The sequence below is a fragment of the Mobula hypostoma genome, chromosome 10, assembly GCF_963921235.1.
Source record: "Mobula hypostoma chromosome 10, sMobHyp1.1, whole genome shotgun sequence".
In the NCBI taxonomy this organism is placed as follows: Eukaryota; Metazoa; Chordata; class Chondrichthyes; order Myliobatiformes; family Myliobatidae; genus Mobula; species Mobula hypostoma.
The window spans coordinates 9,751,337-9,883,415 of NC_086106.1; the positions used below are offsets into that span (position 1 = coordinate 9,751,337).

General features: G+C 47.2%; 4 protein-coding genes and 1 pseudogene across 9 annotated transcripts; 2 read left to right on the top strand and 3 right to left on the bottom strand.

Annotated features, from left to right (window-relative positions):
- Positions 1–1,934: 1,934 nt before the first annotated feature.
- LOC134353233 (gastrula zinc finger protein XlCGF8.2DB-like) lies at positions 1,935–8,986 on the bottom strand. Of its 3 annotated transcripts, XR_010019566.1 has the most exons (3): positions 8,824–8,986; positions 5,387–7,479; positions 1,935–4,314 (listed from the first exon to the last, which is right to left on the bottom strand). XR_010019566.1 is itself a non-coding variant. In XM_063061260.1 (2 exons), exon 2 carries the CDS (start codon positions 6,406–6,408, stop codon positions 5,446–5,448), a length of 963 nt encoding a protein of 320 aa, XP_062917330.1. In that variant the 5' UTR covers positions 6,409–7,479; positions 8,824–8,986; the 3' UTR covers positions 4,344–5,445. The 3 variants fall into 3 exon arrangements, 2 of the variants coding, with proteins under 2 accessions (XP_062917330.1, XP_062917332.1); XM_063061260.1 differs by lacking the exon at positions 1,935–4,314 and having other exon boundaries at positions 4,344–7,479; XM_063061262.1 differs by lacking the exons at positions 1,935–4,314; positions 8,824–8,986 and adding an exon at positions 8,504–8,814 and having other exon boundaries at positions 4,344–7,479.
- A 15,837-nt stretch (positions 8,987–24,823) lies between these two features.
- On the top strand, positions 24,824–55,673 carry LOC134353198 (zinc finger protein 208-like; annotated as a pseudogene).
- Positions 55,674–58,947: 3,274 nt separating this feature from the next.
- LOC134352639 (zinc finger protein 850-like) lies at positions 58,948–85,211 on the top strand. Of its 4 annotated transcripts, none has more exons than XM_063059968.1 (3): positions 58,959–58,975; positions 60,161–60,271; positions 72,467–85,211. In XM_063059968.1, exon 3 carries the CDS (start codon positions 73,279–73,281, stop codon positions 77,680–77,682), a length of 4,404 nt encoding a protein of 1,467 aa, XP_062916038.1. In that variant the 5' UTR covers positions 58,959–58,975; positions 60,161–60,271; positions 72,467–73,278; the 3' UTR covers positions 77,683–85,211. The 4 variants fall into 4 exon arrangements, 3 of the variants coding, with proteins under 3 accessions (XP_062916037.1, XP_062916038.1, XP_062916036.1); XR_010019428.1 differs by lacking the exons at positions 58,959–58,975; positions 60,161–60,271 and adding an exon at positions 59,218–59,608 and having other exon boundaries at positions 72,467–78,349; positions 78,658–85,211; XM_063059967.1 differs by lacking the exon at positions 60,161–60,271 and having other exon boundaries at positions 58,948–58,975.
- Positions 85,212–85,588: 377 nt separating this feature from the next.
- Positions 85,589–90,190, bottom strand: LOC134353199 (zinc finger protein 229-like). Its single transcript, XM_063061217.1, has 2 exons — positions 90,158–90,190; positions 85,589–89,317 (listed from the first exon to the last, which is right to left on the bottom strand). The coding sequence occupies exons 1-2, from the start codon at positions 90,188–90,190 to the stop codon at positions 88,094–88,096; spliced, it is 1,257 nt and encodes a 418-aa protein (XP_062917287.1). The 3' UTR covers positions 85,589–88,093.
- A 5,705-nt stretch (positions 90,191–95,895) lies between these two features.
- LOC134352640 (zinc finger protein 850-like) lies at positions 95,896–110,704 on the bottom strand. Its single transcript, XM_063059969.1, has 3 exons — positions 110,654–110,704; positions 107,560–109,897; positions 95,896–97,654 (listed from the first exon to the last, which is right to left on the bottom strand). The coding sequence occupies exons 2-3, from the start codon at positions 108,808–108,810 to the stop codon at positions 96,185–96,187; spliced, it is 2,721 nt and encodes a 906-aa protein (XP_062916039.1). The 5' UTR covers positions 108,811–109,897; positions 110,654–110,704; the 3' UTR covers positions 95,896–96,184.
- Between the last annotated feature and the right edge of the window lie 21,375 nt (positions 110,705–132,079).

Below are 132,079 nucleotides of genomic sequence, written 5' to 3' on the forward strand. Positions count from 1 at the left end.
TATTGGAGCACCATTGTGAGTGTCCTGACGAGTTGCATCTCCATCTGGTATGGGAGATCAGACCGGGAGTCCCTGCAAAGGACTGTGAGGACAGCTGAAAGGATCATAGCGGTCTCCCTACCATCCATTGGTGACATTGATCAGGATCGCCACGTACGCAGGGCCCTTAGTATTACCAAGAATCCCACCCATCCATCAAGCAACCTCTTTAACTCTCTACCATCAGGCAGGAGACCATGATACATAAAAAGAAGAACAGTCAGGTTGAGAAACTGTTTCTTCCCCCACACCATTAGGCTTCTGAACTCCCCGCCTATTCAAAGTGTCACTGATTCATCTATCCCATACCTTATAATATTTAATATTAATGCACTTTAGTTTGGGCACGTGGCCAAGTGGTTAAAGCGTTCGTCTAGTGATCTGAAGGTCGGTAGTTTGAGCCTCAGCTGTGGCAGCGTGTTGTGTCCTTGAGCAAGGCACTTAACCACACATTGCTCTAGTGTCTGTGCAAGGAGTGGCGCCCCACACAGACTTCCAATCTGTGCCTTGTAAGGCATGAAAATGCCCGACGCAGGCCTCTCGTGGTCTGAGTCGACGTTCCCCTCCCCCACTTTAGTTTGTTATCTATGTGTGATTCATCTGTAAATTTTACCCTTCCCTTCCTAAGTCATCATGTGTTATGTGTGTTATATGTACTATTGTGTTCTACAAACAACAGGAATTCTGCAGATGCTGGAAATTCAAGCAACATACATCAAAGTTGCTGGTGAACGCAGCAGGCCAGGCAGCATCTAGAGGAAGAGGCGCAGTCGACGTTTCAGGCCGAGACCCTTCTACACCCTGGTTCAAAGAAACATTGTGTCATTTCTATATACATTATATGGTTATATATGTTATAGACATGTATATAGTTAAACGACAATAAACTTGACTTGATAAAATTGTTAATTTTCAGAAGTTCTTCATGGAAGATAAAACTCCAATCTACATTTTTGGTCAGAGTTACAGATCCTTATATTTAGATCGCAAGATCTCAGCTGTGCTCAGTTATCCCTCCATCTGCCCTTCCAAACACAGAAAAACAATTAACTGCCTCTATACACAATCTTTCCCAAGTCAGAAACCAGGCTATACATCATAGTCCCATCAGAAGTGGTGCCAGCAAAAGTCGCCCCGGGACCCTGGCGCACATCATGCAGCAGAGGGAGAGGCAAGGATTGTGACTGACCCGGGGTGCGGGTCCGTGGTGTGTCTGGAGCTGGCAGCAATTGCTTTTCAGTTGAGGCCATTGAAAGCGTTTGCTAGCGCTGCTCAACTTTGCCAAAATAGCACCCATCCAGTCAATGTCTTTCTGAGGAGAGGTCCGTAGCTGGTTTAACACAACAGGCTCCCAAAACAGGCATTGTGTGTGTCAACAAGTTACCACGCTCTTTTCCTGAATCGATCAGCTTCCAAATGTCATCCACTGCCACACTCCATCCTCTGATTCCCTACATTTCTGCACATGCTTACCCCCTACCACTGTCCAGATCCACATACCCTGCCCATCTCTGATTTCTCTCCCTGCTCCACTGATCATCCAACTAAGTCTGCTTTCAGACCAGAGAACAGTCATGTACTGGAAAACCCCCCAGCTGTGTGAGATGCAGCCCTCTGGAAGCAGAGAACACGTCCATAAATTCTCTCTGGCGCCCCTCCTCGTTCCCTTCCTCCCGTGGACAACTCTCCTCCCCTAACCATTTCCTTCTTCTTCATCTTTCCCACTTATCAGCTCCCAGCTCCTCACTTCATTCCCTCCTCCTCCCTGGTTTCAACTATCACCTGCCAGCTTGCACTCCTTCCCCTCCCCCAAATTCTGGCGCTCGGGAGGCTGTATCGGAGGGGCTGGTCGGAGGCTTGAAGTTTTCAGACAGATGGACTCAGTGTCGGCTGTGGTCAGCTGCTTCCAAGGCATCGGCAAGTTGACGGCGCCTGGAGGTTTATGGTAGGGAGTTTCTCCCTTTTGCCGCCACTATCAGGGACTCGAGAGTCGATCGACTCGGGGGACTTTGAGACTTTTTTTTACTGTGCCCATGGTTTGTTCTTCATCAAATTATGGTATTGCTTTGCACTGCTGTAACTATATGTTATAAGTATGTGGTTCTATCAGTGTTAATCTTTGGTTTGTCCTGTTTTTCTGTGATATCACTCTGGAGAAACATTGTATCATTTCTTAATGCACGTATGCATTTCTAAATGACAATAAAAGAGGACTGAGTGTTCTCATAATCGAAAAAAAAATCCTATTCTGGCTTCTTTCTTGCCGTTTTCCATTCCTGATGAAGGGTCTTGACCCAAAATGTTTACTCTTTAATTACTTTAAATAAGACCATAAGACATAGGAACAGAATCAGCCATCGAGTCTGTTCCACCATTCCATCATGGCTAATTTATTATCCCTCTCAAAACCATTTTCCTGCCTTCTCCTTGTAACCTTTGCAGCTTTCACTAATCAAAAAGCAGCCTCCACTTTATATATTTCCTATGACAGAGCCCACACTGTGGCAATGAATTCCAGAGTCACCACCTTCTGGCTAAAGAAATTCCTCCTCATCTCTGTCCTAAAAGGGTGTCCACCTATTCGGGGCAACACACACAAAATGCTGGAGGAACTCAGCAGGCCGGGCAGCATCTACGGAAAAGCGTGAACGGTCAATGTTTCAAGCCGAGATCCTTCATGAGGACCGGAGGAAAAATGATGAGTAGAGTTAAAAGGTGGGGGTGAGAGGATGAAGAAACACGAGGTGATAGGTGAAACCGGGAGGGGGTAGAAGGGATGAAATAAAGACCTGGGGCTGATTGGTAAAAGAGATAAAGGACTGGAGAATGGGAATCTGATGGGAGAGGAAGAAAGAAAAGGGGGAGGAGCACCAGAGGGAGGTGACAGCCAGGTAAGGAGATAAGGTGAGGGAGGGAAAGGGGAATGGTGAAGTGCTGGGTGGGCATTACCAGAAGTTTGAAAAGTCAATGTTCATGCCATCAGGTTGGAGGCTACCCAGATGGAATACTCCTCCAACCTGAGTGCCCCTTTTAAATCCATTTGGCCCAGTGTTTATATCGTCCAAACACTGGATCGTTCCTGGCTCGAGGACGCTGGCCCTGTTGCATCGATACACTCTGAAACCAGACCACACCGCCATGTTTCCAAATCGGCCTGGTGCTTAGACCGATCAAAACTTGCTCTAGGTTTCAGCGGGCGGGCCTCGAATCGGCCTCTCCTCCGCTCGCCCCGATTTTGCCTCGACCTCACTTCTGACTTCGCCTTGTACCCGCACGCTTTGACTCAGCCTCGCCTTTGCTCTCCTCTCCATTGTTTGTGGTGATCATTTACCATTAGCGTGTTTACCAGGGAAAGTATTATTAATAAAGTATCTAGTTGCAGTCCTTGTTTCGTTTGCTGCCAATAAGTCGTGGCTGGGTTTCACCAGCACCGTCTTAAACCCATTCTCCTAATCTGTCTAAGACCTTCTGCATAATCCCTACTTCCTCAAAACTACCTGCAGCTCCGCTTCGACTTTCATAGATGTGTGGTGATGGTGGGGGAGGGAGGGGGGAGTTGGGGGGGCTTTGGGGTTCTAACGTTTAACTGTCATTCATTCTTTGGGGCACTGCTCCGTTTCATGGATGTTTGCAAAGAAAAAGAATTTCAGGGTGTATATTGTATACATTTCTCTGACATTAATTGTACCTATTGATGAGTACACTGACTGGCTGCATCACAGCCTAGTATGGAAACACTAATGACCAACAAAAAAGTAGTGCGTGCAGCCGAGACCATCATGGGTAAAACCCTCCCTACCACTGAGCACACTGACACAGAGCACGGTCCGAGGAAAGCAGCATCCGTGAAGGATTCCCACCAGGCCATGCGTTCATCCCACTGCTGCCATCAGGAAGGTGATCCAGGACCCCTAGGATTCACACCACCCAGTTCGGAAAGTTATTACCCCGCAATCACCAGGTTATTAACTCGCCCTGTCAATGAACCGTTCCCACAACACCTTTCAAGGACTGTTCATCTCATGTTCTTTATATTATTGCTTATTAATTACTATTTCTTTTTTCTTTCTTTCTTTTTGTATTTGCAGTCCTTTGTCTTTGGCACATTGGTTGTTTGTTCGTCCTGCTGGGTGCAGTCTTTCATTGTGTCTCTTCATACTTACTGTGAATGCCCACACACAAGAAAATGGATTACAGGGTAGCATATGGTGACCTGGACGTACTTTGTAATGATCTTCAGATGAGTGGACCCAGGTCCGGAGTAAACTCAGTACTCTAGAGTAGAGATTAATGATGAAGATTTATTCAGAATACAGGGAATAATCAAACTAAAAGCTGACGAACTCTGAACTTGAGCACACAGAACGGTAATTCACACAGAACTCAAATTCAGCACACAACAGTGAGCGCTGGTCCAAAATAACCTTAAACAGAGCATAAAACACAGAAGCCCTGCGCAGGTCGAAACCAAAAACTAATCACTTAAGAACGAGAAGAATAGGAAAACCAAATTCACATAACAAGCATTAAAAAAAACAGTGACAGCTTAATGATAAAACTAGTCATTAAACAAATCAATATGCTCAAATGAAAGATGTTCCGGTGTGTCGAGACCTGTTGCTATACAGCGCCCCTCGCTGGTCTGAAGGGTTCATGACACTTTGAATTTGGAACCTATCTGCAAACTTGGCCAATAAGCAATCAATTCCATTGTCCCTATTATTGACATATCTCGTGAAAAGGCACTGACCCCTGGCAGAACACCACAAGTCTCCAGCAGCCAACCAGAAAGGACCCCATTGCTCCCACCCTTTCAATAGATGCTGCCTGACCTGCTGAGTTCCTCCAGAATTGGGTGAATGCTGCTCTGGATTACCAGCATCCATAGAATCTCTTGTATATATAACATTAAAAACAGAATAGGGAGGTTAACAACCAGTGCCATTCTTCCTCAGCCAAGACATAGAAAAACATGTCAGACATCGTCTTCCTCAATGTGCAGAAAGGTCATGCAGGAAATTCAAGGGAAAACTCTTCATTCATTTGGAACCCATCACCACAGGAAGAAGAGAGGTGAACAGCAGGGACGGATTTAAAATAACTATCGTGGAAGAGAAACACAGCAGGGACCATCTGGGCTTAGCTGGAATGCTACTGTACTATAGGCTCACTAAGTACCTGGGACAGAGTTTTAAATAGTACTTAATTATGTCACAGATGCAGAATATTAAACTCCATTACGGGTGAACATCAGCAGAGGAAACTCCTCTCATTCCCAGTGACCAGGGTGGAGCACCGGGTGTGATGAGCAGCAGCGATAATTGCCGAGTTCGACAGCAACACTCACTTGTGAACTTGCCTCTGGACTCGGGAACTCTGATGGTTAAACATCCGCAGGCAGCTTATTTAAACACTTTCCCGAGCGTGAACTCGGTAGTGCGTCACAAGGTTGGATGAATGAGTGAATCCCTTCCCACATTCAGAGCAGGTGAACGGCCTCTCCCCACTGTGAACTCGCAGGTGCGTCATAAGGTGGGACGAGTGAGTGAACCTCTTCCCACATTCGGAGCAGGTGAACGGTCTCTCTCCAGTGTGAACCCGCTGGTGTATCAGAAGGTTAGACGACCGAGTAAATCCCTTCCCACAATCAGAGCACATGAATGGCCTCTCCCCAGTGTGACCTAGCTGGTGTGTTATCAGGTCAGTTGACCAAACAAATTCCTTCCCCGAGCCGGAACAGGTGAACAGGTTCCCCACAGTGTGAACTCGCTGGTGTGCCAGTACGTTATTTGAACGAGTGAATCCCTTCCCACATTCAGGGCAAGTGAACGGTCTCTCCCCGGTGTGAACTCTCTGGTGTGCCAGTAGATTAGATGACCGAGTAAATGCCTTTCCACATTCAGAGCAGGTGAACGGCCTCTCCCCAGTGTGAACTCGCTGGTGCGCCAGCAGGTTAGATGACTCAGTAAATCTCTTCCCACATTCGGTGCAAGTGAACGGTCTCTCTCCGGTGTGAAGTCGCTGATGAGCCAGTAGGTGGGATGACCGAATAAATCCCTTCCCACATTCAGAACAGGTAAAGGGCCTCTCCCCAGTGTGACCCCGCTGGTGTCTTACCAGGTGAGTCGACCGAGTGAATCCTTTCCCACACACCGAACAGGTGAAGGGGCTCTCCCCGGTGTGAACTCGCCGGTGGGCCAGTAGGTGGGATGACCGAGTGAATCCCTGCCCACACTCGGAGCAGACGTGCGATATCTCCCCAGCGTGAGCTCGCCGGTGTGTCAGTAGACCGTGCGAGTGAATGAATCTCTTCCCACATTCAGAGCAGGCGAATGGCCTTGCCCCAGTGTGAACTCCCTGGTGTCTCATCACGTGGGATGAATTAGTGAATCCCTGCCCCCACACACACACACAGAAGAGAAGGACAGTCTCTCTCCCTCGTGGACTCACTGTTGAGCGAAGTGAGCCAGTGAATCTCTTCCCACACGGAGTAGGTTGAGTGGCCTCTAACTGATGTGAGTTTTATTTCATTTTATTTAGAGATACAGCATGGAACAGTCTCTTCTGGCCCAATAAGCCACACCACTCAGCAACTCAACCCTAGCCTAATCTCAGGACAATTTACACGGACCAATTAGCCGATACATCTTTGGATTGTGGAAGGAAACCAGAGCACCAGGAAGAAACCCACATGTTGCAGGGGGAACGCACAAACCCCTTATAGATTGTGCCTGAATTGAATTCAATCTGAATAGCAGATGAATTGATCCCCTCAGCCCGAACTGGTGAACCGCCTCACTATAGGGTGAACATGTTGATGTACCTTCAGGCTGGATGACTGAGTATGTCCCCTCCCACACTCAGAGCAGGCGATTGACCCCTCCCCAGTACGGACTCCCTGGTATCTCTGTGAGTCAACAGAATCCCCTCTCACACTGAGAGAAGGTGAACAGTATCTCCCTTCTATCCATTCTCTGGCAACTCATAAAGTCAGAGGTCAGTTGTAGTGAGTCCCCCTCATTGTGAACACAGGTGAAGAGCCGATTTCTAGAGGACAGATGCTGGTGTGCTCCCAGCACCCCGGTTCCAGTGGATTTCACCGAGTTAGAACAGAAAACTTCATTTCAGGCCCAAAGCACGCTTCCAGCTAGGAGGAGGCACATCTTCTCTAAAATCCGCCAAGGAAATATTTGGTAACTCTTTCAATGACTTGAAGACAATTCATAAGGTTTATCTCCAGGTCGGCCCATCCAACTCTCAACCCTACACTCTACACGTGTTCAGATTCACCACGCTGTGATTGGCGTGCTGTCTTCTTAAGCACCTCCTCCTCCTCATTCAAAAGGTTGGTGGTATTCAAGTGCCGGTGAGCTGACGGAGACAGAACTGGCGGGCTGTTGTTGTCAAGGTTCCCAGACAGAAGTGGCTTGCTGATCTTACCTGCAAAGAGATTTACAGAAGACATCAGTGGGTGAAGGGCAGCATTTCAGATCAAATTAATTTTACTCTCTATCATGAGCTCTGACGTCACAATGTTACAGCGAAGTTGGGGGAACAACTCCTGATCTTCTAACTGGGCATGGTTCAGGCACCTGACTGACCATTAAATTCTCTGCCTTTCTGTCCAAATCAAAATGGGCTATTTCTGGGATCATTCTGTGACTTGGGCTAAGTTTGTCTCTCTCCAGTAGTAGGCGCCGTCGATCCCATGGGATCACGGGTTTACGGCCTCTGGTGGACTGTGTCCTCTCCAGGGCACAAGCCTGGGCGGGAAGATTTGAAGAACCGGCTGTTGCCCGTGCAGGGGGCTCCCCCTCTCCACGTCACTGATGTAGACCAAGGGACGGGCAAGCGCCGACAGAGCTTGGCACCAGTGTTGTCGCAGAGGTTGCCAGAGTTTGAAGTTGTAAACAATATCAAACTGCCTTAGGGACCCCAGCTCTGGATTTCTTCCTCGGGGTTTACTCCCCCAGCCATCCCCGTGGGTGGGTATGGCAGCAAGGCAGCGGAGGTTTAAAAATCGGAGCTTTCCCTCTCCAGTAGTGTTATTTCATATTCTGGGTGTGTCCAACAGTGTGACAAAGAGAGCTGTTCCTGGAGACTTTCTAATTACTCGAACACCCCTCCCCCATGAGTTCACCTGTTGCCCAGGACAAATGTGTGTGATCATCACTGTGTGATACAAAGAGCACGGGACATGTTCTCGCGGGTAGAACGGGAATCGGAGAACATAGACCAGAGGTGACCAAAGCTAATATGATTTAACCCTAGCCTAATCACGGGGTAATTTACAATCTGGTAGGATGAACTGAGGAAACCGGAGCACCCAGAGGAAACCAATGTGAAAGAACATAAAGTCAGTGGCCGGAATTGAACCCTAGTCGTCTGTGCTGTAAACCTTTGCGCTAACCACTATGCTCAGCGCTAATTGACATTTTAATTGACTGAAAGGCAGAGACGGTACCTTCTCTTAAGCCTCAGTCTCAACGAAGCTCGGCATCTACCAACAACACACCCTGGAAACTCTTCGTGCGAGATTAGCACGAAATTATAGTTCTGTTCCGAATTTCAAATACTTGGATTTCGGCAGCTGAAACTCGGGCTGTGTCTGGGAGGATCGATCCGCTCGCATTCCCTGGCCTGCATGTCCAAACGTGCCCTGCAGACTAGCGGTGATAGCCCACGGCTGCCTCTATGCGAGAAAACCCCACGACCCCGAGACCCGACTCCAGTATCTGTAATGATCCCAGTGATGCGCATGCGCCTCGGAAACGGCCCCAGCACCTTTGCTCATCGGCGGCCCGGATCGCGAGGAGGGAACGCCTGGGGCTGCCGCAGCGATTGTTCCTCAGTCGGGCTGCGGCCGCCGGCGCTGATGAAACCGCCCAGCCGGAGCCCCGGTCCTCCAGGCTGCTGATTCTCCGCAGCCTTTTGTCTACCGAGCGCATGCGCGATTTTGGAGAACTAGCGGGGACGTGTAGCGCATGCGCATCTTTCGACCGCCGGCCGGGAGTTTGGCGCATGCGCGTTTATATCATTTTTTTCATTGAATTTCATCACGCAATTTTGGCTGATAATAACCTACAAAGTTACATAAATAATATTGACAACCCGTGGGTGAAATGGACTCTTAAAATATGGAAAACTATTATAAAAGACTATAAACTGGAGAGAGACAGCGCGCTTGGTTAGACAACACACATCAAAGTTGCTGGTGAACGCAGCAGGCCAGGCAGCATCTCTAGGAGGAGGTACAGTCGACGTTTCGGGCCGAGACCCTTCGTCAGGACTAACTGAAGGAAGAGTTAGTAAGAGATTTGAAAGTGAGAAGGGGAGGGGGAGATCCAAAATGATAGGAGAAGACAGGAGGGGGAGGGATGGAGCCGAGAGCTGGACAGGTGACTGGCAAAAGGGATATGACAGGATCATGGGACAGGAGGCCCAGGGAGAAGGAAAAGGGGGAGGGGGGGAATCCCAGAGGATGGGCAAGGGGTATAGTCAGAGGGACAGAGGGAGAAAAAGGAGAGAGAGAAAAAGAATGTGTGTATATAAATAAATAACGGATGGGGTACAGGGGGAGGTGGGGCATTAGCGGAAGTTTGAGAAGGCAATGTTCATGCCATCAAGCATCCACCACCCTCTGGTTAAAAAAACATGCCCCTCCCATCCCCCTTGTACCTAACCCCCCTCACCTTCAATGCAAGCCCTCTAGTATTAGGTACATGTGACAATAATAAACCAATTCTCCGGCCTACACCCCCACGTCTCATAACTGATTGTCTGCTCCCAGTCATTCTTTCCCATGACATCAAAACTGGGGCATTTGCACCTCCCACGAAGCTGCCTTCCCGTTCACTGCACCCTTTACTGCCCTCCCAAAGGGTGCAAAGGAGGCTTACAAGGATGTTGCCTGGATTGGGGAGCATGCCTTACGAGAATAGGTTGAGTGAACTCGGCCTTTTCTCCGTGGAGCGACGGAGGATGTGAGGTGACCTGATAGAGGTGTGTAAGATGATGAGAGGCATTGATCGTGTGGATAGTCAGAGGCTTTTCCCCAGGGCTGAAATGGCTAGCACGAGAGGGGACAGTTTTAAGGTGCTTAGAAGCAGGTACAGAGAAGATGCCAGGGGTAAGTTTTATATGCAGAGAGTGGTGAGTGTGTGGAATGGGCTGCCGGTGCTAGTAGTTGAGGTGGATACGATAGGGTCTTTTAAGAGGCTCCTGGATAGGGTAGAAAAATAGAGGGCTATGGGTAACCCTAGGTAGTTTCTAAGGTAGGGACATGTTCAGCACAGCTTTGTGGGCCGAAGGGCCTGTATTGTGCTGTAGGTTTTCCGTCTCTATATTTCGAATTCCAATTTTTGCCCGATGAGAAGGGGGAGAAGAGAAGATGTCCAGGGGGTCTGATTCAGAGGTGAGAACTGTACGCAGGTTCCATGGAAGGGGAGTGGGGAGTGTTGGTTTCCATGGTGTGTTGAGCTGTGTCCAAACCTCTCTGTAGTTTCTCGCAGTCACGCGCAGAGCAGCTGCCAAACAACCCGCGATGGACTCAGATAGGATGCTTTCGACAGAGCGGAGATTCCCAATGGTTTTTACGCCACGGACCAATACCGCCAAGCACGGAGTCCGTGGACTGTGCATCTATAAAACTTGGTGAGGGAAATTTCTTTAGCCTCCTGAGGAAGTAGAGGCTTTGGTGACCTTTCTTGGCCGTGGCCCGGGATGGGCAATTGGTGATGTTCGCCCCTCTGAACTTGGAGCCCTCTTGATCCCAGCTTCGTTGGTGCCAACAGAGGGGGGTCCTCGGTTCCCCGTCCTGAAGCCAATGGCCAACCCTGTTACTGGCGTTGAGGGGGAAAGGTTGTTGCCGTGACAGCAGGTCACCAAGCTCCCTATCTCCTTCCTGTCCTCCGACTCATCGTTACCTGAGTTGTGGCCCGCTACGATGGCGTCGTCTGCAAGCCTGTAGATGGAGCTAAAGCAGAATCAGCTGCGCAGTCATGAATTCAAAAAGATTCTAAGTACATTTATAGAGTCGTGGAAAAGTACAGCACAGAAACCGGCCCTTTGGCCCATCTAGTCCGTGCCGAACCATTTAAACTGCCTACTCCCGTCGACCTGCACCAGGACCATAGGCCTCCATATCCCTACTGTCCATGTACCTATCCAAACTTCTCTTAAATGTTGAAATCGAGGTCACATCCACCACTTGCGCTGGCAGCCCGTTCCGCACTCTTGCCACCCTCAGAGAGAAGAAGTTTCCCCTCATGTTCCCCTTCAACTTCTCACCTTTCACCCTTAACCCATGACCTCTGGTTATAGTGCCACCCAACCTCAGTGGACAAAGCCTGCTTGCATTTACCCTATCTATACCCCTCATAATTTTGGATACCCCTATCAAATCTCCTCAGTCTTCTACGTTCTAAAGAATACAGTCCTAACCTGTTCAATCTTTCCTTATCGTACTGTACAGTATGTGGTGTACAGCCTGAGATTCATCTTCTGCACAGACAGCCACGAAACAAAGAAAACCATGGATCCGTTCAAAGAAAAACGTCAAACCCCCAATGCGCAAACATTAGAACAAATCTCACAAATGACAAAAAAAAAGAGCGAAAAACACAGGATATGAAACACCAAACCAGAACGGCAACTAAACAGTCCAGGCAAACACGGGGAAATCTGCAAACGCTGGAATTTCAAGCAACGCACATCAAAGTTGCTGGTGAACGCAGCAGGCCAGGCAGAATCTCTAGGAAGAGGTACAGTCGACGTTTCGGGCGAAGTTCCTGACGAAGGGTCTCGGCCCGAAATGTCGACCGTACCTCTTCCTAGAGATGCTGCCTGGCCTGCTGCGTTCACCAGCAACTTTGATGTGTAAAACAGTCCAGGAATGTTTGCTTTCTGCTTAGCTCAGTTTAATCTATTTAATTTAGAGCTGGATTTTAATATTTGGGTATAAAACAAGAGAAGCACACAGCAGGTCAGGCAGCATCTGTGGTGAATGAAGCAAAGTTACTGGTTCAGATCTGAACACTTTCTGTCAGACCTGAAACACCATCTCCGCTTCTCTCTCTGCAGTATATCCTTGCTCTCAGGATGAGGCTTTTCATTCTAGGACGAGGGAGATGTCTTCCTTTTTTAAAGAAAGGGGCTTCCCTTCCTCCACTATCAACTCTGCTCTTAAACGCATCTCCCCCATTTCACGTACATCTGCTCTCACTCCATCCTCCCACCACCCCACTAGGAATAGGGTTCCCCTGGTCCTCACCTACCACCCCACCAGCCTCCGGGTCCAACATATTATTCTCCGTAACTTCCGCCACCTCCAACGGGATCCCACCACTAAGCACATCTTTCCCTCCCCCCCCCTGCATTCCGCAGGGATCGCTCCCTACACAACTCCCTTGTCCATTCGTCCCCCCCATCCCTCCCCACTGATCTCCCTCCTGGCACTTATCCGTGTAAGCAGAACAAGTGCTACACATGCCCTTACACTTCCTCCCTTACCACCATTCAGGGCCCCAAACAGTCCTTCCAGGTGAGGCATCACTTCACCTGTGAGTCGACTGGGGTGATATACTGCGTCCGGTGTTCCCGATGTGGCCTTTTATATATTGGTGAGACCCGACGCAGACTGGGAGACCGCTTTGCTGAACATCTACGCTCTGTCCGCCAGAGAAAGCAGGATCTCCCAGTGGCCACGCATTTTAATTCCACATCCCATTCCCATTCTGACATGTCTGTCCACGGCCTCCTCTACTGGGGAGATGAAGCCACACTCAGGTTGGAGGAACAACACCTTATATTCCGTCTGGGTAGCCTCCAACCTGATGGCATGAACATTGACTTCTCTAACTTCCGCTAAGGCCCCACCTCCCCCTCGTACCCCATCTGTTACTCATTTTTATGCACACATTCTTTCTCTCACTCTCCTTTTTCTCCCTCTGTCCCTCTGAATATACCTCTTGCCCATCCTCTGGGTCAACCCCCCCCCCTTGTCTTTCTTCCCGGACCTCCTGTCCCATGATCCTCTCGTATCCCCTTTTGCCTATCACCTGTCCAGCTCTTGGCTCCATCCCTCCCCCTCCTGTCTTCTCCTATCATTTTGGATCTCTCCCTCCCCCTCCAACTTTCAAATCCCTTACTCACTCTTCCTTCAGTTAGTCCTGACGAAGGGTCTCGGCCTGAAATGTCGACTGCATCTCTTCCTAGAGATGCTGCCTGGCCTGCTGCGTTCACCAGCAACTTTGATGTATGTTGCTTGAATTTCCAGCATCTGCAGAATTCCTGTTGTTTGCGTTTGTTTAGACTTTATTTTTATTGTTTTGCCAATAACAGAACAAATAGGATAAAAACAAACAGACAGAGTCATCACAGGTGGAGTAAAATCCGTATCTTATAATAGAAAAAATGAATAGCAAAATGGGTTACATTGCTGTTATCAAGGTTAACCAAACTCTTATGTCCATAATTGTCCTTCAAAGTCTCAGGGGACCTTAAGATCTATAACTCTAAAGTCCATTCTGCAGGTTCCCTTGTAAGAAGAAATAAAACAAAGTTCGTCAAACCAAATAAATGTACAGTGAAGAAGTAATTTCAGGCTGCAATAAAATGTCCAATTTTCCCAGTATCTTTCAAATTTTTTAGTGGCTTATCTTATCGACGGGCGGCCGACGGTGCCCACTGAAGCGCTCAGCTGTTGGGCGAGCGGGCGCCCGTGAGAACTCAGCAGCGAGGTCGCATTTATGGAAACGAATAGTCGAAATGTCGGGCCGAGAGCCGCTCATCAAGGACTGGGAAAGGAAGGGAGAAGAGGCCAGAATAAACAGGTGGCGGTGGGGAAGGAGGACACGCTGGGAGGGGATAGGTGAAGCCAGGTGGGTGGGAAATGTCAAGGGCTGGAGAAGAAGGAATCTGATAGGAGAGGAGAGGGGATCATGGGAGGAAGGGAAGGAAGAGAGGGACCCAGGGGGAAGTAATAGGCAGGTGAGGAGAAGAAGTAAAAAGCCAGAGAGGGAAGTAGAAGAGGAGGGAGAGGGGAGAAGTTACAGGAAGGAGGCATTGATGTTCGTGCCATCAGGTTGGAGGCTGCCTAGATGGAAGAAGAGGTGTTGCTCCTCCACCCTAAGAGTGGCTTCATCATGGTCAAAGAAAAGCCCATTGACCGCCATGTCTGAATGGGAATGTGGGATAGAAATTGAAATGGTTGGCTACACCTTGAATTGTTGTTTCACCTGCAAGAGCTGTTTGGAGCCCTGGGCTGAGGTGTAGCATTTCCATTGCTTGCAGGGATATGTGCCGGGATGCAGATTAGTGGGGAAGGACAAAGGGACAGTGGAATTAAGGAGGGAGTGGAGATGAGGGGATGGGGATAACGATGTGATTGGTGGTAGGATCCCGTTGAAGATGGCGGAAGTTGCAGAGAATGTGCGTTGGATGTGGAGGCTCATGGGGTGGTAGGAGAGGGCAAGAGGAACTCCTATTACTGTTAAGGCAGTGAGAAGATGGGGTGAGTGTGAAGTGGAAGAGATATGGACTGAGGACATCTTCAATGGTGAGGGAAGGGAAACCTCATTCTTTGAAGGAGACATTTCTGATGGCCAGGAAAGGAAAGCCACGCCCTGGGAACAGATGCAGTGCAGATAAAGGAACTGAGAGAAGAGAGCAGCATTTTTACAGGAGACAGGCTGGGAAGAGGTATAGTCAAGATAGCCATGGGAATCAGCAGTTTTGTTAAAGATCTCAAACTGCATAACTTCAGTCACCACAACACGGAACTGATCCCACAACCTATAGACTCCTGTTCAAGGGTTCGACAACTCATCTTCTCATAAGTAGTATTTATTTATTATTATTTTTCTTTTTTTTTGGCATTTGCACAACATTTTGTCTTTTGCACATTGGTTATTTGTCTGTCTTTGATGTGCGTAGTTTTTTTATTGATTCTATTGTGTATCTTTGTATTTACTGGGAACGTCCACAAGAAAATTATTCTGTGTTGTCCACCTGCCCTGTCCCAATTCTGTGGGCCACCCCTCCCACCTATTTTTGTGTCACGCCCCTACCATTGCCTCTGTTGTGTATTGAATATTTCAACAATTATATGTATATATATATATATATAGAGAGAGAGAGAGAGAGAGAGAGAGAGAGAGATTGATTTTAAGTCTCTTCCTCCTACCCCACATCACTCCAGCTGCAAACACCCCCATCCTGTCCCCCTCCCCCTCCCCAGTCTCTGGATCATCCCATCCTCCCTCGCTCTTCAATGGGTTGCTTCTTCTGACTCCTCATCTATTGTTTGCACTGCACCCCCCCCCCCGTCTCCTTACTTCCATCTCTGGGTCACCTCCCCCCATCCCGTCCCGTCTCCAGATCATCCTTGTCCTCATCTCTCAGATGTAATTCCATCTTCCACTGTCACTGAGTTGCCCTATTTCCTCTCCCATATGTTTCTGTGTTCCCCCTCTTTAATCCTACGCCCCATCTCTAGTCACCCGTTCCCCTCTCCCCCACATCCGGGACGCCCCCTATCCCCCTCCCTTGCCAGACCATCTCTGGGTCGCACCCCAGCCCTTCACCGCTCCCATCTCTGAGAGCCCTACCATCCCCAGATGTCTACACATTCCATTTCACCAGCTGTCTCCAGCACGCACCATTCCCCACCTACAGGATCTCTGTTGGCCGCTCCCTCCTTCCCCCACCCGACTCTTAGATGCCCTCTTCCCCTCCTACCCCATCATCTATGTGACTCCTCCCTTTCCTCCTATTCCCCCCTCTCCACTCACCCCATTTATCATTCTTTGTGACTTCCACCCTTCCACATCTCTGGGTTACCCCTTAACCTCCTCCGCGCCCCCCCCCCCAATCTGCCGGTTACTCCACCTACCTTTGGAACGCCCTCTTCTCTGGTCACCCTGTAACTGGGTTATCTATATTTCCCTCCAGCACGTCAGAGAGTTGCCTCCCCTTACCCACACTCCCCTGTCTCTCACTTGCCCCATTTTGCTGCCACTATGTCGCTCCAGACCCTCAACAGCACCCTCCACCCCGAACCTCGCTCCAGGTCGTCCGCTCCAGCCCTTCCCCATTCCCCAGCTTCCCACCGTTCCCTGCCTTTCTATTGCCCCCTGCTCCCAATCTCTATGCTACCCTGCCCACTTGCCTTTGGGTCTCCCTCTTCCGCCCGCCCCCGACACCCACTCAGTGGGTCACCCGATTTCCTCTCCCTGTGTCTGTTGGTCACCTCCATTTTCTCCAAGTCCTGTCACTGGGAAACTCCTCTCCCCTCACCTCCCCTTCTCCGGGACCCCTCTACACCAGTCCCTCACCTCCGCAGTCTCAGAGTAGCCCCCCCCTTACCCCTTCCCTGCCCTCTTGTCTCTGGGATGCCCCCTTCCCCTCAGACTCATTTGCACCCCCCTCCATCTCTGTGATGTTTCCTCCTCTCCTCCCTGTCTCTGATGCACTCCACCCCTCACTCCCAGTCTGTAGGGCGCCCCCTCCCCCTCCCACTCCCATCTCAGGGAAGCCCCTTCTCTCCAGCCCTATCTCTGCTATTCCCCTCCCCCCCCCATCTCCGGGAGGCCACCTTCCCCCTCACCCACGACTTTCAAATGCCCTTTCCCACCCCCGTTCCCCATCTACAGGTTGACCCCTTTCCCCACTCCTGCACCGTCTCTTGGACGACTTAATTTCCTCCTTCCTGTCCCGGTCTCAGGGAAACCCCGTCACTTTGTCACTGGTATGCCCTCTGCCCCTCCCGTCTCTGTGTACACCCCTTATCTCTTCCCAACCCCATCTCAAAGACGCTACATTACCCAATTACTTCCCCCAACTTTCAGCTGCCTCCGAACCGCTTTCCTGTCCCTCTCTGGTATTCACTCTTTCTCCCCCCTCCCCAGTCTTAGGGTTGCACCCTTCCCAGGGGTGCAGTGCTAGCTGGAGCGTACTGGAGAATATCTGGCAGCTCTTTAAGAAAAAAGCCGAAATAAACAAGCTAATTAATTAGATGCCGCCCGGTGTGATTTGAGTATCTCAGAAACTGCTGATCTCTTGGGATTTTTACACACAACAGTCTCTGGAGTTTACAAAGAATGGTGCCAAAAACGAAACAAACATCCAGCGAGTGGCCGTTCTGTGATCAAAAACATTTTGTTAAATCCACTCACTGGATTTTTTTTTTGTTTTTGGCACCATTCTTTGGGTGGCACCTAATTAATTAGTTTGTTTATTTTGGCTTTTTTCTTAAAGATGTGCCAGACGCGCCGCCGGTGAGCCCCAGCTAGCACTGCACCCCTACCCCTTCCACACCTTCTGTCTCTTTGACGACAGGTTCCCCTCACCACTGGTACCTGTTGCACTTGTCTCCGACACACACCCCCCCCCCACCCCCTCCACCTCTGGGTCGAACAATGTTCCCTTCCCATCTATGAGAGATCAACTTTGCCCCTCTGCTCCCACCGTTTCTGTGACAGTCCCTCACCAACCACCCGCCATATCAGGGTCGACCAGTTACCCAACCCAGTCTCTCTGACGCACTGGTTTATTGGATTCCCCGGAGTTTGCTACTTCTTGGTACAGACCTGATGGGCCAAATGATCGCCCATGGTCTCACCCTCATATCTGAGACCAACCACCTCCCCCCACCCTCCATTAATTTTATTCAAGATCTGCACAGTGCCACAAAGAGCCCAGGACATTACTTGGCTGCTCCTGGAGACTTATAATTATTCAGTTCCTTCACACCCACGCCCCCCCAAACCAGGTACTTATTTAATTAATTTATTTATTGAGACACAGTGTGGAATAGGCCCTTCCGGCCCTTTGAGTCACATGCCTGGCAATCCCCTAACATAGAAACATGGAAAACCTACAGCACAACACAGGCCCTTCGGCCCACAAAGCTGTGCCGAACATGTCCATACCTTAGAACTACCTAGACTTACCCATAGCCCTCTATTTTTTTAAGCTTCATGTATCCATCCAGGAGTCTCTTAAAAGACCCTATCGTATCTGCCTCCACCACCACTGGCAGCCCATTCCACACACTCACCACTCTCTGCGTAAAAAACTTACCCCTGACATCTCCTCTGTACCTACTTCCAAGCACCTCAAACTGTGCCCTCTCGTGCTAGCCATTTCAGCCCTGGGGAAAAGCTTCTGACTATCCACACGATCAATGCCTCTCAACACCTTATACACCTCTATCAGGTCATCTCTCATACTCCGTCACTCCAAGGAGGAAAGGCCAAGTTCACTCAACCTATTCTCATAAGGCATGTTCCCCAATCCAGGCAACATCCTTGTAAATCTCCTCTGCACCCTTTCTATGGTTTCCACATCCTTCCTGTAGTGAGGCGACCAGAACTGAGCACAGTACTGCAAGTGGGGTCTGACCAGGGTCCTATATAGCTGTAACATTACCTCTAGACTCTTAAACTCAGTCCCACGAGTGATGAAGGCCAATGCACCGTATGCCTTCTTAACCATGGAATCAACCTAATTTAACCCTAGCCTAATCACGAGACAACTTACAATGAACAATTAATCTACCAAACGGTACATCTTCGGACTGTGGGAGGAAACCAGAGCACTTCACGGGGAGAACATACAAACTCCTTATAGGCAGCGATGGGAATTGAACCCGTGTCTCTGGTACTGAAAACCGTTCTGCTGACCACTACACTGTGCGAGCCCCTGTTTGACAGTGGTGATCTCTCCATTGGCAATGCCAGTGAATACGAAGGGAAAATGATCGGACGTCCTCTATGCATAAATTTATGATGCAAACGCTGCAGGTCACTTGTTACCCTGAACAAAGGGGTCTGATATCGCCACGTTCCCAGAGAGCGGGACAAAGCATGTTCTCACAAGTACAAAGGTCCAGAACCAGAGGAGGTAGAACAGAGTAACTGTGATGCAGAGGCATCGTAGGGGCTCTCTATCTCTGAATCCTCCGCAATAGCAGGTATTATCTAGTGCTCCCAGTTTTTCACACAAAGTCCCAAAATCTTTAAGTAAGTCTACAGTGAGAAACAATATATTATATATTATATATTTACATTACTACTGTATTTTCATTTGTCTTTGCATTACTTGTTTAATTTAACTATTTAATATTAATCCTTACTGTAATTCAGATTTTTAAAAATATATTTATCATGTATTGCATTGTACTGCTGCCACAAAGTTAACAAATTTCACAACATATGCCGGTGATATTCGCGTACATATGGCTAGGTTTGCGTTCATTTCAGCAGGTCTAGAACACAACAGCAGGGATGTGTTGCTGAGGCTTTGGAAGGTGCTGCTGGGGCCTCACCTTGAGTATTGTGAACAGTTTTGGGCCCCTCATCTTCGAAAAGATGTGCTGGCATTGGAGAGGGTCCAGAGGAGCTTCACAAGGATGATTCTGGGAATTAAAGGGTTATTATATGAGGAACATTAGATAGCTCTGGGTCTGTACTCGCTGGAATTCAGAAGGATGGTGGGGAGGCGGAGTCTCATTGAAACCTTTTGAATGTTGGAAAGCCTAGACGGAGTAGGTGTGGAGAGGATGTTTCCCATGATGGGGGGGGGGGCGAAGAGGACAAGGGAGCACTGCCTCAGGATAGAGGGGCATACTTTTGAAAACAGAGATGCAGAGAAATTTCTTTAGCCAGAAGGGGGTGAATTTGTGGAATTTACTGCCACAGGCAGCTGTGGAGGTCAAGTCGTTGGGCGTATTTAAGGCAGAGCTTAACAGGTTCTTGATTGGACATGGCATCAAAGGTTACGGGGAGAAGGCTAAGGAGTGGGGCTGAAGAGGGGGGAGAAAGGATCAGCCATGATTGAATGGAGGAGCGGACTCGATGGGCCAAATGGTCTGATTCTGGTTCTGAGATATACAATATAACATTTACACAGTCAACGAAGATTCAACTCCTTCCTCAACTTAATTCACAAGCACCTACTACAATTAGGACCTATCTTCAGCCACCCCTGGGGATACACTGAGACCCATCTTATAACAACTTTTTCTGACTTTTTACGGCAGTTGGCAGTCCAACTTGAAGGCGCACTGCTGCCACCAACTGGACTGGAGTGTAATGTACAGAGTTGGGAAATAAAACCCCTACTAGTTCTTTATCAAGTCAAAACTAATTACCCCAAAATGCCATATAGATTGTCAGTAACGAAAGACAATATTGTGAGTTAAATTAAAGTCACTTCTATGCTTAGTAAAGTTTTAAAATGAAAACTATCAACCCCAAAAGCCAGTAGTGCAGCCTGCATGTGATTTCTTTCAACCTTTAAAGTACACGTTCAACTGTTTCATAATGATGACAAAACCCGGAGTGAAGTTTTTCCAACAAGATATAAGGAATAATTAAGCATAGTGTTACGAACCCACAGGTTTCGTTTACTGTGGACTGTTTCTTTAAGAACACCTGAGTGAGGCGGGCCTATGACGTCAGTCACAGGCCCTGCGAACTTGAACTCAGAGAGGGAGAGCGAGTGACCTTCAGTTGAAAGAGAGAGAGAGAGAGAGACTGGGGAAGTCGGTAGCTTCAGATTGTCACAGCTGGGGCTTGGAACTCTCTTATGCTCACAAGAGTGGGTTAAACATCGGCACGCAGTGCATAGCGGATGTGTGACTGTCACTTCGTATCATCCATAGGAGTGGATTTTGGGGTCTCGTGTGGGACCACTTTTATAGCCCTTGCCTGGGTATGTTGTGTGGTAACAAATGGAGGACGATATTCCCGTGACAGGTCACTTTCGGTGATAATTCATATGTGGATTTGGAATGACACGACGGACAAGACCTACGGGGACTGTTATCTCGTTTTACCGGCGTGGAAACTGTGGAATATTTTGTACTTATCTTTTCTCTGCGTTTCTCCTTGGATTACAAATATCTCTCTCCCATCATTTATTTCGTGGATTATTGAACTTTCCTACTTTACCATCTCAAGACTCTAAGCCTTCTTCCCCCAAACTCAATAGTTATATTTACACACATATCTACACATAACACTGTTAACTTTTACTTATCTTGGTTAAGTCACTATATGATAAGTAGTTACGAATAAAGATAGTGGTTTTAACATCAAAACCAGCCTCCAGGTGTAATCTATTGCTGCTAGTTCTGTAGTGTTCTCGTGCAGTGTGTTGAAACTGTGACTAAACACCAAGTTAAACCGGAGCCAATGAAGACAGAGGCGCAGGAAGGTTAACCATTTACTGTTCACTCTTCCACATTAACATCGTATGGTGTAAAGGCGTTGCTTCTATATTGTTTCTTTGCGGATAGAAACGGAGCTCTTCACAATCATGCTGCACGCACGGGACCCACCTTCACACCTTCTCCGAACACAAGACACGGCGAAACCAGAGGTGACTCATCACATGCTGTGATATACCAAAGACAATGAATTTACCTTTGTTATACTGTAGCTTAATTATCAACCTTTAACTTTAACTAGAAAATAGTTACAAACAAATCATTTAAAACGTAGACCCAACAAAGTCAAATAAATGCCTTAAGGGCAACACAGGTTCGTTTCTAAAACGTTACAATTCGTAACAAAGCGTTTTGCATCTTTACAAACGTGGGGAAATTTTTTCCTTTAGCCCCACTCACTTGCATATAACACGTCCGCACAGTTGGTGAAGTTCTTTCATTGATTCTATTATGGTTATTATGGATTTGACTGCGTGATTGTGGTGGTTGGCATCCGTCTGTCTCCAAGGACAATGGCTGGCGATCATCTTCATCGCAAGCCTGGGCAGAAGGGATGGAGATCCTGAGATGCCCAGTTATCAAGATCCCCCTCCCGGCCTCACCAGTGTAGTCCAAAGGAAAGTTTATGAAGCAATACGTTTGGCACCAGCTCGGCTGCAGGAGCTGCCGGAAGGATGTTCAGAGGACGCCCAGCCGCCTTAAGAGCTCCACCCCGGATTTGCTGTCTGGGTTTTACTCCCATAGCCTTCGTCTCTCCCGAGGCTGCCCACAAGGCAGTGGGGCTATTTATACTTTATACTTTATTGTCGCCAAACAATTGGTACTAGAACGTACAATCATCACAGCGATATTTGATTCTGCGCTTCCCACTCCCTGGATTACAAATATTAAATATTTAACATATTAAAAATAGTAAAAATTAGTACATATTAAAATTTAAAATTATAAATCATAAATAGAAAATAGAAAAATGGGAAGTAAGGTAGTGCAAAAAAACCGAGAGGCAGGTCCGGATATTTGGAGGGTACGGCCCAGATCCGGGTCAGGATCCATTCAGCAGTCTTATCACACTATTTACCCATAGCTGGGGATCTGGTTCACATGCACCAGGGTGTGTCCACACGCTACGTGTACAGGGGCCAGACCTCCTCCGCATCCTCTGTCGTTCAGCCCGAGTCCAGGAGGAATTCGGTTTCCGTGTGTCACCAGCGAGGAGGCACTACATGAGGCTTGTAGCTGGAGAGGCTACGCACACATTCAGCTCTCCTTTTCGCAAGACTGCTAGCCAGCGGTGGGAGCTGAAACTGAGAGTGACAACCACTACCCACTACACTAGAGCCACATCAATAGTTTTACATTAACACTGCACACAAATTAATCTGTTTCTCTTCTCTGACATTAACTGAAGAAGAGGTCAGTCAGGATGCTACGTATCCTTAAAGGAATGTCATCTTATTGGATTATTAGTGTATACAATCAATATTACATTAAAAATGGAACTCAAAGGTTATGTTTATATAGAACCATTCGACAATCCAGAGAGCAATAATTCAAACAAGCACTTTGTCCTTTCTCTTTCATGAGCGATAAGTCGGACTTGAGGTCATGACTTGGATTGAAATGACTTGATGACAGTTTCAAACTCATGGAGTGCACATATGGCACAGTCTGTCATAGTCCCAGAACACACCTTCTACAGTCAAGAAAGCTGACCAATGTTTCTACTTTCTGAGGAGGTTGAAGAAAGCTGGATTATGCACATCTTGACCTCATGACCTTTTACAGATGCACAGTGGAGAGCATCCTAACATGCTGCATCACTGTGTGTGACAGAAACCACCCTGCGGTGGACGGGATAGTTTTACAATGGGTCATTAATATACTTACTTCTGGCCCTTTGAGCCACGCCATCCAGCAAACCCGAGTTTGACCCTAGCCTATTCATGGGACAATTTACAGTGACTAATTAACCCACCAAACGGTGCGTCTTTGGACTGTGGGAGGAAACCAGAGCACCTGGAGGAAATCCACGCTGTCACTGGGAGAATGTACAAACTCCTTACAGGCAGCTGTACAATTGAATCTGGGTCCCTTGTACTGTAAAGCATTGTGCTAACCATTGCACTACCATGCCGCTCCCAGTTCACACTGGAGAGATGCCATTCAGCCCTTCCTGTGTTCCTGCAATCACATGAGGTACAGAAACACAAGTTCACACAGGGGAATATCATACAATGTTCTGACTGTTGGAAGGATTTCATTCAGTTACTCCACCTTGTGAGGCTACAGTGAGTTCATAATAAGTCCTGGGTGAGCAAAGGGATTTACTCTACCGTCACACCTGCTGAAACACCAGAAACCTCACAGCAGGGAGGAAGTTCAAATAAGCTGCATGTTCAAATCTTTAACCATCGCAGTGGCTAAATCCAGTTACGAGTCACTAGGGAAGTGTCAACTGTATTCCTCTCCATAGGTGCTGCAGGATCTGCTGAGTTCCTCCAGCATTTTGCAGAAATACAGCACTCTTCCCCAATTTCTAAAGCCCCAGCCAAGCTCCATTGTGTGTGTGTGTGTGTGTGTGTGTGTGTGTGTTGCTTTATATTTTCAGCATCTGCAGAAAGCCGTGTGTTTTTATTTTATATCTGCATTTGTATGCGGGTTCTTCTTCTGCTGAGGTTTTATGGTGGTTGGGAAACAGCCTTAAGGTACATTGCCACCACCTTCTGAACCGTAGTGTAGGTCAGGATATCTAAATCCTGTGTATTTATATGTGTATAAAATTCTGTAAGAAAAACCCCCGTGTGCTTAAGGAACGGCGCTACTGTATATAATTAAAGCAATGATCCTGTGATCCTTTCTGCAAAATATTGTTAATGTTCAATTGTATTTTATTCCGAGACAACTTTAAAATCAACCATTCCATCTCTTCATTATATTTTGGACACCTCACCAGTACATGCTCAACTGTTTCTTATTGATTATAATAGTCAACACTTCCCATTATTTCATTATTTAATTATTCTTCATTAAAAATAATGTGCTATTTAACCCTGTGTACCCAAACCACACTCTTTTTGATTTTTCTTGCGCATCGAGTATTGGTCTTTTTTTTGAGGGGGGGCGTTCTTTCGGGTTTCTTGCTTTGTGGCTACCTGTGAGCAAGCAAATCTCAAGGTTGTATAACTTATACATTTTTGATAATAAATGAATCTTGAATCGATATTATCTCTTACTCTATAGTTAGGTTGAACATTGGCTTATACTTTATACTTTTGACCTACGGAATGCCAGTTAATATTGAGTGTATCGTTTGCGGGCGCTTGCTGCGTTAAAGTAGCTGCTGGGATTTCTATATTAAAATAGTGAGTGGTTTTGAGGCATATGGCAGCGGAGGATGTGAACTGCCAAACAATCTGAATGGCGTCTTGCTTACCCAGAAATCTCCGGGCTCCAGAAATCTCCTGGCTTCAGGAATCGCTGGTGGTGAACCACCGATCAAATGCGCAGGCGTAAGGAGTGCTGGTTCCGAAAATCGCGCATGCGCTCAGTGGATAAAAAGGTTCCGGATAATCGGCAGCAGGTAGGGTCTGGGCTCCGGGTCCGGGCAGTGGGTTTGATCGGTACCGGTGTCCGAACCACTGAGGGGGACAACTGTTGCGAGCTCCGGGCACACGGTCTCCCTCTCTCAGGGACAAGCCCTGTCCTTTCCCTCTCTACCAGCCCCACCGAAGCTCCGGGGAGCTTTCTGCATATAAACAAAAAAGGCTGCGCCATTTCTGCGGCGCATGTGTTTCGCTGAGACCGTGACGGATAGACGGGTGTAGAAACAGCCACGGGTGACTTTGTCCGCCAGTCTGCAGAGGGTGTTTGGAAGCGCGGGAGGAGGGAATAGGGGCGGGTGGAGCTCCAGCCACTTAAATCCAAGGATTAGAAACTGGGAACAAAAATCCCAGTTCATCTCGGAATTAGAGTCCATTTCCGAAAAGCGAAAATGTCAATTCGTGCTGCCTAGGAGGTTGAAAAAAAAACAAAATCCTCGCAACACATAAAATTTGCTGGTGAACGCAGCAGGCCAGGCAGCATCTCTAGGAAGAGGTACAGTCGACGTTTCGGGCCGAGACCCTTCGTCAGGACTAACTGAAAGAAGAGCTAGTAAGAGATTTGAAAGTGGGAGGGGGAGGGGGAGGGGGAGATCCAAAATGATAGGAGAAGACAGGAGGGGGAGGGATGGAGCCAAGAGCTGGACAGTTCATTGGCAAAAGGGATATGAGAGGATCATGGGACAGGAGGCTTAGGGAGAAAGAAAAGGGGGGGGGTAAAAAAGCCCAGAGGATGGACAAGGGGTGTAGTGAGAGGAACAGAGGGAGAAAAAGGAGAGAGAAAAAGAATGTGTGTATATAAATAAATAACGGATGGGGTACGAGGGGGAGGTGGGGCATTAGCAGAAGTTTGAGAAGTTACTGTTCATGACATCAGGTTGGAGGCTACCCAGACAGAATATAAGGTGTTGTTCCTCCAAGCCAATTGAGTTCTTTAGAAAATCAACTTTGTTGTCAGTTCTGGACCTTTTTACCCATAAGACACAGGAGCAGAATTAGGCCATTCGGCCCATTGAGTCTGCTCCGCCATTCTATCATGGCTGATTTATTATCCCTCTTAACCCCATCCTCCTGCCTTCTCCCCCTAACCTTTGATGCCCGAACTAATGAAGAACCTAGCAACCTCTGCTCTAAGTATACCCAACCATTTGGCTCCTCAGCTGTCTGCAGCTTTGAATTCTTGAGATTCACCACGTCTGGCTAAATAAATTCTTCCTCATCTCTATTCTAAATGAACATCCCTCTGGTCCGAGGCTGTGTCCTCTGTGTCCTTGACTACCCCACTATAGGAAAGAGCCTTTCAATAGTCTAAAGGCTTCAATGAGATCCCTTTCATTCTTCTAACCTCCAGCAAGTACAGGCTCAGAGCCACCAAACACTTGTTAATCCTTTCATTCTCAGAATCATTCTTGTGAACCTCCTCTGGACCATCTCCAATGGCAGCACATCTTTTCTTGAATACGTAGCCCAAGTCTGCTCACAACCATCTGACCAATATCTTCTAAAACCTCAGCATTACATTCTTGCTTTCATACTCCTTTTAGTGTTGGGCACGTGGCCGAGTGGTTAAGGCGTTCGTCTGGTGATCTGAAGGTCGCTAGTTTGAGCCTCAGCTGTGGCAGCGTGTTTGTGTCCTTGAACAAGGCACTTAACCACACATTGCTCTAGTGTCTGTGTGAGGAGTGGCGCCCCACACAGACTTCCAATCTGTGCCTTGTAAGGCATGAAAATGCCCGACGCAGGCCTCTCATGGTCTGAGTCGACGTTCCTTCCCCTTTACACTCCAGTCATCTCAAAATGAATTCTAACATTCCATTTGCCTTCCCTGCCACCATCTCAACCTGCAAGTTTACCTTCAGGGAAATCCTGCATGAGGACTCCCATGTCCCTGCTCTCTGCTCCAGGTTGCTTCTGCTAGGAAATACCCTTCCATATCCATCTTATCTAGGCCCTTCAGTGTATGATAAGTTCCACTGAGAACCCTCCATTCATCGAACTTCAGCGAGTACAGTCCCAGAGCCATCAAACATCCTTGCTTTTATATTGTAGTTCTCTCAGAATGCTGACATTGCATTTGCCTTCCTCACCACTGACTCAACCTGCAAGTTAACCTTTAGGAAATCCTGCACAAGGACTCCCAAGTCCCTATGCACACCTGATCTTTAGAAAATAGTCTGTGCCTTTATTTCTTCTGCCAAAGTGCATGACCATACAGTTCCCTGCGCTATATTCCATCTGCTACCTCTTTGCCTGTTCTCGTAAAGCCTGTCCTACCACAGACTCTGCATCCTCTGGCCCTCCACCTCCCTCTGCATCCTCTGCAAACCTGGCCCCAAGGCCATCAATTCCTTCATTCAGAACATTGGCGTGTAACTTGAAAAGAAGTCCCAAAGCTAGCCCCCAGTGGAACACCACAAGTCACCAGCAGCCAACCAGAAAAGACCTCCTTATATCCCCACTCTTTGCCTTCTGCCAGTCAGACAATCTTCGATGCACAGCACCACACACACAAAATGCTGGAGGAACTCAGATGAGTAAACACTCACAACACACTGAAGGAACTCAAGCAGGTCGAAAGCATCCGTGGGAACGATCAGTCGACGTTTCAGGCCAGAACCCTTCGTCAGGTTCCGGCCCGAAACATTGACTGATCGTTTCCACAGATGCTGCCTGACTTGCTGAGTTCCTCCGGTGTGTTGTGAGTGTTGATTTGACCCCAGCAACTGCAGAGTATTTTACTTTATACTTTATTGTTGCCAAACAACTGATACTAGAACGTACAATCATCACAGCGATATTTGATTCTGCACTTTCCGCTCCCTGGATTACAAATATTAAATACTAAAAATAGTAAAAATTAGTAAATATAAAAATTTAAATTATAAATCATAAATAGAAAAATGGAAAGTAAGGTAGTGCAAAAAAACCGAGAGGCAGGTCCGGATATTTGGAGGTTGTGGCCCAGATCGGGGTTAGGATCCGTTCAGCAGTCTTATCACAGTTGGAAAGAAGCTGTTCCCAAATCTGGCCGTACGAGTCTTCAACCTCCTGAGCCTTCTCCCAGAGGGAAGAGGGACGAAAAGTGTGTTGGCTGGGTGGGTCGTGTCCTTGATTATCCTGGCAGCACTGCTCCGACAGCGTGCGGTGTAAAGTGAGTCCACGGATGGAAGATTGGTTTGTGTGATGTGCTGGGCTGTGTTCACGATCTTCTGCAGCTTCTTCCGGTCTTGGACAGGATAACTTCCATACCAGGTTGTGATGCACCCTAGAAGAATGCTTTCTACGGTGCATCTATAAAAATTAGTGAGGGTTTTAGGGGACAGGCCAAATTTGTTTAGTTTTCTCAGGAAGTAAAGGCGCTGGTGGGCCTTCTTGGCAGTGAACTCTGCTTGGTTGGACCAAGTCAGGTCACTCGTCATATTGACCCTGAGGAACTTAAAGCTTTATGTTCAGATGAATAAACAGTTGTTGTTTTGGGCCGAGACTTCTTCAGCACTAGAGAGGAAGGGGAGAACACGAGAATAAAAAGGTGCCGGGGAGGGGGAAAGAGGATTTGCTGGAAGGTGATAGGTGAAGCCAGGTGGGTAGGAATGGTAGAGGGCTGGACAGGAAGGAATCTGATAGAAGAGGAGAGGGGATCATGGGAGAAAGGGAAGGAGGAGGGCACCTGGGGTGGGGACAGTGGTGAAAGGCCAATGAGAAGAGGTAAGAGGCCCACGTAGAGAATAGAAGAGGGAAGAAAAGAAAAATTACCGAAAGGGGAAATCGATGTTCATGCCATCAGATTGGAGGCTACCTAGGCGGAATATGTGGAGTTGCTCCTCCACCCTGAGAGAGGCCTCATCGAGGCAAAAGGGGTTGGCCCTTGGCCGATAAGTCGAAACGGGAATAGGGTTTGGAGTTAAAATGGCTGGCCACCGGGAAGTTTCGCTTTTTGGCGGATGGAGTTGAGGCTCAACGAAGTGGTCGCCCAGTTTCCGTCGAGTCACACCAATACAGAGGAGGCTGCATCGGGAGTACCGGATATAATAGAGTCACAGGTGAAGTGTTGTATCATCTGTCGGGGTTTTAGGGGCCCTGAATGGAGGTGAATGGGCAGGTGTAGCATTTCTGTTGCTTGCATGGATGTGTGCCAGGAGGGAGATTAGTGGGGAGGGACAGATACACGAGGGAATCACCGAGGGAGCGATCCCTGTGGAAAGTGGAGAGTGGGATGGGTGAGAAACACACACACAAGAATATCTGCAGATGCTGGAAATCCAAGCAACACATTTTGTAGGGGGAAGTTGTGTTTGGTGGTAGGATCCCACTGAAGATGGCGGAATTTGCGGAGAATGATGTGTTGGATGCGGAGGGTCATGGGGTGGTTGGGGAGGACAAGAGGAACTCTAGCCCTGCTAAGGCTGTGGGAAGCTGGGGTGAAAGCAGATGTCCAGGAATTGGAGGAGTTGCAGATGCGGGTAGCAACTGTGGTGGAAGAAGAAAACGGCGTTCTTTGAAGAAGAACATAGATACTTTACTGATCCCAAAGGAAGTTACAGTGTCACAGTAGCATTGCAAGTGCACAGATATAAATATTAGAAGAGAAGTAGAAAGAATAAAAAATAAGTTACCACAAACATCTTTGATGCCTTGGAAGGGAAAGCCTCTTCTTGGGATCAGATGCAGCAGAGATGAAGGAGCTAAAAAAAGGGAATAGCATTTTTACAGGAGACAGGGTGGGGAGAGTTATGGTCAAGATAGCCATGTGAATTGTTAGGTTTATTGAAGATGTTGTTAGAGAGTTTGTCTGCAGAGGTGAAGACAGAGAGATTGAGGAAGGGGAAAGAAGTGTCAGAAATGGACCCAAGTGAATTCAAGGGCAGAATGGAAATTTGGGGGCAAAGTCGATGAAATTGATGAGCTTGGCATGGGTGCACAAAACTGAGGGGGGATATAATGGAGTTGAGATATGAGGACATGAGTGGAATTGGACAGTGACAGGCGCAGGTAGTGGACTTACCTGGCCGGTCAGGTTTGTGGACTTGGGTAGGAACGAGCACGGTGGGATAAGGGACGATGAGTTTGGTGGTAGTGGATGGGAGTTCTCCAGAGGTGATGAAGTTGGTGGTAGTGTCAGAGACAATTTTCAAATGGTCTAGAGAGGGGTCCTTTTCAAGGTGTAAGTAGGAGGAGGTGTCTGAGAGTTTCCGCCAACTCTCAACAAGGCAGCGATCAGAACTCCACACTACAGCAGCACACCCTTTGTCTTCAGGTTTGATGGCAAGATTGGGATTGGTGCAGAGAGAGTTCAGGGGTGGTAAGATTCGAAGAGGAGAGAGGAGCGCAGAGGTCAAATGTTGAAAAGCATGGACAGAGTGGATGTGGCAAAGTTGTTTCCCATGATGGGGGAGTCTAGTACGAGACGGCATGACTTAAGGATTGAAGGGCGCCCATTCAGAACAGAAATGCGAAGAAATTTTTTCAGCCAGAGGGTGGTGAATCTGTGGAATTTGTTGCCACGGGTGGCAGTGGAGGTCAAGTCACTGGGTGTATTTAAGGCAGAGATTGATAGGTATCTGAGTAGCCAGGGCATCTAAGGTGGGGAGTGGGACTAAATGGGATAATGGATCAACTCATGATAAAATGGCGGAGCAGACTCAATGGGCTGAATGGCCTACTTCTGCTCCTTTGTCTTATGGTCTTATGGTCAAGCTGGATGATGTCTCATCGGCAATTAGAAATGAAAAGATCCAGAGGGGGGTATCCAGGAAAAGGAGGAGGGTAGCAGATGGGAGAAGGGGTCATCGGTGCAATCTTCTATCGATGTTGGTACACGTGAGAACATTGTGCACCATTCTCTCCGGGCACATAGTGACATCAGACACCTTTCTCCTGAGTAACTTCTGATCTGTAGCTTGGGCGGAATGGCCCAATCTGATACAGACAGAAAAACACTCAGAAAATATGATGGTCAGTCCTGATGCCTGACCAGTGCCCAGTTAGAACATCGGGGGGGTGGGGGGGGGTCATTTTTCTAACTTGTGTAAAACTTCGCTGTAACAGTGTGATGTCGGAGTTAACCATTGAGACAAAAATGATCTCAACCGAACTGCTGTCCCTTTACCCGTGGATATCTTTTGTAAGTATTTTTACAGGTTAAAAACGGCAAAGAACTTGTGTATAGGAATCTCACACATACAGCAACATGTCAGTTATGTTATCTCTGTCCAGATATTTAAGGAGTGGCCAGGCATTCTCTTTGTAACGCCGATATTTCTCTTGTCGCTGCTCAGAGATGAAAATGTCTCTCAGCCCAGCTGGAACGGTGCTTTGTGTCTGAAATGATGTTTTCTTTTCTAACTCAGTGGAATCCGCTGGAGCCGGGGCGCTGAGGACACACCAGCGTCGGGTCATGAGAGATCAGTTCTCCAACTGCGCCGACTGTGTGAGGAACTCAGCACCTGACATCTGAGCTGCCGGGCTGCCGGGCGAGGATCATTCACCTGCTCTCAGTGTGGGAAAGGATTCCCTCGCCCGGCCCACCCGCAGACCCGTCGGTGAGGTCACGCTGGGTCGAGTCCGTCCCCCTGCTCTGAGTGTGGGAGGGGATATACTCAGTCGTCCAGCCTGGAGATACACCAGCAAGGGTGAAGCCATTCGCTAATTCATCCCCTGTGATGAGACACCAACGAAATGAATCCAAGGAGAGGCTGTTTGCCTGCTCAGATTGCGGGAAGGCATTCACTCACCCGTCTCAGTTGCAGACACACCGGCGGGTTCACACCGGGGAGACTCCGTTTGTCTGCTCCGTGTGCGGGAGGAGGTTCACCCGCTCGTCAGATCTGCTGACGCACGAGCGATTTCACACCGTTGAGAGGCCATACGTCTGCTCTGATTGCGGGAAGGGATTCACTCGGCCGTCCGAACTGCGGCGACATCAGCGGGTCCACACCGGGGAGAGGCCGTATGTCTGCTCCGAATGCGGGAAGGGGTTCACCCGGTCGTCCTACCTGCAGACGCACCAGCGGGTTCACACTGGGGAGAGGCCGTTCACCTGCTCGGACTGCGGGAAGGCATTCACTCACCCGTCTCACCTGCAGAGACACCAGCGCGTTCACACTGGGGAGAGACCGTTTATCTGCTCCACGTGTGGAAAGAGATTCACTTGGTCAACCGATCTGCTGACACACCAGCGGGTTCACACTGGGGAGAGGCCGTACATCTGCACAGTGTGTGGGAAGGGATTCACTCAGTCCTCCCACCTACAGATGCACCAGTCCGTTCACACCGGGGAGAGGCCATTCACCTGCTCAGACTGTGGGAAGGGATTCACTCGGTCGTCTGACCTTCTAGCGCACCAGTCAGTGCACACTGGGGAGATGCCGTTCGCCTGCTCGGACTGCGGGAGGGGATTTACTCAGTCATCTCAGCTGAAGGTCCATCAGCGAATTCACACTGGGGAGAGGCCGTACACTTGCTCTAAATGCGGGAAGTCATTCACTCGGTCATCCCACCTGCGGGCACATCAGACAGTTCACACTGGGGAGAGGCCGTTCACCTGCTCGGACTGTGGGAAGGGATTCACTCGGTCAGCTACACTGCTGGCACACAAGTCAGTTCACACTGGAGAAAACATTTAAATAAGCTGCCTGCTGGATATTTCACCGTCACAGCTGCCGAATCCAGAGGCAAGTTCAAAAGTGAGTGTTGGTATCGAACTTTGCTATTTGCTGTTGTTCACCTGTAATGTGGCCAAGTGGTTAAGGCATTGGACTAGCGACCTGAAGGTCGTGAGTTCGAGCCCCAGCCGAGGGAACGTGTCGTGTCCTTGAGCAAGGTACTTAACCACACATTGCTCTGCGATGACACTGGTGCCAAGCTGTATGGGTCCTAATGCCCTTCCCTTGGACAACATCGGTGTCGTGGAGAGGAGAGACTTGCAGCATGGGCAACTGCCGGTCTTCCATACAACCTTGCCCAGGCCTGCGCCCTGGAGAGTGAAGACTTTCCAGGCGCAGATCCATGGTCTCGCAAGACTACCGGATGCCCGCACTCACCTGTAATGGGACTGGCGTTTCACATTTTGCATCTGTGACAAATAATTAAATTCTGCTTTAAGCTCCGTCTCGGGTACTCAGTGAACTTACAACGCACCCAGTGTACAGCAGGGAGTCAACTCAACCCAGACAGTCCCTGTCCGTGTTTCTGTTCCACGACAGTCCTTTTAAATCCATCCCTGCTGTCCACCTTTCCCTCTCCCTGTGGCAATGGGTTCCAAATGGTCACCACTCTGTGGGTGGAGAGGTTTCCCTTGAATTTCCTGCATGACTTTCTGCAGCCTGAAGAGGAAGAGGAGCTCACTGCAGTTATGTCTGACATGTTCCTCAACCCTCAGACCTCTGGGCCAAGGTTGGATGACATTGGCTGTTAACCTCCTAATTCCCTGATCTTTACTAAGGTTTTGGGACTCGGACCACCGAATTTATCTCGTGTAAAGAACGTATAATGTATCTTTCAGGCAAGTAGATAAGGGATTTTCTGCCGATTGAAGCAGAACATTGAGATCAGTTCCAATGACCGGAAACAGGTGATGTCCATATCTCGGTAAATAATAGATAATCTTGAGACTGAGGCCTAGAAGAAAATACTGGGTCCAATTTCCAATGAATTAAAATGCCAATAGAGCAGCATGAGAAAAGCAAATTCCTTGCATCACTTTTGGTTCTTCAGGTGATTACCTTTGAATGTTATCTGGTTCTGGACATCTCTGCCAAGTGAGACAATTGTCTTCGTTTCTTTTTCTTTATTATGTGGGGCCGGGGGAAGTTGATGTCTTTTCTTCCAACAGCTGCCATGTTGTTTTCTGAATTTCATGGCTATCTGGAGAAGACGAATCTCAGAGTTGTATTCTACATACATAAGTTGATACACAAATAAGGCGCAAATGCCTCGGAGAGGTAGATTGTGAGATGAACACTTAGCATTTACTGTGTAAAAAACCCTTCAGGTTTTGATAACAGTGATTGTACGTGCTATCAAGGTTCTGGATTACATACACAACAGGCGGGGGGAGAATGGCGAGGGTGAGAGCAGAGCCTCTTGGTGGCTTCTCTCCTGAGCAGCAAGAAATGCAGACGGAATCGATGGAGGGGAGTGCAATTCCTGTAATGACTCGGTCTCTTGCAGAGCAGTTGCCGTACCAAGCTGGGAAACATCCAGATTGGAGGTTGTCAAAGGAAGCAAAGGCAGAAATTGTGGAGGTACTAACGATTTTTCGATCGCCTTGGGCCACAGGGTTTGCATGGGGGAATGGAGCATCGATTCCATGTTTAAGGAGGGAGGTTATGTTAAACCATGTAACTGCAAAGAAGTTAATCTCCATTCAATCTGTGATGATTGTACCTCAGCACCTTCCCTTGAAGTTCTGGAAAAGCTCAGCCATTTCAAACTTGTAACAAAAGTACTGTATTAATTGATTGATATAATGAACATCTCTGTCTTGGGTAATAAGTGACCTGTAGCACTCTCACCACAAAAGAGCCACACTTTAACAATCTCCAGTGAGAAAGCCCTTGACCTCGATTGACGTTGCCATTGCTGAGTTCACCGACGTGAATTACATCAATCCAATGGAAAGCGTGTGCTTCCCCCGCCTTCACTGGCATCTCTGTCTCGGTCTGCTCATGTCCTTGGTGTCCAGGGAGGAACTGTACTTCCAAGGGACTTGCTCTGTCCATCTGCTATCTTCAACCTTGGCGTACCACAGGAGCGTGCCTTGATATCCCCGCGTGAGCTCGGGTATTGCCCGTCTCTAAGTCAGCATGGCCGTGGAGGAACGCAAGTGGGGAAGTTGCTCTTTATTTCCAATTCTTTGCGAGGTGCGGACCGTTTTGTCTGCTTCCGGGTGCCACAGAGTCAGGTTTGTTATCGCTGACGTCTGCCCTGCACCTTGTTTTTTTCTGGCAGCAGTTCAGTGCACGACATGAAAATTACTCCCAAGCCACAAAAATAAATAACCAAAAATAATGAAAAAGGAGGAAATGCAAGATATGTTCATGGACTGTACATACCTGGAAACACCGAAAACCTACAGCACAATACAGGCCCTTCGGCCCACAAAGTTGTGCCGAATATCTGTTGGCGGAGAAGAAGGAGCAAGCCTATCCTGGATAGTGGGGGTCGTTAATGATGGATTCTGTCTACCCCGCGCCCACCATAGCTTGGTTGTCCCAATTACTCCTCCCCCACATCGCTGGGTCACGTATTTTCCCCACCCCCTTCACTGTGTCGCCCTCTGCCCTCACCCCACCCTGTCTCTCAGTCACTCCCTAACCACCCCACTCCCCGTCCCCGGGTTGCTCGTCCATTTTCTCCCACAACTGGGATGCCCTCGCTCCTCTCTCTGGGTTGCCTCCTCCTCCTCTATCCCATCTCCCTGTTCCCCACCCCCGCCCCTGCCCCATCCACTTTCTCCCTCACTGTGTCACCCCCTTCCACCCTATTTCCATCCCATCCCCTCCCCCCTCTCTAGTCCACCCCCTTACCTCCCCCCCCCACATCCCTACCTGCCTCTGGGTTGACACTGGCTCTTCTCCACCACCCTCCTCACCTCTCTGTTACCCTGACAGCTCACATCTCTTGGATGCCCCTTCCTCCACACATTCCCCGGTCTGCTTCAGTCCCTGATCCACACCGTCTCCTCTGCCCCCCACACCGTCTCGGTCTGTCCCCTTACCCCAAACCTCGCTTGTCCTACGTATCTCTCGGGTTCCCTCTACCCACCCCCATCTCGGAGTTGCCTCATTCCCCCTTCTCTGGGTTGCCCTCCCACCTCAGCCTGATTTCTGTGTCATCCCTTCCCCCCCCCATCTCCTGCATCATTCTCCGTCAGCTGGAATATAAGGTGTTGCTCCTCCACCCTGAGGGTGGCCTCTGACACATCGGAATGGGAATGGGAATTAAAATGTTTAGCCACCGGGAAGTCCTACCTTTGGTTTAGCTATCTGCGAAACCCACTTCCTCCTGACTCCCATCTCTGGACAAAACCCTTATCCCATCCTCAGCCGTCTCTCAATTGCCCCCCTTCCCTCCTCCCAGATGTGCTGGGCCGTCCGTACCACCCTCCGCAGTGCCCAGCGATCAAGGTTGGCACAGTACCAGATGGTGATACACAAGTCAGTGTGGTGCCCCCGTAGAGGGTCTTGAGTGTGCAGCCCATTCTGTGAGAGAGGCGTTCACCCTGAGCATCTGTACTGAACAGAGTGGTGTGCAAACTACACACACAACTCCGCTGTGGAGGTCAAGATCTGGGGTTACATAAACACAATAACGTCAGCGAGTGCTGGCAATCCAATGCCACACAAAAGGCTTTTGACAAGGTCCCACACAGGAGATTAGTGTGCAAACTTAAAGCACACGGTATTGGGGGTAAGGTATTGCGTGGGTGGAGAATTGGTTAGCAGACAGGAAGCAAAGAGTGGGAATAAACGGGACCTTTTCAGAATGGCAGGCGGTGACTAGTGGGGTACCGCAAGGCTCAGTGCTGGGACCCCAGTTGTTTACAATATATATTAATGACTTGGATGAGGGAATTAAATGCAGCATCTCCAAGTTTGCGGATGACACGAAGCTGGGTGGCAGTGTTAGCAGTGAGGAGGATGCTAAGAGGATGCAGGGTGACTTGGATAGGTTGGGTGAGTGGGCAAATTCATGGCAGATGCAATTTAATGTGGATAAATGTGAAGTTATCCACTTTGATGGCAAAAATAGGAAAACAGATTATCTGAATGGTGGCCGATTAGGAAAAGGGGAGGTGCAACGAGACCTGGGTGTCATTATACACCAGTCATTGAAAGTGGGCATGCAGGTACAGCAGGCGGTGAAAAAGGCAAATGGTATGCTGGCATTTATAGCGAGAGGATTCGAGTACAGGAGCAGGGAGGTACTACTGCAGTTGTACAAGGCCTTGGTGAGACCACACCTGGAGTATTGTGTGCAGTTTTGGTCCCCTAATCTGAGGAAAGACATCTTTGCCATAGAGGGAGTACAGAGAAGGTTCACCAGATTGATTCCTGGGATGGCAGGACTTTCATATGAAGAAAGACTGGATGAATTGGGCTTGTACTCGTTGGAATTTAGAAGATTGAGGGGGGATCTGATTGAAACGTATAAGATCCTAAAGGGATTGGACAGGCTAGATGCAGGAAGATTGTTCCCGATGTTGGGGAAGTCCAGAACGAGGGGTCACAGTTTGAGGATAGAGGGGAAGCCTTTTAGGACCAAGATTAGGGAAAACTTCTTCACACAGAGAGTGGTGAATCTGTGGAATGCTCTGCCACAGGAAACTGTTGAGGCCAGTTCATTGGCTATATTTAAGAGGGAGTTAGATATGGCCCTTGTTGCTACAGGGGTCAGGGGGTATGGAGGGAAGGCTGGGGCGGGGTTCTGAGTTGGATGATCAGCCATGATCATAATAAATGGCGGTGCAGGCTTGAAGGGCCGAATGGCCTACTCCTGCACCTATTTTCTATGTTTCTATAAAATACTGAGGAAGAACTCGGTAGGTCAGGCAGCATCAGTGGAAGAGGTGGGGGGAGGGGGTGGAGGATAGCTGGAAGGTGATTGGTTAAACCAGGTGGGTGGGAAAGGGCAAGGGCTGGAGAAAAGGGAATCTGATGGGAGAGTGGAGAGGACCTGAGGAGAAGGGGGATTTTGTTTCCCGGAGGGAGAAAATGATATTAATGCCACCAGGTTGGCGGCAACCCAGACGGAATATAAGGTGTTGCTCCTCCACCCTGAGGGCGGCCTCATCTTGGCAAGAGATGCCGTCGAATGACACGTCGGAACGGGAATGGGAATTCAAATGTTTGGCCACCGGGAAGTCCTGCTTTCGGCGGCTGGCGCGGGACTGCTCTACGAAGCGCCGCACCCCGCACCCATTTACGACAGGCCTCCTCAATGTACAGGAAAGCCGGATTGGGACTGGGAGCACCGGACACAACAGGCGATCCCAGCGAAATCGCGGGTGGAGTGTTGCCTTACCTGGAAGGACTGCACACATTTAACACGGGAAAACACGTGGCTGCAGCTCACGTTACCGGGTAGAATTGCAATTGGCCCAGAAGGGAGTGTTAACCATTTAAAACAGTTGGGGACTAAAAGGGAGTATTCATCCTCCGGAGCGAGGTAATCGACAGACTGAAAAGCGTACAGATGGACAGGGAGAAGCACAGAGAGGGACTGTTACGTACATGGTTTATAACCAAAGAGTAAAATAGCTGGAGTCGTTTAGAACTTTTGTACAACGGTGCATCAAAAAAAAACAAACTTACAAACATAAATAGCTAACAGAAAACTGCCAATTTTACAACATAACTACCAGAAAACACAATAAGTAGCTCCATATTATTTTCAGAGTGAATTCTTTGCAGCTCGATCTCTCTCTCTCTCTCCCGCTTTCAAGAAAGAGATGGATAGAGCTCCTAAAGATAGCGGAGTGAAGGGATATGGGGAGAAGGCAGGAACAGGATACTGATTGTGGATGATCAGCCACGATCACAGTGAATGGCGGTGCTGGCTCGAAGGGCCGAATGGCCTACTCCTGCACCTATTGTCTATTGAGAGCGACGAGCCCTGTTTATTAGGCATCGGGATATCCCATCTTTAATTACCCACAAGCTTAGCAAGGCTGCACATGAATAAGAATTTGATGTACTCCATAATGTTGTTGCAATCATATTACAAAATAAACTGAACTATCTAACTGAAATACAGTATACAAACTATATATATATTTTTTTACAGATTTACATATCACCATTACTAAAGAAATGGATATTCACACTTGCGTGGTGGGAAGGACACAACAAAGCCAAGGCCTTCAGGACTCATTGTTAGAATATACCGGGGGCGGGGGGAGGGGGGACATTAGAATGCGCGCACACAGCACAACGGCAATGTATTTTGCGTGTGTGTGAATGCGCGTGTGTATGGAGTGCGGTAACCGAGCGCTCTCCGTCACGGGGACGCGTGCGCACACGCATACACGCGCACGTACACACACTAAGGCACGAAAACAAATGGACATAAACGGGTAGAGCTGGGCACAGGGAGCGGGAGCTCAAAGTAAATTTATTGTCAAAGTAAATATATATATATATATATACACACATACAGACACAACCCTGAGATTCATTTTCTTGCGGGCATACTCAGCAAATCTATAGAATAGTAACTATAACAGGATCAATGAAAGATCAACCAGAGTGCAGAAGACAACAAAGTGTGCAAATGCAAATATAAATAAATAGCAATAAATAACAAGAACATGAGATAACGAGGGCTTAAAGTCTGGAGATGCTGGAAATCAAAGTAACACATAAAATGCTGGTGGAGACGCACATATACAGGGTGAGTAGAATTCCACTTAAAGTCACTCTGCAAAAGAGTTCTCATAACGTTATTAAATTCAAAACATTGAGATGTGTCTGTACATTAAATCCTGCTAATGACAACACTTGTGTCGCCTCTCTCTCATCACTTTTAGTAACTTTCCTTCCTTATCATTTTCCTGTGCTTTTGACATCATCCCTTGCAATACTGTGGAGGGCAAGTCATTGGTTGTATTTAAAACGGAGGTTGATAGGTCTTTGATGAATAAGGATGTCGAAGGCCACAGGAGAATAGGATTGAGAGGCGAAATGATTTTAATAAATTACTTGTTTTATATTATTTATATTTTTTTAAAATATGTACTATCGATTTGTACTCCAGGGAGCACAAAGCGCAGAATCAAATATCGCTGTGATGATTGTACGTTCTAGTATCAATTGTTTGGCGACAATAAAGTATAAAGTAAAGTAAAAAAATCAACCCTGATCGAATAGCAGAGCAGGCTCGATGTGCCAAATGGCCTAATTCTGCCCCTATGCCTTATGATCTTACTTATAGTGAAGGGGAACATAGTGTGGGTGCGGGAATGTGGTTTTAAGCAGAGAGGTGCTAGGTGGAAAAGGTAAAGGGCTGATGAAGAATGAAACTGATAAGAGAGGAGAGTTGTCGGTGGGAGAAAGAGAACCAGAAGGGCCACCGGAGGGACATTATGAACATTTTCACTGCTTCGAACCGGCTGAGCCCAAGCACCATTTCTGTAGCGCATGCGCATTTCTGGTTCTGTGACCTTTCTCCACCTGTGAGTATGTTGCATTTCTTTTGAAACACAGAGTAGCAGTTGATATTTAGTATAGTGTCTTTGGACCTTGCTGGGTTAAATTAAGCACCGAGGACTCCACATGCAACGGATATGAGATTCGGTCCATTTACTGATCACCTTTATTACCCAGAAATCTGCGCGCCTCGGAGACGGCTGATCAGGTGCGCATGCGCCGACAGTCGCGGCGAGAGGAGGTTGCACATGCGCTCACTAGACAACAGCCCAGCGGATCCGGAGCAGCAGGTAAGAGCGGAGCTCCGCGCTCCCGGGGGAGACAATTACCGCGCTTTCCGCTCACGCCACCATAGCCCTGAACTCTGGGGTGAAAAACGGCCCTTCCCCGGGGTTATCTCGGCGGATGAGCAGCGGACCTGGCGCTATTTCTGTGGCGCATGCGTATCGCTGGTTCCGCGGCTGATAGACGGGTATCTGGGTCGTGGGGTGAGCTGGTTTCTGGTTTGCGGGGGGTTCTGGGTACAGGGACGGCCATCGGGGGCTGCGGGGCGTGATTTAGACCGCTCTCGGATGGGATGGAAGCGGTTAGGTCTCCCACACCAGCTCCAGTAGGCCAATCAAACCACTTCCCTGTCATACTCATTAACATTGACTTTGGTGAGATTATCACTGTCAATGGACTCCATGGGTTGGAGTCACAGTAGTTAAAATGTCTCCAGGAGCGTCCGTGTAACTCTGTGGGGCTCAGAACCTAGAGCTGGACTGAGCCAGCTCAGAGATTGATGCAGCAATGGCCCATTCTGATACAGATAGGAAGACAGAGAATTTCATCGTCAGTTCAGATGCCTGAACCTGGTTAAAAATGGGGAGCATCCCTCCAATCTGAGTTGAGCCGTGCTTTAACGCTGTGATGTCAGACTCACCATAGGGGTGAAAGTTATCTCATCTGAGTTGTTATCCTTCACAAATTGATGTCGTCTCTAAACTTTCTTTACAGGGCACAAAAGGCAAAGGATTTGAATACGTGAATCTGAAACAGAACAACACACAAGTTCCACCGTATGTTGTCATCAATCTTTGAATGTGGAGGAGGAGATACTTGAGAAAACAACACACCATTTGTAGCAAAGAGAACCGGAACACATGCTCAGTGTAGGAGAGAGATTTGGATGAAGCAGCCTGGAGATAAACCTTGTAAATTCTCTTCAAGTTATTGAAGGAGTGAACAAGTATTTCCATTGTAACGCCAATATATCAGTGGTGGGACTTTGGAGCAGAAGGTGTATCTCAGCCCATCTAGAAATGTGCTTTGTGTGTGAAATAAAGTTTTCTGGTTATACTCTGTGAAATCCACTGCAACTCAGTGCCTGCCAACACACCAGCATCTGTTCAATGGAGATCAGATCTTCAACTGCATTGTCTGTGTGCAGGATTGACGTCTGACTTGATGAATTGACAGGGAATTGATAGGAAGATAATCGTTCGCCTGCTCTCGGTGTGGGAAGGGATTCACTCACTCAGCCGACCTGCGGACACACCGGTGATTTTGCACTGGGGAGAGCCCGTTCACCTGCTCCATGTGAGGGAGGGGTTGTACTCAGGAATCCAGCCTGAAGATACATCAGCAAGTTCACAGCATAGTGAGATTGTTCAGACGACGCTAAGCAATTCATTCTGTCATCCGAGCTGAAAATCCATGAGAAAATTGACAACGGTGACAGGCTGTTCACTTGCTCTGTGTGTGGGAAGACAGTCACTTGATCATTCATCTCTTCCGTGTGTGGGACGGGATTCACACGTTCATCCCATGTGATGAGTCACCCCCTAATGCACTGCAAGGAGAGGCCGTTCATCTGCTCAGACTGTGGGAAGGGATTCACTTGCTCATCCAACTTAACCAGGCACCAGCGAGTTCACTCTGGGGAGAAGCCGTTCACCTGCTCACTCTGTGGGAAGAGATTCACTCGGTCAGCTAATCTCCTGGCACACCAGAGGCTTCACACTGGGGAGAGGCCGTTCACCTGTTCAGACTGTGGGAAGGGATACATTGACTCATCTCACCTGAACGCGCACCAGCGGGTTCACACGGGAGAAAAACCATTCACCTGTTCCGTGTGTGGGAAGGCATTCACTTACTCATCTCTATTGAGAAGACACCAGCGAGTTCACTCTGGGGAGAGGCCGTTCACCTGCTCAGACTGTGGGAAGGCATTTACCCAGTCATCTGAGTTGAAAGTGCACCGGCGTGTTCACAGTGGAGAGAGACCATATATCTGCTCTGTTTGTGGGAAGCGATGTATTCGATCATCTGACCTGTTGAGGCACAAGCGAATTCACACGGTAGAGAGGCCATTCACCTGTTCTGAATGTGGGAAGGGATTCAGTCTGTCGTCTAACCTACTAGTACACCAGGCACTTCACACTGGGGAGAGGCCGTTCACCTGCTCAGTGTGTGGGAAGGGATTCGCTCACTCGTCCTATCTGATAAGTCACCAGCGGGTTCACACTGAAGAGAGGCCGTTCAGCTGCTTAGAATGTGGGAAGAAATTTATTCGGTCTTCTCATCTACTGGCACACCAGAGACTTCACACTGGGGAGAGGCCGTTCACCTGTTCGGACTGTGGGAAGGGATTCACTGAATCGTCTCACCTGCAGGTGCATCAGCGGGTCCACACAGGAGAAAAACCATTCACCTGCTCAGACTGTGGGAAGGCGTTTATCCAGTCATCTCACTTGCAAGTACACCAGGCGCTTCACACTGGGGAGAGGCCGTTCACCTGCTCAGTGTGTGGGAAGGGATTCACTCACTCGTACTATCTGATAAGTCACCAGCGGGTTCACACCAGAGAGAGGCAGTTCACCTGCTTAGAATGTGGGAAGGGATTCACTCGGTCGTCCAATCTACTGGCCCACCAGAGAGTTCACACTGGGGAGAGGCCATTCACATGCTCAGTGTGTGGGAAGGGATTCACTCACTCGTCCTATCTGATAAGTCATCAGCGGGTTCACACTGGAGAGAAGCCATTCACCTGCTTAGAATGCGGGAAGGGATTCACTCGGTCGTCTAATCTACTGGCACACCAGAGACTTCACACTGGGGAGAAGCCATTCACCTGATAAATTGTGGGAAGTGATTTACTGAACAGTCACATTTGAACACACACCAGTGAGGTCACACAGGAGAGAAACCATTCACCTGTTCTTTGTCTGGGGAGGGTTTCAGTCACTCCAAAGTGTTAAGACATGAACGACTTCACTTTGGGGAGAAGCCATTCACCTACCCCATCTGTGGGAAGGGATTCATCCAATCAGCTGAACTGCTGAAACACCAGCGGGTTCACAGTGGGGAAGCCCGTTCACCTGTTGTGAATGTGGGAAGGGATTCACTCAGTTACACCACATTGTGAAGTATTCGGAGGGTTTACACTGAGAGGCTGCATCCCTGGCCTGTGTGAGTAAAGAGATTTACTCGTTCATCCTACCTGCTGATTGTGGGGTGGCATGTACGACATCTTCTCACCTGTAGACACCATCATGCTCACAGTGGCCAGGGACCACTCGTCTGCTCTGTGTGGCCGGGGTTCACTCGCTCAGCCCACAGGCAGAAACACCAGTGGGTTCACAGTGGGAAGAGGGCATTCACCTGTTGTGTGTGTGGGAGGGATATACACTGTCATCCAGCCTGAAGATACGTCTGCGAGTTCCCATTGCAGAGTGACTGTACACCTGATCGGACTCTGGGTACCGATTCCTTGAGATCTCCAACCTCAGGACACAGAAGTGAGTTCACACTGGAAAGGTGTTATCCGTCTGGTCTCCGTGTGGGAAAGAATTCATTCAGTTGTTTCAGCCTCTAAGCACCAGCGAGTTGGCACAAGGGAGTAGCTGTTCACCTGTTCTGAGTGTGGGAAGGGTTTCATTCAGTTAACCCACCTTGTGAGGCTCTATTAAGTTTACAGTAAGGTGAGGCCGCACTTCTGTCCTGAATGAGCAAAGAGATTTACTCAATTGCCCCTCCTGATGAGACTCCAGCAACTTCACATCAAGGAGAAGGTTCACATAAGCTGTCTGTTATATTTTTAGGCATCACGGTGTGTGGATCCAGTTTCAAGCTCCTGAATGATTCTTCACGTCAGATTCTGTTGTTTTGGCAGCTGCTGATCACACCCAGGACTGAACTGAGCATTGGAGGGGTTTGTTCTGCTGCTGTCAGCAGTAAAAGAGACTGGTGTTTAACGTTGTAGATCTGTGACAAATAAATCAGTTGCATTTCAAATTGTCGTGGAAACACTAACTGAGAACACCCAGAGTGACTATGAGTTGTGTTTTAAGAGTTTATTAGCATGATATCATGGGGAGCCTGCAGCAGTCTCCACCACCACAAGAACTCTGAATTTTAGGTTATACAGAGCTCATATTATACAGCAACTTCACATATCTTTGGCATCCCACGGTCAGCACCTGATCAATCGCTTAAAAGACATGTCAACTGTCCCTCAGTGCGAGTCTAACAGTTCTTCCTGCTTCCTGTTATCAGTACTCATAATATACCCCCAGGGATGAACTACCTTATTAATTGGAGTTCCTGGTAGTGCGCTTATCGTCCAAGGTTATTCTTGACACACATAAGCGGTCTTAAGCCCAGCTGTTCCAGAATGGGCAAGTATCCCATCATACACCAGTTTTATCTATTTCTACCACAAATCCCTCCTTGTTGATCTTTCTGATCAACACTTAAAGATTCGTACTCCCTTCTTTCTGAAAAGGGGCTCATAACCCACTGGGTAAGGGCGCATCTTCAAACATTCCTCTTCATCATAACTCTCGTCTTCTTCCCCGTCTCCTGTGATGTGAAGTTGCACAGACCCAGCGAATGCATAGTTGTATGACAATGAACTACCATCGCTAAGCAGACCAGGGCAATGAGACCGTAAAAGGGGGGCTGTAACAAGGAAAATATTGCTTCTAACACTGATTTAAACCACCCAAGTAAATCCCGGCCTTCTGGAGGGGCTTGAGAGTTCAGTTTATGTATTTCATCTCACAGATGGGTCATATTTTCTGAAGCATCGCGTATAGGTGCAACATTCTTTCCCGACTAAAGCACAGACCCCTCATTCCCTGGCTAATACATAGTCTCGGGCCATCCTGTTCTGTAAGGACACCATTGGAAGATTTTGCATTTCCTGGTTCAGAATGGTGAATCCCTCTATAGTCTCACTGGCCAACTGTTCTAGTTCTAAACTTATTTTGTCTATTATATGGCATTATTTACGGTACCCCACCAAGGGAGTAATCCTGCCAAAATCTTACTCCCAGCAGAAATCCACAGACCACATCTAGTTTGCGAGTGTAGGTGGTCTGCATGAGAAACATTGAGTGGTGGGACTATAGTTGTAACAGACGTAGACAATTTCCCCAAATAGCAGCAGCCAGCCCATTACCTAGGGAGCCACGGATGTGCCCTAGACCCACAAATCCAGCTTACCCCGGGCACCCCATATATTTCCATTGCCGTCCATATACTATAGAGGCAGTGAACAGTAACATTGGTCTAATTTTTACTTGTCCAATACTCTCTGCTGGTCACATTGTCGGGTTGATCGGGTCACAGCATTAGGGGTGCGACGGACATATTACGCAAGGAAAACCCTAACCAGTTGTTCTTAGACTCTGGTCCAGAACACAAACAGATCAGAGCCAGGGCTACACGTGTTTTTACGTACACCTCTCTTGCCACAGTGGTGGTGTTGAAGCTATTATCTAAGGCCCAAGCTTGGAGACAACAGGGGAGCTCAGTGCTGTGAAGTTAGTGGTGGCACTGCCCCATAACTTAACACTACTCTTTATCAAGCAACAAACATCAAAGTTGCTGGTGAACGTAGCATGCCAGGCAGCATCTCTAGGAAGAGGTACAGTCGACGTTTCAGGCCGAGACCCTTCGTCAGGTCTCGGCCTGAAATGTCCACTGTACCTCTTCCTTGAGATGCTGCCTGGCCTGCTGCGTTCACCAGCAACTTTGATGTGTGTTGCTTGAATTTCCAGCATCTGCAGAATTCCTGTTGTTGTTTACTATTCTTTATTGCTGATTTGACGTATCAATTCTATTAAAATGAATATTTTGCCTAAATCTTTATATTTATTTCAAGCCCTACCTGTTTGTATTCCTAAATCCTTTTTTGATTCTTTAGACTCGATTATATCTTCTTACTTATGGAAGAATAAAAACCTCCAATTAAACAAAGTTCATCTTCAGAAAACAAAATAAAAGATGGGGGATTAGCCCTACCTAATTTTAGGTTTTACTACTGGGCAGTCAACATACGCTACCTTACATTTTGGTTATATTATATTAATCGTGAAGACCGTCCAGTTTGGGTTTATTCAGAAGTTAATTCTGTTAATAAATTTTCTATTATTTCTCTTCTTGGTTCTTCAATTCCTCTATCCTTAAGTAATTTAACTGATAATTATGCAGTTAAACATTCTTTGAGGATTTGGTTACAATTTAGAAAATCCTTTGAGTTATTTGGTTTTTCACTCTCTAGTCCCATTTTTTCTAATTATTTTTTTAAACCTTCTTTGACTGATGTAGTTTTTAAAGAGTGGAATAGACTAGGTGTTAAATGTTTTCAGGATCTGTGTGGAGGTAGTCTTTCCTCATATGATCAATTATAATCTTCATAAAACTCACTTTTTAAAATATTTACAAATTAGAGACTTCTTGCGTTCTCAACTTCATACATTTCCTAAATGTCCAGATAAGAACTTAATTGATACAATTTTTACTCTGAAACCTTTTCATAATGGATCTATTTCTAATATTTATAGTATGTTGTTGGCAATGAGAAACATTCCGTTAGACAAATTTAAAAACCTCTGGGAACAAGATCTACAGATTTCAATTGATGAGGATACTTGGAATGAAATTTTTAAACTTGTTCACACCTCTTCGTTATGTGCCCGTCACTCTCTTTTACAATTTAAAGTGGTCACGGAGCCTATATGACTAAAGATAAGCTCTCTCGCTTCTACTCAGATGTTTCTCCATACTGTAATAGGTGTAATGTCGAAGAGGCCCCTCTAATTCATGTGTTTTGGTCCTGCCTGAGGCTTGATAAATTTTGGAAAGAAGTATTTCAAACTTTCTCGGAGCTTTTTAAAGTAAATTTTAAACCCAACCCTTTGACTGCCTTGTTTGGTATTGTTGGAGGAAATGATTTTATTCTTAAGCTGAATGATATGCCATATTTTTTAATATCTCTTTTAGCCAGAAGAGTTTTGTTGCTTAAATGGAAAGATGCCGCTCCGCCCTCTCATGCCCATTGGTTGATTGATGTTATGTCATGTTTAAATCTAGAGAAGATTAGGTGTTCTATTTCTATACCTAGACAAGATTTTTTCACATTATGGGGACCCTTCTGGAACTACTTTCACAATCTTCGACTTGATCGGCAATGATGATGGCTATTATATGTTTGAATTTATGACTTTATGTCAGAGATTTTTTTTATTTTCTTTTAACCAAACAGCTGTTTTTTTTTGTTATGGGGTTATGATTTTGCTTTAGATTAGAATAAAATTTACCTTTTCAATATTATGGTTAATTTACTATACATAGATGTGGGGCATTTCAACCTTGTTTTTGTTTCCATAATATCATAATGTATTTTGTGTTCATTTACGCAAGTAATTAATAAAAAGTAATTGAAAAAGAACACTGTTCAAAACCAGATACTTTTACGGAGTCGAGACAATTTCGAGAAAATACACTGCCTGAAATAGTTTAGGCCCGTAATCCTACCAATATACATAGCAAGGATTCTCTTCTAACTGGCAGGGGTTTAATATATGCAGGACTCTGCGCGGAGTGGGGAACTGCCATGCAAACCTAGTTTGTTAAATTAAATTTGCACGGTAGGCCATATAATCAGCAAACTGCCATAATGTATTGTATAAGTGTGAGTGACCCTGTCCTTCCTTCATATTCTCCAAAATTCTTCTCCACTTCCCTATTTCTTTGTAATTACCCTCTGGCGCTTAATACAATTTCTTTGTATTTACCCTCTGGCACTTAATCAATTCTACCCCCAATATGATTATTATCACTACTACCTTCATGTTATTCCTCTATTGAGTATATATTTTGTTAATAATCACAGTCTCTGTATGTAACATGAGCTACAAGTTAGAATACATTTTCTTTTCCAGTCTCTTAATACGCTCGGTTCTTAGTTCTCAGCGCTGTTCCTCCCTTTCCGGGAAGACGTCACTTGTTAAGCATTTATTTCATCCTAATCGTGGTGCAACTTGCACCTGATGGCATGTATCCGATCAGGTTTCCCCCTCACCTTAACGGCTGTACGGGTCATCAGCAGCACTGGGTAGGGGCCTTTCCACCTGGGAGAGAAAGAATCTTTATTCATTGGTCTCACATATATTGTATCTCCCAGCTTAACAGATGCATGTTACCTGCAGTTAAAGGTGCCTGGGCCTGCCGGACCCTTTCATACAATTTCCCTGGCTCCTGACTTGTGCATATTTCGGTGTCTTCTCATAATTCCATATTGGCGCTACCTTTTCTGGGGTCATGGGAGGCTTAGTTCCTGTTGTCATAGGCCGCCCCATCAAAATTTCATGAGGGGTAAGTCCGGTATTTCTATTCTGATTTCGCAGAGTGTACAACACTAAGGGTAATGCCTCTGGCCATCTGAGGTCGTTTTGCTGATAAACTTTAGTTAAAGCTGCTTTTATTTCCCCATTTACTCTTTCCACCATACCTAAGGACAGGGGCTGGTTGGGGATATGCAATTTCCACTGGAACCCCAATGCTTCCTTAAGGCCCTGCACTTGTTTATTTGTAAAATGGGTTCCCCTATCGCCGTTTATCCCACGGAGAATTCCAAACGTAGGTATAATTTCTTGCATCAGTATGTTCACCTGTTCACTTGGTAGCAGACGCAAATGCAAGACACGGACACTGAAGTACAAGGAACAGGACCTGACTAGAGTAGGGACGTGACAGGATACAGACAAGGAGCAGGGACAAGAACGCAGACTAGGGCTTGGACCCCGAGCCAGAGACTGGACAAGGACCCAGACCTGGGTCTTGCCTCAGGCTCGGGCCCCAGAACCAGGCATGGACATGACATGACTGCAGGACTGGAGACTGGGGTCTTGAGGCTTGAGGCTTGGAGACAGGCTTGGGGTCTTGGTCTTGAGGCTTGAGCTTCGAGACAGGCTGGGGTCTTGGTCTTGAGGCCTAGGGTACTTTGAGGCTCAGAGACTGGGCAAGGACCCAAAACCTGGGACTTGACTCCGGCTCATTCTCCAGAACTAGGCGAGGACAAGACGAGGCTACAGGACTGGACATGGCTTGGGTGTGGAACTCCTGGGTAGGGCGAGACACAAGGACAGGTAAAGGCACATGGACAGGACTTGGATATGACTGGACTAGGCACGGACTGGACGAGGGCCTTCAGGAGCATGGAGCCTTGGACTAGAAGAGACAGGAGCACGGAACACAGAGCCGGGACCCCTCCTTGGAAACAGGACGTAGGTCCGGGACTCATACACAGAAAGCTGAACATGAAGAGAAGGATCCCAACACAAGGTGGTGGCAAATGCCGGACCCACCTAGCGAAGGCGTGGACACAGACAGACAATTCCACCTAAAAAGGCTCCGGTCTTGCTCCGGCAGTAAAAGTTCAGCGATACAGGCGGGGTATCCAGCCTAGGTGAGCAGGCAGAGAGCCAGGCAACGGGGGAAAGACAAGGAGGAGAACAGAACAATCCAGCAGGGAATCCCTGCTTTGCAGAGGTATTTATGTCTCAGCCCCAAAATGAGAAACATGTGCCCACAACAGAAACTGGGGAAAACCAGAAACCCCGGAACAAGGAACCATGGACTGGACTGTGAACTGGAACACGGACTTCACGGACCGGACTACGACATCACCACATTTCTTGCATCATCCCTCCTAGTTGGATAGGCCTCCACCCATCTGGAAAACATGTCTACTATTACCAATATATACCTAAACCCCCTTCCAGCAGGCATATGTACAAAGTCAATTTGCATGTTCTCAAAAGGCATTGCCATTAGCAGGAGTCTTTCCTCTATTGTTTTGCTGACAAACTGAACAAGTTTGTGCTACCTTCCCGATAGTTACTCTGATCCCTGGGGCGTACCACTGATGACATGCTGCATCCCTCCTTTGCACATGTGAGCCAGGGGCAAAAATAAAAATAAACTACTACTCAGCTGTCTGGGTGGCGCCATATCCCGGTGTCCTGGTAGCATCCGGATTTTCTCCAGATACACTTCCCTTGCTGTGAGGCAAGATTTTGGGCTTCCTGCAACTACTGGTCATCAATACACACAGGGAGCTCCTTCCCTCCCGATTCAACCTGAGAGGCTTGTAGCACGGGCCTGTATAGCTACCATGTCTGGAAACCGATTTCCCTTGGATTATTATTAGATTATTAGATTATGAGGACACTCAGTCCTCGTTTATTGTCATTTAGAAATGCATGCATTAAAAAATGATGCAATGTTCCTCCAGAGTGATATCACAAGAAAACACAAGACAAACCAAGACTAAAACTGACAAAACCACATAATTATAGCATATAGTTACAACAGTGCAAAGCAATATCATAATTTGATAAAGAGCAGACCATGGGCACAGTAAAAACAAAGTCTCAAAGTCCCGATAGCCTCATCATCTCATGCAGATGGCAGAAGGGAGAAACTCTCCCTGCCATGAACCTCCAGCGCTGTCAACTCGCCGATGCAGCACCATTGGAAGCACCCTACCGCAGCGGACTCTGAGTCCGTCCGAAAACGTCGAGCCTCCGACCAGCCGCTCCGACACCGAGCACCATCCTCTGCCGAGCGCTTCGACCCCGCCCCGGCCGCCGAGCAACAAGCAAAGCCGAGGACTCGAGGCCTTCCCCTCCGGAGATTCTGGATCACACAGTAGCAGCAGCAGCGAAGCAGGCATTTCAGAAGTTTCACCAGATGTTCCTCCGTGCTCCCACGTCCATCTCCATCAAATCAGGATTGTACACGGCCTCCTACTTGACAAATAACAGACATCACCACCGGAGTGGGCGCTACGAGCTGGCGCGCTCATCCTCGGCTGAGCTGTGTGCCTTGTGCTTAATTATTGCTAAAGCCTGTGACAACTGTACAGCTTCTAAAAGTTTCGGTGCTAAGGGGCATGTTTAAATGTTTTCCCCGATGAGGTGATAAATCCTCTATTTTTCCACAATCGTGTGCTACCCCAAACGCATAACGTGAGTCGGTACAAACATTGGCAGCTTTTCCTTCGGCCAAAATGCTAGCAGGGGTAACAGCTTAGAGTTCTGCTGCCTGCGCTGATGTTCCTATTGTCAAGGCATAAGTTTCTACTACCTCATGGGGAGTTACTGTAGCATATACTGCCAGCTACAGATCATCTCTTGGGTGCTGCGAAGAGCCATTGGTGAAAATAATTGTAAACACGAGGAATTCTGCAGATGCTGGAAATTCAAGCAACACAGATCAAGGTTGCTGGTGAACGCAGCAGGTCAGGCAGCATCTCTAGGAAGAGGTACAGTCGATGTTTCGGGCTGAGACCCTTCGTCAGGACTAACTGAAGGAAGAGCTAGTAAGAGATTTGAAAGTGGGAGGGGGAGGGGGAGATCCGAAATGATAGGAGAAGACAGGAGGGGGAGGGATGGAGCCAAGAGCTGGACAGGTGATTGGTAAAAGGGATATGAGAGGATCATGAGTCAGGAGGCCCAGGGAGAAGGAAAGGGGAGAGGGGGGAAAAACCCAGAGGATGGGCAAGGGGTATAGTGAGAGGGACAGAAGAAGAAAAAGGAGAGTGAGAGAAAGAATGTGTGTATATAAATAAATAACGGATGGGGTACGAGGGGGAGGTGGGGCATTAGCGGAAGTTAGAGAAGTCAATGTTCATGCCATCAGGTTGGAGGCTACCTGGACGGAATATAAGGTGTTGTTCCTCCAACCTGAGCGTGGCTTCATCTTTACAGTAGAGGAGGCCGTGGATAGACATATCAGAATGGGAATGGGACGTGGAATTAAAATATGTGGCTACTGGGAGATCCTGCTTTCTCTGGTGGACAGAGCATAGGTGTTCACAACACCTTATATTCCGCCCGGGTCGCCTCCAACTTGATGGCGTGAACATCAAATGTCTCCAGCTTCCTTTTTCTTCAGTTCCCCACTCTGGACTGCCTCTTACTTCTTCCTCTCGCCTGCCTATTACCTCCCTTGGTGCCCCACTTCTTCCTTTTCTCCCATGGTCAACTCCCCTCTCCTGACAAATTCCTTCTCCAGCTCTTTACCTCTCCCACCTCCCAGATTCCTACTTCATCCCATCTCCCCCACCCGCCTGGCTTCATTTATCACTTCCTAGATTGGATTTTCCCCTCACCTCCCCCTCCCGCCCCCACACACTTCTTAACCTGCTACACCCGCCCTTCCTTTCCAATCTTGATGAAGGGTCTCGTCCCGAGACGTCAACTGTCTGACCTGCTGAGTCTGTCCAGTATTTCATGTATATTTCTTATATTTGCAGCATCTGGCGAATCTCTTGTCATTTGTATGTATTTTTTTAAGTGGAGTAGATGTTGACTATCGACACACAGAATGACAGATGACACCGATCAGATTCTTTAGGGGAGCTTGCTGCGATCTCCATATAAAAACATTTTGACTGAATTTGAGGCCTGTTGCAGAGCGGACGAGTGCTTGCAGACAGTTTTATTGGCGTGACTTTCTGTTAACCCAGACAGAGCCGCGTTCACAATTCACTGAGCAGGCAAGGATCAAGTGCGCAGGCGCGGGGGCTGTCGTAAACAATCCCGTAAATCGTGCATCCGGTCAGCGGACAAAAGGCTCGAGCGTCGGCGGCAGGTAGGTGCGGGGCTTCGGGTGGGATATCAACAGGCCCGGTCTCCGCTCCCTAGCTGACAATTGTAGCGAGCGCGGGACACACCGTGGCCCCGCATCCCGGTATTTCCTCTTTCTCTCAGCCCCAGGATGCGTACCCGGTCCCGGGGAGCTTTCCGCTGGTGAGCGAGCGAAGCTGCTGGCGCCATGTCTGATGCGCATGCGTATCGTTCGGCCCGTGATGGATAGGCAGGTATCTGGATCGTGAGGGTTTCTGGGTACGGAGGCAACCATGGTTTCCACTTTGCCCGACAGACTGTAGGCCTTGTTTGGAAGCTCAAACGAAGCGACTAGGGTGGATGCATCTTCCAGACTATCTAAATCCAAAGAGTAGGAATTCGGAACGAAAACATAACTCTGACATAATCTCCTTGGAAGGGGAATGGTTAGAGTAATTCAAAAGCCTCTTGGTCAACCATGTTATAGCAGGTACTTTTAGTAGCGCTGTGGGTCTTGGACCAGAACTTGAAATAATACCAATAAAGAGGGACAAACTGAGCCAAGTCACAGATTGATGACAGGTAGAAATGGCCCATTCCAATACAGACAGAAAAACAGAACATTTGAAGGTCAGTCCTGTTGCCTGATCCGTGCCCAGTTATAAAGTGAATTGTTCCTCAAACTTTGCATTAAACTCTGCTGGAAGAGTGTGATGTCAGAGCCCACCATAGAGACTAAAATTAATTCATCTGAAATGTTGTCCTTCACCCATTGATATATTTTTTAAAAATCTTTTTATAGGTAAGAAGTGGCTAATCACTTCTGGACGGGAATGTCAAACACAGTCGGTGCACTCTGCTGATAGACAAGGGAGAGGCCATACATCTGCTTTGAATGTGGGAAGGCATTCACTCGGACATCCCACCTACAGACACACTAGTCAATTCATACTAGGGAGAGGCGATTCACCTGCTCAGACTGTGGGAAAGGATTTGATCAGTCGTTCCACCTACAGTCACCCCGGGGAGAGGCCGTTCAGCTGCTCGGACACTGAGAAGGTGTTTACTCTGACGTACCAACTACAGTGACACCAGTAGGTTCACACTGGGGAAATGCCGTACACCTGCTCAGACTGTGGGAAGGGATTTCCTCACCCATCTTACCTGGAAAGGCATCAACGTGTTCACACAGGTGAGCGGCCTTTCACCTGTTCAGACTGTGGGAAGGCATTCACTCAGTCGTCCAGCCTACAGGCACATCAGCGAGTTCACACTGGGGAGAGGCCGTTCACCTGCTCAGACTGTGGGAAGGGATTCACTCGGTCATCTGATCTCCTGGCACACCAGTCAGGTCACACTGGGGAGAGACCGTTCACCTGCTCACACTGTGGGAGGGGATTTAATCGGTCATCCAACCTCCGGAAGCACCAGTTTGTTCACACCGGGGAGAGGCCGTACATCTGCACAGATTGTGGGAAGGGATTCACTTGGTCAGCTAACTTACTGGCACACCGGTCAATTCACACCAGAGAGAGGCCATACACCTGCTCAGACTGTGGGAAGGGATTCACTGAGTCATCTCATCTGAAGGTACATCAGCGAGTTCACACTGGGGAGAGGCCGTACACCTGCTCTGAATGTGGGAAGGGGTTCACTCGGACATGTGACTTATTAGCACACCAGAGAGTTCACACTGGGGAGAGGCCGTTCCGCTGCTCAGACTGTGGGAAGAGATATACTCACGCATTTCATCTGAAGGTACACCAGCGAATTCACACTGGGGAGAGGCCATATACCTGCTCTGAATGTGGGAAGGGATTCACAACGTCATTCGCCCTAAGATCACATCAGCGGGTTCACAGTGGGGAGAGGCCATTCGTCTGCTCTGAATGTGGGAAGGGATTCACTTGGTCGTCCAACCTGATAAGACACCAGAGAGTTCACAGGGTTGAGGGGCCGTTGAACTCTTCTGTGTATGGGAAATGATTCACTCACTCACCTAACCTTGGTAGTGAGTGAACACTATTGAGTTCACACTCGGGGGGGGGTGGAGTTTAAACAAGCTGCATGTTGGATATTTCACCATCACAGTTGCTGAACCCAGAGCAAGTTGAAATGGGACAGTTGGGTGTCGAACTCTGCAATTATCGCTGCTGCTCAGCATCCAGTGCCCCACCCTGGTCACTGGGCTTGGGAGGAGTTTCTTCTGGAGAGGTTCAACAGCGGGAAGTCCTGCTTTCGTCGGATGGCACGGGGCTGCTCTACGAAGCCCCCCCACGCCCCCACCCCAATTTACGACAGGCCTTGACAACATAGAGCAAAGCCGGATTGGGAGCACGGGACACAACAGACGATCCCAGCGAACTCGCAGGTGAAGTGTTGTCTTACCTGGAAGGATTGCACACATTTAGCGCGGGAAATCACGTGGCTGCAGCTCAGGCTACTGCGTAGAATTGCAATCGGTCCATAACGGAGTGTTAACCATTTAAAACAGTTGCGTACTAAAAGGGAGCATCCATCCTCCGGAGCGAGGTAATCTACAGACCGAAAAACGCACAGAAGGACAGGGAGAGGCACACACAGAGGGAGAGAGACACAGAGAAGGACTGTTACGTGCAGAGTAAAATAGCTGGCGTTGTTTAGAATGTTTGTACAACCGTGTTTATTAAATGCGTCAAAAAAAACTTACAAACGTAAATAGCAAAAACTGCCAGTATTTACAACATAACTACCAGAAAACACAATAAAAGGCTCCAGATTATGTTCAGAGTGAATTCTTTGCAGCTCACTCTCTCTCTCCCACCGAGAGCGACAAGTCCTGTTTATTAGGCATCTGGATATACCATCTTTAATTACCCACAAGCTTAGCAAGGCTGCACATGAATAAGAATTTGATGTACTCCATAATGTTGTTACAATGCTATTACAAAATAAACTGAACTATCTAACTCAAATACAGTACACAAACAATATATATATATACACACACACACACATATATATGTGTGTGTGTGTGTATACATATTTACATATCACCATTCATTCTTGCGTGGCGGGAAGGACACAAAGCCAAGTCCTTTAGGACTCATTGTTAGAATATATCCGGGGGTGGGGGGGACATTAAAATGCGCACACTCAGTGCAAAACCACACAATAGCAAGTTATTGTGTGTGTGTGTGAATGTGCGTGTGTACGGACTGCAGTAACCGAGTGCTCTCTGTCATGGGACACGTGCGCCCACACACACAAAGGCACGAAAACAAATGAATATAAACAGGTAGAGATGAACTCAGAGAGAGGGAGTTCAAAGTACATTTATAATCAAAGTAAATATATATATACACACACAACCCTGAGATTCATTTTCCTGCGGGCATACTCAGCAAATAGTCATAGTCATACTTTATTGATCCCGGGGGAAATTGGGTTTCGTTACAGTTGCACCATAAATAATAAATAGTAATAAAACCATAAATAGTTAAATAGTAATATGTAAATTATGCCAGGAAATAAGTCCAGGACCAGCCTATTGGCTCAGGATGTCTGACCCTCCAAGGGAGGAGTTGTGAAGTTTGATGGCCACAGGCAGGAATGACTTCCTAAGACGCTCTGTGTTGCATCTCGGTGGAATGAGTCTCTGGCTGAATGTACTCCTGTGCCCACCCAGTACATTATGTAGTGGATAGGAGACATTGTCCAAGATGGCACGCAACTTAGACAGCATCCTCTTTTCAGACACCACCGTCAGAGAGTCCAGTTCCATCCCCACAACATCACTGGCCTTACGAATGAGTTTGTTGATTCTGTTGGTGTCTGCTACCCTCAGCCTGCTGCCCCAGCACACAACAGCAAACATGATAGCACTGGCCACCACAGACTCGTAGAACATCCTCAGCATCGTCCGGCAGATGTTAAAGGACCTCAGTCTCCTCAGGAAATAGAGACGGCTCTGACCCTTCTTGTAGACAGCCTCTGTGTTCTTTGACCAGTCCAGTTTATCATCAGTTCGTATCCCCAGGTATCTGTAATCCTCCACCATGTCCACACTGACCCTCCTTGGTGGAAACAGGGGTCACCGGTACCTTAGCTCTCCTCAGGTCTACCACCAGCTCCTTAGTCTTTTTCACATTAAGCTGCAGATAATTCTGCTCACACCATATGACAAAGTTTCCAACCTACCAAATCTATAGAATGGTAATTATAACAGGACCAATGCAAGATCAATCAGGGTGCAGAAGACAACAAACACTGCAAATGCAAATATAAACAAATAGCAATAAATAATGAGAACATGAAATATATAGATAATGAGGGCTTAAAGAAAGTCTGGGGATGCTGGAAATCAAAATCAAAATGCTGGAGGACGCAAACACGAGGAAATCTGCAGATGTTGGAAATTGAAGCAACACAGAAAAAATGCTGGTGAACGCAGCAGGCCAGGCAGCATCTATAGGAAGAGGTATAGTTGACGTTTCGGGCTGAGACCCTTCGTCAGGACTAACTGAAAGGAGAGATAGTAAGAGATTTGAAAGTGGGAGGGAGAGGGATGGAGCTAAGAGCTGGAAAGTTGATTGGCAAAAGGGATACGAGGCTGGAGAAGGGAGAGGAACATGGGAGCGGAGGCCTAGGGAGAAAGAAAGGGGGAAGGGGAGCTCAAAGGATGGGCAAGGAGTTATAAATGTAAAGGGCTGGCGAAGAATGAAACTGATAGGAGAGTAGAGTTCTCAATGGGTGAAAGGGAACAAGGAGGGACATTATGAACACTCACTGCTTCGAACCAGCTGTGTCTCACAAAGTTGTTCTCCCCCGCTCCCAATACCCAACTACTCTCTGAAGTCTGAAAGCTGGTGAGTAAATCTGATTCTGTGACCTTTCTCCACCTGTGAGTATGTTGGATTTCTTTTGAAACACAGAGTAGCAGTTGATATTTAGTATAGTGTCTTCGGACCTTGCTGTGTTAAATTAAGCGCCGAAGTCTCCACAAATTGGATTAGTAAGTATGCAGATGATACTAAAATAGGTGGAGTTGTGGATAATGAAGTAGGTTTTCAAAGCTTGCAGAGAGATTTAGGCCAGTTAGAAGAGTGGACTGAAAGGTGGCAGATGGACTTTAATGCAGAAAAATGTGAGGTGCTACATTTTGGTAGGACTAATCAAAATGGGGCATACATAATAAATAGTAGGGCATTGAAGAATGCTGTAGAACAGAGGGATTTAGGAATAATGGTGCATAGTTCCCTGAAGGTGGAATCTCATGTGGATAGGGTGGTGAAGAAAGCTTTTGGTATGCTGGCCTTTATAAATCAAAGCATTGAGTATAGGAGTTGGGATGTAATGTTGAAATCGTACAAGGCATTGGTAAGGCCAAATTTGTAGTATTGTGTACAGTTTTGGTCACCGAATTGTAGGAAAGATGTCAACAAAATAGAGAGAGTACAGAGAAGATTTACTAGAATGTTACCTGGGTTTCATCACCTAAGTTACAGAGAAAGGTTGAACAAGTTGAGTCTTTATTCTTTGGAGCGTAGAAGGTTGAGGGAGGACCTGATAGAGGTGTTTAAAATTATGAGGGGAACAGATGGAGTTGACGTGGATAGGCTTTTTCCATTGAGAGTGGGGGAGATTCAAACAAGAGGACATGAGTAGAGTGTTAAAGGGCAAAAGTTTAGTGGTAACATGAGGGGGAACTTCTTTACTCAGAGAGTGGTAGCTGTGTGGAACGAGCTTCCAGCAGAAGTGGTTGAGGCAGGTTCAATGTTGTCGTTTGAAGTTAAATTGGGTAGATATAGGACAGTAAAGGAATGGAGGGTTATGGGCTGAGTGGAGGTCAGTGGGACTAGATGAGAGTAAGAGTTCGGCACAGACTAGAAGGGCCGAGATGGCCTGTTTTCCTGCTGTAATTGTTATATGTAACGGATTCGAGATTTGGTTCATTTACTCAGAATCTGCGCGCCTCGGAGACGGCTGATCAGGTGCGCATGCGCCGAGAGCCGCGGCGCGAGAACGTTGCGCATGCGCTCACTAGACAACGGCCTAACGGATTCGGAGCGGCGGGTAAGAGCGGAGCTCCGCGCCCCGCCGGGGGGACGAATTGCCGCGCGTTCCGGTCACGCCACCATAGCCCTGAACTCTGGGGTGAAAAACGGCCCTTCCCCGGGGTTATCTCGGCTGATGAGCAGCGGGCCTGGGCTATTTCTGTGGCTGACAGACGGGTATCTGGTTCGTGGGGTGCGCTGGTTTCTGGTCTGCGGGGGGTTCTGGGTACAGGGACGGCCATCGGGGGCTGCGGGGCGTGATTTAGACCGCTCTCGGATGGGATGGAAGCGGTTAGATCTCCCAGACCAGCTCCAGTAGGCCAATCAAACCACTTCCCTGTCATACTCGGAGCAAGAAGGCTGCGGGTGAACGGCTAAGGATGTCTGGAGTGTAGGCAGTTTTACTAACAACACACATCAAAGTTGCCGGTGACCGCAGCAGGCCAGGCAGCACCTCTAGGAAGAGGAACAGTCGACGTTTCAGGCCGAGACCCTTCGTCAGGACTGGGATTTACTACTCGGGGTTAAAGAGAGGCAAGACTGCGCAGGCGCGTGACCTCAGCCAGTAGAGCGGGAAAAGTTTCAAAAGATTACCGCCATATCCGGAGTGAGAGGCGGCAGAGTGAAAGGGCTTTGGCGTTAACGAGGCGAGGTAGGTCAACCTGTGTTAATTGCGGAAAGGAAGCATGTGTGTGAGGCCGGTTTTTTGTGCTCGCTGTCAGATGTGGGAGGTCCTGGAGTCTCCCAGCCTCCCGGAAGGCCATACCCGCACCTGGTGTGTCGAACTGCAGCGCCTAAGGGACCGCGTTAGGGAACTGGAGATGCAGCTCGATGACCTTCGTCTGGTCTAGGAGAGCGAGGAGGTGATAGAAAGGAGTTATATGCAGGTGGTCACACCGGGGCCACAAAGGACAGACAAGGGGGTAACAGTCAGGAGGGGGAAGGGGAAGAGTCAGGTACTAGAGAGTATCCCTATGTCTGTACCCTTTGACAATAAGTACTCCTATTTGAGTACTGTTGGCGGGGGGGGGGGCGGACAGCTTACCTGGGGGAAGCAACATTGGCCGTGCCTTTGGCACAGAGTCCGGCCCTGTGGCTCAGAACGGTAGGGAAAGGAAGAGGAAGGCAGTAGTGACAGGAGACTCTATAGTTAGGGGGTCAGACAGGCGTTTCTGTGGATGCAGGAAAGAAACTCGGATTGTAGTTTGCCTCCCAGGTGCCAGGGTCCGGGATGTTTCAAATCACGTTCAAGATATCTTTCAGTGGGAGGGAGAACAGCCAGAGATCGTGGTACATATTGGGACCAATGACACAGGTAGGAAAAGGGAAGAGGTGCTGAAAAGAGAGTTAGGAAGGAAGTTGAGAAGCAGGACTGCAAAGGTAGTAATCTTGAGATTACTGACTGTGCCATGTGACAGTGAATATAGGAATAGAATGAGGTGGAGGATAAATGTGTGGATGAGGGATTGCACTTGAATCCCAGGGGGACCAATATCCTGGCGGGGAGGTTTGCTAAGGCTACTGGGGAGAGTTTAAACTGGAATTGGTGGGGGGTGGGAACTGAACTGAAGATACTGGGGAAGAGGTGGTTGGCTCACAAATAGAGAAAGCTTGGAGACTGTGTGAGGGAGGATAGGCAGGTGATAGAGAAGAACGCGCTCAGACCAACGGTTTGAGATATGTCTATTTTAAGGCAAGGAGTGTTGTGAACAAAGCGGATGAGCTTAGATCGTGGATCAGTACTTGGAGCTATGATGTGGTGGCCATTACAGAGACTTGGATGGCTCAGGGACAAGAATGGTTACTTCAAGTGCCAGGTTTTAGATGTTTCAGAAAAGACAGGGAGGGAGGCAAAAGAGGTGGGGGCGTGGCACTGTTGTTCAGAGATAGCGTCACGGCAGCAGAAAAGGTGGACGTCATGGAGGGATTGTCTACGGAGTCTGTGTTGGTGAAGGTTAGGAACAGGAAAGGGTCTTTTTCTAAATCTTTTTATTGAATTAGTACACAAAAGGTAAAACATATAGAAACTAATACACTTGCGATATAAATTTACAAGAGATATTAATACATAAAAAAATACAAACAGTGCAGTTTAGTTATAAAATAATGAGGTAATATAGTAGTATACTAATTTTCTATATATATCAATAAAGAGAAGAAAAAAGCCAAAAAATCCCCCCAAAAAACCCACCGTGCAACTAACCTAAAAGCAAAGCAGTGGGCTAAGTAGGTACCAAGTAGACTTAAACAACTTGAACAATCACGTCCTCAAACCCGACCTCCATTAATAACAATTAAAAACCAAGAAGGGAATGTAAATGTGGTCAAAGAGGAAAAAAAGTTACATTAAATGAAAATGTTGAATAAAAGATCTTCAGGTCTGTTCAAATTTAACTGTAGTATCATAAAGATTACTTCTGATTTTTTCCAAATTTAAACATAGTATTGTTTGAGAGAACCAAAAAAACGTAGTTGGGGTATTAATCTTCCAATGTTGTAAAATACATCTTTTCGCTATTAAAGTGAGAAATGCAATCATTCTACAGGCTGAAGGGGAAAGATTACTGGAGGTTTTAGGTAATCCAAAGATAGCAGTAATAGGATGGGGAGAAATATCTGTATTCAATACCTTCGAGATAATATTAAAAATGTCTTTCCAAAAAGTTTCCAAAGTCGGACAGGACCAAAACATATGAGTTAAGGAGGCTATCTCCCCATGACATCTGTCACAAAGAGGGTTAAAATGAGAGTAAAAACGAGCTAATTTATCTTTAGATATATATGCTGTATGAACAACTTTAAATTGAATTAGGGAATGTTTGGAACAGATAGAGGAAGTATTGACTAGTTGTAAAATATGTGCCCAGTCATCCGCTGAGATAATAAAGCCCAATTCCTTTTCCCAATCTGACTTAATCTTATCAAATGGAGCTTTCCTAAGTTTCATAATAGTATTATATAATAATAGCCGATACACCTTTCTGACATGGATTAAGGTTAATTATAGTATCTAAAATATTTGTGGGGGGTAACGCCGGAAAGGAAGAGAGAATGGTACTTAGGAAATTTCTAACTTGGAGACATCTAAAAAAATGTATTCTTGGTAAGTTATATTTATTAGATAACTGTTCAAAAGACATAAGGGGACCATCTGAAAATAAATCCAAAAACCATGGGTCTTCCAAATTTGAAAGGCACGGTCTGTAGAGGAAGGGGGAAAGAATATGTTGCCTAAAATAGGAATCGCTAGCCCAAGTTGATTAAGATAGAAAAATTTTCGGAATTGAAACCAGATGCGTGAGGTATGTTTAACTATCGGGTTGCAAACCTGTTTATGGCGTTTCAAATCGAAAGGAAGAGGAGAACCTAAAATGGAGCCAAGTGCATAACCTTGAGCAGATTGTAATTCCAATACTACCCATTTAGGAATGGATAGTGTGTCTTGGTCAAGTAACCAAAATTTCATGTGTCGAATATTAATTGCCCAGTAATAAAATCTAAAATTAGGTAATGCCAAGCCTCCATCTCTCTTAGCTTTCTGTAGATGTATTCTACCCAGTCTCGGGTTTTTAATTTGCCAAATAAATGAAGAAATTTTAGAGTCAACTTTGTCAAAAAAGGATTTTGGAACAAAAATTGGTAATGCCCGAAATATATATAAAAATTTTGGCAGAATAAACATCTTAACAGCATTAATACGACCAATCAAAGTTAAATAAAGTGGAGACCATTTAAAGGAAAGTTGTGTAATGTGGTCAGTTAAGGGTAGGAAATTAGTCTTAAATAGATCCTTATGTTTACAGGTAATTTTAATCCTAAGATATGAAAAATGATTATTAACCAATTTAAACGGCAGGTTCTGATATAAGGGAACTTGCTTAGTAGTCGGGAAAAGTTCACTCTTATTGAGATTTAACTTGTAACCCGAAAAAAGACTAAATTGTGCTAATAAATCTAAAGCTGCAGGAATAGATTTTTGAGGATTAGAAATATATAAAAGTAAGTCATCAGTGTACTTTATGAGACTTTAAACCAAGAGTTATACAAATAATGTTAGGAGATTCTCAAATAGCAATTGCAAGAGGTTCTAATGCTATATCAAATAATAAAGGACTAAGAGGACAACCTTGTCTGGTACCTCAAAAAAGAGGTGAAAAGGGTGAATTTAAAGTGTTAGTACGAACTGAGGCTATAGGAGAATGATATAACAATTTGATCCAGGATATAAATTTCGGGCTGAAGTTAAACATTTCAAGCACCTTAAATAAGTAAGGCCATTCGACCCTGTCAAAGGCTTTTTCAGTGTCTAGGGAAATGACACATTCAGGATCATTTTGTGACGGGATATAGACAATGTTTAAAAGTGTACGAATATTATAAAAAGAGTAACGATTTTTAGTAAAACCCGTTTGGTCTTCCGAGATGACATAGGTAGGAAAAGGGATGAGGTCCTGAAAGGAGAATATAGGGAGCTAGGAAGGGAGTTGAGAAAAAGGACCGCAAAGGTGGTAATCTCGGGATTACTGCCTGTGCCACGCGACAGTGAGAGTAGGAATGCGATGAGGTGGAGGATAAATGCGTGGCTGAAGGATTAGAGCAGGGGGCAGGGATTCAAGTTTTTGGATCATTGGGACCTCTTTTGGCGCAGGCGTGACCTGTACAAAAAGGACAGGTTACACTTGAATCCTAGGGGGACCAATATCCTGGCAGGGAGATTAGCGGGGGCTACTGAGGTGACTTTAAACTAGAATGGTTGGGGGGTGGGAATCAAATTAAGGAGGCTAGACGTGAGGAGGTTAGTTCACAACAGGGGGATGGGAACCAGTGCAGAGAGACAGAGGGGTGTAAAGTGAGGGTAGAAGCAAAAAGTACTAAGGAGAAAAGTAAAAGTGGCAGGCCGACAAATCCAGGGCAAGCATTAATAAGGACCACTTTTCAACATAATTGTATAAGGGCTAAGAGAGTTGTAAAAGAGCGCCTGAAGGCTTTGTGTGTCAATGCAAGGAGCATTCATAATAAGGTGGATGAATTGAAAGTGCAGATTGTTATTAATGATTATGATATAGTTGGGATCACAGAGACATGGCTCCAGGGTGACCAGGGATAGGAGCTCTACGTTCAGGGATATTCAATATTCAGGAGGGATAGACAAGAAGGAAGGGGAGGTGGGGTGGCGTTGCTGGTTAAAGAAGAGATTAACGCAATAGAAAGGAAGGACATAAGCCAGGAAGATGTGGAATCGATATGGATAGAGCTGCATAACACTAAGGGGCAGAAGACGCTGGTGGGAGTTGTGTACAGGCCACCTAACAGTAGTAGTGAGGTCGGAGATGGTATTAAACAGGAAATTAGAAATGTGTGCAATAAAGAAACAGCAGTTATACTGGGTGACTTCAATCTACATGTAGGTTGGGTGAACCAAATTGGTAAAGGTGCTGAGGAAGAGGATTTCTTGGAATGTATGCGAGATGGTTTTTTGAACCAACATGTCGAGGAACCAACTAGAGAGCAGGCTATTCTGGACTGGGTTTTGAGCAATGAGGAAGGGTTAATTAGCAATCTTGTCGTGAGAGGCCCCTTGGGTAAGAGTGACCATAATATGGTGGAATTCTTCATTAAGATGGAGAGTGACATAGTTAATTCAGAAACAAAGGTTCTGAACTTAAAGAGGGGTAACTTTGAAGGTATGAGACGTGAATTAGCTCAGATAGACTGGCAAATGACACTTAAAGGATTGACGGTGGATATGCAATGGGAAGCATTTAAAGGTTGCATGGATGAACTACAACAATTGTTCATCCCAGTTTGGCAAAAGAATAAATCAAGGAAGGTAGTGCACCTGTGGCTGACAAGAGAAATTAGGGATAGTATCAATTCCAAAGAAGAAGCATACAAATTAGCCAGAGAAAGTGGCTCACCTGAGGACTGGGAGAAATTCAGAGTTCAGCAGAGGAGGACAAAGGGCTTAATTAGGAAGGGGAAAAAAGATTATGAAAGAAAACTGGCAGGGAACATAAAAACGGACTGTAAAAGCTTTTATAGATATGTAAAAAGGAAAAGACTGGTAAAGACAAATGTAGGTCCCCTGCAGACAGAAACAGGTGAATTGATTATGGGGAGCAAGGACATGGCAGACCAATTGAATAATTACTTTGACGAAGGGTCTCGGCCTGAAACGTCGACTGCACCTCTTCCTACAGATGCTGCTTGGCCTGCTGCGTTCACCAGCAACTTTGATGTATGTTGGTTGAATAATTACTTTGGTTCTGTCTTCACTAAGGAGGACATAAATAATCTTCCAGAAATAGTAGGGGACAGAGGGTCCAGTGAGATGCAGGAACTGAGCAAAATACATGTTAGTAGGGAAGTGGTGTTAGGTAAATTGAAGGGATTGAAGGCAGATAAATCCCCAGGGCCAGATGGTCTGCATCCGAGAGTGCTTAAGGAAGTAGCCCAAGAAATATTGGATGCATTAGTGATAATTTTTCAAAACTCGTTAGATTCTGGACTAGTTCCTGAGGATTGGAGGGTGGCTAACGTAACCCCACTTTTTAAAAAAGGAGGGAGAGAGAAACCGGGGAATTATAGACCGGTTAGCCTAACGTCGGTGGTGGGGAAACTGCTGGAGTCAGTTATCAAGGATGTGATAACAGCACATTTGGAAAGCGGTGAAATGATCGGACAAAGTCAGCATGGATTTGTGAAAGGAAAATCATGTCTGACGAATCTCATAGAATTTTTTGAGGATGTAACTAGTAGAGTGGATAGGGGAGAACCAGTGGATGTGGTATATTTGGATTTTCAAAAGGCTTTCGACAAGGTCCCACACAGGAGATTAGTGTGCAAACTTAAAGCACACGGTATTGGTGTGGGTGGAGAATTGGTTAGCAGACAGGAAGCAAAGAGTGGGAATAAACGGGACCTTTTCAGAATGGCAGGCGGTGACTAGTGGGGTACCGCAAGGCTCAGTGCTGGGACCCCAGTTGTTTACAATATATATTAATGACTTGGATGAGGGAATTAAATGCAGCATCTCCAAGTTTGCGGATGACACGAAGCTGGGTGGCAGTGTTAGCTGTGAGGAGGATGCTAAGAGGATGCAGGGTGACTTGGATAGGTTGGATGAGTGGGCAAATTCATGGCAGATGCAATTTAATGTGGATAAATGTGAAGTTATCCACTTTGGTGGCAAAAATAGGAAAACAGATTATTATCTGAATGGTGGTCGATTAGGAAAAGCGGAGGTGCAACGAGACCTGGGTGTCATTATACACCAGTCATTGAAAGTGGGCATGCAGGTACAGCAGGTGGTGAAAAAGGCGAATGGTATGCTGGCATTTATAGCGAGAGGATTCGACTACAGGAGCAGGGAGGTACTACTGCAGTTGTACAAGGCCTTGGTGAGACCACACCTGGAGTATGGTGTGCAGTTTTGGTCCCCTAATCTGAGGAAAGACATCCTTGCCATAGAGGGAGTACAAAGAAGGTTCACCAGATTGATTCCTGGGATGGCAGGACTTTCATATGAAGAAAGACTGGATGAACTGGGCTTGTACTCGTTGGAATTTAGAAGATTGAGGGGGGATCTGATTGAAACGTATAAGATCCTAAAGGGATTGGACAGGCTAGATGCAGGAAGATTGTTCCCAATGTTGGGGAAGTCCAGAACGAGGGGCCACAGTTTGAGGATAGAGGGGAAGCCTTTTTGGACCAAGATTAGGAAAAACTTCTTCACACAGAGAGTGGTGAATCTGTGGAATTCTCTGCCACAGGAAACAGTTGAGGCCAGTTCATTGGCTATATTTAAGAGGGAGTTAGATATGGCCCTTGTGGCTACGGGGATCAGGGGGTATGGAGGGAAGGCTGGGGCGGGGTTCTGAGTTGGATGATCAGCCATGATCATAATAAATGGCGGTGCAGGCTCGAAGGGCCGAATGGCCTACTCCTGCACCTATTTTCTATGTTTCTATAATATAAGGAAGTGCTTTTTCTAGTCTGTTTGCTAATAATTCAGAAAAAATTTTAGAGTCAACATTTAACAAGGATATTGGTCTATAAGATGCACATTGAGCGGGGTCTTTCTCCTTCTTTAATATTAAAGAGATCGATGCTCTATAAAAGGATTTCGGGTAGTTTACCAAGTTTTAATGAGGCCTCCAGAACCCTGAATAGCCAAGGGATTAATGAGGATGCAAAAAATTTAAAAAATTCCATGGTAAACCCATCAGGACCAGGAGCTTTCCCCGGGTTCATAGAAAAAATAACATTCTTAATCTCATCAGTGGTAAAGACACTAATAGCAGTTATATACAGGCCTCCAAACAGCAGTCGGGATGTGGACTACAGGTTGCAGCTGGAAATAGAAAAAGCATGTCAGAAGGACAATGTCAAGATAATTATGGGGGATTTTAATATGAAAGTGGATTGGGAAAGTCAGGAAGGTAATGGATCTCAGGAGAGGGAGTTTGTAGAATGCCTACAGGATGGCTTTTTGGAGCAACTTGTCCACAAGCCCACCAGGGAACCGGCTGTTTTGGATTGGGTGCTGTGTAACGAACCTGAGGTGATTAAGGAGCTGGAGGTAAAGGAACCTTTTGGAAGTAGTGATCATAATATGATTGAGTTCAGTTTCAAATTTGAAAAGGAGAAGCTGGTATCAGGTGTATCGATATTTCAGTGGAACAGGGGAAATTACAGTGGTATGAGAGAGGAACTGGCCCAAGTCAATTGGAAAAGTAAACTAAATGGAGGGACAGCAGAGCAGAATTGGATGAAATTCCTACAAGAAATAAGGAAAATGCAGGAAAAATATATTCCAAGATAAAAGAAAATCATGAATGGAAAAATGGCATAAAGGTGGCTAACGAGAGAGGTTAAGGCAAAAATAAAAGCAAAAGAAACGGCATACAAGGAAGCAAAAATTAGTGGGAAAAATGAAGACTGGAAGACCTTTAAAAACTTACAGAAAGAAACTAAGAAAGTCATTAGGAAAGAAAAGATGAATTATGAAAGGAAGTTGGTGATTAACATAAAAAAGGATACTAAGAGTTTTTTTAAATATATGAAGAGTAAAAGAGTGACAAGGGACCAATTGAAAATGATGCTGGAGTAATTATAATGGAAACAAAGAGATGGTGGAGGAAGTGAATGAGTACTTTGCATCAGTCTTCACAGTGGAAGACATGAGCAATATACCTGATAGCCAGAGGTATCAGGGAATAGAATTAGGTACAGTCAAGATAACTAGAGAGAAAGTGCTTGGGAAGCTAAGTGGACTAAGAATAGATAAGTCTCCCGGTCCGGATGAGGTGCACCCAAGGGTTCTGAAGGAGGTGGCTTTGGAGATTGTGGAAGCATTGAAAATGGTCTTTCAGGAATCAATAGACTCTGGCGTGGTTCCGGAGGACTGGAAGGCTGCAAATGTAGTTCCGTTATTTAAGAAAGGAAGGAGGCAGCAAAAAGAAAATTACAGACCTATTAGACTGACATCGGTGATTGGAAAGATAATGGAGTCAATCCTCAAGGACGAGGTTATGAAATACCTCGAGGTGCATGACAAGATAGGCCGAAGCCAGCATGGTTTCATGAAGGGAAGATCCTGCCTTACCAACTTATTGGAATTTTTTGAGGTAATCTCAAATAAGATTGACAAGGGAGAGGCTGTGGATGTTGTGTACTTGGAATTTCAAAAGGCCTTCGATAAGGTGCCGCATATGAGGCTGCTTAATAAGATGAGAGCCCATGGAATTATAGGAAAGATATTGAAATGGGTGGAGCATTGGCTGATAGGCAGAAAGCAAAGGGTGGGAATAAAGGGATCCTATTCTGATTGGTTGCCGGTTACTAGTGGTGTTCCGCAGGGGTCAGTGTTGGGGCCACTTCTTTTTACGATGTATATCGATGATTTGGATTATGGATTAAATGGTTTTGTGGCTAAGTTTGCGGATGACACCAAGATAGGTGGAGGAGCAGGAAATGTTGAAGAAACAGAAAGGTTGCAGAGAGACTTAATCAGTTTAGGAGAGTGGGCAAAGAAATGGCAGATGAGATACAACGTTAACAAATGTATGGTTGTACATTTCGGAAGAAGAAATAATCGCGCAGATTATTATTTAGATGGGGAGAAAATTCAAAAATCGGAAGTGCAAAGGGACTTGGGGGTCCTCGTGCAGGATACCCTAAAGGTTAACCACCAAGTTGGATTGGCGGTAAGGAAAGTGAACTCTGTGTTGGCATTCGTTTCAAGAGGAATAGTGTATAAGAGTAAGGAGGTGTTGATGAGGCTCTATGGGGCATTAGTGAGACCTCATTTGGAATACTGTGTGCAGTTTTGGGCCCCCTATCTTAGAAAGGATATACTGATGTTGGAGAGAGTTCAGAGAAGATTTACGAGGATGACTCCTGGAATGCAGGGGCTAACATATGAGGAGCGTCTGTTGGCTCTTGGATTGTATTCATTAGAGTATAGAAGAATGAGAGGGGATCTCATAGAAACGTTTCGAATGTTGAAAGGGTTGGACGGAGTAGATGTGGAAAGGTTGTTTCCCTTGGTGGGTGAGTCCAGGACAAGAGGCCATAGTCTTAGAATTAGAGGGTACTCATTTAAAACAGAGATGTGGCGAAATTTTTTTAGCCAGGGGTCGTGGATTTGTGGAATTCGTTGCCACATACAGCTGTGGAGGCCCGATCATTGAGGGTGTTTAAGGAGGAGATTGACAGGTATCTAATTAGTCAGGGTATCAAGGGATATGGGGAAAAAGCCGGAAATTGGAACTAGATGTGTGAATATTTTAGCTCATGGGGGAGCTGCGGAGCAGACTCGATGGGCCGAATGGCCTACTTCTGCTCCTTTGTCTTGTCTTGTGTAAAGAAAGTATCTAACATAGAAGATATATCGTGTGAAATCTTAGGGAAGTCTAGGTTATCTTAAAAAGTCACACATATGTTTAGAATCTCGTGGAGACTCTGATTGATATAAAGAAGAATAAAAGTCCAAAAAGGATTGATTAATCTCAGCTTGATCAAATGTCAGTTGATCTTTTTGATTATAAATCTGAAAGGGTCAATAACTTTACTGGGTGTTTTTTATAGGCCGCCCAATAGTAACAGGGATATCAAGGAGCAGGTAGGGAAACAGATCCTGGAAAGGTGTAATAATAACACAGTTGTGATGGGAGATTTTGATTTCCCAAATATTGATTGGCATCTCCCTAGAGCAAGGGGTTTAAATGGGGTGGAGTTTGTTAGGTGTGTTCAGGAAGGTTTCTTGACACAATATGTAGATAAGCCTACAAGAGGAGAGACTGTACTTGATTTGGTATTGGGAAATGAACCTGGTCAGGTGTCAGATCTCACAGTGGGAGAGCCGTGAAAGAATAGGACCTATCGAGTGTGACAGTGGGAAAATGTGTATGGAACCGGAGGAAGTAGCAGAGGTACTTAATGAATACTTTACTTCAGTATTCACTATGGAAAAGGATCTTGGTGATTGTAGGGATGACTTTCAGCAGACTGAAAAGCTTGAGCATGTATACATTAAGAAAGAGGATGTGCTGGAGCTTTTGGAAAGCATCAAGTTGGATAAGTTGCCGGGACCAGATGAGATATACCCTAGATTAGTGTGGGAGGTGAGGGAGGAGATTGCTGAGCCTCTGGCGATGATCTTTGAATCATCAATGGGGATGGGAGAGGTTCCGGAGGATTGGAGGGTTGCAAATGTTGTTCCTTTATTCAAGAAAGGGAGTAGGGATAGCCCAGGAAATTATAGACCAGTGAGTCTTACTTCAGTGGTTGGTAAGTTGATGGAGAAGATCCTGAGAGGCAGGATTTGTGAACATTTGGAGAGGTATAATATGATTAGGGATAGTGTTACTCGTGTTAATTTTGGAGAATAATAATAAAAAGATTTGAATAGTCAGCATGGCTTTGTCAGGGGCAGGTCGTGCCTTACGAGCCTAATTGAATTTCTTTGAGGATGTGACTAAACACATTGATGAAGGTAGAGCAGTAGATGTAGTGTATATGGATTTCAGCAAGGCATTTGATAAGGTATCCTATGCAAGGCTTATTGAGAAAGTAACGAGGCATAGGACGCAAGGGGATATTGCTTTGTGGATCGAGAACTGGCTTGCCCACAGAAGGCAAAGAGTGGTGTGACAAGTGGTGTGCCTCAGGGATCTATTGTGGGACCCCTACTCTTCGTGATTTTTACAAATGACCTAGATGAGGAAGTGGAGGGATGGGTTAGTAAGTTTGCTGATGACACAAAGGTTGGAGGTGTTGTGGATCATGTGGAGGACTGTCAGAGGTTACAGCGGGACATTGATAGGATGCAAAACTGGGCTGAGAAGTGGCAGATGGAGTTCAACCCAGATAAGTATGAAGTGGTTCACTTTGGTCGGTCAAATATGGTGGCAAAATGTAGTATTAATCGTAAGACTCTTTCTTGGCAGTGTGGAGGATCAGAGGGATCTTGGGGTCCGAGTCCATAGGATGCTCAAAGCAGCTGCGCAGGTTGACGCTGTGGTTAAGAAGGCGTACGGTGTATTGGCCTTCATTAATCGTGGAATTGAATTTAGGAGCCAAGAGGTAATATTGCAGCTATATAGGAACCTGTTCCGACCTGGACTACTGTGCTCAGTTCTGGTCGCCTCACTACAGGAAGGATGTGGAAGCCATAGAAAGGGTGCAGAGGAGATATACAAGGATGTTGCCTGGATTGGGGAGCATGCCTTATGAGAATAGGTTGAGTGAACTTGGCCTTTTCTCCTTGGAGCGACGGAGGATGAGAGGTGACCTGACAGAGGTGTATAAGATGGAGAGGCATTGATCATGTGGATAGTCAGAGGCTTTTTCCCAGGGCTGAAATGGTTGCCACAAGAGGACACAAGTTTAAGGTGCTGGGGAGTAGGTACAGAGGAAACATCAGGGGTAAGTTTTTTACTCAGTGTGGTCAGTGCGTGGAATGGGCTGCCAGCAACGGTGGTGGTGGTGGATAAGATAGGGTCTTTTAAGAGACTTTTAGATAGGTACATGGAGCTTAGAAAAGTAGAGGGCTATTGGGGAGTCTATTAATTTCTACGGTAGGGACATGTTCGACACAACTTTGTGGGCCGAAAGGTGTGTATTGTGTTGTAGGTTTTCTATGTTTCTGTATTCATTAACATTGACTTTGGTGAGCTTATCACTGTCAATGGACTCCAGGGGGTGGAGTCACAGTAGTTAAAATGTCTCCAGGAGCGTCCGTGTAACTCTGTGGGGCTCAGAACCTAGAGCTGGACTGAGCCAGCTCAGAGATTGATGCAGCAATGGCCCATTCTGATACAGATAGGAAGACAGAGAATTTCATCGTCAGTTCAGATGCCTGAACCCGGTTAAAAATGGGGAGCATTCCTCCAATTTGAGTTGAGCCGTGCTTTAACGCTGTGACGTCAGACTCACCATAGGGGTGAAAGTTATCTCATCTGAGTTGTTATCCTTCACAAATTGATGTTTTCTCTATACTTTGCAGGGCACAAAAGGCAAAGGATTTGAATACGTGAATCTGAAACAGAACAACAAACAGGCAAGTTCCACCGTATGTTGTCATCAATCTTTGAATGTGGAGGAGGAGATACTTGAGAAAACAACACACCATTTGTAGCAAAGAGAACTGGAACACGTGCTCAGTGTAGGAGAGAGATTTGGATGAAGCAGCCTGGAGATAAACCTTGTAAATTCTCTTCAAGTTATTGAAGGAGTGAACAAGTATTTCCATTGTAACGCCAATATATCAGTGGTGGGACTTTGGAGCAGAAGGTGTATCTCAGCCCATCTAGAAATGTGCTTTGTGTGTGAAATAAAGTTTTCTGGTTATTCTCTGTGAAATCCACTGCAACTCAGTGCCTGCCAACACACCAGCATCTGTTCACTGGAGATCAGATCTTCAGCTGCATTGTCTGTGTGAAGGATTGACGTCTGACTTGATGAATTGACAGGGAATTGATAGGAAGATAATCGTTCACCTGCTCTCGGTGTGGGAAGGGATTCACTCACTCAGCCGACCTGCGGACACACCGGTGAATTTGCACTGGGGAGAGCCCGTTCACCTGCTCCGCGTGAGGGAGGGGCTGTACTCAGGAATCCAGCCTGAAGATACATCAGCAAGTTCACAGCATAGTGAGATTGTTCAGACGACGCTAAGCAATTCATTCTGTCATCCAAGCTGAAAATCCACCAGAAAATTCACAACGGTGAGAGGCTGTTCACTTGCTCCGTGTGTGGGAAGACAGTCACTTGATCATTCATCTCTTCCGTGTGTGGGACGGGATTCACTCACATGTGATGAGTCACCCCCAAATGCACTGCAATGAGAGGCCGTTCATCTGCTCAGACTGTGGGAAGGGATTCACTCGCTCATGCAACTTAATCAGGCACCAGCGATTTCATTGTGGGGAGAAGCCATTCAGCTACTTAGACTGTGGGAAGCGAATTACTCAGTCGTCACACCTGCAAGTACACTGGCGTGTTCACAGTGGAGAAGGGCCGTTTATCTGCTCTGTTTCTGGGAAGCGATGTACTCAATCATCTGACCTGATGAGGCACCAGTGGGTACACACTGGGGAGAGGCCGTTCACCTGCTCTGAATGCGGGGAGAGATTCACTCATTCGTCCCACCTGATTTGTCACCAGCAAGTTCACACAGGAGAGAGGCCGTTTACCTGTTCAGACTGTGGGAAGGGATTCACTGAATCATCACACCTGCACGCACACCAGCGGGATCATGCAGAAAAAAAACCATTCACCTGCTCTGACTGTGGAGATGCATTTGATCAGTCATCTCAACTGCAAGCACACCAGCGAGTTCACAACGGGGCGGGACCGTTTATCTGCTCTGATAGCGGGAAGCGATGCACTCGATCATCTCAGTTGATGAAACAACGTGTTCGCACTGCGGAGAGACTGTTCACATGCTCAGAATGTGGAAAGGGATTCGCTTCGTCATCTCACCTACTATCACACCAGGCAGTTCACACTGAGGAGAGGCCGTTCACCTGCTCTGAATGTGGGAAACAATTCACTCATTCATCTGATCTGATACGTCACCAGAAGGTTCACACTGGGGAGAGGCCATTCACCTGCTCAGAGTGTGGGAAGGGATTCACTCGGTCATCCCATCTCCTGGCACACCAGAAACTTCACACTGGGGAGAGGCCATTCACCTGTTCAGACTGTGGGAAGGGATTCACTGAATCGTCTCACCTGCACGCACACCAGCGGGTTCACACAGGAGAAAAACCATTCACCTGTTCCGTGTGTGGGAAGGGATTCACGCACTCATCTCACATGAGAAGACACCAGCGAGTTCACTCTGGGGAGAGGCCGTTCACCTGCTCAGACTGTGGGAAGGCATTTACCCAGTCATCTCACTTGCAAGTACACAGACGTGTTCACAGTGGAGAGAGACCATATATCTGCTCTGTTTGTGGGAAGCGATGTTCTCAATCATCTGACCTGACGAGGCACAAGCGAATTCACACGGGAGAGAGGCCATTCACCTGCTCTGAATGTGGGAAGGGATTCACTCGGTCATCTAACCTACTAGTACACCAGGCAGTTCACACTGGGGAGAGGCCGTTCACCTGCTCAGTGTGTGGGAAGGGATTCGCTCACTCGTCCTATCTGATAAGTCACCAGCGAGTTCACACCAGAGAGACGCCATTCACCTGCTTAGAATGTGGGAAGGGATTCACTCGGTCGTCTAATCTACTGGCACACCAGCGGGTTCATACAGAAAAGAAACCATTCACCTGCTCTGACTGTGGAGATGCATTTGATCAGTCATCTCAACTGCAAGCACACCAGCGAGTTCACAACAGGGCGGGACTGTTTATCCGCTCTGATAGCGGGAAGCGATGCACTCGATCATCTCAGCTGATGGAACAACGTGTTCGCACTGCGGAGAGACTGTTCACATGCTCAGAATGTGGAAAGGGATTCGCTTCGTCATCTCACCTACTATCACACCAGGCAGTTCACACTGAGGAGAGGCCGTTCACCTGCTCTGAATGTGGGAAACAATTCACTCATTCATCTGATCTGATACGTCACCAGAAGGTTCACACTGGGGAGAGGCCATTCACCTGCTCAGAGTGCGGGAAGGGATTCACTCGGTCATCCCATCACCTGGCACACCAGAAACTTCACACTGGGGAGAGGCCATTCACCTGTTCAGACTGTGGGAAGGGATTCACTGAATTGTCTCACCTGCACGCACACCAGCGGGTTCACACAGGAGAAAAACCATTCACCTGTTCCGTGTGTGGGAAGGGATTCACGCACTCATCTCACGTGAGAAGACACCAGCGAGTTCACTCTGGGGAGAGGCCGTTCACCTGCTCAGACTGTGGGAAGGCATTTACCCAGTCATCTCACCTGCAAGTACACAGACGTGTTCACAGTGGAGAGAGACCATATATCTGCTCTGTTTGTGGGAAACAATGTTCTCAATCATCTGACCTGACGAGGCACAAGCGAATTCACACGGGAGAGAGGCCATTCACCTGCTCTGAATGTGGGAAGGGATTCACTCGGTCATCTAACCTACTAGTACACCAGGCAGTTCACACTGGGGAGAGGCCGTTCACCTGCTCAGTGTGTGGGAAGGGATTCGCTCACTCGTCCTATCTGATAAGTCACCAGCGAGTTCACACCAGAGAGACGCCATTCACCTGCTTAGAATGTGGGAAGGGATTCACTCGGTCGTCTAATCTACTGGCACACCAGCGGGTTCATACAGAAAAGAAACCATTCACCTGCTCTGACTGTGGAGATGCATTTGATCAGTCATCTCAACTGCAAGCACACCAGCGAGTTCACGACAGGGCGGGACTGTTTATCCGCTCTGATAGCGGGAAGCGATGCACTCGATCATCTCAGCTGATGGAACAACGTGTTCGCACTGCGGAGAGACTGTTCACATGCTCAGAATGTGGAAAGGGATTCGCTTCGTCATCTCACCTACTATCACACCAGGCAGTTCACACTGAGGTGAGGCTGTTCACCTGCTCTGAATGTGGGAAACAATTCACTCATTCATCTGATCTGATACGTCACCAGAAGGTTCACACTGGGGAGAGGCCATTCACCTGCTCAGAGTGTGGGAAGGGATTCACTCGGTCATCCCATCTCCTGGCACACCAGAAACTTCACACTGGGGAGAGGCCATTCACCTGTTCAGACTGTGGGAAGGGATTCACTGAATCGTCTCACCTGCACGCACACCAGCGGGTTCACACAGGAGAAAAACCATTCACCTGTTCCGTGTGTGGGAAGGGATTCACGCACTCATCTCAAGTGAGGAGACACCAGCGAGTTCACTCTGGGGAGAAGCCGTTCACCTGCTCAGACTGTGGGAAGGCATTTACCCAGTCATCTCACTTGCAAGTACACAGACGTGTTCACAGTGGAGAGAGACCATATATCTGCTCTGTTTGTGGGAAGCGATGTTCTCAATCATCTGACCTGACGAGGCACAAGCGAATTCACACGGGAGAGAGGCCATTCACCTGCTCTGAATGTGGGAAGGGATTCACTCGGTCATCTAACCTACTAGTACACCAGGCAGTTCACACTGGGGAGAGGCCGTTCACCTGCTCAGTGTGTGGGAAGGGATTCGCTCACTCGTCCTATCTGATAAGTCACCAGCGAGTTCACACCAGAGAGAGGTCGTTCACCTGCTTAGAATGTGGGAAGGGATTCACTCGGTCGTCTAATCTACTGGCACACCAGCGAGTTCACACTGGGGAGAGGCCGTTCACCTGTTCAGACTGTGGGAAGGGATTCACTGAATCATCACACCTGCACGCACATCAGCAAGTTCACACAGAAAAAAAACCGTTCACCTGCTCAGACTGTGGGGATGCATTCGATCAGTCATCTCAACTGCAAGCACACCGGCGAGTTCACGACAGGGAGGGACTGTTCACCTGCTCAGAATCTGGGAAGACGTTCACTCGGTCCTCTCATCTTTTATCAGAGTCGGTGGTTCACAGTGTCGAGAGACCGTTCACCTGCTCAGTGTGCGGGAAGGGATTCACTCGGTCATCCCATCTCCTGGCACACCAGAAACTTCACACTGGGGAGAGGCCATTCACCTGTTCAGACTGTGGGAAGGGATTCACTGAATCGTCTCACCTGCACGCACACCAGCGGGTTCACACAGGAGAAAAACCATTCACCTGTTCCGTGTGTGGGAAGGGATTCACGCACTCATCTCAAGTGAGGAGACACCAGCGAGTTCACTCTGGGGAGAAGCCGTTCACCTGCTCAGACTGTGGGAAGGCATTTACCCAGTCATCTCACTTGCAAGTACACAGACGTGTTCACAGTGGAGAGAGACCATATATCTGCTCTGTTTGTGGGAAGCGATGTTCTCAATCATCTGACCTGACGAGGCACAAGCGAATTCACACGGGAGAGAGGCCATTCACCTGCTCTGAATGTGGGAAGGGATTCACTCGGTCATCTAACCTACTAGCGCACCAGGCACTTCACACTGGGGAGAGGCCGTTCATATGCTCAGTGTGTGGGAAGGGATTCGCTCACTCGTCCTATCTGTTAAGTCACCAGCGGGTTCACACTGGAGAGAAGCCGTTCACCTGCTTAGAATGCGGGAAGGGATTCACTCGGTCGTCTAATCTACTGGCACACCAGAGAGTTCACACTGGCGAGAAGCCATTCACCTGATAAATTGTGGGAAGTGATTTACTGAACAGTCACATTTGAACACACACCAGTGAGGTCACACAGGAGAGAAACCATTCACCTGTTCTTTGTCTGGGGAGGGTTTCACTCATTCATTCAGAAGTGTTAAGACACAAACGACTTCACTCTGGGGAGAAGCCATTCACCTGCCCCATCTGTGGGAAGGGATTCATCCAATCAGCTGAACTGCTGAAACACCAGCGGGTTCACAGTGGGGAAGCCCGTTCACCTGTTGTGAATGTGAGAAGGGATTCACGCAGTTACACCACATTGTGAAGTATTCAGAGGGTTTACACTGAGAGGCTGCATCCCTGGCCTGTGTGAGTAAAGAGATTTACTCGTTCATCCTACCTGCTGATTGTGGGGTGGCATGTACGACATCTTCTCACCTGTAGACACCATCATGCTCACAGTGGCCAGGGACCACTCGTCTGCTCTGTGTGGCCGGGGTTCACTCGCTCAGCCCACAGGCAGAAACACCAGTTGGTTCACAGTGGGAAGAGGGCATTCACCTGTTGTGTGTGTGGGAGGGATATACTCTGTCATCCAGCCTGAAGATACGTCTGCGAGTTCCCATTGCAGAGTGACTGTACACCTGATCGGACTCTGGGTACCGATTCCTTGAGATCTCCAACCTCAGGACACGTAAGTGAGTTCACACTGGAGAGGGGTTATCCGTCTGGTCTCTGTGTGGGAAAGAATTCATTCAGTTGTTTCAGCCTCTAAGCACCAGCAAGTTGGCACAAGGGAGTAGCTGTTCACCTGTTCTGAGTGTGGGAAGGGTTTAGTTGAGTTAACCCACCTTGTGAGGCTCCATTAAGTTCACAATAAGGTGAGGCCACACTTCTGTCCTGAATGAGCAAAGAAATTTGCTCAGTTGTCCCTCCTGATGAGACTCCAGCAACTTCACATAAGGAGAAGGTTCAAATAAGCTGTCTGTTGTGTTTGTATTTTTAGGTATCACGGCAGCTGGATCTAGTTTCAAGCTCCTGAATGTTTCTTGAAGTCAGATTCTGTTGTTTTGGCAGCTGCTGATCACACCCAGGACTGAACTGAGCATTGGAGGGGTTTGTTCTGCTGCTGTCAGCAGTAAAAGAGACTGGTGTTTAACGTTGTAGATCTGTGACAAATAAATCAGTTGCATTTCAAATTGTCGTGGAAACACTAACTAAAAACATTCAGTGACCTTGAGTTGTGTTTTAAGAATTTATTAACATGATATCGTGGGGAGCCTGCAGCAGTCTCCACCACCACAGGAACTCTGAATTTTAGTTATATAGAGCTCATATTATACAGCAACTTCACATAGCTTTGGCATCCCACGGTCAGCACCTGATCAATCGCTTAAAAGACATGTCGATTATCCCTAAGCGCGAGTCTAACAGTTCTTCCTGCTTCCTGTTATCAGTACTCATAATTTACCCCAAGACGCATCCTCCCTTCTGGTTCCAGAGGCCTAGTATCTTACTATTTCCTGGTTCCTGGTAGTGCGCTTATCATCCAAGGTTATTCTTGACACACATCAGCAGTCTTAAGCCCAGCTACTCCAGAGTGGTCAAGTATCCAATCACACACTAGTTTTAACTCTTTCTACTACAAATCCCTCCTTGTTGATCTTTCAGATTCGTACTCCCTTCTTTCTGAAAAGGGCTCATAACCCACTGGGTAAGGGCGCATCTTTAAACATTCCTCTTCATCATAACTGTCCTCTTCTTCCCCGTCTCCCGTGATGTGAAGTTGCACAGACCCAGCGAATGCATAGTTGTATGACACAATGAACTACCATCGCTAAGCAGACCAGGGCAATGAGACCGTAAAAGGGGGGCTGTAACAGGGAAAATATTGCTTCTAACACTGATTTACACCACCTAAGTAAATCCCGGCCTTCTGGAGGGGCTTGAGAGTTCGGTTTATGTATTTCATCTCACGGATGGGTCATATTTTCTGAAGCATCGAGTATAGGTGCAACATTCTTTCCCGACTAAAGCACAGACCCCTCATTCCCTGGCTAATACATAGTCTCGGGCCATCCTGTTCTGTAAGGTCACCAGTGGAAGATTTTGCATTTCCTGGTTCAGAATGGCAAAACCCTCTATAGGCTTATTGGCCAGCTGTTCTAGTTCTAAACCTATATTGTCTATTGTATGGTATGGGCATTATTTACTGCACCCCAGCAAGGGAGCAATCCTGCCAAAATCTTTATTCCCCGCAGAAATCTGAAAAGCACATCTAGTTTGTGAGTGTAGGTGGTCTGCATGAGAAACATTGAGTGGTGGGACTATAGTTGTAACAGAGGCAGACAATTTTCCCAAATAGCAGCAGCCAGCCCATTACCTAGGGAGCCACGGATATGCCCTAGACCCACAAATCCAGCTTACCCCGGGCACCCCATATGTTCCCATTGCCGTCCATATACCATACAGGTGGTGAACCGTAACTTTGGTCTAATTTTTACTTGTCCAGTACTCTCTGCTGGTCACATTGTCGGGTTGATCGGGTCACTGCATTAGAGGTGCAACGGACGTATCACACAAGGAAAATCCTGACTAGTTGTTCTTACAACGGACTGCAGCCAGAGCTACGCGTGGTTTGGCACAGTGGTGGTGTTGAAGCTATTATCTAAAGCCCAAGCTTGGAGACAACAGGGGAGCTCAGTGCTGTGAAGTTAGTGGTGGCACTGCCCCATAACTTAACACTATTCAAGACCAGATACTGTACGGAGTCGAGACAATTTCGAGCAAACTCGCTTCCTGAAATGGTTTCAGCCTGTAATCCTACCAATATACATAGCAAACATTCTTTTCTAACCGGCAGGAGTTTAAGATATGCAGGACTCCGCAGAATGGGGAACTGCCATGCAAGCATAGTAGTTTGTTAAATTTGCACGGTAGGCCGTATAATTAGCAAACTGCCACCACGTATTGTATAAGTGTGGGTGACCCTGTCCTTCCTTCATATTCTCCAAAATTCTTCTCCACTTGCCTATTTCTTTGTATTTGCCCTCTGGCACTGTTAGGTACTTAATCAATCCTACCCCCCAATATGATTATTACCACTACTTCCTTCATGTTATTCCTCTAGCTTTCTTTTTTAATCTTTTTATTAGTTTTCAAGTTCATAAACATAACAACAATAGTGATAAAGAGAGATTGGAACTACATTATTGGTAATAAAAATATACAAGAGAAACTACAAATAGTACAAGTGTAACAGACTTCCAAACTCTTAATATAATTAATCATGAAGAAAAAAAGAAATAAAAAGGATATCACAAAGAAACCCCCCCAAAAAAACAAAAAAGCTAAGAAAAAAACTAAATTACTAGACCCAAAAAAAACCCCCAAACAGAACAAAACAAGGCTGAACCAATATATTAGATCGAATTCATTCATTAATGTCGTCAACTCCGCTCTTCTATTCATATATTCTAAGTTAATAAAAAGGATTCAGAAAAGGTCAGACTACATCATATGAAAATGTTGAATAAATGGCTTCCAAGTCTCTTCATATTTAACTGAAGGATCAAAAATGACACGTTTTTTTTTCTAAATTTAATCATGATATAGTTTGGGAAAACCATTGAAATGTAGTAGGAGGATTGGTCTCTTTCCAATTCAATAAAATGGATCTTCTGGCCATTAATGTAACAAATACGATTATCCGACAAGCTGAAGAGGATAAAGAGCTATGTTCCATCATTGGCAAACCGAAAATTGCCGTAATAGGATGGGGTTGTAAATCAAAATGCAAAACTTGCAATAATATCAAAAATATCTTTCCAAAATTTTTCCAAGAGAGGGCAGGACCAGAACATACAAGTCAAAGAAGCCACCTCAGAGTGACATCTGTCACAAGTAGGATTTATATGGGAGTAAAAACGAGCCAGTTTATCTTTAGACATGTGGGCCCTATGTACTACCTTAATTTGTATCAGCGTATGTTTAGCACATATAGAGGAAGAGCTAACTAATTTTAAAAAAAATTCTCCCATTTCTGTATAGGTAAGTGAAGTTGAAGTTCCCTTTCCCATTCATTTTTTATTTTATCAGATATAGCTGGCTGTATTTTCATAATTATATCATAAATAGTTGCTATTAATCCCTTCTGATAAGGATTTAAACCTAAAAATTTTTGCGTGATATCAGTTGAGTATGAAATCGGAAAGGTAGGCAGCGTGGTATTTAAAAAGTTTCTTATTTGTAAATATCTAAAAAAAAATGGGATCTGGGCAAGTTATATTTAGCAGACAACTGTTCAAAAGACATGAAACAGTTATTCAAAAATAAGTCATGGAAACATGTTCTACCCTTCATTTCCATATCAGAAAGGCTTGATCCATTACAGAGGGTTGGGAAAAAATTAGATATAATAGGGCTTGATAAAATAAATTTGTTCAAACCAAAAAATTTACAGAATTGAAACCATATTCGTAATGTGTGTTTAATTATTGGATTAACCAATTGTTTATTCAATTTAGAAAACACAAAGGGGAGTGAAGTTCCTAAAATAGAAACCAATGAAAACCCTTGTACAGAGTAACCTTCGAGGTTTCCCAATGTGGACTTGGAATTATATCCCAATCTTGTGTCCAAAATATTAAATATTGAATATTAATTGCCCAGTAAAAGAATCTTAAATTCGGCAAAGCTAAACCACCATCTTTCTTGGACTTGTGTAAATATTTTTTACTTAACCTGGGATTTTTATTCTGCCATATATAAGAGGAAATTTTAGAATCAATAGTATCAAAAAAAGATTTAGGAAGAAAAATTGGTACCATTTGAAATAGATATAAAAGTTTAGGTAGAATAATCATCTTAATAGCATTGATTCGGCCAATCAGTGATAGAGAATGGGGACCATTCAGTAAGCAATTGTTTAACCTGACTAATTAACGGTTAAAAAAAAAGAGCTTAAATAAGTCCTTGTGTCTCTTAGCAATTTTAACCCCCAAATAAGTAAAATAGTCAGTAATCACTCTGAATGGTGATCATCTATAAATGGGAGCCCGCATATTTAATAGAAAAAATTCACTCTTACTAAGATTCAATTTGTAACCAGAGAAACTACTAACCGAGCAAGCAGAGATAATACCGCCGGAATGGGTTTCTCACGGTAAATCATCTGCATATAGTGATAATTTATGTATCTCATTCCCACGGGTAATGACAGTTCCAGGGCAATATCGAATAATAATGGACTAAGAGGACAACCCTGCCTAGTACCACGAAATAACTGAAAAAAGGGAGATCGTTGATTATTGGTAAATACCGAAGCCGAAGGAATAAGGTATATCAATTTAATCCAAGATATAAATATCGGACTAAAATTAAATTTTTCAAGCGTATTAAACAAATATGTCCATTTGACTCTATCAAAAGCTTTCTCAGCGTCCAATGAAATGACACATTCTGGAGTTCTGGTGAAGGAGTATAAACAATATTCATTAATCCCCTAATATTAAAGGAGGAGTAACAATTTTTAATAAACCCAGTCTGATCAACAGAAATAATTTGAGGCAATACATTCTCCAGTCTTGTTGCCAATATTTTAGGAAAAAATCTTAGAATCCCCATTTAGCAAAGGGATAGGCCTATAAGATGCACATTCAGTCGGATCCTTATCTTTTTTAAGAATTAGGGAAATAGAAGCTCGATAAAAAGATTGGGTTAATTGACCTATAAATACTGCATCCTTAAAGATTCTACATAGCCAAGGAGAAAGTACAGTAGAAAAGGATTTTTAAAATTCTACTGTATAACCGTCTGGACCAGATGCTTTACCTGAATTCATCGAGAAAATAGCATTCTTTATTTCTTCTACCGTAATAGGTACATCTAGTTTTAAACGTTCATTGTGTGGTAATTTTGGAATATTCAATTTCTTTAAAAATTCGTACATTTTAGTGGGGTCATCAGGTAATTCTGATTGATATAAAGAAGTATAAAATTCTTGAAAGGATTTGTTTATCTTATCATGATCAACTGTCAGAGTACCATCTTTTTTATGAATCTTAACAATCTGGCGTTTAACCGAAGCTGATTTCAGTTGAGTAGCCAGTAGTTTCCCAGTTTTATCACCATGTACATAAAATTGGCTGTTTTAATTAATTTGTTTTGGGACTGGGACCTGCTTTATTGCTTTTATTTGATCCCTTCCCAAACTTCGCCAACCTTTACTGAGCTGGAATCCAAAGTTTCTTATTTGTAAATATCTAAAAAAAATGGGATCTGGGCAAGTTATATTTAGCAGACAACTTCAAAAGACATGAAACAGTTATTCAAAAATAAGTCATGGAAACAGTCACTTGGCAAAGCTGCATTTTCTCCACAGATACCCTGTGCCCTCTTCCTGCCATATGTTCAGGGAGTGTTAAAGAACCTGTCAGATATTGTGGCCCTGTAGCAGAAGCTATCAGGATGTCACCTGCATCCTGAATCAGAGAGGAATATTCGGATAGCTGGCATTCGGCCAAATTATTTTTAACTGCTGCGACACACACTGCGGGGCTTTCGGTCTACCCCTGGGGCAGACGTATCCACGTATATTGCTGGTTCTTATAAGTAAAAGCAAATAAATACTGGCTATCCTTGTGCAAAGGTATGCAGAAGGAACGCCGAGCACAGATCAACTACAGTAAAGGTGCTAGCTCCCGCAGGTACAGAAGTATAATGTTGGTGTCCGGCACCAGTGGAGCAAGAGGGATGACGATCTTATTAATGGCTCTTAGGTAATGCACAAAACGCCAGTCATTTCTCTGGCCCGTTTTTGAAAAGGTAATATAGGAGTGTTACACGGGCTTTGTGTCTTCACCAGCACCCCTTGCTGCAATAATGAGTCAATACCTTCTTGGGCTTCTGTAGCTATACTTCTGCTCCCATTTCGTATGTAAAACAGAAACAACCAACAAGCAATATATTCAATGTCAGCAGGTATTGTGTGTGTTCAGTCAGTTTACCGAGTCCAATGTCGCCACATCCCTGCTCCTCATCATATGGTCCGGCCCTCACTGTCTAGAGCCCCAAACTCTGACCTCTGCTGACCCGTCTCTGGTTTCCTGCCCCTGCTCCATTGAACACCCAACTAATGGTTCCCCACTTCCCTCTTGAAGTTCAGAGGACGGTGGTGCATTCTAACAACCCTGCTGTGTAAGACACAGCCCTGCGGAAGCAGTGAGAATGACCCACGACATTGAGATGAGCCAGGAGTAAGGAGGTTAACAACCAATGTCATTCTCCCTCAGTCCAGAGATTGAAGGGACAAAGAACACAGGAGACAACCGCAGTGAGCTCGTTCTTCTTAAGTCGGCAGAAAGTCATGCAGGGAATTCCAGGGAAACTTCCTCAGACGTAGCGTAAGTGACCATTTGGAACCCATCACCACAGGCAGAGTGAGAGGTGAACAGCAGGGATGGAGTTAAAAGGGCTGTCGTAGAACAGACACACTGTCAGACCAGCTGGGCTGAATTCACTCCCCACTGTACACTGTGTATGCTGTAGATTCACTGAGCACCTGAGACAGGGTTTAAAATAGAATTTATTTGTCATTGATCCAGAATATTAAACTCAGTCCCATTAAAGTTGAACATCTTCAAAAGAAACTCCTCCCAAGCCCAGTGACCAGGGTGGGGCACTGGATGCTGAGCAGCAGTGATAATTGCAGAGTTCGACACCCAATTGTCCCATTTCAACTTGCCTCTGGATTCAGCAACTGTGATGGTGAAATATCCAACATGCAGCTTGTTTAAACTCCACCCCCCCCACCCCCGAGTGTGAACTCAATAGTGTTCACTCACTACCAAGGTTGTGTACAGGCCACCTAACAGTACTAGTGAGGTCGGAGATGGTATTAAACAGGAAATTAGAAATGTGTGCAATAAAGGAACAGCAGTTATAATGGGTGACTTCAATCTACATGTAGACTGGGTGAACCAAATTGGTAAAGGTGCTGAGGAAGAGGATTTCTTGGAATGTATGCGGGATGGTTTTTTGAACCAACATGTCGAGGAACCAACTAGAGAGCAGGCTATTCTGGACTGGGTTTTGAGCAATGAGCAAGGGTTAATTAGCGATCTTGTCGTGATAGGCCCCTTGGGTAAGAGTGACCATAATATGGTGGAATTCTTCATTAATATGGAGAGTGACATAGTTAATTCAGAAACAAAGGTTCTGAACTTAAAGAGGGGTAACTTTGAAGGTATGAGACGTGAATTAGCTAAGATAGACTGGCAAATGACACTTAAAGGATTGACGGTGGATATGCAATGGCAAGCATTTAAAGGTTGCATGGATGAACTACAACAATTGTTCATCCCAGTTTGGCAAAAGAATAAATCAAGGAAGGTAGTGCACCCGTGGCTGACAAGAGAAATTAGGGATAGTATCAATTCCAAAGAAGTAGCATACAAATTAGCCAGAGAAAGTGGCTCACCTGAGGACTGGGAGAAATTCAGAGTTCAGCAGAGGAGGACAAAGGGCTTAATTAGGAAGGGGAAAAAAGATTATGAGAGAAAACTGGCGGGGAACATAAAAATGGACTGTAAAAGCTTTTATAGATATGTAAAAAGGAAAAGACTGGTAAAGACAAATGTAGGTCCCCTGCAGACAGAAACAGGTGAATTGATTATGGGGAGCAAGGATATGGCAGACCAATTGAATAATTACTTTGGTTCTGTCTTCACTAAGGAGGACAAAAATAATCTTCCAGAAATAGTAAGGGACAGAGGGTCCAGTGAGATGGAGGAACTGAGTGAAATACATGTTAGTAGGGAAATGGTGTTAGGTAAATTGAAGGGATTGAAGGCAGATAAATCCCCAGGGCCAGATGGTCTGCATGCTAGAGTGCTTAAGGAAGTAGCCCAAGAAATAGTGGATGCATTAGTGATAATTTTTCAAAACTCGTTAGATTCTGGACTAGTTCCTGAGGATTGGAGGGTGGCTAATGTAACCCCAATTTTTAAAAAAGGAGGGAGAGAGAAACCGGGGAATTATAGACCGGTTAGCCTAACGTCGGTGGTGGGGAAACTGCTGGAGTCAGTTATCAAGGATGTGATAACAGCACATTTGGAGAGCGGAGAAATGATCGGACAAAGACAGCATGGATTTGTGAAAGGAAAATCATGTCTGACGAATCTCATAGAATTTTTTGAGGATGTAACTAGTAGAGTGGATAGGGGAGAACCAGTGGATGTGGTATATTTGGATTTTCAAAAGGCTTTTGACAAGGTCCCACACAGGAGATTAGTGTGCAAACTTAAAGCACACGGTATTGGGGGTAAGGTATTGGTGTGGGTGGAGAATTGGTTAGCAGACAGGAAGCAAAGAGTGGGAATAAACGGGACCTTTTCAGAATGGCAGGCGGTGACTAGTAGGGTACCGCAAGGCTCAGTGCTGGGACCCTAGTTGTTTACAATATATATTAATGATTTGGATGAGGGAATTAAATGCAGCATCTCCAAGTTTGCGGATGACACGAAGCTGGGCGGCAGTGTTAGCAGTGAGGAGGATGCTAAGAGGATGCAGGGTGACTTGGATAGGTTGGGTGAGTGGGCAAACTCATGGCAGATGCAATTTAATGTGGATAAATGTGAAGTTATCCACTTTGGTGGCAAAAATAGGAAAACAGATTATTATCTGAATGGTGGCCGATTAGGAAAAGGGGAGGTGCAACGAGACCTGGGTGTCATTATACACCAGTCATTGAAAGTGGGCATGCAGGTACAGCAGGCGGTGAAAAAGGCGAATGGTATGCTGGCATTTATAGCGAGAGGATTCGAGTACAGGAGCAGGGAGGTACTACTGCAGTTGTACAAGGCCTTGGTGAGACCACACCTGGAGTATTGTGTGCAGTTTTGGTCCCCTAATCTGACGAAAGACATCTTTGCCATAGAGGGAGTACAAAGAAGGTTCACCAGATTGATTCCTGGGATGGCAGGACTTTCATATGAAGAAAGACTGGATGAACTGGGCTTGTACTCGTTGGAATTTAGAAGATTGAGGGGGGATCTGATTGAAACGTATAAGATCCTAAAGGGATTGGACAGGCTAGATGCAGGAAGATTGTTCCCGATGTTGGGGAAGTCCAGAACGAGGGGTCACAGTTTGAGGATAGAGGGGAAGCCTTTTAGGACCGAGATTAGGAAAAACTTCTTCACACAGAGAGTGGTGAATCTGTGGAATTCTCTGCCACAGCAAACTGTTGAGGCCAGTTCATTGGCTATGTTTAAGAGGGAGTTAGATATGGCCCTTGTGGCTACAGGGGTCAGGGGGTATGGAGGGAAGGCTGGGGCGGGGTTCTGAGTTGGATGATCAGCCATGAGCATAATAAATGGTGGTGCAGGCTCGAAGGGCCGAATGGCCTACTCCTGCACCTATTTTCTATGTTTTCTATGTTTCTATTTCCCAGACACAGAAGGGTTCAACGCCCCCTCAACCCTGTGAACTCTCTGGTGTTTTATCAGGTTGGATGACCAAGTGAATCCCTTCCCACATTCAAAGCAGGTGAATGGCCTCTCCCCACTGTGAACCCGCTGATGTGATTTTAGGGCAAATGACGTTGTGAATCCCTTCCCACATTCAGAGCAGGTGTATGGCCTCTCCCCAGTGTGAATTCGCTGGTGTACCTTCAGATGAAATGCCTGAGTATATCTCTTCCCACAGTCTGAACAGTGGAACGGCCTCTCCCCGGTGTGAACTCTCTGGTGTGCTAGTAAGTCACATGTCCGAGTGAACCCCTTCCCACATTCAGAGCAGATGAACGGCCTCTCCCCAGTGTGAACTCGCTGGTGTGCCTTCAGATTAAACGAGTGAGAAAATCCCCTCCCACAATCTGAGCAGATGAATTGCTTCTCCCCAGTGTGAACCCACTGGTGCGCCAACAGGCGAGATAACCGGGTGAATCCCTTCCCGCAATCCGCGCAGGTGAACGCTGCCTCCCCAGTGTGAACTGACTGGTGTAAGAGGAGGTCATGTGATCTACTGAACCCCTTCCCACAGTCTGAACAGGTGAATGGCAGCTTCCCAGTGTGAACTGACTGGTGTAGCAGGAGGTAATATGACCTTGTGAACCTCTTCCCGCAGTCTGAGCAGGTGAACGGCCTCTCCCCAGTGTGAACTCGCTGATGTACCTTCAGTTGAGATGACTCAATGAATCCCTTTCCACAGTCTGAGCAAGTGAATGGCCTCCCTCCGGTGTGAATTGACCGGTGTGCCCGCAGGTCAGCTGACCTAGTGAATCCCTTCCCACAATCTGGGCAGATGAACGGCCTCTCCCCAGTGTGAACATACTGGTGCTTCCGGAGGTTGGATGACCGATTAAATCCCCTCCCACAGTGTGAGCAGGTGAACGGTCTCTCCCCAGTGTGACCTGACTGGTGTGCCAGGAGATCAGATGACCGAGTGAATCCCTTCCCACAGTCTGAGCAGGTGAACGGCCTCTCCCCAGTGTGAAACTGCAGGTGTGCCTGAAGGCTGGACGACTGAGTGAATGCCTTCCCACATTCTGAACAGGTGAAAGGCCGCTCACCTGTGTGAACACGTTGATGCCTTTCCAGGTGAGATGGGTGAGGAAATCCCTTCCCACAGTCTGAGCAGGTGTACGGCATTTCCCCAGTGTGAACCTACTGGTGTCACTGTAGGTGGTACGTCAGAGTAAACCCCTTCTCAGTGTCCGAGCAGCTGAACGGCCTCTCCCCGGGGTGACTGTAGGTGGAACGACTGATCAAATCCCTTCCCAGTCTGAGCAGGTGAATCGCCTCTCCCTAGTATGAATTGACTGTGTGTCTGTAGGTGGGATGTCCGAGTGAATGCCTTCCCACATTCAAAGCAGATGTATGGCCTCTCCCTTGTCTATTAGCAGAGTGCACCGACTGCGTTTGACATTCCCGTCCAGAAGTGATTAGCCACTTCTTACCTATAAAAAGATTTCAAAAAATATATCAATGGGTGAAGGACAACATTTCAGATGAATTAATTTTAGTCTCTATGGTGGGCTCTGACATCACACTCTTCCAGCAGAGTTTAATGCAAAGTTTGAGGAACAATTCACTTTATAACTGGGCACAGATCAGGGAACAGGACTGACCTTCAAATGTTCTGTTTTTCTGTCTGTATTGGAATGGGCCATTTCTACCTGTCATCAATCTGTGACTTGGCTCAGTTTGTCCCTCTTTATTGGTATTATTTCAAGTTCTGGTCCAAGACCCACAGCGCTACTAAAAGTACCTGCTATAACATGGTTGACCAAGAGGCTTTCGAATTACTCTGACCATTCCCCTTCCAAGGAGATTATGTCAGAGTTATGTTTTCGTTCCGAATTCCTACTCTTTGGATTTAGATAGTCTGGAAGATGCATCCACTCTAGTCGCTTCGTTTGAGCTTCCAAACAAGGCCTACAGTCTGTCGGGCAAAGTGGAAACCATGGTTGCCTCCGTACCCAGAAACCCTCACGATCCAGATACCTGCCTATCCATCACGGGCCGAACGATACGCATGCGCATCAGACATGGCGCCAGCAGCTTCGCTCGCTCACCAGCGGAAAGCTCCCCGGGACCGGGTACGCATCCTGGGGCTGAGAGAAAGAGGAAATACCGGGATGCGGGGCCACGGTGTGTCCCGCGCTCGCTACAATTGTCAGCTAGGGAGCGGAGACCGGGCCAGTTGATATCCCACCCGAAGCCCCGCACCTACCTGCCGCCGACGCTCGAGCCTTTTGTCCGCTGACCGGATGCACGATTTACGGGATTGTTTACGACAGCCCCCGCGCCTGCGCACTTGATCCTTGCCTGCTCAGTGAATTGTGAACGCGGCTCTGTCTGGGTTAACAGAAAGTCACGCCAATAAAACTGTCTGCAAGCACTCGTCCGCTCTGCAACAGGCCTCAAATTCAGTCAAAATGTTTTTATATGGAGATCGCAGCAAGCTCCCCTAAAGAATCTGATCAGTGTCATCTGTCATTCTGTGTGTCGATAGTCAACATCTAATCCACTTTAAAAAATACATACAAATGACAAGAGATTCGCCAGATGCTGCAAATATAAGAAATATACATGAAATACTGGACAGACTCAGCAGGTCAGACAGTTGACGTCTCGGGACGAGACCCTTCATCAAGATTGGAAAAGAAGGGTGGGTGTAGCAGGTTAAGAAGTGTGTGGGGGCGGGAGGGGGAGGTGAGGGGAAAATCCAATCTAGGAAGTGATAAATGAAGCCAGGCGGGTGGGGGAGATGGGATGAAGTAAGAATCTGGGAGGTGGGAGAGGTAGAGAGCTGGAGAAGGAATTTGTCAGGAGAGGGGAGTTGACCATGGGAGAAAAGGAAGAAGTGGGGCACCAAGGGAGGTGATAGGCAGGCGAGGAGAAGAGGTAAGAGGCATTCCAGAGTGGGGAACTGAAGAAAAAGGAAGCTGGAGACATTTGATGTTCATGCCATCGGTTTAGAGGCGACCCAGGCAGAATATGAGGTGCTGCTTCTCCAGCCGGAGCATGGCCTCATCGTGGCAACAGAGGAGGCCACTGATTGACATGTCAGAATGGGAATTTAATGGGCAGCCACTGGGAAATCCAGTTCTCTTTCTGCAGATGGAACAAAGGTGCTCAATGACATACATATCCCAGAGACATGGTAAGACAGCCAGGTATATAACTGCAACACACATCAAAGTTGCTGGTGAACGCAGCAGGCCAGGCAGCATCTCTAGGAAGAGGTACAGTCGATGTTTCAGGCCGAGACCCTTCGTCAGGACTAACTGAAGGAAGAGTTAGTAAGAGATTTGGAAGGGGGAGGGGGAGGGGGAGATCCAAAATGATAGGAGAAGACAGGAGGGGGAGGGATGGAGCCAAGAGCTGGACAGGTGATTGGCAAAAGGGATATGAGAGGATCATGGGACAGGAGGTCCAGGGAGAAAGACAAGAGTGGGGGGAACCCAGAGGATGGGCAAGGGGTATAGTCAGAGGGACAGAGGGAGAAAAAGGAGAGTGAGAGAAAGAATGTGTGTATATAAATAAATAACAGATGGGGTACGAGGGGGAGGTGAGGCATTAGCGGAAGTTAGAGAAGTCAATGTTCATGCCATCAGGTTGGAGGCTATCCAGACAGAATATAAGGTGTTGTTCCTCCAACCTGAGTGTGGCTTCATCTTTACAGTAGAGGAGGCGGTGGATAGACATGTCAGAATGGGAATGGGACGTGGAATTAAAATGTGTGGCCACTGGGAGATCCTGCTTTCTCTGGCGGACAGAGGGTAGGTGTTCAGCAAAGTGGTCTCCCAGTCTGCGTTGGGTCTCGCCAATATATAGAAGGCCACATCGGGAGCACTGGATGGAGTATATCACCCCAGCCGACTCACAGGTGAAGTGTTGCCTCACCTGGAAGGACTGTCTGGGGCCCTGAATGGTGGTGAGGGAGGAAGTGTAAGGGCATGTGTAGCACTTGTTCTGTTTACACGGATAAGTGCCAGGAGGGAGATCAGTGGGGAGGGTTGGGGGGGACGAATGGACAAGGGAGTTGCGTAGGGAGCAATCCCTGCGGAAAGCAGGGGGGGGGAGGGAAAGATGTGCTTAGTGGTGGGATCCCGTTGGAGTTGGCGGAAGTTACAGAGAATATGTTGGACCCAGAGGCTGGTGGGGTGGTAGGTGAGGACCAGGGGAACCCTATTCCTAGTGGGGTGGCGGGAGGATGGAGTAAGAGCAGATGTGCATGAAATGGGGGAGATGCGTTTGAGAGCAGAGTTGATAGTGGAGGAAGGGAAGCCCCTTTCAAAGTACATGACACGTTTGTACATTCTTCCAGCGTACGTGTCCTCCCAGTGTGCTGACTTCGTCCCACCATCCAGACATATCGGTTTGGGGGTTAATTCGTCATTGTAAATTGTCCTGTGATCAAGGTTGGGTTATATCGGTGGGCTGGAAGTGTCTACTCTGCACGGTCTCTCTAAATAAACAAATCAAGAATTAATTAATTCATTTATATATTTATTCATTCATTCCTGTATACACGGCTCTTCACACATTCAATGCCTGAAAAGAAACGATAAAATAACTTTGGCTTCACGCCCCTTTGCTGTGTGATTCCAGTTGCAAACAGAAGTTTGGTACGTGCATGGGCACGAGGGATCAAAGATGACCTGGAACTCCGGATGGCTGGCGTTTACAGGACTCTCTGTGAATGCGGAGCAGCGTCTATCAGCCAGATGGGACGCACAGTGGAAACCCTTCCAAGCATCTCAGGACGTGTATTGTTTGGGTTACCTGGATAGATCAGCGGGAGCAGAACATTGCATTTGCAGTGGCCATAGGATTGACTTCAACAGCATACTACTATTGTGTCACACCAGTGAATTTTGGGACCACCAGGTAAAGGAAGCCATTGAAATAAAACTACAGGAAAATTATTTGAACCAGGATGAAGGTCTTGCTCTAGTTAAGAACTGGAATTCGATTGGAAACTTGATTGGATGAGGACTAACCAATCAGAAGGAAGTATAACTACTGCTGGACTGGACAGGCCCAGGCATCATCCCTGGTGAAGGTGGCAGTTTGTCATCAAAACGTCAATTATACTCCATACCTGTACCTGGCTGGAAGCCTGAGAAGAATTTATTTGTTTTGGTATCCTCTTTAATATTATTGGCTAGCTTACTTTCGCATTCCTTATTTGCCTTCTTAATGACTTTTTAGTTGCCTTCTGTTGGTATTTGAAAGCTTCTCAAACATCTAATTTCCCAATAATTTTTGCTCTATTGGCTTTGGCTTTGAGTTCTCTTCATAGCCACCGTTGTGTCCTCTTTCCTTAAGGATACTTCCTCTTGTTTGGGATTTATATATCCTGTGGCTGCTTCCGAATTGCTTCCAGAAATTCCAGCTATTGCTGCTCTGCCATCATCCCTGCCAGTGTTCTTTTCCAGCAAATTCTGGCCAACTCCTCTTTCATGCCTCTGTAATTCCCTTCACTCCACTGTAAGACTGATACATCTGACTTTAGTTTCTCCTCAAATTTCAGGGTGAATTTGATTACATTATGATCACTTTCCCCTAAGGGTTATTTTACCCTTAATTAATTAATTGTTCTCTAATTAATTCAGGTTCATTGCACAACATCCAATCCAGAAGAGCTGATCCCCAAGTGGGCTCAATCATGAGCCGCTCTATAAAGCCATCTCGCAGGCAGTCTAGAAATCCCCTCTGGAATCCGGCACCAACTTGATTTTCCCAATCTACCTGCATACTGACACCCCCCATAACTATTGTAACATTGTCCTTTTAACGTGCATTTTCTATCTCCAGTTGTAATTTATAGGCCACATCCTTACTACTGTTTGGGGGTCTGTTTATATCCCATCAAGGTCTTTTTACCCTTGCAGTCCTTTAGCTTCATCCACAATGATTCAACGCCTTCTGACCCTATGTCACCTCTTTCATTGATTTAACTTCCATTTTTTTTTAACCGAAAGAGCCTCCCTGTCTGCCCTCCTGCCTGTCTTTTTGATACAATGTGTATCCTTGGACATTAGGATCACAGCTATGATCTTCCTTCAAACATAATTCAGTAATAGCTACATCATACCTGCCAATCGGTAACTGTGCTACAAGTTTATCTACCTTATTCTGTATACTGTGCGCATTTAAATATAACACCTTCAGCCCTGTATAATCTTGTCCACCTTTTGCCTTGCCACTCATCCTGTTGACTGGAAGTTTTTTCCCTATCATCGGTCTCTACTTGCCAGGAGCCTCACTATGCATTGCCTCCGTTTGTAAACCAACTACCCCATCTTCAGCACTGTTACAGTGGTTTCCACTCCCCTGCCAAATTAGTTTAAACTCACCCGGACAACCCTAGCCAACCCGACTTCACTCATCCCGTCAAGAAATGTAGAGGTGGCTTGACCCAAAAGCTCGGAACGGAGATGATTCAGTGGTGAACAAAAGAGAACTGGAAACAACAGTGCAGGCATCAAGGTAAACTTTGGGGATGGAGAGTGAAAGCTCAGAGCAACTGGTTGAGGCCGACTGATTTGAGGAGCGAACAAGCACTGTGAATGAGAATTGCGGCTAAATAGGCTGCAGGTGATCAGTTTGGAACGAGAGGCGGGTCAATCTTATTAACTAGGTGGAGATTAGCACGTGCCTGCATTGTCCCCTTCTCCCACTCACACAGCCAACCTCTCCATCCCTTTCACCGTCTCTCTGCTCACCAGGTAATCTCACTGTGTTTCTTTTCACTGCCCCTCTCTCCCATCGTGTCTCTCACTCACCTTAATGACCCTCCCTTATTATCCCTCTCTCCTCCCACTGCCTGTTTCCCTCACTATCCCTCTCACTGTTATTCTCCTGATCTACAGTATCTCTCACTGACCCCTCATTATGTGTCCTCAATATCCCTCTCTCACCCCCGCTGCCTCCCAGTTCCCACCCGCTGCTCACTACCTCTCCGTGTCCTCACTGACTCCCACCCGCTGCTGCCTTACTCTCCCCTCCCACTGTCACTCACTCCTGTCTCTCGTTGGCACTCGACCTCTCACTCTAGTTTTTCACTTTACCCCTCTTCCAATCAGTGTAAAGGCCATGAGCAGCCGAGCGTTCTGATTGGAGAGAAGTGGAGACAGCCCGCAGACTGTCAACCAACACCGACCAATCGGAAATCAGGCAACAATCTTCAATCGTACTTTTAGCTAACAACAGGACAGCTGGGATCTTCCACAAAACAACCAGACAAATCTGGCGTTGTGCTGCATGGAAAAGGGAAATCAAGGGAGATGCTGCAGAGGGATGTGTCTGTAGGTGGCCTGTTGGCCACCTTGTGCATTCTGACACAACTTTAGACTCTTGGCACCTGAGCACACAATTTGCAGTCACAGTAAATTCTGAAGCTCTGGGAATAAGGAGATTAACAACCAAAGTCATTCTTCCTCAGTCCAGAGATTGAAGGGACAAAGAACATGGGAGACATAACTGCAGTGAGCTCGTTCTTCTTCAGTCTGCAGAAAGTCATGCAGGGAATTCCTGGGAAACCTCCTCACACACAGTGCAGTGCCCATGTGGAACGCATCACCAGAGGGACAGTGAGAGGTGAACAGCAGGGATGGAGTTAAAAGGGCTGTCGTGGAACAGAAACGCTGTCAGACCAGCTGGGCTGAATTGACTCCCCACTGTACACTGTGTATTCTGTAGATTCACTGAGCACCTGAGACAGGGTTTAAAATACAATTTATTTGTCACAGATCCAGAATATGAAACTCCAGTCCCATTACAGGTGAACATCAGTGGAGGAAACTCCTCCCAAGCCCAGTGACCAGGGTGGGGCATTGGATAATGAGCAGCACCAATAATTGCAGAGTTTGACACCCACAGGCAGGTTCAAACACCCCTGTCCCATTTCAACTTGCCTCCGGATAGAGCAACTGTAATGTTTGCAGCTAATTTAAACTTTTTCCCCCAGTGTGAACTCAATAGTGTTCACTCACTACCAAGGCTGGGTGAGTGAGTGACTCATTTCCCAGATACAGAAGAGTTGATCGGCCCCTCAACCCTGTGAACTCTCTGGTGCCGTATCAAGTTGGATGACAGAGTGAATCCCTTCCCACATTCAGGGCAGACATACGGCCTCTCCCCAGTGTGAACTCGCTGATGAAGCTTCAGTTCAAATGACTGAGTGAATCCCTTCCCACATTCAGAGCAGGTGAATGGCCTCTCCCCAGTGTGAACTCGCTGATGTACCTTCAGTTGAGATGACTGAGTAAATCTCCTCCCGCAGTCTGAGCAGATGAATGGCCTCTCTCCTCTGTGAACTCGCTGATGGGTCTGTAGTTTGGTTGACTGTGTGAATCCCTTACCACATTCAGAGCAGACATATGGTCTCTCCCCAGTGTGAACCCGCTGATGTGTCTTTAGGTTGGACGATGTGGTGAATCCCTTCCCACATTCAGAGCAGGTGTATGGCCTCTCCCCAGTGTGAACTCGCTGGTGTACCTTCAGATCAAATGAGTGAGTAAATCTCTTCCCACACACTGAGCAGCTGAATGGTCTCTCCCCAGTGTGAACTAACTGGTGTGCCAGTAGTTGAGATGACCCAATGAATCCCTTCCCACATTCAGAGCAGGTGAATGGCCTCTCTCCTCTGTGAATTCGCTGATGTACTGTCAGTTGAGACGACCGAGTGAATCCCTTCCCACAATCAGAACAGGTGAATGGCATCTCCCCAGTGTGGACTGACTGATGTGCCAGGAGATGAGATGATCGAGTGAAACCCTTCCCACAGTCTGAGCAGGTAAATGCCATCTTTCCGGTGTGAACTCGCTGGTGTGTCTGTAGGTTGGATGACTGACTGAATGCCTTCCCACATTCTGAGCAGGTGAACGGCTTCTCCCCAGTGTGAATTCGCTGATGCACCTTCATTTGAGACGATCGAGGAAACCCCTTCCCACAAACCAGACAGGTGAACGGCATCTCCCCAGTGTGAACTGACTGGTGTGCCAGGAAATCAGATGATCGAGTGAATCCCTTCCCACAGTCTGAGCAGGTGAATATCATCTTTCCACTGTGAACTCGCTGATGTGTCAGTAGATTGGATGACTGAGCGAACGCCTTCCCACATTCTGAGCAAGTGAACGGCCTCTCCCCAGTGTGAATTCGCTGATGTACCTTCAGTTGAGACAAACGAGGAAATCCCTTCCCACAATCTGAACAGGTGAACGACTTCTCTCCAGTGTGAACTGACTGGTGTATCAGGAGGTCAGCTGACCTAGCGAATCCCTTCCCACAGTCTGAGCAGGTGAATGGCCTCTCTCCCCTGTGAACTCGCTGATGTGTCAGTAGGTTGGACGACTGAGTGAATGCCTTCCCACATTCTGAGCAGGTGAACGGCCTCTCACCTGTGTGAGTACGCTGGTGTATTTGGAGGTGAGATGGGTGAGGAAATCCCTTCCCACAGTCCAAGCAGGTGAATGGCATTTCCCCAGTGTGATCTGACTGGTGGTTCTGTAGGTGCTACGACCAAGTAAATCCCTTCCCACAATCTGAGCAGGTGAGTAGCCTCTCTCCCGTGTGAACTAACTGGTGTATCCGTAAGTGGTATGACTGGGTGAAACTTCCCACAGACAGAACAGTTAAACTGTCTCTCTTCCTTATGAACTCACTGGTGCGACTCGGGATTGGCTGAGTGAGTGAATCCCTTCCCACACTGACAGAAGGGGAATGATACCTCCCTGCTTTCAATTTTCTGGAAATTCATTAAGTCAGGTGTCAGATGCAGTGAAACCCTGGCATTTGAAGAACTGATCTCTGGTGAACAAATAATGTGATCTCAGCACCCCGGTTCCAGTGGATTTCCCTGAGTTACAACAGCAAACCTCACTTCATTTCAGGCACGAAGCATGCTTCCAGCTGGAATAAGATTCACCTTCATATCCAAAGATCGACAAACAGAAATATTGTCATTACAGAGGAACGTCTGCTCACTCCTTAAAAATCCGGACAGACACAGCAAAACTGACATATGGTTGTGTTTCACGTTCCTGTAGAGAAATGATTTTCCATTTCTAACCTATAAAATGATACACAAATAAATATAAATGGGTGAAGGACAACGTTTCAGGGGAATTAATTTTTGTCTCTATGGTGATCTCTGACATAACACTGTTACAGTGAAGTACCTGGACAGACCATCACATTTTCAGACTTTTTTCTGTCTGGAAAGGCCTTTTCTAACTGTCGTCAATCTGTAACTTGGCTCAGTTTGTCTCTCTCGATTAGTATCATTTCAAGCTCGAGTCAAAGTCCACAGCGCTAGTAAAAGCACGTGATATAACATGGCTGGTCCTGAAGGGTTTTGAATTACTCTGATCATACTTTTGTTCTGAGTTCATCATAGCTGATTTAGATAGCTGGAGCTCTACTAAGCGGTAGACACATTTGCCCCTACAACACACATCAAAGTTGCTGGTGAACGCAGCAGGCCAGGCAGCATCTCTAGGAAGAGGTACAGTCGACGTTTCAGGCTGAGACCCTTCATCAGGACTGACTGAAGGAAGAGTGAGTAAGAGATTTGAAAGTGGGAGGGGGAGGGGGAGATCCAAAATGATAGGAGAAGACAGGAGGGGGAGGGATGGAGCCAAGAGCTGGACAGCTGATTGGCAAAAGGGATATGAGAGGATCAGACAGGAGGCCCAGGGAGAAGGAAAAGGGGGAGGGAGGGAGAGAAAAAAACCCAGAGGATGGGCAAGGGGTATAGTCAGAGGGACAGAGGGAGAAAAAGGAGAGAGAGAGAAAGAATGTGTGTATATAAATAAATAACGGATGGGGTATGAGGGGGAGGTGGGGAATTAGCGGAAGTTAGAGAAGTCAATGTTCATGCCATCAGGTTGGAGGCTACTTAGACGGAATATAAAGTGTTGTTCCTCCAACCTGGGTGTGGCTTCATCTTTACAGTAGAGGAGGCCGTGGATAGACATGTCAGAATGGGAATGGGATGTGGAATTAAAATGTGTGGCCACTGGGAGATCCTGCTTTCTCTGGCGGACAAAGCGTAGATGTTCAGCAAAACGATCTCCCAGTCTGCGTCGGGTCTCGCCAAGATATAGAAGGCCACATCGGGAGCACCGGACCCAGTATATCACCCCAGCTGACTCACAGGTGAAGTGTCGCCTCACCTGGAAGGACTGTCTGGGGCTGTGAACGCTGGTAAGGAAGGAAGTGTAAGGGCATGTGTAGCACTTGTTCCGCTTACACGGATAAGTGCCAGGAGGGAGATCAGTGAGGAGGGATGGAGGTGACGAATGGGCAAGGGAGTCGCGTAGGGAGCAACATGATGGCATGAACATCGACTTTTCTAACTTCTGCTAATGCCCCACCTCCCCCTCGTACCCCATCCGTTATTTATTTATATACACACATTCTTTCTGTCTCTCCTTTTTCTCCCTCTGTCCCTCTGACTATACCCCTTGCCCATCCTCTGGGTTTTTTCCCCCCTCCCCCTTTTCCTTCTCCCTGGGCCTCCTGTCCCATGATCCTCTCATATCCCTTTTGCCAATCACCTGTCCGGCTCTTGGCTCCATCCCTCCCCCTCTGCTTCCCACTTTCAAATCTCTTACTAGCTCTTCCTTCAGTTAGTCCTGACGAAGGGTTTCGGCCTGAAACGTCGACTGTACCTCTTCCTAGAGATGCTGCCTGGCCTGCTGCGTTCACCAGCAACTTTGACGTGTGTTGCTTGAATTTCCAGCATCTGCAGAATTCCTCGTGTTTACATTGGCCCCTAGGCTCTTTGCTAAAGCTGGAAGTATTAGCCATGGCTGCCCCTGTACCCAGAAAACCCCACGAACCAGACACCCATCTATCCATCACGGTCCCAGCGATACGCATGCGCCATAAAAATGACGCCAGCGCCTTCACTTCTCATCGGAAAACTCCCCGGGACGGGTTCGGATCGGATCGTGGGGCGGAGAGAGTGAGGGAAAGGACCGGACCTGTCCCTGGGTGAAGGGTTACGGTATGTCCGGAGCCCGGCGCAATTGTGAGTTAGGCTATAGAGACCGCGCCCGATGAAATCCCACCCGAAGACGCACACTCACCTCGCTGACAACCGCCGAGCCTTTTGTCCACTGAGCGCATGCGCGGTGTACGGGGGGATTTACGACACGGCGCCTGCGCACTTGATCTTTGCGTCACGAAAGGTCCCCTCAGCCTCAAATATTCCTGTTGTTTGAGCCTCAAATTCAATTTATTTTTAAAAATATATAGAGAACTCAGCAGCTACTGTACTTCAAACGCAGCAAGCTCCACAAAAGAATCTGATCAGTGTCAGCTGTTATTCTGTGACTTATAGTCAAATTCAAATCCACTTAATGCAGATGCAAAACACAAGAGATTCTGCAGACGCTCTGTTCACAAAATACCGGAGGAACTCAGCAGGTCAGGCCCCGTCTGCGAATTTCGGGACGAGACCCTTCATCAGGATTGGAAAGGAGAAGCAACCGGAAGGGGGAGGGGAAAGATACAATCTAGGAAGTGATAGGTGAAGCCAGGTGGGTGGGGGCGTGGATAGGCTTTTTCCATTGAGAGTGGGGGAGATTCAAACAAGGGGACATGAGTTGAGAGTTAAAGGGCAAAAGTTTAGTGGTAACATAAGGGGGAACTTCTTTACTCAGAGAGTGGTAGCTGTATGGAACGAGCTTCCAGCAGAAGTGGTTGAGGCAGGTTCAATGTTGTCATTTAAAGTTAAATTGGACAGCTATATGGACAGGAAAGGAATGGGGGGTTATGGGCTGAGTGCAGGTCGATGGGACTAGGTGAGAGTAAGAGTTCGGCACGGACTAAAAGGGCTGAGATGGCCTGTTTCCGTGCTGTTATGGTTATATAATGGGATGAAGTAAGAAGCTGGGAGGTGAAAGAGCTAAAGAGCTGGATAAGTAGGAATCTGACAGGAGAGGGGAGTTGACCATGGGAGAGAGGGAAGGAGTGAGGCACCGGGGGAGGTGATAGGCAGGCGAGAAGAGGTAAGAGGCAATCCAGAGTGGGGAATTGACGAAAAGGGAAGCTGGAGAAATCTGATGTTCATGCCACCCTGATGAAGGGTCTCGGCCTGAAACTTCGACTGTACCTCTTCCCAGAGATGCTGCCTGGCCTGCTGCGTTCACCAGCAACTTTGATGTATGTTGCTTGAATTTCCAACATCTGCAGAATTCCTGTTGTTTTCACGCCATCAATTTGGAGGCGACCGGGATGGAATATGAGGGGCTGCTCCTCCAGCCTGCGTGTGGCCTCACCGTGGCAACAGAGGAGGCCACTGATTGACATGTCAGAGTGGGAATGGAGATGGGAATTAAATAGGTGGCAGCTGGGAAATCCTGCTTTTTCCAGATGGAGCAAAGGTGCTCCATAAGGTGCACAACGACATACACCATCCCAAAAACACAGTAAAATGCCCTTGTACACACCGACATGCCTACACCCACACACAATACCCCAATGAAGCTACAGACACACAGATACACCAACGCACGTAGTGCACGCAAGCACCCCATCCCCTTTACACACACACACATATATGTGTGAGCGCGTACACAAACTACCAAGCTCAGGAACCAAACTTTTCCGCTGGCGTCCTCTGTAAGAAAGTTTGTAAGACCTTTCCGTGTGTGTTGGGTTCCTCGTCATGCTTGCGTTTCCTCCCATAGTCCAAAGACATACCAGTTAGTAGGTTAATTGGTCGTTTTAAATTATCCTGTGATTTGGCTAGGGTTAAATCAGTGAGTTGCTTATCGGCACAGCTCAGTGGAGCAGGGTTCTGTTGTTTTTGATGTGACACGTTGGGAGTGATTCAAGGAGGAGGGGTGGTACTAGTCATGGAAAATGTCACGGCAGTGCTCAAGAACTTGAGTAGTGAGGCATTATGGGTGGAACCACATTAATGGGGCTATATCACGGACCACCCAACAGTCCTAGGGATTTAGGCAAATTTGTAAAGAGACCGCAGACTTCTGCAAAAAAAAAACAAAATTTGTTAAGTAGGTGATTTTAACTTTCCACTTATTGACTGCAAATCCCATACTGTAAAGTGGCTAGATGGGATAGAGTTTGTCAAATGTGGTCAGGCTGGTTTCCTTCACCAGTCTATAGAAGTCCCAACAAGAGAACATGCCATACTGGAACTGCTATTAGGGAATGGCAGGGCAGGTGGCAGACATTTGTGTAGGGGAACTTTTGTGTGGCATTCAGTGACCACAGTGCCATTAGTTTCAAAGTAAGTATGGAAAAAGAGAGGTCTGGTCAGCGGGTTGAGGTTCTAAATGTGAAAAAGACTAAGGAGCTGGTGGTAGACCTGAGGAGAACTAAGGTACCGGTGACCCCTGTTTCCATCCGTGGGGGTCAGTGTGGACATGGTGGAGGATTACAAATACCTGGGGATACGAATTGACAATAAACTGGACTGGTCAAAGAACACTGAGGCTGTCTACAAGAAGGGTCAGAGCCGTCTCTATTTCCTGAGGAGACTGAGGTCCTTTAACATCTGCCGGACGATGCTGAGGATGTTCTATAAGTCTGTGGTGGCCAGTGCGATCATGTTTGCTGTTGTGTGCTGGGGCATCAGGCTGAGGGTAGCAGACACCAACAGAATCAACAATCTCATTCGTAAGGCCAGTGATGTTGTGGGGATGGAACTGGACCCTCTCACGGTGGTGTCTGAAAAGAGGATGCTGTTTAAGTTGCATGCCATCTTGGACAATGTCTCCCACCCACTACATAATGTACTGGGTGGGCACAGGAGTACATTCAGCCAGAGACTCATTCCACCGAGATGCAACACAGAGCGTCATAGGAAGTCATTCCTTCCTGTGGCCATCAAACTTAACAACTCCTCCCTTGGAGGGTCAGACACCCTGAGCCAATAGGCTGGTCCTGGTCTTATTTCATAATTTACTGGCATAATTTACATATTACTATTTAACTATTTATGGTTCTATTACTATTTATTATTTATGGTGCAACTGTAATGAAAACCAATTTTCCCCGGGATCAATAAAGTATGACTATGACTAAATTGGAGAAAGGCCAATTTTGATGGTATCAGAAAGGATCTGGCAAGTGTGGATTGGGACAGGCTGTTCTCTGGGAAAGGTGTGCTTAGAAAGTGGGAGGCCTTCAAAAATGAATTTTTGAGAGTACAAAGCTTGTCTGTGCCTGTCAGAATAAAAGGGAAAGATAACAAGTGTAGGGAACGTTGGGCTTTCAAGATATACTGTATTTGAGGACCCAGGTTAAGATAAAAAAGGTGCATAGCAGGTAGGAACAATCGAGGTGCTTATAATGTACAAGAAATATAATAGAGCACTGAAGAAATGAATGAGGAGGGCTAACGGAAGGCATGAATGACCAGCAGACAAGGTGAAGGAGAACCCTAAGGGATTGCAAAGGACAAAACTGATCCTCTGGAAGGGATGGAAAGAAGGAGGACAGGTAGGGGGAGGGAGGGCGAGTATGACAAGGAGTACAGAGAAGGAGTGCATGGTAGAGTGAGAGTGGGGGCTGTGTGTGAGTGAAGGAGAGGAGAGAATGTGGAGAGGGAGGGAGCGAGACAGGAGGGAGCAACAGGGCGGAACAAGAGCGGCAGGGTATATGAGAAGGGGCACGTGGCTAGAGCAAGTCGGGCTTTGAGAGAGGGATGGGGGGGTTGAGAGGTCAGGGAGAGCGAGCATGGGGAGGGGGAGCCAGGGAGCGTGAGGGGGTAGGGGAGAGTGGAAAGGGGAATGCAGTGGGGAGAGGAAGAAAAGAGAGGGGAGCAAGAGAGGAAGCGAGGAGGGGTTTGCAGTGAGTGAGTGAGGAGAAGGCAACGCAGGTGAGGAGGAGAGGCCTCGGGAGAGAAAGAAAGGTGAAGGGAGAGTGATTGAGGTAACAATGGGGGAGTGAGAAAGGGGAGGAGAATGAGACGAGTTCTCACAATGTTCACTTTGAAATTATCTCGTCGTATAACCTTTCCAACTTTGTTTGTCACCAACTTCACCGCAAGAGAGAGAAAGGGAGACAGAGAGGGAGCCATAGGGTGGGGAGTGAAAGAAGCAGGAGGAAGATTGGGTGAGAGAAGGAGGTGGGAATGGGGTTTATTGGGGTTGGGTGGAGCTTGAGAGAGGGGTCAGTTTAAGATAAATGGAAATGTTTGAAAGAAGGGATGGGGAAGTTTGAGAGAGAGAGAGAGAGAGAGAGAGACAGAATTGCATATTAGTTCATGAAACTGACAGAAACAGGCTGTCCTGTGCTAGCAGGGCAGGGATTCCATCTCTCTCTCTCTCTAATAACCCAACATCCACTAACCTTGCCAGACAATGGCTGCTAGAGCCTGTAGGACCCTAATAATGGAGGGAAGAGAAGACAATGGAGGGAGGGAAAGAGAGAATAAGAGAGTTTGAGACAGGGAGCAGAGAGAGAGAGAGAGACTGGGAGTGAGGATGGTGGCAGAGGAAGTGGAATGTAGATACTGCGGAAGTGTGAGGTGGGAGAGCAGGGAGTCAGAGAGAGGGACCAGTGATGGAGAGAGAGGATGGAGGGGAGAAGAGGAGAGAGGCATAGTTTGTTTGGATAGCAGAACATCTCCCCCTTCATAATGTTATCTAACAGAAAAGGCATAGGCTTAAGGTAAGAGGAAGCTTTAGAGTGTGTTCGAGGAAGTTTTCTTTTGCCTAGAGGGTGGATGAAATGTGAACTGCGTTACTTGGAGGATGGGGTGGAGGGAGAAACCCGCAAAAACTTTAAATAATTAGAGAAGCACTTGAAACAGCACATTGTGTTGAAAATGGGATTCTTACAGATGTGCACAAAAAATACTGCAGGGGTTGGAAATATGAACTAAAAGCAGGGAAAAAAACATACAAAACGCTGGATGAACTCAGCAGGTCAGGCAGCATCTACGGAAGTGAATAAACAGTCGATGTTTCGGGCCGAAGCCCTTCTTCAGGACTGGAAAGGAAGGGTGAGGATGCCAGAATAAAAAGGTAGTGGAGGGGTGAGGAGGTCTAGCTGGAAGGTGATAGCTGAAGCCAAGCGGATGGAAAAGGTAAAGAGCTGGAGACAAAGGAAACTGATAGGAGAGGAGAGTGGAACATGGGAGAGAAGGAAAACGGAGGGGTGCTGGGGAATGTGATAGGTAGGTGAGGAAAAGATACAAGAGGACAGAGTGGAAGGAAGGGGGATGGGGAATTACCAGGAGGAGAAATCGATATTCACGCCATCAGGTTGGAATCTACCGACAGCGGCCTCATTCTGGCAGAGAAGCCCACGGACCAACTTGCGGGAACGGTAATGGAAATAGGAATTAGCACGGCCACCAGGAAATTCTGCTTTCGGTGGACGGAGCGGAGATGCTCAACAAACTGGTCCCCCAATTTACGTCAGGTCTCGCCAATTAGAGGAAGTCACATTGGGAGCATTGGATGCAATAGACGACCCCAACAGAGCGCAGGTGAAGTGTTGCCTCACCTGAGGGTAGTTTGGGGATGTGCATGGAGGAGGTGATAAGACAAGTGGAGGAAGTTGGAGAAGTGGGGCGGGGGGGGGGAGTTAAAGAACTGCTTGGTGGTGTGATCTCACTGAATATGGCAGAGGTTGCGGAGAGTTATGTGTTGGATGTGGAGCCTCATGAGCGGTAGTTTAGGGCAAGAGGAATTCTATCCCTGTTAAGGTGGCGGGGAGATGGGAAATTTCTAGGAAGGAAAGCCTCACCCTGGAATCAGATACGACGGACACAAAGGAATTGAGAAAGGGGAATAGCATTTTTAGAGGATATAGTGTGGGAGGAGGTATAACAAAGATAGCCATGGGAATCTGTAGGTTTATAAAAGATGTAGGTAGATAGTTTGTCTCGAAAGGTGGAGACAGAGAGATTGGGAAAGGGGAGAGAAAAATCAAAAATAAAGAAAATACAAACGAACAGAAGGCAACTGAAAAGATCATTAAGAAGGACCTACATCCCATGACACTTCACAGACTTTCAACGATTTCAGGTTCCCTGGCCCCGATTACTTTATTTTCTTCATCGATGTCCAGTCCCTACACACCTTCATCCCCAACAGAAAGGCCGTAAGGCTCTCCGTTTCTTTCTGGACACCAGACCTAACCATTTCCCCTCTGCTACCACTCTCCTCCGTCTGGCGGAACTTGTCCTCACTCTCAGTAAGTCCTCCTTTGCCTCCTCCCACTTCCAAACTAAAGGTGTAGCCATCGGTACTTGAATGGGTCCAGCTATGCCTGTCTGTTTGTCAGCTACGTGGAGCAGTCTATGTTCCGAGTCTACACTGGTGTCACTCCCCCTCTTTTCCAGCGCTACATTGGTGACTGCACTGCTGCACCCACGCTAAGCTCATCGACTTCATCACCTTTGCCTTCAACTTCTACCCTGCCCTCAAATTTACCCTGGCCCATTTCTGACACCTCCCTCCCCTTTCTCACTCTATCTCTATCTCTGGAGACAGCTTATCTACTGATGTCTATTATAAACCCACTGACTCTCACAGCTACCCCGACTATACCTCTTCCCACCCTGTTACTTGTAAAAATGACATCCCATTCTCCTAACCGTTTGGACTCTGCCGCAACTGCTCTCGGGGGGCGAGGGCTTTTCATTCCAGAACAAAGCAAATGTCCTCCTTCAAAGAAAGTGGCTTCCCTTCCTCCGCCATTAACGCTGCTCTCAGCTGCATCTTTTCCATTTCGCACACATCCGCCCTCACCCCATTCTCCCGCCAGCCCAACAGCCAGGCATCCAGCCATCTTCAATGGGATCCCAGCCTCCCTCAATGTCTCTCAGCCGTGTGAGACACAGCCCTTTGGAAGCAGTGAAAAAGACCTATGACATTGAAATGAGGGAATTCCAGGGAAACCTCTTCAGACACAGTGCAGAGACCATTTGGAACCCATGACCACAGGGAGAGTGAGAGGTGAACAGCAGGGATGGAGTTAAAGGACTGTCATGGAACAGAAACGCTGTCAGATCAGCTGGGCTGAATTGACTCCCCACTGTACACTGTGTATTCTGTAGATTCACTGAGCACCTGAGACAGGGTTTAAAATACAATTTAATTATTAGTCACAGATGCAGAATATAAAACTCCAGTCCCATTACAGCGCAGAGGAAACTCCTCCCAAGCCCAGTGACCAGGATGGGGCACTGGGTGTGCTGGGCAGCAGCGATAATTGCAGAGTTCGATACCCAACTGTCGCATTTCAACTTGCCTCTGGATTCAGCAACTGTGACGGTGAAATATTCAGCAGGCAGCTTATTGAGACGTTTCCCAGTGTGAACTCGGTCGTGCACCGCAAGGTTGGGAGAGTAAGTGAATCATTTCCCAGACACTGAAGAGTCAAACGGCCCCTCAACCCATGTGAACTCGCTGGTGTCTCATCAGGTTGGATGACAGAGTGAATCCTTTCCCACATTCAGAGCAGACGTACGGCCTCTCCCCGGTGTGAACTCGCTGATGTACCTTCAGTTGAAATGACTGAGTAAATCCCTTCCCACAGTCTGAGCAGGTGAACGGTCTCTCCCCGGTGTGAACTGACTTGTGTGCTAGTAGGTCAGATGACCGAGTGAATCCCTTCCCACATTCAGAGCAGGTGAATGGTCTCTCCCCAGTGTGAATTCGCTGATGTGTCTGTAGGTTGGACGATGTGGTGAATCCCTTCCCGCATTCAGAGCAGGTGTACGGCCTCTCCCCAGTGTGAACTCGCTGGTGTACCTTCAGTTGAAATGAGTGAGTAAATCTCTTCCCACACACCGAGCAGGTGAACGGTCTCTCCCCAGTGTGAACTAACTGGTGTGCGAGTAGATCAGATGACCGAGTGAAGCCCTTCCCACAGTCTGAGCAGGTGAACGGCCTCTCTCCTCTGTGAACTCGCTGATGTGTCTGTAGGTTGGACGACTGCGTGAATCCCTTCCCACATTCAGAGCAGGTGAACGGCCTCTCCCCGCTGTGAACTTGCTGATGTACCTTCAGCTGAGATGACCGAGGAAACCCCTTCCCACAGTCTGAGCAGATGAATGGCATCTGCCCAGTGTGAACTGACTGGTGAGCCAGCAGGTCAGATGACCGAGTGAATCCCTTCCCACAGTCTAAGCAGGTGAATGGCATCTTCCCGGTGTGAACTGACTGGTGTGCGAGGAGGTCATTTGACCTAGTAAATCCCTTCCCACATTCTGAGCAGGTGAACGGTCTCTCTCCAGTGTGAACTGACTGGTGTTTCCGTAGGTTGGATGACTGACTAAATGCCTTCCCACATTCAGAGCAGGCGAATGGTTTCTCCCCAGTGTGAATTCGCTGATGTACCTTCAGCTGAGATGACTCAGTAAATCCTTTCCCACAATCTAAACAGGTGTACGGTCTCTCCCCAGTGTGAACTGACTGGTGTGTCAGTAGGTCAGATGACCGAGTGAATCCCTTCCCACATTCTGAGCAGGTGAACGGCCTCTCCCCAGTGTGAAGTGACTGGTGTTTCTGTAAGTTGGACGACTGACTGAATGCCTTCCCACATTCTGAGCAGGTGAAAGGCCTCTCACCTGTGTGAACTCGCTGATGCCTTTGCAGATGAGATGGGTGAGGAAAACTCTTCCCACAGTCTGAGCAGGTGAACGGCATTTCTCCAGAGTTAACTGGCTGGTGGTTGTGTGTGCGGTAAGACCGAGTAAATCCCTTCTTCGAGTCTGAGCAGGTGAATGGCCTGTCCCCGGTGTGATCTGCCTGGTGTCACTGTGAGTGCATCCCCTGCCACATTCAGAGAAGAACAGCCTCTCCCCAGTGTGAGCTGAGTAGTATGTTTGTAGGCGTGATGACTGAGGAATGCTTCTCCACATTCAGAGCAGATGTACAGTCTCTCTCTCTCGTGTGTCAGCACATCAGATGACTGAAAAATTTGAAGTCTCTCTGATTTGTGAATTCACTGCTTGTCTGCGGAGAGGTGAGTGAGTGAACCTCATTCCACAGGAGCAGGGGGACAGCCGCTCACTGGTGTGAATTCTCCCACATCTACTCAGCTTGACCGACAGAGTGAATTGCTTCCCGCAGTCTGTGGTGTGAACTTGCTGACGTATCTTCAGCCTGGATGACTGACTACATCCCCCCCCACACACGGAGCAGGTGAATAGCTTCTCCCCAATGTGAACTGACTGGTGTGTTTGTAGGTGGGATGACCACGTGAACCCCTTCCCACATTCAGAGCAGATATACAGCCTCTCCCTTGTGTGTCAGAAGATCAGATGACTGAGTGGAACTAATCCCATACACAGAACAATTGAACTGTCTCTCTCCCTTGTGAACTCACTGATGAATCTGCAGATCGTTGAGCGAGTGAATCCCTTCCCACACTGAGAAAAAGGGAATGATGCCTCCCTGCTGTCAATTTTCTGGCAGTTCATCAAGTCAGATGTCAGATGGTGAATTCCTCACACTATCAATGCAGTTGAAGAACTGCTCCCTAGTGAACAAATGCTGGTGTGTTCTCAGCACCACAGTTCCAGTGGATTTCACTGAGTTGAAACAGGAAACTTCACATCATTTCAGATACAAAGCGCATTTCCAGGTGGGATGAGATACATCTTCATATCCAAGGACCAACAACAGAAATATTGGTGTTACAAACAAAGTGTCTGGTCACTCCTTAAACATCCTGACAAACACAGAAGAACTGACGTGCTGTTATGTTTGACATTCCCATGCCCCTTCTAACCTATAAAAAGATTTACAAAAGATATCAATGGGTGAAGGACAACATTTCCGATGAATTACTTATAGTCTCAATGGCGAGCTCTGACATCACACTGTTTCAGCGAAGTTTAACACAAGTTGGAGAAACAACTCATTTTCTAACTAGGCACGGATCAGGACTGACCATCAAACTTTTTGACTGTTTCTACCTGTCAACAACCTCTGACTTGGCTCAGTTTGTCTCTCTCCATCAGTATTATTTCAAGTTCTGGTCAAGGCCCATAGCGCTACTCAGAGCACATGGTTTAACATGGTTGATCCTGGAAGCTTTCTAATTATTATGATCACTCCATCTCCAAGGTGATGAACTCAGAACTATATTTTTGTGCCCAGTCCTTGGATTTAGATGGCTAGAGCTCGGCAGTGTCTGGGAAATGCAATCACCCCGCTTAGGCTTCCAAACAAATCCAACGGACTGCCAGGACAGTGTAAGTGTTAACTATGGCTGCCTCTGTACCCAGAATCCCCCACGAATCAGATACCTGTCTAGACATCACGATCCCAGCAATGCGCCTGCGCCACAGAAATAGCGCTGTCACCTTCGCTCATCAACAGAAAGCTCCCCGGGTCCGGATATGGATCGTGGTGCTGAGAGAGGGGGAAAGGATCGGGAATGTCGCGGGGTGCGGGGCTACAGTGTGTCCTCATCTCATAATAACTGTCAGTTAGCGTACGAAGTCCGCGCCGGCTGAAATGGCACCCAAAACACCGCTCCTACCTGCCGCTGATGCTCCAGCCTTTTGTTCTCTCAGCGCATGCGCGATATTCGGGACCCGGCACGTCCTCAACGCATGCGCATTTCGACCGTGGGGGACTTCTGAAGCGCGGCGATTTCTGGGTAGGCAGAAGGGTGTTCCCCCCCCTTGTGTCACATGCTCCAAATCCTAGAATAATGATTCAGCAGCCACTTTAACCCAGCGAGCTCCCATAAAGAATCTGCATAGTATAATCTGTCATTCCGTGCGTGAAATGTCAAAGTCCAATCCACTTTAAAAAGATGTTCCGCAGATGCCGAAAATATAAGCAGGTCAGAGAGCATCTATGAATGAATGGCCGTTGTTTCGGGATGAGACAGTTCGTCGGGATTTGAAAGGAAGGGAGAAGGAGACGGAGTAAGAAGTGCGGAGGGGAGGGGAAGGAGTACAAGCTGAGAAGTGATCGATGCAGCCATGTGTTTGGGAAAGGAATAGAGCTGGAGAATAATGAATCTTGTAGGAGAGCAGGGTGCACCAGAGGAGAAGGGGAAAGAAGGGAGGACCCGGGGGAAGATCTCTTTGGAGATATACGATATATATTAATGATTTAGATGAAGGGATTAAAAGTAACATTAGCAAATTTGCAGATGACACAAAGCTGGGTGGCAGTGTGAAATGTGAGGAGGACGTTATGAGAATGCAGGGTGACTTGGACAGGCTGGGTGAGTGGGCAGATAAATGGCAGATGCAGTTTAATGTGGATAAATATGAGGTTATCCACTTTGGTGGCAAGGACAGGAAGGCAGATTACTATCTGAATGGTGTCAAGTTAGGAAAAGGGGAAGTACAACGAGATCTGGGTGTCCTTATTCATCAGTCACTGAAAGTAAGCATACAGGTACAGCAGGCAGTGAAGAAAGCTAATGGCATGTTGGCCTTCATAACAAGGGGAGTTGAGTATAGGAGCAAAGAGGTCCTTCTGCAGTTGTACAGGGCCCTGGTGAGACCCCACCTGGAGTATTGTGTACAGTTTTGGTCTCCAGATTTGAGGAAGGATATTCTTGCTATGGAGGGAGTGCAGCGCAGGTTCACGAGGTTAATTCCCAGGATGGCGGGAATGTCATATGTTGAAAGATTGGAGCGACTGGGCTTGTATACACTGGAATTTAGAACGATGAGAGGGAATCTGATTGAAACATACAAAATTATTAAGGGATTGGACACGCGAGAGGCAAGAAACATGTTCCTGATGTTGGGTGAGTCCAGAACCAGAGGCCACGGTTTAAGAATAAGGGGTAGACAATTTAGAACGGAGTTGAGGAAAAACTTTTTCACACAGAGGGTTGTGGTTCTGTGGAATGCTCTGCCTCAGAAGGCAGTGGAGGCCAATTCTCTGGATGCTTTCAAGAAGAAGTTAGATGGAGCTCTTAAAGATAGCGGAGTGAAGGGATATGGGGAAAAGGCAGGAACAGGGTACAGATTGTGGATGATCAGCCATGATCACAGTGAATGGCGGTGCTGGATCAAAGGGCCGAATGGCCTACTCCTGCACCTATTGTGTATTGAGGTAATAGGTCGGATAGAAGAGTTTAAAGGTCAGAGTGTGGAACGGGGGCGGGGGAGGGTAGATTTGTTTACCGCAAAAAAAACTTGATATTCATGTCATCAGGTTGGAGGCTACCCAGACGGAATATAAGGTGTTGATCCTAGATCCTGAGGGAGACCTCACCGTGGCACAAGAGGAGGCCATGGACCGACACGTCAGAACAGGAATGGGAATGGGAATTAAAATGTTTGGCCGCCGGAAAGGCGCACTTGCGGCGGATGGAGCGAAGGTGCTCGAGAAAGCGTCCCTCCAGTTTGTGATGGCCCTCACCAAGGTAGAGGAGGCCGATTTAGGAGCGCTGGACACAATAGGCAACCCCAGAAGATCCGCGGGTGAAGTGTTGCCCAACCTGGCACTGACTGGAGGTGAGGGAGCAGCTGTATGGGCAACTGTGGCTCCTGGGTCATTTGCAGGGATAAGTGCCAGAGAGACGTCAGTGGGGAGGGATGAATGGACAAGGGAATCACGGAGGGAGCGATCCCTGCAGAGTGCGGAAGGGTTGGGGGAGGTAAAGATATGTTTAGCGGTAAGATCCCTTTGGAGACGGCGGAAATTGTGGAGGATAATCTGTTGGGTACGGAGGCTCATGGGGGTGGTGTAAGGGCAGGTGTAGTACGGGGGCTGCTTGCAGGAATAAGTGCCGGGTGGAAGATTAGTGGGGAGACCTACCATGTTTGGAGAGGCCATTGTGTGAGTGGACCGGTGCTAGGGGGCGAGGTAAGTTGATTTTTCTGCATTCTTCGTCAGTTACTGCAGTGAGAACAGTTCCCGGGGCTGTGCTGTGTTCATTGCGTGAGACGTGAGGATTCTGGGAGACCTCCAGCCTCGCTCGTCTGGACTGCAGAGACACTGGCGAATTCACGCAGGGAGGGGAGATCGTTTATCTGCTTCGTGTGCGGGAAGCGGTTCATCGGCCATCTGACCTGCTGGCACAGCAGCGAGTTCACACCAGGGAGAAGCCGTTCACCTGCTCTGAATGTGGGAATCGATTCACCAGGTTGTCCAGCCTTGTGACACATCGGCGGGTTCACGGAGGGGAGAGACCATTTATCTGCTCTGTGTGCGGGAATGGAGTTACTCGGTCATCCCGACTTCTGGGTCACCAGCGCGTCCACACCGGAGAGTGTGCTCTGAATGTGGGGAGCGATTCACTCGGCCATCCTCCCTAGTGATGCACCAACAGGTTCACTTTGAGTAGGGGGCATGGGCTCGGTCATAGAAACATAGAAACATAGAAACATAGAAAATAGGTGCAGGAGTAGGCCATTCGGCCCTTCGAGCCTGCACCGCCATTTATTATGATCATGGCTGATCATCCAACTCAGAACCCAGCCTTCCCTCCATACCCCCTGACCCCTGTAGCCACAAGGGCCATATCTAACTTCCTTTTAAACATAGCTAATGAACTGGCCTCAACAGTTTGCTGTGGCAGAGAATTCCACAGATTCACCACTCTCTGTGTGAAGAAGTTTTTCCTAACCTCGGTCCTAAAAGGCTTCCCCTCTATCCTCAAACTGTGACCCCTCGTTCTAGACCTCCCCAACATCGGGAACAATCTTCCTGCATCTAGCCTGTCCAATCCCTTTAGGATCTTATACGTTTCAATCAGATCCCCCCTCAATCTTCTAAATTCCAACGAGTACAAGCCCAGTTCATCCAGTCTTTCTTCATATGAAAGACCTGCCATCCCAGGAATCAATCTGGTGAACCTTCTTTGTACTCCCTCTATGGCAAAGATGTCTTTCCTCAGATTAGGGGACCAAAACTGCACACAATACTCCAGGTGTGGTCTCACCAAGGCCTTGTACAACTGCAGTAGTACCTCCCTGCTCCTGTACTCGAATCCTCTCGCTATAAATGCCAGCATACCGTTCGCCTTTTTCACCGCCTGCTGTACCTGCATGCCCACTTTCAATGACTGGTGTATAATGACACCCAGGTCTCGTTGCACCTCCCCTTTTCCTAATCGGCCACCATTCAGATAATAATCTGTTTTCCTATTTTTGCCACCAAAGTGGATAACTTCACATTTATCCACATTAAATTGCATCTGCCATGAGTTTGCCCACTCACCCAACCTATCCAAGTCACCCTGCATCCTCTTAGCATCCTCCTCACTGCTAACACTGCCACCCAGCTTCGTGTCATCCGCAAACTTGGAGATGCTGCATTTAATTCCCTACAGATCATCTCACCTACAGACACGCCAGCAAGTTCACAGTGGGGAGAGACCATTTATCTGCCTGTCTGTGGGAAGAGATTCACTCAACCCATCCAACATGATCGGACACCAGCGCATTCATTACGGGGAGAAGCAGACCGTCGCTCTGAACGTGGGAGCGGATTCAACCCTCTGATGCACACTGCGGAAGAAGTTTAAACAAGCTGACTGCTGTGTATTTCACCGTCACAGCTGCTGAGTCCAGGGGCAAGTTGAAAAGTGAGTGTCAGTGTCGAACTCGGCAATTATCGCTGCTGCTCATCACACCCAGTGCCCCACCCTGGTCACTGGGCTTGGGAGGAGTTTGCTCTGCTGATGTTCACCTGTAATGGGGCTGGAGTTTCATATTCTGCATCTGGGACTAATAATTCAGTTCTATTTTAAACTCCATCTCAGGTACTCAGTGACTCTATAACACACCCAGTGCCCAGTAGGGCTCCAACTCAGTCCGCCGGTCCCTGCCAGTCTTTCCGTTCCACAAAGGCCCTGTGGCGATGTGTCCCAAATTATCGCCACTCTGTGACTTACGGGCCGTTACGCCACTGGCTTTTAGGGCAGCAGTGAAGGCCCTCCATCACTGATTGGCTTCCTTCATCGTTGTCAGTAGTATGCTGTCAGTTTTCACTACCGTCAGTCACGCAAGTCCCGGGTGGAGACTCAGGAATACCGTCACACTCAGATGTAGAAGGATTCTTCGTTGCCGTTTCTCTAACAGCTTTGCTTTTCCAGTCAGGGTCGTTAGCCCTGAGCTAAACCCAGAGGACCGGTGGACCCGTCTTAGTCTGGCCTCTACCCTTTGACCTGTTTGGCATGGGTGACCCCACCAAGAGTCAAAGCATAAAGCCCCTGACTCCAGCCAGTGGAGCTCTCCACGTCAGCGAGGCCGGCAAGCTTCCAAAACCAATGACAAGATTGTAGTCCACTTGGAGGCACCAGACTGTGAGTGAAGTTTTCCCTCGAATTTCCTGCACAGCTTTCTGCAGACTGAGGAGCAGAAGGTCGCTGTATGTCTGACATGTTCCTCACCCCTCTAATCTCGGGGCCGAGGAAGAATGACATTGATGGTTAACCTCCCTATTGGCATTATAAAAATGAGGTTCTGCAGATGATGGAAATCTGGAGCAACACAGCAGGTCAGGAACCATTGAAAGACCGGGAATAAAGGGAGCCTCTCTTCTGGCTGGCTGGTGGAGACTGGTGAAGTTCCACAGGGGTCAGTGTTGGGACCGCTTCTTTTCATGTTATATATCAATGATTTGGATGACAAAATTGACGGCTGTGTGGACAAAATGAAGATAGGTGGCGGGGCATGTCGCTTTGAGGAAGCAGGGAGTCAGTAGAGTGACTTATGGACAGGGTGGATGTGGCAAAGTTGTTTCCCATGGTGGGGGAGTCTAGTACGAGAGGGCATGACTTAAGGATTGAAGGGCGCCCTTTCAGAACAGAAATGCGAAGAAATTTTTTTAGTCAGAGGGTGGTGAATCTGTGGAATTTGTTGCCACGGGCGGCAGTGGAGGCCAAGTCATTGGGTGTATTTAAGGCAGGGATTGATAGGTATCTGCGTAGCCAGGGCATCAAAGGTTATGGTGAGAAGGTGGGGGAGTGGGACTAAATGGGGGAATGGATCAGCTCATGATAAAATGGCGGAGCAGACTTGATGGCCCGAATGGCCGACTTCAGCTCCTTTGTCTTATGATCTTATGGACTTAGACAGATATTCTCTTCGGAGGCTGGAGAAGTAGTAGATGGAATATAGTGCAGGGAAGTATATGGTCATGCACTTTGGTAGGAGGAATGAAGGCTATTTTCTAACTTGGGAGTCCTGCAGGATTCCCTAAAGGTTAACCTGCTGGTTGATTCAGTGGTAACGAAGGCAAATGCAATGCTAGATTTCCTTACAAGAGGTCTAGAATATAAAATTAAGGCAGTAATGCTGAGCCTTTGTAAGGCCTTGGTCAGACCGCACGGAGTATATTGACCAGTTCTGATCCCCACACAATACTCCAAATTAGGTGTCACAAACATAATAATACTACTAATAATAATAGAAACTTTATTGATCCCGAATGGGAAATTATTTCATTACAGCAGCAACATTTAAAAACACATCAATAATAATAAATATAATAATAATATTAACTAATAATAGTACAAATAATATACACAATAACAATTTGCCACTGTGAAATAATAATGTACAAATTAATCATAGTCATACTTTACTGATCCCGGGGGAAATTAGTTTTCGTTACAGTTGCACCATAAATAATTAAATAGTAATAAAACCATAAATAGTTAAATAGTAATATGTAAATTATGCCAGGAAATAAGTCCAGGACCAGCCTATTGGCTCAGGGTGTCTGACCCTCCAAGGGAGGAGTTGTAAAGTTTAATGGCCACAGGCAGGAATAACTTCCTATGACGCTCAGTGCTGCATCTCGGTGGAATGAGTCTCTGGCTGAATGTACTCCTGTGCCCACCCAGTACATTATGTAGTGGATGGGAGACATTGTCCAAGATGGCATGCAACTTGGACAGCATCCTCTTTTCAGTCACCACCGTCAGAGAGAATAAAACAGAGACTATTGTGCTATGAACGCAAACAACAGGAATTCTGCAAATGCTGGAAATTCAAGCAACACACATCAAAGTTGCTGGTGAACGCAGCAGGCCAAGCAGCATCTATAGGAAGAGGCGCAGTCGACGTTTCAGGCCGAGACCCTTCGTCAGGACTTTTTTTTTCTATTGTGCTATGATGTGTGTTCTCCTGTCGCACAGAGATGGACTGTTGTATGTGCTTATTGCATTTGGTAGGAAAGATTTTCTGTAACGATCTTTGTGACAGCGGAGCTGAATGAGCCTGTTGGAAAGGGGGCTCCACATCCTGCACAACTTTGAATTTCCAGCATTTGCAGAATTCCTGTTGTTATAGTGTTTAGTTGCTGCCCTTTGATTCATTGACCACCAGAGGTCGCTGCGATCCGTCGGCACCATCTTAAACCGGCCGTCCATTGAACTTCTGAAAGAGGAATGAGGAACCATTACTCAGTGGAGCAGGAGCAGGGTCTGGGGTTCCGGACAATCGGAGGGGTACGAGCTCGAGATGAGGTGCAGGGATGAGAGGAGTGGGGGTGACCTTTTCGGAGGCCGATTGACAGAGAAAAGCCTCATGTTGACTTTTGACACACACACAATGCCTGTCGACATTGAGTGTATGGCTTGTGGGAACTCGCTGCGTTAAACCAGGGGCTGGCTTGGCAGGGCTGAGCGGTGCTTGCGAACGCTTTCAATGAGGAGCGGCTGCTGCAAGCTCCGGACACAGTGTGGACCTGCACCCTGGGGCAGTCTCAAACCATTCCTCCTCACTGTGTCGTGAGACCTGCATCGGGGTGATGGGGTGAAGGCGGGGGGAGGTGTCTGCTGAATAACGCCACCTCTAAGGCAGTGCCGGATAGACAGGTTTCTGGCTGGTTATGGAGGTACATGTGAGGCTGGGAGATAAGGTTGTGGAGTTTAGTGTGGTGAGGTATGTGGGGCTCTGGCAGATAGTCATAGTCATAGTCATACTTTATTGATCCCAGGGGAAATTGGTTTTCGTTACAGTTGCACCATAAATAATAAATAGTAATAAAACCATAAATAATTAAATAATGATACGTAAATTATGCCAGGAAATAAGTCCAGGACCAGCCTATTGGCTCAGGGTGTCTGACCCTCCAAGGGAGGAGTTGTAAAGTTTGATGGCCACAGGCAGGAATGACTTCCTATGACGCTCTGTGCTGCATCTCACTGGAATGAGTCTCTGGCTGAATGTACTCCTGTGCTCAACCAGTACATTATGTAGTGGATGGGAGACATTGTCCAAGATGGCATGCAACTTGGACAGCATCCTCTTTTCAGACACCACCGTCAGAGAGTCCAGTTCCATCCCCACAACATCACTGGCCTTACGAATGAGTTTGTTTGTTCTGTTGGTGTCTGCTACCCTCAGCCTGCTGCCCCAGCACACAACAGCAAACATGATCGCACTGGCCATCACAGACTCGTAGAACATCCTCAGTATCGTCCAGCAGATGTTAAAGGACCTCAGTCTCCTCAGGAAATAGAGACGGCTCTGACCCTTCTTGTAGACAGCCTCAGTGTTCCTTGACCAGTCCAGTTTATTGTCAATTTGTATCCCCAGGTATTTGTAATCCTCCACCATGTCCACACTGACCCCCTGGATGGAAACAGGGGTCACCGGTGCCTTAGCTCTCCTCAGGTCTACCACCAGCTCCTTAGTCTTTTTCACATTAAGCTGCAGATAATTCTGCCCACACCATGTGACAAGGTTTCCTACCGTAGCCCTGTACCCAGCCTCATCTCCCTTGCTGAAGCATCCAACTTGGCAGAGTCATCAGAAAACTTCTGAAGATAGGATAGGGCAGTGGCTGCATGACTGTCTTGTGTGGAGGGGCTACTGCACAGGACCAAAAGAAGCTGCAGAGGGTTGTGAATCTAGTCAGCTCCATCTTGGGCACCAGCCTACAAAGTACCCAAGACATCTTCAAGGAGCGGTGTCTCAGAAAGGCGGCGTCCATTATTAAGGACCTCCAGCACCCAGGGCATGCCCTTTTCTCACTGTTACCATCAGGTAGGAGATACAGAAGCCTGAAGGCTCACACTCAGTGATTCAGGAACAGCTTCTTCCCCTCTGCCATCCGACTCCTAAATGGACTTTGAATCTTTGGACACTACCTCACTTTTTAAAATATATAGTATTTCTGTTTTTTGCATGTTTTTAATCGTCAATCTACGTATAGTTGGTATTTATTTATTTATTTATTATTATTATTTTTGTTTTATTTATGTTTAATTTTTCTCTTTTATATTATGTGTTGCATTGAACTGCTGCTGCTAAGTTAACAAATTTCATGTCACATGCTGGTGATAATAAACCTGATTTTGATTCTGAGATGCAGCCATTTCCTTTGCCCATCTATCCGGACGATGTTCAACAAAGGCAATTTGCTAAAGAATGAAAAATGATGCAAGGAGATCCTTTTACACCTTCAGTTCTAATTGACACTTTAATTCACAGGAAGTTGGACCCAGGACATTCTTTTAGGTCTCAGTCTCAACCATCCCCGTTATCTACAAAAGTGTAGACATCAGCTGGTTCTCGGCATAAGACATGATTTCAATGTCCCATTTCAACTGGCAGAAAACCGTCTGAAAGATATATCAGAAGCTCTTCAGGCACAATATACTCTGAACTGTAATTTTGATCTGGGTCGCAAAACCTTAGGTTTACATTTCAAGATCTCAGCTATGCCTTGGGGGGCTACTGCATCCGTCCTCCCATCTGCATTTCAAACACATCCAGGGATCAATTTCAAATTGAATACAAAGTGGCCACAGTTTGTGTCTCCCAGTGGCCACACATTTTAATTCCACATCCCATTCCCATTCTGACATGTCTATCCACGGCCTCCTCTACTGTAAAGAGGAAGCCACACTCAGGTTGGAGGAACAACACCTTATATTCCGTCTGGGTAGCCTCCAACCTGATGGCATGAACATCGACTTCTCTAACTTTTGCTAATGCCCCACCTCCCCCTCGTACCCCATCCGTTATTTATTTTTATACACACATTCTTTCTCTCACTCTCCTTTTTCTCCCTCTGTCCCTCTGACTATACCCCTTTCCCATCCTCTGGGTTCCCCCCCGCCCGTGTCTTTCTCCCTGGGCCTCCTGTCCCATGATCCTCTCATATCCCCTTTGCCAATCACCTGTCCAGCTCTTGGCTCCATCCCTCCCCCTCCTGTCTTCTCCTATCATTTTGGATCACCCCCTCCCACTTTCAAATCTCTTACTAACTCTTCCTTCAGTTAGTCCTGACGAAGGGTCTCGGCCTGAAACGTCGACTGTACCTCTTCCTAGAGATGCTGCCTGGCCTGCTGCGTTCACCAGCAACTTTGATGTGTGTGGCTTGAATTTCCAGCACCTGCAGAATTCCTGTTGTTTGTTGTTTGAATACAAAGTAGGTCAATTATCAGGAAACAAAGCTAATCGTTGAAAAGTATTCTTTTGACTGAAAGGCTGTCCCTAGTGGGACTTCCCACAGCTTGCTTTCAGTAATGCATATTCATGATTTAAGCATAAATCTGAGGAGCGTGATACAGTAACTTATAGATGGTACAAAAATTGTCCGGTTTGGGAAAGAGGGAATCAGGAAGAGGAAACCATTAAGACGGATTAGCCGTATTGTGCTCGACTGCAGATTTCTGCAACATTCATGGTCTAAGAGTCTTGGACGTTTTTTTTGTGTGACTTCATTTTACCGATATCTTATGTATATGTACTTTGTGCTTTGTATGACTGTTGGTATTGCGTTTTGCACCTTGGCCCCGGAGTAACACTGTATTCATGGGAATTCATGTATGGTTGAATGACAGTCGATCTTGAACTATGATCTAAGGCAACACACACAAAATGCTGGAGGAACTCAGCAGGTCAGGCAGCATCTATGGGAATGAATAGACAGTCGACGTTTTGGGCTAAGACCCTTCGTCAGGACTTAGAAGTAAGAGGGAAGATACCAGAAAAAAAAGGTGGGGGGAGGGGAAAGAGGCTAGCTCGAACATGACGGGTGAAGCCAGGTGGGTGAGTAAGGTCAAGGGCTGGAGAGGAAGGAATCTGATAGGAGAGGAGAGTTGACCATAGGAGAAAGGGAAGGAGAGGGGACCCAGGGTGGGGGGGGGGGTAATAGGCAGTGAGAAGAGGTGAAAGGTCAGAGGGAAATAGAGAAAGGAGAAGGTGGAATTTAATTATCGGAAGGAGAAATCGATATTCATGCCATTAGGTCAGAGGCTACACAGATGGAGTATAAGCTGTCGCTCCTCCACCCTGAGGGAAGCCTCTTCTTGGCACAAGAGGATTGGGAAAGGGAATTGGGATTACAATGTTTGGCGACTGGGAAGTCCTGCTTGTGGCGGATGGTGCGGGGGTGCTCGACGAAGTGATCCTTGACGTGCAACGGGTCTCAGAATGTAGAGGAGGCCGCATCAGACACAATAGATGACCCCAGCAGATTCACAGGTGAAGTCTTGCCTCACCCTGAAGGACTGTGTGGGGCCCTGAATGGGCGGGTGTAGCCAGGAGGCAGATTAGTGTGGGTGGGGAAGGGACAAGGGAATCACAGAGGGAGCATTTCCTGTGGAAATTGCAGAGGATAATTAGATTAGATTCGATTAAATTCAACTTTATTGTCATTGTGCTGAGTACAGATACAGAGCCAATGAAATGCAGTTAGCTTCTGACCAGAAATGCAAAGAATAGTGTTATTTATAGGATAACTGCAAATAAAAAATAAATGCTACAGCACACAGATATTAAAGTACTGAGACAGTACAATACGGGTACAATACTGCTTAGCGCTGTGATGTGAGGTTCAGCAGTGTCACAGCCTCAGGGAAGAAGCTCTTCCTGTGCCTGCTGGTGCGGGAGCGGATGATGTGTTCGATGCAGAAGCTGATGGGGTGGTAGGTAAGGACAAGAGGAACACTATCACCCTTAAGGCGGCGAGAAGATGGGGTGAGCAGGGGTGAGGGCAGCATCAGTGGTGGAGGAAAGAATGAGAAAATCTTCAATGTCGTGTCCTGGGAAAGATGCTCCGGAGGTGAGGAAAATGAGAAAAGAAAATAGCATTTTTACAGGAGATAGGGTGGGAAGAGGTATAATTGAGATAACCATGGGAGTCAGTAGGTTTATAAAAGATGTCAGTTGGCAGCCTGTCTCCAGGGATGGAGTGAAATAGATCAAGAGAGGGGAGGGAGGTGTCAGAGATGGACCAAATGAATTTAAGAGCAGGGTAGAAGTTGGAGGCAAAGTTGATGAAATTGATGAGCTCAGCAAGGGTGCATGAAGCAGCACCAATGCAGTTGTCAGTGTCGCGCAGGAAGAGTTGGGGAGTATAACTGGGGAAGGCTTCAAACATGAACTGCTCTACATAAACCAAGGCAGTGAGTTCAACGTTGACTGGCCACTCCTGCGACGCCTCCGATGCCAAACTGTGTTGGCCTCTGCCATTCCTTTGGATTCATCAGCTGCGTGGAGAGTGGGGGCAACAGCTTGTTCGCCATATCATACTGTCCTGACTTGCTTATCATGTAGACAGATAGCATGCAATAGCCATGGCTGACCCTGACCATCGGAGGGTCTCAAAGTAGTATATGATGAGATATACGTACATTAGAAACATAGAAAACCTACAGCACAATACTCTACACAGCCCACAATACTGTGCCAAGCATGTACTTACTTTAGAAGTTACCTAGGGTTACCCATAGCCCTCTATGTTTCTAAGCTCCATGTACCTAACCAGGAGCAACTTAAAAGACCCTATCATATCCACCTCCACCACCGTCATCGGCAGCCCATTCCACGCACTCAGCACTCTCTGCATAAAAAACTTACCCCTGACATCTCCTCTGTACCTGCTTCCAAGCACCTTAAAACTGTGCCCTCTCGTGTTAGCCATTTCAGCCCTGGGAAAAAGTCTCTGACCACCTACACGATCAATGCCTTGTACATCATTATCTTGTACATCTCTATCAGATCACCTTTCATCCTCTGCCGCTCCAAGGAGAAAAGGCCAAGTCCACTCAACCTATTCTCATAAGGCATGCTCCCCAATCCAGGCAACATCCTTGTAAATCTCTTATGCACCCTTGCTATGGATTCCACATCCTTCCTGTAGTGAGGTGACCAGAACTGAGCGTAGTACTCCAAGTGGGGTCTGACCAGGGTCCCATATAACTGTAACATTACCTCTCGGCTCTTAAACTCAATCCCATGGTTGGTGAAGGCCAATGCACCGTATGCCCTCTTAACCAGAGTCAACCTGCGCAGCAGCTTTGAGTGTCCTATAGGCTTGGACCCCAAGATCCCTCTGATCCTCCACACTGCCAAGAGTCTGACCATTAATACTATATTCTGCCATCATATTTGACCTACCAAAATGAACCACCTCACACTTATCTGGGTTGAACTCCATCTGCCACTTCTCAGCCCAGTTTTGCATCCTATCAATGTCCCGCTGTAACCTCCGTCAGCGCTCCACACTATCCACAACACCTCCAACCTTTGTGTCATCAGCAAATTTACTAACCCATCCCTCCACTTCCTCATCCAGGTCATTTATAAAAATCACAAAGAGTAAGGGTCCCAGAACAGATCCCTGAGGCACACCACTGGTCACCGGCTTCCATGCAGAATATGACCCGTCTACAACCACTCTTTGCCTTCTGTTAGCAAACCACTTCTGGATCCACAAAGCAAGGTGCCTCCTTACCTTCTCAATAAGCCTTGTATGGGGTACCTTATCAAATGCCTTTCCGAAATCCATATACACTACATCTACTGCTCTACCTTCATCAATGTGTTTAGTCACATCATCAAAAAATTAAATCAGGCTCGTAAGGCACGACCTGCCTTTGACAAAGCCATGCTGACTATTCCTAATCATATTATGCCTCTCCAAATGTTCATAAATCGTTCTTCTCAGGATCTTTTCCATCGGTTTACCAACCACTGAAGTAAGACTCGCTGGTCTATAATTTCCTGGGCTATCTCTACTCCTTTTCTTGAATAAGGGAACAACCATACATACATTGTCTTGAAGTTTGAACTTTGGAGATAAATCTTGTAAATTGTCTTCAGTTCATCGAAGTCGTTAGCAGTTTTCCTTTGTAGTAACAAAATAATTGTTGTTGATCCTTCAAACAGAAGTGAAAACTCTTCAAGACAGAAGTAAAGGGAGAAGGAGTCAGGAAAGCCCATTGTGAATACCTTTCCTCTACACTGAAAAGAGTGCAAACTTGTTTGTTAAAATAGGAACTCATTCAAATGCCGGAAACACTCCTTATGTGCTGCTGGGAATAGACAGTGGAGTTTGCCACAACAGTACAGTGATACTATTCGGGTACCTGACACAGCAGGTTCAGTAAAGATGTTCTCTCACACACGATGGGCTACACATTTGCCCGTGTAAGTGAGCACTCGTAACAGAGGACTCTCTGATCTACGGGCTGTTCCTGGGGATGCACACGGAGACCAACGTCCGGTGCTGCTGGCAGATCATCAACTCGGTGAAAGACGGTCTTTGGTCGGCCCAGAACCTGATGGTCTACCAGCACGTGGAGATGTCCGTGGGAGAATGCTTCCGACTGGCACATTCTCGGCTGCAGGAGTACGTGCTGAGGGACGCACTGAAACTCGGTGCAGCCACCGCAAGAGCCCGGTGGGGAAGGACCACAGTATAGGGTTCTTCTCCCACGGGAGTGGGAGGGGTCAGGTGGTGGGGAGTATACCCCTCAACAAAGGTGGGCGAAGATGAACCAACAGAGTGCTACGTGAGTGGCTGAAAGTGTGGAAATGTATAAAATACAATGGTAAAGTTTGTAAAGGATTGAGAGTCATTGAATGGTTTATTGTAAATAATTTTATCTTGAATAAAGTATAGTTTGTTAAAAAAAATGTGAGCACTCGGGTGCAGTCAGAAGGCAGGTGTGGCTGTGTGCCACCGTGTGACACACTCTGCACGTACACATGCTCACTCTCCCATTCGTGTAATGCACACACACATGTGCTCACCACCACCCCCCCACCGTGCAGATCTCATGTATATATGCATTCATATAGGCGTGTGCGTGGAAGTCCCGTGTGCACGCAGATGGACAGCCCCTTGTGAGCACTCGTGCAAGGCTCCTGCACACGGCTCCGCAGAGTGAGTGCCCACAATGAGGCCAGCACCGACACGGTCACACACCAGTGCCCATGCTGTTATGCTTAAACACCAACCTATGTGCTATCTTTGAATTGGGACTCGTTGGTCAATTACTTTCGTTACCAACAGGCGTCAGTTCTCCCCACACGACTCCCTTGTTCATTCATACCCCCCATCCTTCCCCACTGATCTCCCTCCTGGCACTTATCCTTGTAAGCGGAACAAGTGCCACACATGCCCTTACACTTCCTCCCTCACCACCATTCAGGGACCCAGACAGTCCTTCCAGGTGAGGCGACACTTCACCTGTGAGTCGGCTGGGGTGATATACTGCGTCCGGTGCTCCCAATGTGGCCTTCTATATATTGGCCAGACCCGACGCAGACTGGGAGACCGTTTCGCTGAACACCTACGCTCTGTCCGCCAGAGAAAGCAGGATCTCCCAGTGGCCACACATTTTAATTCCACATCCCATTCCCATTCTGACATGTCTATCCACGGCCTCCTCTACTGTAAAGATGAAGCCACACTCAGGTTGGAGGAACAACACCTTATATTCCGTCTGGGTAGCCTCCAACCTGATGGCATGAACATTGACTTTTCAAACTTCCACTAATGACCCACCTCCCCATCGTACCCCATCCGTTATTTATTTATATACACACATTCTTTTTCTCTCTCTCCTTTTTCACCCTCTGTCCCTCTCACTATACCCCTTGCCCATCCTCTGGGTTCCCCCCCCCCTTTTCTTTCTCCCTGGGCCTCCTGTCCCATGATCCTCTCATATCCCTTTTGCCAATCACCTGTCCAGCTCTTGACTCCATCCCTCTTCCTCCTGTCTTCTCCTATCATTTCGGATCTCCCCCTCCACCTCCCACTTTCAAATCTCTTACTAACTCTTCCTTCAGTTAGTCCTGACGAAGGGTCTCGGCCCGAAACATCGACTGTACCTCTTCCTACAGATGCTGCCTGGCCTGCTGCGTCCACCAGCAACTTTGATGTGTGTTACCTCAGTTTTTTTTATTCATTTACGGGATGAGGGCATTACCAGCTAAGCCAGCATTTATTGCCCATCCCTAGTTGCCCTTGAGAAGGTGGTGACGAGCTGCCTTCTTGACCCACTACAGTCCCTGAGGTGTAGGTACACCCACAGTGCTGTTAGGGAGGGGATTCCATGATTCTGACCCAGCGACAATGAAGGAACAGGGCTGTGTTTCTGAGTCAGGATGCTGAGTGACTTGGAGGGGGGTTTCCGAGTGGTGGTGTTCCCAGGTATGCGCTGTTCTCGTTCTTCTAGTTGGTAGTGGTTGTGGGTCTCAAAGGTGCTGCCTTAGGAACTTTGGTGTGATGTTGCAGTGCATCTTGTAGACAGTTCACACTGCTGCAACTGTTGGTCGATGGTGGAGGGATTGGATGCTTGTGGAAGGGGAACCAATCAAGTGGGATGCCTTGTACTGGGTGGTGTCGAGCTCCTTGAGTGTTGATGGAGCTGCATTCATCCAGGTGAATGGTGAGTATTCCATTATACTCCTGACCTGTGGCTTGTAGATGGTGGGCAGGATTTGGGGAGTCAGGAGGTGAGCTACAAATCACAGGATTCCTGGCCTTTGATCTGCTCTGGTAGCCACAGTGTTTATATGGCTAGACCAGTTCAGTATCCTGTCAATGGTAACCCCCAGAATGTTGATAGGTTGATAGTAAGGATGATACTTTATACTTTATTGTCGCCAAACAATTGATACTAGAATGTACAATCATCAGAGCGATATTTGATTCTGCACTTCCTGCTCCCTGGTATTCAGTTAATAAACCTATTTGAAAAGATAACTTTACTAATTCCAGTTGAACTACCTACAGGAGCAGGGTAGTTAGCATGGATGAGGGCTGTTCTGTCCACTCTCCTCCCCAACCCCCGCGCCACCTCTGGCCGTGCATCCCTTCTGGCCCTGCAGGTTATTCCCTTCCCGGGAATTACTTTCTCCATCCGGCTGGAGCTCCGAGCTCGCTGTGGCCCGAGCGAGACGGGAAGCCAACCCGGATCAGGTGACGGAGGGACAACAAACCCGTCCCAGCCACATGCCCGACTGACGTCACTGGACGGGAGACGGCTGATCAGCCCATCCAACCTGTTCGCGGACGTGGCACAATGATGTCTTTTCTTCCCAGTAAATTATCTTCCCCCTCCACTGCCGTCGGGATTCCCGACTGACGCTGTCTCTGGCCCCATTAAGAAGCTCGGACCCTCACTGCCCCCACGGGGGTGCGGAGATAGCACCCTCCCTCCCCACTGCCTCTTTCGCCCCAACACATGATACAACCCGCTGCTCCCATGGGGAGTTAAAGTGCAGAACTAGAACAGGAGAGGGTTGTAACCAGGGGTGCAGTGCTAGCTGGAGCTCACCGGCGCGTGTCCGGCACCTCTTCCAGAAAAAAGCCGAAATAAACAAGCTAATTGATTAGGTGCCCCCCCAGGGTGATTGGAGTATCTCAGAAACTGCTGATCTCCTGGGATTTTTACGCACAGCAGACTCTGGAGTTTACAAAGAATGGTGCCAAAAACAAAAAAAAGAACATCCAGCGAGTGGCTGTTCTGTGAGTGAAAACATCTCGTTAAATCCACTCGCTGGATGTTTTTTTTTATTCAGTTGGAGCTGGACATTCGGAAGCAAACAATTCAGGAACAGCCTCTTCCCCTCTGCCATCCGATTTCTGAATGGACATTGAACCCGTGAACACCACCTCACGACTTTTCTTTTTGTGCTACTTATTTAATAAGACGTGACAAGACGTGCGCCCCTCTGGCCTTTGTTCCCGCGTCCTACAGCGCGATGCTACTTCAGCATCACTCACAGCTGTGAGCCACTTACGAGCAGAGCCGGGACGTAGCGGCTCTCCCGTCCGGCCTCTCCGAATCAGGTTTAAAATCACCGGCATGCGTTTTGAAATCTGTCGTCTTTCCAGCAGCAGTAATGATAGAAAAAAGAACTGAATTGCAGTATATATTAAACAAGAGGTGCAAAAATAGAAATAAAAAAGTCGTGAGGTAGTGTTCATGGGTTCAATGTCCATTCAGAGATCAGATGGCAGAGGGGAAGAAGCTGTTCCTGCATCACTGACACACAAAATACTCTGCAGATGCTGGGGGCAAAGCAACACTCACAACACGCTGGAGGAACTCAGCAGGTCGGGCAGCATCCGTGGAAAAGATCGGTGGACGTTTCGGGCCGGAACCTTTCGTCAGGACTCACCGGCCTAACAAAGGGTTCCGGCCCGAAACGTCGACCAATCTTTTTCTCTGATGCTGCCCGACCTGCTAAGTTCCTCCAACGTGTTGTGGGTGTTGTCCTGAATCGCTGAGTGTGTGTCTTCAGGCTCCTGTGCCTCCTTCCTGATGGTAGCAATGAGAAGAGGGCATGCCCTGGGTGATGGGGGTCATTAATGATGGATGCCTCCTTTCTGAGGCGTCGCTCCTTGAAGATGTCCTGGATAGTAGGGAGGCTGGTGCCCGTGATGGAGCTGACTGGAGTTTACAACTCTCTGCAGCTCACTTCGATCCTGTGCAGTAGCTGCCCCCCTTCCCCCCATACCAGCCAGCGATGCAGCCGGTCAGAATGCTCCCCACAGCACGTCTGCGGAGATCTGCGAGTGTCTTTGGTGACAGACCAAATCTCCTCAAACTCCGAATGAAATACAGCTGCCGTCTCGCCTGCTTTGTGGCCGCACCGATACGTTGGGTCCAGGATACATCCCCAGAGATGTTTACATCCGAATCTGAAACCCAGGACACACCCTCTTCTCATTGCTACTGTCAAGGTGGAGGTACAGGAGCCAGAAAACACACACTCAACAATTCAGGAACAGCTTCTTCCCCTCTGCCATCTGATTTCTGAATGGACATTGAACCCGTGAACATTTCCTCACGACTTTTCTTTCTGCGCTACTTATATAATGTATTATATATATTTACTGTAATTCACGTTTTTTCTCTATTATTATTAATTTTACTGCTGCTGCTAAGTTGACAAATTTCCACGACAAGTACCGTTGATATTAAATCTAATTCTGAGACGCTTCTGTGGAGAAAGATTTGGTTAAGATCTCACCAATCCTTGTGGTTCACACATAGACGAGCGCACAGAACCATCAACACGCTGGAGACTGCACACCCAGAGGCTGCCTTCATCGTCGCCAGTGAGCGTCGCTGAAGAGAGTCTCTCCGACGTTTTGTCAGCACATCCAGGTGAGCACTCGTGGAGATAACACACTTGACCACTGTTACATTCCCTCCGCAACGCTTACAAAGCTCCCCCTCGATCAGCTTTTGGAAAATCAGATCACTCTCAATCCTGCTTCTGCCAACGTTCAGACAGAATCTGAAACAAGAGACGGCCGTAGTTGAAACCGTCCACTGTTGGTCCGACCAGCCAGCCTCAACGGTGCAGGACTGCTTCGTTGACGTCGACTGGAATGTCTTCCATGATGAGGATGTCTCCGAGTTCACGGGTGGAGTCACGTGCTTTATCCGGAAGCACATCGACAATATTGTCCCCCAGAGGTCGGTCAGGGTCTTCCCGAACCAGAAACCCTGGATCAATATTTCCGTGCCAGCAGCACTTTGTCAGGACGCTGGAGCAGGGATCCAGTCACAGACCCAGCACTGTGCACACAGTGAGGTTAATTAAGTAACAAATCCCAGGGTGCAAACAAAGCCAGCGTCAAAGTTCAGGCAGAGATCAAAACATCCAGAGAAATCCAAAAATCTGAATCAGGAAACAGGCAGAGCTGATATTCAGACAGACAGAGTTCAGATACGAATGCTAGAAAGGCTCCGGAAAATTCACCGACACAATCTGGCAACAAACAGATTGATTTTACTGCTGCTGCTAAGTTAACAAATTTTCACGACAAATACCGTTGATATTAAGCACAGGACGGAAATACACTGAGCAACAAACAGCGAGGCAGATGATAGCTGGAGCACAATGAGACACAGCAGCAATACAGGTAATAATGAGAAACAGGTGAGAGACAGAGTACTCAGTGATGCAGGGGCCGGAGTAGAGCAGGAGTGGGGACAGGAGCACGTGGCAATACAAAACCACGGCTCGGGGGAAACACACAAAAAGACAGAGTTCAACTGGAGGCACACGTGACTTGCGGCGAGGGCTGGATACCATCGCAGACTTCAAAGACAAACGTTGTGGTGCTGCCAACATTGCGGCCTCTCTCCCAGATGAGCTCAATTGCTTTTATACTTGGGTTCGATGTCGCTAACTCTGTGCCTCCGAGGAAAGCCACCGCTGCAACCTGCAACCTGGTCATTTCTGAGGCTGAGGGACGCAGATGTTTCCAACAAGTGGACGGTCGCAAGGCTGCAGGACCGGACGGCATCCCAGGGCAAGTACTCAGGATGTGCACAGCACAACTGGCAGGTGTATTTACAAACATTTTTAATCTCTCCCTCTCCCAGTGTAGAGTGCCCTTCTGCTTCAAATTATCCACCAATGACCCTGTACCAAAAAAGACCAAGGTAACATGCTTGAACGACTGGTGTCCTGTCCAAATCACCTCAAGAAAAAGCAAATGTTTTGAGAGTCTGGTCAAGGATTACATCTGCAGCTTGCTACCACCCAAATTAGAACCCCTACAATTCACCAATCGACAGACGATGCAAAAGCCACAGCTCTACATACTGTCCTTACACATCTGGAGAAGAAGGATGCTTATGTGAGCAGCACACATCAAAGTTGCTGGTAAACGCAGCAGGCCAGGTAGCATCTATTGGAAGAGTTTCAGTCGACGTTTCAGGCCGAGACCCTTCGTCAGGACTAACTGAGACAGTCCTTCCAGGTGAGGCGACACTTCACCTGTGAGTCAACTGGGGTGATATACTGCGTCCGGTGCTCCCGATGTGGCCTTCTATATATCTTGGCGAGACCCGACGCAGACAGGCAGACTGTTTCGCTGAACACCTACGCTCTGTCCGCCAGAGAAAGCAGGATCTCCCAGTGGCCACACATTTTAATTCCACATCCCATTCCCATTCTGACATGTCTATCCACGGCCTCTTCTACTGTAAAGATGAAGCCACACTCAGGTTGGAGGAACAACACCTTATATTCCGTCTGGGTAGCCTCCAACCTGATGGCATGAACATCGACTTCTCTAACTTCCACTAGTGCCCCATCTCCCCCTAGTACCCCATACGTTATTTATTTTTATACACACCTTCTTTCTCTCACTCTCCTTTTTCTCCCTCTGTCCCTCTGACTATACCCCTTGCCCATCCTCTGTTTCCTCCCCCGCCCCTTGTCTTCCTCCCCGGATCTCCTGTCCCATGATCCTCTCATATCCCCTTTGCCGATCACCTGTCCAGCTCTTGGCTCCATCCCTCCCCCTCCTGTCTTCTCCTATCATTTTGGATCTCCCCCTCCCCCTCCAGCTTTCAAATCTCTTACTACTCTTCCTTCAGTTAGTCCTGACGAAGGGTCTCGGCCTGAAACGTCGACTGAAACTCTTCCTACAGATGCTGCCTGGCCTGCTGCGTTTACCAGCAACTTTGATGTGTGTTGTTTGAATTTCCAGCATCTGCAGAATTCCTGTTGCTACTTATGTGAGAATGTTGCTCTTGGACTACAGTTCATCATTCAACACCATAGTTCCATCCAGACTCGACAAGAAACTCAGAGAACTCGGCCTTGACCCTGTCTTGTGCAGCTGGATCCTGGGCTTCCTGTCAGATTGCCAGCAGGTTGTAAGAGTGGGCTCCCTCACCTCCAACTCTCTGACTCTCAATACAGGAGCCCCTCAGGGCTGTGTACTAAGTCCCCTCCTTTACTCCCTGTATACCCAT

Bases quoted from the DNA above. Each gene is read 5' to 3' on its own strand.
- LOC134352639 (XM_063059967.1), top strand. From the start codon at position 73,279: ATGAGTCACCCCCAAATGCACTGCAATGAGAGGCCGTTCATCTGCTCA.
- LOC134353199 (XM_063061217.1), bottom strand. From the start codon at position 90,190: ATGCGTATCGTTCGGCCCGTGATGGATAGGCAG. The intron at 89,318-90,157 runs GTATCTGGATCG...TGACACCAGTAG, and splicing joins GGCCCGTGATGGATAGGCAG to GTTCACACTGGGGAAATGCC.
- LOC134353233 (XM_063061260.1), bottom strand. From the start codon at position 6,408: ATGAGACACCAGGGAGTTCACACTGGGGCAAGGCCATTCGCCTGCTCT.
- LOC134352640 (XM_063059969.1), bottom strand. From the start codon at position 108,810: ATGCCGTTCACCTGCTCAGACTGTGGGAAGAGTTTTCCTCACCCATCT. The intron at 97,655-107,559 runs ATGGGTTGAGGG...CAGTCAGATCAC, and splicing joins TGAGACACCAGCGAGTTCAC to ACTGGGGAAATGCCATTCAC.